We start from the raw sequence: 121,896 nt of genomic DNA on the forward strand, positions 1-121,896 counted from the left end.
AGTCTGTGCCCCCCTCCTTCACCTCCCCTACCCCCAACCCAGTCACCTCCCCTCCCTTTCCCCCTCCACTCCCCCTTGCTACCAGTCTTGTCATTACATCAGGCCAGGTGAGGCAGGAGCTATCTAAGCTCCAGAGGTATAAGGCAATGGGTCCGGACAACATCAATCCCAAGGTGCTTAAAGCGTGTGCCGGACAGCTTGCTGGAGTGTTCCAACACCTCTTCAACCTCTCCCTGAGGCTAAAGAAGGTGCCCCAGTTGTGGAAGACCTCCTGCATTGTTCCGGTGCCTAAGATAGCTCGTCCTAGCTCTCCCAATGACTACAGGCCAGTGGTGCTGATCTCACACATCATGAAGACCTTCGAAAGACTGGTTCTACAGCACCTCAGGCCCCAGGTGTGTGACTCCATGGACCCACTGCAGTTCGCGTACCAGGCCCAACTCAGCGTGGACGACGCCATCATTTACCTGCTGCACAGGGCTTACTCACACCTGGAGAAGCCGGGGAGCTCAGTGAGAGTCATGTTCTTCGACTTCTCCAGTGCGTTTAATACCATCCAGCCTCCCCTGCTTGAGAAGAAGCTCTCAGCAATGCAGGTACACCCTGACATGGTGGCCTGGATTGGTGACTACCTTTCCAGCAGGCCACAGTACGTGCGGCTGCAGAGCAGCCTGTCAGATGTGTTGATGAGCAACACTGGCGCACCCCAAGGAACAGTACTTTCACCCTTCCTCTTTACCATCTACACCTCTGACTTCAGCTTCAACTCTGGAACCTGCCATCTCCAGAAATTGTCAGATGACTCCTCCATCGTGGGCTGCATCAGTGAGGACAGGGAGGACGAGTACAGAGGTGTGGTGGAGGACTTCGTCAGATGGTCTGAGGAGAACCACCTCCAACTCAACATCGGCAAGACCAAGGAGCTGGTGGTGGACTTCCGCCGGAAGAGGAAGCCCCCAACCCCTATTACCATCCAGGGGGTTGAAATTGAGACGGTGGATTCGTATAAGTTCCTTGGAGTACACATCAACAATAAACTGGACTGGTCTGACAACACAGAGGCCCTCTACCGGAAGAGTCAGAGCAGACTCTTCTTCCTCAGGAGGCTCAGGTCGTTTGATGTGTGTGGCAGGCTGCTAAGGACATTTTATCTGTCTGTGGTAGCCAGCACGCTGTTCTTTGCTGGGGCGTGCTGGGGAGGAGGCATCAAGGCTGGGGAGTCAAACAGACTCAACAAGCTGGTTAGGAAAGCCAGCTCTGTTGTGGGACTTGAGCTGGACAGTCTGGAGGTGGTGGTGGAGAGGAGGATGAGGGACAAATTCAAGTCCATCATGGGCAACCCCTCCCATCCCCTCCATGCTGAGCTGTGGCAGATGGGGAGCACCTTCAGCCACAGGTTCATGTTCCCCAGGTGCAAGACGGAGCGCTTCAGGTGCTCCTTTGTGCCGGTAGCCATTAGGCTGTTCAACAGTGCCCGATGATGATTGTGTTTGTGTATGTCTATGTGTTTGCATATGCATGTGTGTGTGTGTTTAGGTATGCGTATATATGTGTATATGCATCACCCATCTTGATGTTGTTTCTGTTTGTCTTGTTTTTGTCCCTATTAACTATAAGCGTCTCCTTATGCATTAGCACTTTGTATTTATTTATTGTATTTATTACATTGTTATTTTGTCCTGTGTCCTTCCACTGCTGCTGCAACAAACAAATTTCTCCTACGGGGGATTAATAAAGTTATATCGTATCGTATCGTATGTTGTTGCAAAGTGGCCTGGAGCTTCAGCTACCCATGATTCGCGCATTTTAATGGTGAGCGGTCTGAGGCAGCTTTTTGAGATGTATCAGTTGGGTGTCACTTGCTGGGTGACAGTGACTATCCATGCAAGACGTGGCTCTAGACACCCTACCTCAATCCACAACCGGGAGCACAGTTAAAGTATAACATGTAAGTGATTACGCAGATTACGCTTAGTCCTATGCGTAAAACACATCGTATTGGCTCTTTGATGCCTTTTATTTGTTGAATCCATATTTATTATTGTTTACTGATTTCCTCCATATATGCTAGTGCACACAAACATACACGAAATGTTGTGGAGAGAGGAATGGGGCAGATTAAACGTCGGTTTCATGTCCTCCATGGCGAAATACGCCTCACCCCAGATAGGGCAAGCACAGTAATCACTGTATGTGCCATTCTACACAACCTCTGCAAGCGGAGGAACATTCCACAGCCAGACGATGATGATGATGATGATGATGATGATGGCGATCAACATGACAACGAATTTGGCCGTGTGGAACCGAGTGGACTGGCATTTAGGGATCACTTTGAAAACACATTTTAGGTAAACACCTTGGCACAAATCAGTCAACACAAATTTTACGTATTTTTATTGTTTGCTTTCCCTCTCTCTTGAACGTGCAGGCTACAACGTCATTATCGTGGTCTGCACAAAATTGTCATCATGCGTGTATTCTGCTAACTGCACTATAACTACTCAATAGGAATTCATTTCTAGCCTAGGCTATTTCCTTGTTTTTCTGTGATTTAGTGGGCTCGTCTGAACAACCAATCACCGAACTGACCGCTTCTAAACTCGTGCACGAGAATTGACGTAATCCATAGCAACGGCGCGTCACTCTTAGTTCATTCTTAGTGATTCATCCTTAGTAAGATTAGGTCTCAGCGGCTTTGTGAATAACTTTTAAGAAAAAACTCCTACGTAAAATGTTTTAGCGCGAGTTAGGAGCACTCCTAGAGGTAAGATAAAATGCTTTGTGAATACGGCCCCTGATCTTCCCATCTCCGATCATATGTTAATCGCATTTAATGTAAAGGTGACACTATTCAAAACTAAACACTATTCAAAACCGACGTACAATCTATTTTCGTAATATCAAGGACATTGATTCAACAGCACTGGACACTAGCATTTCTAATCTTCCAAGCATCCACTTTACATCCACCCCTGATGAAGTGCTCAGTCACTAAAACAGTGGCCTTCAAAATCTCCTGGATACGCTGGCCCCTTAAAATCAGAGACTGTTTCATTTACACAATCTGCACCTTGGTTTACTCTTGAACTTCGCCAACTGAAAGCCAGAGGTCATCAACTGGAATGCCTCTATAGGAAGACTGGGCTTACCATCCACAAGGAAATGTTCATTACCCATTTTGTCTTCTATAAGGATTCTCTGACCCTGGTTCACAAAACACTACTCCCACCGGACTCTCTCCCTCCCCATTTTTACTCCACTGACTCCTGTAATTCAATTATGACATTTAATACTAAAATTGACCAAATTCTTCAGCAGTTAGCCCCCCTGATCTCAACCATCCTACCCTCCCCTGATTTTCAAATAGTTTTCTCCCGTCCATTCTCTGACTTTAACCTCCCTTCTGCTGAAATTTCCGACCTTGTCTGCAAATCTAAACCATCCACTTGCCAACTTGATCCTCTCCCTACAATACTACTTATCCATTCCTCTCTCATCTTTGGTACTGTTCAGTCGCTGCAATAATCCCTATTCTTAAGAAACCCGGTGCTGACTTCAACAATCTCCGCCCAATCTCCAACCTCCCCTTCCTTTCAAAAATTCGGGAAAAAACAGTTGCCTCTCAGATTCATGATAACCTCTCACAATACTCCTAACAAACAGTTCCAATCAGGCTTTCGCCCACTTCATAGCACCCAAACAGCTCTTGTTAAAATAACCAATGACCTCCTCATGGCTGCGGACGCTGGACGACTACTACTACTACTACTACTACTACTACTACTACTACTACTACTCTTCGTCCCCTAGCCTATAAGGCTTCAATGAGCACCCTCCATTTCACTTGGTCCCTGGCAGCATGTTCGGCCTCTCCCCATGACGAGTTCATCTGATTGGCCTCCCAGGTTTTCTTTTGCCTGGTGGTGTCCATCTTAAGGCGACCTTTGAGATGCGGTCCATCCTCAAAACATGTCCCAGCCATCTCAGGCGTCTGTGCGTAATCCAAAAGATTTGGCATATTCGTCGGAGGCATCCATTATGGAACACTTCCAATCTCCTCATGTCTGTTTTGACAACATGCCAGCACTCTGAACCGTACAGCAGAACAGACTTTACATTGCTGTTGAATAGGAGCATCTTTGTTTTAAGGCTGTATTGTTTTGATCTCCAGATGGGACGGACTGGACGCTGGACGACTCACCATCTTGATCCTCCTGGACCTGAGTGCAGCTTTTGACAGCATTTCCCACACCATCCTCATCGACCGATTAGCCTCCCTTCGAATATCTGATGCACCCCTGGACTGATTTAAATCATATCTCTCTGGACGTACTCAGTTTGTCCCACTCAAAACATTTAGATCCCAATTTTTCCCCCTTCTCCTCTGGTGTACCCCAAGGTTCTGTCCTTGGACCCCTCCTGTTCATTATCTATGTCCTCCCTCTTGGCCATTTTTTCCATAAATATAATATTCAGCTCCATTGTTATGCAGATGATACCCAGCTCTACTTGTCCCCCAAACCCAGCACGACCCTCCCTCCCACCTCACTCAACTGTGATAAAACTGAAATCCTCCTTTTTGGCACCAAATCCACCCTCTCACCAAATCCAAATAAATGACTTCTCCATCTCCATTGACAATTCATCAGTTTTCCCCTCTCCCCAGGTCAAGAGTCTGGGTGTCATCCCTGATAGCACCCTATAATTTCAGTCCCATATCAATAATGTCACTCGTCAGCTTACTTACTAGTTGTCACTAGGCAACAAACGGAGAGGACGCTGGCGCTGTCTGTTCGCCGCTTCTCCAAGCAATATTTGGGCCAATTTTGGCCAATTTTACTTTAAAAAGTGATTTTTTGTTGACATATAATCTCTACTTGGTTCCCTGCAAGCTACATCAGCGACGAAAAGCAAGCTTATGGACTGTCTTTAGTTGTTCCAGTGTTATTGTGTTATTGTGAAGAGCCGTGTAGCTCACTTGTTATTTTGGCGTCCCTAGTAACGGCTAATAACAACGGCTAAAACAAGTAGCTGATGTGACATTTTCCTGGTCACTGCTGGCGTTTTTTTTCGGTGATCCTGGTGAGGAATATGCCCTGGTCAACCTGCTAAGCTGTCTCTACTGTCTCGTGGATTTTCTGCACTGCCTCCCAGCTCTTCCCCAGATGCGTCGGGTCCGTACCTAGCTACAAACAGGCAAACGTCACTCAACATCAGGTTCGATGTTGACGTACTTCGCCCCACAGCTGCTGAAGTACAACAATCGCTCCATCCCACCCTGTATTTCCACCATTAAGCAGCCAGGACTATTGCTTAGACCTCGATATATCCACAGAGGCTCAGGGAGAAACTTTATTTATGGTCAGCCTGCCGGCTTCATCACATCCATTAGGTCCGCTGAGACGGCTGAGGGCAAAAGACGTAACATCGCGAGATCCCCGCACTCCCGGCTGGATAGATTTCATGGAGTGGATTCCAACCTGCGCAGAGTGGATTTTAAGGCTCTGCAACCTGTACAGAGAATAACTCCACAGTCACTGGTTAAATTTGAACTTTTCAACACTCAATCCTTAAATAATAAATCCAGCTTGATTGAAGAGCATATCAGGGAAAAAGGACTTGACTTCATGTGTCTAACAGAAACCTGGCACCAGCCAGAGGTTTACTCTGCCCTAAACGAAGCCTGTCCCCCAGGCTACAGTTACTTGGAGGCAGCCCGCAGAACTGGACGCGGTGGTGGCCTAGCTGTCATCCACAAACAGGACCTGGAGTTGTCCCCCATGGTGCTGCCTACAACTTCCTCCTTTGAATGTCTTGCATTCACATGCAAGCCCCCCCATCCCATGACTGTTCTACTCATATACAGGCCCCCAAAACCCAACTCTGCTTTCATCCCGGAAATGTCTGATCTCCTCACAACACTCTGTACTACCTCTGCCAATACCATCATTCTGGGTGATTTAAATATTCATGTTGACACCCCCTCATGCCAGCCCGCTGCTGATTTTCTTCAGCTGCTAGACTCCCTCAACCTACAACAACATGTTGATGCCCCCACACACTCCAGAGGACACACAATTGACCTGGTCATCTCAAACTCCGCCCCCATCAGCAACCTACAGGTCTATGATCTTGGCGTCTCGGATCACAGAGTTGTGTCAATGGAGCTCCCTTTTCCTTCCTCCCACACCAAACCAAAGCGGCAGATCCACTTCAGGAATGTGAAAAATATCAACATGGATGCCCTGGCCCTGGACCTTCAACATCTCTCCTCTGGCTCAACTGACTCCCTCTCTGTTGCTGACTCAGTGGACTTATACAACCAGTCCCTGAGCAGTCTCCTGGATCTCCACGCCCCCTTAACATCGAGGTCAGTCTCCTTCTCGCGCTCCGCACCCTGGTACACCAGTGAACTACGTACAATGAAGGCTGCTGGGCGTGTCCTTGAGCGGCGACTCAAGGCCTCTGGTCTGACCGTTTACAAACAGGCATACAGGGAACACAGGAGGGCATATGCTAAAGCCCTGAATAATGCACGGTCCAGGTTCTATTCCGCAATAATCAACAATGGCCCTGGTAACTCCAAACAGCTCTTTTCAACTATCACCTTCTCAAACCCCCTTTACCATCCCAATCTGATGTCACCACAGAGAGGTGCAACATGCACATCAACTTTTTTAAACAAAAAGTGAATAACATCCGCTCACACCTCTCCACCACTACTGCCCTGCCCCTTCCAACTGCTGACCCACTGATTGACTCTGTCCAGACCCTCTGCTCCTTCTCCAGCATCACAAAGGAAGAGGTGGAGAACGTCATCAGGAAAATGAAGCCATCCACCTGTGCACTAGACCCCTTCCCTACAGCTCTGCTGAAGGCCAACATCTCTGCTGTCTCTCCACTCATCACCAATATCATTAACCACTCCCTCCTGGCCGGCCATATCCCATCTGCATTAAAAACTGCTGTCATCAGACCAACATTAAAAAAACCTACCCTTGATCCAGAAGTCCTCTCCAACTACAGGCCCATCTCAAATCTCCCATTTCTGTCAAAAGTTCTGGAAAAAACAGTTGCAGCACAACTCCAGGATCACCTCATACAACATCATTTGTTTGAAAAATTCCAGTCTGGTTTCCGCTATGGCCACAGTACAGAAACAGCCTTGGTCAGGGTCACAAATGACCTCCTGATGGCAGCAGACACCGGCTCCCCATCTCTCCTCATCCTCCTGGACTTAACAGCTGCTTTTGATACGGTTGACCACAATATTCTCCTTCACCGCCTGCAATACACCATTGGACTATCAGGAAATGTAAAGAACTGGTTCACATCGTACCTCACTGACAGAACTGAGCACGTTGCCCTGGGCAAAGCAAAATCACACACCAACAACGTCACCTGCGGTGTCCCCCAGGGCTCGGTGTTGGGCCCCACACTGTTCTCACTGTACATGCTCCCCCTGGGTAGTGTCATTAGAAAGCATGGCTTATCTTACCACTGCTATGCTGATGATACACAGCTCTACATCAGGACAACCCCCACTTCTTCTGCCCCTCTGCCAACATCCACACTGACCACCTGCCTGGAGGAGATAGAGGCGTGGATGAAGCTCAACTTCCTACAACTTAACAGCCATAAAACGGAAGCCATCCTTGTTGGCACGCCACATCAGCTCCGCTCCCCCACCATCACCAATTTCACCTTCTCTGGCAAAAACATCCCCCTTTCCACATCCGTCACCAACCTCGGTGTTAAAATGGACCCACAACTTAATTTTGACACCCACATCAAACACCTCTGTAAGACAGCTTTATACCACCTCAGGAACATCGCCAAACTCCGCCAATCACTCACCCTGGCTGATGCAGAGAAGCTCGTCCATGCCTTTGTCTCCTCCAGGTTGGACTACTGCAATGCACTCCTCATTGGGATCCCTGGCAAGAGCATCCAGAGGCTCCAATACATTCAAAACAGTGCTGCCAGGGTCCTGATGAGGGTGCGCAAGCATGACCACATCACCCCCATCCTGAAATCACTGCACTGGCTCCCTGTCCCACTCAGAATTGAGTACAAGGTCTCCCTCCTCACCCACCAGTGCCTTCACGGACTTGCCCCCCTCTACCTTCAGGAACTCCTCACCCCCCCGACAAACTCACGTACACTCCGTTCAGGATCCACTCACACCCTCCAAACCCGACATACGAAGCTGTGCACCATGGGTGATCGGGCCTTTTCTGCTGCTGCCCCTAGACTATGGAACGCCCTCCCTGACCACCTGAGGGCTCCACAGACTACAGCTCTTTTTAAACGGAACCTCAAAACCCATCTCTTTAAAAGAGCATTTAGCTAAACTTTCTTTGAGGTTCCCCTTTTAATAGTTTTTTTTTTTTTTTTTTTCTCTGAAGCACTTTGAGATTCTTGAATATAAAGTCCATTATAAATACAATTTATTATTATTATTATTATTATTATTACTTCCATCTACGTAACATCTCTCGCCTGCGTCCATCTCTCTCCCCCAACAGTGCTGAAATTCTGGTTCACACCCTGGTCGCATCGCGTTTGGACAACTGCAACACTCTCCTCTTTGGTTTACCTGATAAGTCCATACATAAATTACAACTGGTAAAAAACTCTGCAGCTTGATCATTACTAAAACCCCCTCCATCAGTCACATAACACCTGTCCTGCAGCAACTCAATTGGCTCCCCATCTAATATTGCATTATTTACAAGATCCTGCTTCTCACTTTCAAGGCCATCAACAATCTTGCCCCTCAGTAAACTACCAAGCACCATATCAAGACACCCACCCGTTCTCTCAGATCGTCTTCCTCCATCCATCTCATCCTCCCACCTGCACGCATGGTTACCATGGGGTCAAGAGCATTCAGTCGCTCAGCCCCCCACCTCTGGAACTCTCTGCCTCATGACATCCAACACTCCAGTTCCATTATCACTTTCAAATCTCACCTGAAAACGTATCTATTCAGCCAGGCCTACTCCCTTTAAGTTAGTTGCATTCTTCGGACTAGAATGACCCCACTGTTTTTCGCTTGTACACTGTTTTATTATGTTGTTATTGTTGTTTGTTTGCTCTTATGAATGTTTGATTTTGTAAGGTGACCTTGAGTGTCGAGAAAGGCGCCCATAAATGAAATGCATTGTTATTCTTATTATAATAAAGGGGGACGTAGCTTGGCTTCTCGACCCTCCCCGGGGGGGCCACAAAAACAGCCTTTGACACATCCCCCAAAAGGGGTTCACTGAACACAGGCACATTCTAACAAATACAGAGACACAGAATGTGAAAATAGATTTTTCCCATTACATTCAACCCTTTTGATAATCATACACATAATTATCACAATCAATCATCTGTTACAATGTATTTAACAGTCATCAAAAAAGAAATGCAACCTTTTAAAAACATTTCTAGATGAATATACTCTTCATATTTGATGTTTATTTCCCAAAACAGACAACCCCTACACAGCCAGAGATGCATGCATAAAGTTTCCTTGAAGGGGACATGCACCATACACACAATAGTGAATTACGATACCGCTACAGAAGCCCCCCCAGAGTTCACTCCCCCGAACAGTCAAGGCCAACGGGGAGGAGACCTCGGCCGGTCGGGTCCAAAATGCTTGGGCTGATTTTTTATCCGCCCCTGCTGATGGGCATCATGGCGGATGAAGACGTACTCCGCCGTCCGCAGGCTGGGTGGCGGCGAAAGGCTTGTGTGTGAGGTGGGCAACGGGGCAAAACCCCGGACCCTGTTCTGGAGCGAGGCCCGCTCCTGGGCCGCCGATCAGGGAGCTGTGGCGATGGGGACGAAATTCCCGGGAACCCGCAGCGGCTTCCCGTTAACCAGCTCGGCCGACAAAGCCCGCAGGTCCTCCTTAGTGGCAGTCCGGAGACCCAACATATCGACCCAACCATCATCCATAAGGCTGGCCCAGAGTGCAGCTTTCAAGGAGCAATGAAACCGCTCACACAACCCATTAGCCTGTGGGTGATAAGGTAGTTCAATGGAGCCACACACCCAGGCCCCCGGCAACCACATTCCTCAGCTCGGAAGTAAACTGAGGTCCCCTGTCAGAGGAGACGCCAGAAGGGGGGCAAAACCGGGAGACCCAGGTACCTATGAATGCCCGGGCCATGTCAGAGGCCGTAGTGGATGCCAGTGGGACGGCCTCCGGCCAGCGGGTTGTCATGTCCACCGATATCAGGAGGTAGGTGAACCCGTCAGAGGGCGGCAGGGGCCCCCACCAGGTCCACAAGAACGTGGTAAGACCGCCGTTCCGTCACTGGAAGATGCACCAGCTGCGCCATCACATGCCGATGCACCTTGGTGTGCTGGCAAACCACACAGGCCCGAGCCCAATCCCGAATGACCTTGTTAAGACCATGCCAGAACTTCCCGGCCACCAGCTGCTGCGACGGCCTCCGGTGGGTGAATGGCATCAAAATCCTGACACCACCAACTACCGGGCACAACCGGCCTTGGCTGTCCAGTCGAAACGTCACACAGGAGCTTGGCACCGACGATGTAAAATGTAATGTCTCCCAAACTGAGGCCCGTGACAGCTGACCTCGGAGCCTGGACCTCCGGGCCGGAGGCCGCCTGATCACCTGCAATTCCCAGGTGGACAGCTCCTGCGATGGCCCGGGAGAGGTAATCAGCCATGTGGTTGTTCTTACCCGCAACATGGCGGATGTCCATTGTAAACTCCAAGTTGTAGGCCAGCTGGCGCTGCTGACGGGCAGACCATGGCTCTGAAACCGTGTCCCCAAAGGTCCAGTCAAGGATATGTTCAGCGGTCTTGCCCTTTAGTGCTTCGTAAAGGGGCCGGATGAGCCGGGCCGCATGGGGAACAAAACTGTGGTAAAAATTCACCATCCCCAAAAACTCCTGCAGGACCCGAACTGTGAGAGGGCACTGGAAGTCCGCTACTATTGAAGATTAACTGAGATTTAAAACACTTAGACTAATTTAAGAGAGAGAGTGCAAAAGAAATCGAGGGGTCCGGAGCAAGAATTGACAAAAGACTTTATCGTGCAGAAAAACAACAACGACAACAGCCTGAGTAGGTTTGCAAAGTCACTGCTTGAACTTCGGTCCCAGCCCTCCTTTATACACATACAGGAACTTCTTTAATACAATGGAGGTTCCCTTGTCCCTAATGAGGTTTCCGCCTAGTCAATCTTCGTCTCAGCGTGTTATCAACCGTGCCCCGGTCTGAGGTCCGCAGGGATTAGCCTTGTTAGCCAAAATGACCCAAGGCTGAAAGGTGGAGGTCAACATGACTTGACCCCGCAGTTCCCAGGACATCTCTGTGCGCCTACCATCTGCTCTGAACCCAGACTCAGGCGTCATGTGCTTTCCACTATTTAAAATATTAAGCCTATTAATAATCATGGTTTACTATAGAATATACTCACTAATTTCTACCACAAATCCCCCCTTTATGATCTAATAAGATCATAACAAAAACATAACAAAAACATAACAGTCGTTTGGGTCATATTCTACACTACATTTGATCATCGTTAAAAAACCTTTAAACATGTTCAGGAGTCTCAACCTGGTTTAAGGCAAAAAAGATCTATCAAATGTTTAACATGTCTAACTAGAATTCACACATAACACAGTATTTTCAGCATGCATTGAAAATAAGCATTTTAAAATATATGACATAAAAATATGAAACTCAAAAAATGACATTTCAAAAAATAAGTAAACAATAGGAATTAAAAACTAAAATAAATTAAAGCAGCTTGAGCAGCTTGAGCTGCTCCCCCCGCGACCCGACCCCGGATAAGCGGATGACGATGAGGATGAGGATGAGGAGAAATTAAAAACTGAAAACTGTCAACAAGCTTGCATGGATTGGGATAGTTCTGATTATTGTCATGTACCGGTATACTATATAACGTGGGGGGTTTGGGCACCGTAGTAGCCTGGAACCCATTAGTCCAATGTCCATTTGTTCACACAGTCTGAAATGGTTGTGGTTCACATGAAGAGGTCACCAGTTAAGAGAATAGGACCTCCTTCTGATGTCCGATTCTCACATTCCGGTCTCCTTTCTAGTGTCACTCCAATCTATCTCCCCATAGAGTATCCTCTCCCACTCCCCCGACTCCTCTATGCCAGACACCATGAGGGCCATCTCCTTAGAAAGCCTGGATGCTATTACGGATCTGACTATGGGAATGCAGCAGCAGAAGATAAGACCCATTGCTGTTAGTACTATTAGGAGCACTACACCTATCTTTGCGAACATCATTCCCCACATGCCAAACCTTGTTTCAAGCCATCCAAACATTCCCTGATCATGGCCTGCGTTTTCCTTTAACTCTTTTCTTAAACGTTTTAAATTGTTCATTGCAAGTGTGAATGATCCATCTGGGGCAGTATTATTTGGAATGAAGGTACAACACATTTCACCTATAAGATCACAAACTCCCCCCCTTTCTGCTAAAAGCCAATCTAAAGCCTGTCTGTTCTGCCAAGCCACAGCGCTTGTGGCTGTCAGCTGTTCGCCCAATGCAGATAATGCATCATCTGTGTAGTTAATGAACCTCTGTTGGTTGTAAAAGATATAATTGATCCATTCCGCATTTTTAGCAATTCCGATTGCTGGCAGTAGTGCCTCAAATCCTGCTGCTACTTCACTTCGTGCCTTAAATTTATCGGGTATTCCCCTGGGTTGTCCTATTTGATCAATTTGTATGTTCTCGTCTGCCTCGTATGCTCTCTTCCGCCTATTTAGGTTATCTGTTTCTAAGTTATCGACAACATCTTTTATTGATGGTAGTATTGCAATTTCCGTAACCACTTGGAATTTCGCGCATCGTCCTCTCCACATTTTAGCAAGTACGGGACGAAGAATGTTATTACCGCAAAGCCAAAACTGATCTGCCACCACTCTGTCCTGTCTCACGAATGCTCCATCACTCCACAGTATTGACATGTAGTTCTCTCTAGACTTCTGCTGAGAGCCTGGTAAAAGCTGAACATTTTTAATCGCAGGTGGCTGATATAACATTTGTTTCCCGTCTATATCGAATAGCGTGACATTCCAAATTATGTTACATTGTTCCTCTGGTATACTACCTACATCGCTGGCATTTTCGTTTCCTTCGTCATTTTGAAAGCATTCTAATCCTTCTTCAATTTGAAAATTGGTTTGTGTTGGTCGTGTTACTTCGCCTATTTCTTGTGATAGAGTTATGTCAAATTCTCGGCATCTTTTCATGATTACATTCCATGGCATTCCGTCATATTTATCTTCAAGATATTTGTTATGTTGACTTGATCCTAACAGCAGAAAACATTTCATTGAACATCTAACATACTTTTTCTGATATGGAATACCTTCTGTTCGTGTTCTATTTAAATTGACCTCTATATCATACTCTTGCTGTGTCCGTTCTTCTAAGCAAAATTAAAAATCATATTTAGTGTTCACGACATACATTGCATCCTGACGATTTTTGCTACACAAATAACAGCTGTCTGCCTCTATTTGTTTTCCCGTAAATTCGACCCACTTATACCACCTATTTGCTTTAGCTTGTCGGAACAACTGGTCAGAGGTTCTGACCCTGATGCGCCCACTGGGATCAGGTTTATACGGTTTTAGGGTCGCTGTAGAGCGGCGACCAATGCTTCTAGTTTTTTTACCCTCCTGAATAGTTGTTCGTTCTACAAGAGTCTCTTCAAGAGACATTGATGTTGATGTAAAGATCCTTGTCGCCATAGTTTCTGAATTTGCCATTGTTTTTGCAGTTGCCAGTGTTTCTATATTATTCTCTTTAGACATTACCATTGTGGTCACCTCTACTTTTGATAGTACTGTTGTCTGTATTACTTCACCCTGAGCAGTCGCTGCTGTACCATTCGTTGTTAGTTTTATTATTAGATCACCCATGACTGTTGTTATTTCTCTAACTGGAGTTACGTTAGTGGTTGCCTCTCCAATAGAAGTTACATTTGTGATTGCTAATATTGTTGTTTCCTCTCTAATAGAAGTTACATTAGTGACTGAAGGTTGGGCTAAACCTCTGATATCAGAAGTTTCATTAGTTTTACTTGCATCTAGAGTTGAATTTAAACTCTTAGTGGTTACCAACGAATTTATCCCATTATCTCTAACCGGAGGTTGATCTACTTTATCGGTGGCAGTGGTTATATTTACTTTATCATTATCTGAAGATTTTAGTGGATTGCTTTGATCAATCTCAACTACCTTACCCGGTTGATTTTTGATTACACAAGAATCTTCTGCTTCTAATGTAAAATTAAACGTTCTGTCTGACACTGCTTTAAAAAATATGAATTCTCTCACGTTCAATTGATAATTTCCGTTGTAGTCCCATGTTCTTCCTGACGTTACTTTTAGACACCATTTCATTGAATCAAATTGGATATGTAATTTACACCGATCTTTCCTATGTGCATGTTCATAATTCTGGCGGAGGGTTAATGCACATAGGTGTTCGTCATCCGACATAACAGTATAGACAAAGTCATTGATTTGGTCTTGCGGTGGTATCTGAGCATACAAGACTATTTTCCCTTTGTTGTCAACCAGTCCTGAATGATTTTGGGCCGGATTATCCTGTGTTCCTCTCGGGCTTTCTTCAGTAGGCCTACCACCCCCTAATTCCTGGCCCTTCCAGGTTTGTGTTGCCCCCGTGGTTTCATCCTTCCTCGGGGTCTGTGCTTGTGCCAGCGGAATCTGGCACAACCCGTAAAGGATCAGAAACAGGCTCCCCGTTTTCAGCATCATCATGTTGCTGTATCTCTTGGCTCGACTGGATCTGGGCCTGGGGCAGCTGGTCAGCCCCACGTGTGTCTGCATCTGGCTCCTCCTCCTCACGTGCAGTGGTTGAGATGATACCACGTGGCACTTCCTTCCACTTGGATGGCTGTTGGTGTTGCGTTGGTGACTTTGTATGGTCCTTCTCTCCTAGGTTTGTTTGTTCCACTTTCTCCTGAAGACTCTGAGATACACGTGGTCACCTGGCTCCACCCCCCTTGGTGGCTCCTTCTCCAACTCTGGAACTCTGTCTTTCTCCTGTTAAAAATAAGCCTGTGTATGCCAGTTAGTTGTCCCATATAGCGTCTTAATTCAGTTTCCAATTGTTCCAATGGAGGTCCTTTGTGAGGCCCTCGAATGACAGGCGAAGGCATGGGTCGACCCGTAAGCATTTCATGCGGGGTTAGATGCATCGTTCTGTTAGTTTTCATGCGATAACTCATTTGTGTCAGTCGTAGTGCATTAGTCCTTTAAGTTAGTACTCTAATTTAATTTAGTTAATCTTTGTCTTAAGCGTCCGATTCCTCTCTCCACCATACCTTGTGGTTTGAGGAATGTAGACACAGCCTAATCTTTGTTTGACATGCAGATGTTAAATCACTTGTTTGAGTGTTTTCTGAATAAACGCTGCCCTATTGCCTGAGCTAATTTGTGACGGAATTCCAAACCTTGGCATGACTTCTCTAGTCAGAACCTTAATTACCGTAACCGCACTTTGGTCTTCTGATGGGACTGCTTCTACCCATCTGTTGAACACTGTTTTTTCAAATATTTCACACTTATTTAGCTGGATGTTAATCATTGTTTGCAAGTATGGTGAAGAAAAACCTTGTTTTCAAAAAATGTCCTAATTCTCCTCAATACCTCCCCCCTTGCGCAATGGTCAAAGCCATGCGCAGTAAATGATAAGCAAATCTAATAACGCCGTTGGTGCAACCAACGTCGAAACGTGTAACCTTAAGCATCAGCAAACTGAAACCAATCTTTTGGGAAGGGAAATCGAAACCTGTATGTTCAAATCCAAAGCCCAATATGGCTGGGTTTACCATCAGCCGCCTGAAACCACGCTGTTCCAAAGTCATGCACTAAACCGAAAAAACGTACATGCATTAGTGGCCTTCTATACCACAAAGGAAAAATTAAATAAAATAAAAACGCGACATGCCCCGTTCCAAGACCACTTCTGCTGCCATAGCTGACATATCTGACTCCTGTTCCCCCTCCACCTTTCATCAGCCGGCTTTTCCTATGATGGTTGCAGTCCGTCACTCCATGATCAAGTGAGCCAGTGCTCACAGTGACTCTGCCAAGTAATCGTGACTGTGCCTGACTTAGGTTGTCCCGGGCTTCAAGGTGGGATCTTACCCGTCGTTGGCTAACCAGCCTTCCATACTGGCTTATTGCAGGATGCCGTACCTGGGATACGATCAATCCCCACCTATATGGTGGTATAGATCGCAAAGTGAAGGGATGGAGACAGAGTCATCAGCCGCATCTGCCTTATGCAACCATATGTGTGCGTAATGAATACAAATCAGGGCGACTATAAAACAAAAGATAATTTATCAGAGTTAAAATTATTAAAGTGTTGCAGCAGTATAAGTGGCATTTGAAGGTAAACCCACTACTTCCGAATCCAATTTGACAACATAGCACGTATGACTCCTTCCCAGCAGATGTGGCGTCAACCCACCTACTGTCCTTTACTAGGGAGATGTGAAAGAAAACAAAAATCACAATATTAAAACTTGCATTTTTCAATATTGGGCGACTCACTTTTGTCTTCACAATTCTCTTCATAATCCCACCCGATTGCCCTACACTATCTATTTAAATTGGAAGACCTAATTAAACCTTTTATTCTACCTATTGCTTGCATTTAATGTTTTCCATATTTTGATTCACTACTATACCAAACCCAAACCCTCTATGTTGATCTTAACTAGTTTATTTCAACACTGAATTGATACATTGTTTCTATTTACTAATTAACCATATTGTTTTATCTGAAGTGTGCTTGTGTATCCCCTTGTGTACTCCATCACTCGGAGTAGGAGAGGATTCTCCCCTACCTTGGCAGCCCTGACACACACACGAGAACAGGCTCACATACGCATCCTTTCTTATTTTATTGAACTTATTTATTTTGTATGACATGTCATTGTGGATAACCTAAATTAGAAATTTGGATAACGTTTTATCATACTTATTTGGTCTAATTTTTAAGTATTGCCGATTGTTTTTTCTAAATTATAAGATCACTTTTAATAAATTGTCTATTACTTATCATAATCTCGAAGGAAATATTTTATTTGTGTTGTTATCTTGGCACCTAGACCTCGTCAGGTCCAAGCACCAAAATAACATCCACCTATCCACGCAGAGTCCATGGGTTGGGTCTGCTCCTCTTTTGATGAGTCACTTTACCCTGGCGCCATTGAACCCATTGACTCCTGTGGAGTGTGGTGTGCAGACTATTTTTTAACGCTAATTGCTCATGTTTTGGAGTCTAAATAATTATTCCTAAATCCTGTAATCACCATGTAACTTGCTCAGGGACACAGCTACACTCAGCTAGGAGAGATGGGGATCGAACCAGCAACCCTTTGGTTACTAGACAACTGCTCTACCTCCTGAGCTAAACGACCCCAGCCACCTCTCCGCTGCCCCAGCCACCTCTCCGCTGATTTATTACCTCCGGGTCGGTCCGCATCCGCCCTCTTTGCTTTCTATGCATTCCACTCCCTTCTCCAAACACCTTCTCCCTCTGATCCAACCTGTTGTCTCACCAGTGCTCTGTGTACCAAGATGTAATGATATATACCACATGATATTCCGACGCGATGGAGAGTCTCCAAGAGCCACAGAATCACCAATCCCAGCGGTGGTTCTAGGTTTTTTCTAAAACAGTGGACATGGGTTACATACAGGAACCAATTACAGAGTACATCCAAACGCACAAATAATGTATTAGGCACAATGCAAATTCAATCTCTTTCTCTCTGTTGTCTCTCTGTCCAGCCCCCACCTGCGGGTTTTTTCATTACTTACGTTCCTTCTCTCTAACTTTCTTTACCTCTCTTTATCTACTTCCTTTGCTTTCACAAATCTCCATAACCATTTTCACTTTCAGTAATCCTTTCCTTTCCTTTCTGGTTTATTCGTTTTTTGGACACTCTCCAAAACTAGATTTATTAATCTTAAAAAGGCCATCGAAAGATATGAATCTCCCCAAAGAAAATTCTAACCGGAAAGCCTTCTCCAATCTCATCGTCACTTCTCGTTGCCAATCTACACACTCTTCCTCTTCTCTGTCTCACTCTTCACAAATCACTTCATCTGTCCCCTCTAACTCAACTCAATGCTAACTCTTACTCACTCACTCACTCACTCACTCACTCACTCACTCACTCACTCACTCACTCACTCACTCACATATACAACTTAAAATAGGAATTCACCGATTCTCATCCTTGGAGCTGTCATAGGCATTAACTGCGTGTGTTCCGAGAATCCTAAAGTTTTGGTGAATTTACCTGCCAGGGTGAGGTGAGAGGCATCATTTGGACCTACGCAAGTGTAAGTGGCTCCAGTGTGGGCCATCATTGGCGTGCCTCTATAATTTATCAGAACCTGCAGTATTGGTTCCTCATCAGCTTGTTTTGTGATTGCTACAAGCTGACCCTCCCCCTGTGGATTCTCTGGGCACCCCTAGTATCCCTGACCTAAAAAGGGACCCGCCTGTCCCTGGTCGCTGTTACCCTGTCCTTGCTGGGATGGAAGAGGGTTAGTCAAACAATTTCTCTTCATATGTCCTTCCATGTTGCACCCATAACATATTAAAGGACCTCTGCGTTGTCCTTGGGATCCTGGTTGTTGATTGTTTCTAAACTGTCCTCGGGGCCCCTGATTCTGTCTTTTTTTATTTGTGGGGTTCCCATAATTATGGATGTGTACATGTGTAACAGGTGGAGTAGGTGACAGTTGGCTCTGAGGCTGTTGTACTGGGAGAGAAAATGCCAATCGTGGATATTGGTTTTGAAGTGCGCCCTGCTGGGCGGCTTGCGAAATTACAGCAGCTGGTTCTAAAACACCTGCCTGTCTCTCCTTATCTCTTTCCTTCCTTGTGAGATCTTCCAGCTGAAGCTGATATAGCTTCCTCTGGACCTCTTTGCTTTGTTCCTGTATTCTTTGTTTATTCTGACGATATTCATCCACTGCATGAACTAAATGGCCATTAAAATTTATATGAGATCCTGATGTAGACAGTCCAACCACATCCTCTAGCTTGGCTTTGATTTGGCTGGGAAGTGTCTCTATCACAGAATTTCTAAACATGACAGAGAACACCGGATGGATCTCAGGATCCTCATCCGTCTCCATGCGCCATCTGTCTACTTGGGCCTGCAGGTAGGATGCAGGGTTCTCTGTGTCACCAATGGGGAGACCTCTCATGTCTTTAGGATCCATGTGGACCGGGAACTCCCTCCTGAGTGTGGCCCACAACGCCCCTCTGTAATGATCAAGTGTAGACTCATCATACTTTCCATCCAGTATATTCAACCCTCCATTCCTCAGTACAAACTCCATCTTGGATAACCCCAATACTCTTGTCAACAGAGCTTTCAGGTCACCCACTGCAATTAGCTTTCCCACTGTGAGCTCCTCAAATGTTCTAATCCATTTAGACGCCTCGTTAATTATGTTAGGGAGTTTAGAAATGACTCCCTCTAAGTCCTGTGAACCCCACGGTTGAAAATGGACCTGTTGTCCTTTGACTAGAATAGGATAATTACCGGGGAGGGTGTCGGGTGCCTTTTTTCCCCTTCGTGCTCTCCTTAGTTTCCCCCGTGACTGGAGTACCAGGGGGCTTTGTATTGATGTACTGCAGCCAGACACCTCTGTGCCTGGGTCCCCACTGACCCTCCCTTGTGTGTTACATTTATTATCTCCTTCATCTAGTGTGACTTCCCCTTTCGATTCTACGTTGCCTTTTAGCAATGGGTGCAATGATACTAATTTGTGCAGCGGTGGCTCAACCTTCAGAGGCAATGGTTGAGCCTTGTTGTTATTAGCTATTATTTCTCCCGCCACTCTCTGTAATGTTCGCCATCTCTCTCCTTCCTCTAAGAACAAAGCTAGTGCTAACTTTTCCCTGTCCCTCTTTGCTGAGGCCGTTTTTCCACTTCTGTTATCTATGTAGTTCCTTATCACTACCTCCATGTCCCGATACATTATTGGATCAAAAGTCCCTCCCATGGGCCATATAGTACCTGCTGCTTCTGTCCTTTCTTCCCAATTCTCAGAGATCTTTTTCATCTCACCTTTGAGCAATAGACGTTCTCTACTCAAAATCTCTACCGCTGTTGGAGCCATTTTTAATTATTACTTTATTACTTTATTTATCTATTCTGAAGTACACTATTTATTAATAAAATTTATTTGAGTTTATTCTACTAGTTATTTTCTATCCTTTACTATCTCTAAGCTACAAATGTGAACTCTTCCCAAGCGCTCGTCTCCCTCCCGAAGATTGGAATGTGGCCCCCACCCTTTACTGCTATCAATTACCAACTCTGCCTTGCAGGCTCCTGCTCGTCCCCTGTGTGTTTGCTCGTGCACGTGAAGTTAATCAGCGTGGTGATGTCAAAGAGGATTTACACATTTATTCAGTACTTCAACAAATTAACTATTCTCTATCCGTCTAATTTATTTATGATTATCAACTAATTTAAAAAAAATTAACTATTCTCTGTCCACCTAATTTATTTATGACAGAATCAACAACAACAAAAAATGAACCGGGTCGTAAAAACCTCCGAGGACTTAATCCTAACACGACTTAAATACAGACAATAAGCCGGTTCATACAATTTCTTTATCTTATATTAAAAAATGTCCGAATTGTTTGTAATTAATTACAAATAAAAGGTTGACCGAGTGTAGAAACTGGCCTTTTGGTTAATCACATGAACGGTCGGATGTATAATGAATCAATCAGAACTTCAAACAAGAATGATTGCCACAAAGCACCAAGATCAGAATTAAATACTGGCCCCACCTCCAGATCCAATATCTGCAGTTTAAATGAACTCATACAAACGATGCTTCGCACAACTAGTCTATTCCTTCAAAATAATGGCTAATCACATACACACTCGACCAGATTACGAACAAACAAGAGACTCTTCAAAATGCCAACTCAAACGGTACTCCAACCAAGAACCTTATCTATTCAAAAGTGCGAGAATCTGCTTTCTCAAAAATGCCAACATTGGAACTAGAAATTCACCAGTCAACATCCCAAGCAGACCTCTAAAATAAAAATGAATTCATCAACGGCAATGAATTCCAACAGACAAGAAACTTATCTATTCAAAAGTGCGAGAATCTGCTTTCTCAAAAATGCCAACATCGGAACTAGAAATTCACCAGTCAACATCCCAAGCAGACCTCTAAAATAAAAATGAATTCATCAACGGCAATGAATTCCAACTCAACTCTCTGTGATTCTCTCAAACATCCAACAGGCACTTCAATCGACCTGCGGACCTGTTACTGTCCTATTGGAACTTTCCCACTAATTCGATCCTCTAGAATACAGCCACAGGACTTTATAATAGGTCTATTTGACCAAAATATCAAAACACCAAATAACAACAACTCGTTTACTCGTTTCAAAATAGGGAACCACAATGCGTCTTGGTCATTTAGAACCACAGCGCCTAGGGCATATGTGCGCGCACACGTCAATCTCTTCCGGAGCTCCCGTCTCTCTCTCTCTCTCTCTCTCTTTAGGTTCGTTTGACTGAAGAGACAATTTACCCGTTTACCAAGCGTTCAGACGGGGCAAAAACAGATCAACCAACCATTGAATTAGTGGTAAGCCAACTTACCGAGAATAATTTTGTGCGCTTGGTTGTGTGATTCGTCCGCGCCCCGCCTTGCAGCCCGGCAGTTGGGCTGTCTCTTTCCAGTCCTGGTCGCGACGCCAATATATCGGAGATTAATCGAGATTTAAAACACTTAGACTAATTTAAGAGAGAGAGAGTGCAAAAGAAATCGAGGGGTCCGGAGCAAGAATTGACAAAAGACTTTATCGTGCAGAAAAACAACAACGACAACAGCCTGAGTAGGTTTGCAAAGTCACTGCTTGAACTTCGGTCCCAGCCCTCCTTTATACACATACAGGAACTTCTTTAATACAATGGAGGTTCCCTTTGTCCCTAATGAGGCTTCCGCCTAGTCTCTTCGTCTCAGCGTGTTATCAACCGTGCCCCGGTCTGAGGTCCGCAGGGATTAGCCTTGTTAACCATGACTTTATTTACTAGCTAAATTCGATTAAACAATTCAATACAATACAAATATAAAGTAAAAACAAGTGTTATCTAGCGATCCGTTATCTGTATTATGTTTCAAGAACCTTCCTACGTCATTTGACGCGATCGCCCGTTTCGCGGGCAAAACATTTGTCATTTGACGCGTTCGGCAGTTTCGCGGGCAATTTTTTTTATTGTTTTTTCGATTAAACAATTAAATACAATACAAATATAAAGTAAAAACAATTGTTATCGCTATCTATCATAATACAGATAGCGATCCGCTATCTGTATTATGTTATTTCGTCGTTTGGAAACATGTTTTCTGCATCGCGTAGTCCGTTGCCGGGCAGGTTGTCAGGATGTAAACAAACGATGACGTAGGCCGGTACAATTTCCGCCCCCGGTACAATTTTAACGTGACAGCTCCAGTATCAGCCATCATTGGCGTGCCTCTATCATTTATCAGAACCTGCAGTATTGGTTCCTCATCAGCTTGTTTTGTGATTGCTACAAGCTGACCCTCCCCCTGTGGATTCTCTGGGCACCCCTAGTATCCCTGACCCATGAAGGGACCCTGCTGTCTCTGGTTGCAGCTCCCTTGATCTTGCCTCCCCTGATTGCCGTTGCCCTGTCCTTGTTGAGGTGGAAAAGGGTTAATTAAACAATCTTTCTTAGTATGTCCTTCCTGGTTACATCCAAAACATATTAAAGGACCTCTGCGTTGTCCTTTGAATCCCTGCTGTTGATTATTTCTATTCTGTCCTTGGGACCCCTGCTGCTGATTATTTTTATACTGCCCCTGAGGCCCCTTGTTGTGATTCTGCTTGTTCCCACCCATCGGGTTCCCATTGTTATGTGTGTGTATATTTATGGCAGGTGGAGTGGGTGACCATTGGCTCTGAAGCTGTTGTACTGGGGGGGAGAATGCCTGTTGAGGAGGTTGGGTTTGTGGTGCGCCCTGCTGGACGGCTTGCAGTATTGTATCAACAGACTCGGAAACAACCGCCTGTTTTTTCTTCTCCTTTTCTCTTTTTGTGAGTTCTTCCAACTGAAGCTGAGATAGCTTCCTCTGCACCTCTTTGCTTTGTTCCTGTATCTTGTGTTCATTTTGCCGATATTTGTCCACTGCATGAACCACATGATCGCAGAAGTCTCTATGAGTTTTATTTGTAACCAGTCCAACCACATCTTCTAGCTTAACTTTGATTGAGCTAGGTAGAATCTCTATCACAGAGTTTCTAAACATGACCGAAAACACAGGATGGATCTCAGGATCCTCATTCGTCTCCAAGCGCCATCTGTCCGCTTGGGCCTGGAGGTAGGATGCAGGATTCTCTGTGTCATTGATGGGGAGGCCTCTCATGTTTTTATGATCGATATGGGTAGGGAACTCCGTTCTGAGTGTGTTCCACATCGCCACTCTGTAGCGATCAAGTGTAGTCCCATCATACATTCCATCCATTATGTCCAACCCTCCATTCCTCAGTACAGACACCATTTTAGATAACCCCAATACTCTTGCCAACAGAGCTTTCAGGTCCCCCACTGCCATTAGCTTTCCCACTGTGAGTTCCTCAAATGTTCGAATCCATTTTGACGCCCCGTTATGAATGTTAGGGAGTTTAGAAATGACTCCCTCCAAGTCCTGTGAGCCCCACGGTTGATAGTGGACCTGTTGTCCTTTGACTAAAATAGGAAGAAATTCCTGGGACAGTGTCGGGTGCCTTTTTTCCCCTATGTGATTTCCTTAGTTTCTCATCTAACTCGAGTGGTGTGAGGCTTAGTACTGATGTACTGCAGCCAGGCTCCTCTGCCCCTTGTGTCCCACTAGACCACTCCTCCTTTCTTTCGTTACGCTTCTTTAATTTCCTTTTTGGATTCTTAGTAACGTGTTCATGTTCAATGCCATCCTTCTCCTCTTCTTCATTCCCACTTTCAATCTCACTGGAAGTAATTTCAGCATTGCTACACTCTTCCCTCGGTTTCCTAATCCCCTCATAACAGTCCATGTGTATGGGTGCGCCCCTCCTCCCCTGTGTGTTACATTTATTATCTCCTTCATCTAGTGTGACTTCCCCTTTAACTTCTAAGTTGCCTGTTAACAGTGGATACATCTTAGTTTCTTTGTACGGCGGTGGCTCAAGCTTCAGAGGCAAAGGTTGAGCCTCATCTTTCTTTGTGATTATTTTTCTGGCCACCCGTTGTAATGCGCGCCACCTCTCTCCCTCCTCTTCAAACAAAGCTAGCACTAACTTCTCCCTGTCTCTCTTCTCCAAGGCCTTTTTACCACTTCTGTTAGGTTTGTAGTTCCTTATTACTACTTCCATGTCTCTACACATTGTTGGATCAAAAGTCCCTCCCGCGGGCCAAATTGTACCTGATTTAACTGTCCACTTCTCCCACTTCTCAGAAATTCGTTTGATCTCATTTCTGAGGAGTGGATTGTCTCTACTCAAAACTTCTACCGCTGTTGGTGCCATTTTTAATTATTACTTTATTACTTATCTATTGAAGTACAATATTTATTAATAAAATGTATTTGAGTTTATTCTACTAGTTATTTTCTTTACTTTACTATCTCTAAGCTACAAATGTGAACTCTTCCCAAGCGCTCGTCTCCCTCCCGAAGATTGGAATGTGGCCCCCACCCTTTACTGCTATCAATTCTCAACCCTGCCTTGCAGGCTCCTGTTCGTCCCCTGTGTGTTTGCTCGTGCACGTGCAGTTAGGGTCAGCGCGATTTATGTTTAAATCAAAGAAGATTTACACATTTATTCAGTACTTCAACAAATGAACTATTCTCTATCCGTCAAATTTATTTATGATTATCAACTACTTCAAAACAAATTAACTATTCTCTGTCCGCCTAATTTATTTATGACAGAATCAACAACAATTGAACCGGGTCGTAAAAACCTCAGAGGACTTAATCCTAACACGACTTAAATACAGACAATAAGCCGGTTCATACAATTTTTATATTATATTGAAAAATGTCCGAATTGTTAGTAATCAATTACAAATAAAAGGTTGACCGAGCGTAGAAACTGGCCTTTTGCTTAAAACATGCACGGTTGAGTAGGCCTACTCCAACTCTGAGCTACTCAACCAGAACTCAAAACAAGAACCCTATTTCCTCAAATAAAAATGAATTCATCCACAGCAATGAATTCTAACCCAACTCCAAATGAGATCTCAGAAATCCAACAGTTACGCAATCATTCGAACTGCGGACCCAACTCCAGCCGAGATCTCAGAAATCCAACAGGTACGCACTCTTTCGACCTGCGGACCCAACTCCAGCCGAGATCTCAGAAATCCAACAGGTACGCACTCTTTCGACCTGCGGACCCAACTCCAATCGAGATCTCAGAAATCCAACAGGTCCGCACTCTTTCGACCTGCGGACCCAACTCCAATCGATATCTCATAAATCCAACAGTTACGCACTCTTTCGAACTGCGGACGCACTTTTCTATTGGAACTTTCTCACTAATTCGTTCCTCTAGAATACAGCCACAGGATTTTATAGTAGGCCTATTTAAACAAAATACCAAAACACCAAATAACAACAACTCGTTTACTCGTTTCAAAATAGGGAACCACAATGCGTCTTGGTCATTTAGAACCACAGCGCCTAGGGCATATGTGCGCGCACACGTCAATCTCTTTCGGAGCTCCCGTCTCTCTCTCTCTCTCTCTCTCTCTTTAGGTTTGTTTGACTGAAGAGACACTTTACCCGTTTACCAAGCGTTCAGACGGGGCAAAAACAGATCAACCAACCATTAAATTAGTGGTAAGCCAACTTACTGAGAATAATTTTGTGCGCTTGGTTGTGTGATTCGTCCGCGCCCCGCCTTGCAGCCCGGCAGTTGGGCTGTCTCTTTCCAGTCCTGGTCGCGACGCCAATATATTGAAGATTAACTGAGATTTAAAACACTTAGACTAATTTAAGAGAGAGAGTGCAAAAGAAATCGAGGGGTCCGGAGCAAGAATTGACAAAAGACTTTATCGTGCAGAAAAACAACAACGACAACAGCCTGAGTAGGTTTGCAAAGTCACTGCTTGAACTTCGGTCCCAGCCCTCCTTTATACACATACAGGAACTTCTTTAATACAATGGAGGTTCCCTTGTCCCTAATGAGGTTTCCGCCTAGTCAATCTTCGTCTCAGCGTGTTATCAACCGTGCCCCGGTCTGAGGTCCGCAGGGATTAGCCTTGTTAGCCAAAATGACCCAAGGCTGAAAGGTGGAGGTCAACATGACTTGACCCCGCAGTTCCCAGGACATTTCTGTGCGCCTACCATCTGCTCTGAACCCAGACTCAGGCGTCATGTGCTTTCCACTATTTAAAATATTAAGCCTATTAATAATCATGGTTTACTATAGAATATACTCACTAATTTCTACCACACTACTACGGCCACCTTCGATGGCAGGAGAACAGCCCCATCCTTGGTGATGCGGTGGCCAAGGAAGTCAATGGAGATCCGGCCAAACTGGCACTTGGCTCGATGAAAACTAAGCCATGCTGGCTGTGCCACTCAAAGAGGCTCCAAGTGCTCCGCCTTGGAGTTGCTGGCGATCATGATGTCATCCATGATGTTATGATGTCATTCATGATGTCATTCCAACAAATACAGAGTCACAGAATATGAAAATAGATTTTTTTCCCATTACAGGCCAGAGGAGGGCCAGAGGAGGGTCTGAGGAGGGTATGAGGAGGGCCAGAGGAGGGTCTGAGGAGGGTCTGAGGAGGGCCAGAGGAGGCCCAGAGAAGGGTCTGAGGAGTGCCAGAGGAGGGTCTGAGGAGTGCCTGAGGAGGGTCTGAGGAGTTCCAGAGGAGGGTCTGAAGAGGGTCTGAAGAGGGCCAGAGGAGGGCCAGAGGAGGGTCTGAAGAGGGCCAGAGGAAGGCCAGAGGAGGGTCTGAAGAGGGCCAGAGGAGGGTCTGAAGAGGGCCGGAAGGGGGCCGGAGGGGGGCCAGAGGAGGCCAATTTCCACCAGATCCGTCTCAGAAGCGGTACGGCAGCAAAGCGGCTGTGATCCGTACTGCAATCCACACTAGAAGCCGTCCAGACACCTTCCGGCTGAGATATGGCTCAGCGAAGTCACAGGACGACACAGTGTTTTTCCACCTCGAGGATAACAAAATCATCATCTGTTGAATCCTGACTGAATTCCTGACAGACTTTTTGGAACGTTAATGTATCAATTGGCGGGAAGTGTAAACTGATGAATACTCATAGACTATGCTACGTGATTGGCAGGGAGCTCCTCCGGCGGCGGGATTCTGCATACGGCAACAATCCCTTTCTCCGCACTGTCGATTTTAATCTTGACTTAAGAGTTAAGTTATTTTCCCCGAATACCTTCTCAACCCCCACTATGAGTCTTTACTTGTTGTGGAAGTACCAGAGAGTCTGAGAACCCGACGCAGTCTTTAAGATTCATAATATCAGAGAATATCCCCGTCAGTTCGGCCTCGGCGTAATGAATGAATAAAGATCAGAAAAACGACTGAAGTTACTACATTACAACCTTGTTGATGAACAACATTTATAAAATCATGTAGGCCTACTTTTAATTCAGCCTTGGGTGAAATGTGTTGGACTGTTTTCTTAACAGGTGGACTGGTTTCAGATAAAAATAAGTAATGCTCTCTGTGAGTCTGTAGCAAATCCCTTGTCGTAATTGTTGTAGTATTCTATCATTACCTAGGTGCCACTCATTAGAGACACATAGATGGACTGTATAATATTACCCTGTAGGTGAATTGCATAGGGCTCGATGTGAGCTCATGAATATTCATGAGCAAATTCAAACAGATTGGCTGTTGAAGTGTTCCAAGACACGGCTGCGAACCAACAACCTTCAAAAACAGAAGAGGCGAGTATCGTAAATGAAGTGCCGGTTTGGGGACGGTTTCTTTGCCGTGCTGCAACCATAGCCAGTGGAATAGCCTACATTGACTAGAATGGTTTCTATTGTCTGCGGCGAACGTTTTACTGCCATGACGCTTCTTAGAGGGATCTGGTGGAAATTGGCCTTTAGTCTCTCCTCCTTCTCTGCCCCTCCTCTCACTTTCTCCTCTCTGTGCCTACCTCATTCATTCTCCCCTCTCTCTCTCTCTCTCTCTCTCTCTCTCTCTCTCTCTCTCTCTCTCCTTATATAATTGACTAGGATCAGCAGTCTCATAATGTTCTTCTTTTAATCCTCCCCCAGAGGTTTCTACATTGTGTGGCTGTACCATAATGCTGAGTAAAGAATATATGCTTTAGCTACCAGTCACCCACCACTACCCACCACTAACCTTCACACTACCAGTGTGAAGGTTGGAAAGGTTTGGAGGGAAAGCCTTGGCTTTGGAAACCATCAAAACTCAAAGCATTAATTTTAGTTCCGCATTCTACAGCTTTGAGAATGGATCTGATTTGAGTTGTTATTGTAATTCAAAGACTCCACCCTAACTTACCGATATGGCTGCTCGGTTAACTAGGTCTCATGAAGAAGAAAGTAACAGAGTAGAGAGTGTTACGGCCTCCTCAGGTACCACCAACAAGAGGACCCCATGGTTTCACCATCTGTTATGTCCACAATAATCCTAGGTCAGATAATAATGCGTTCATGTTCAGGTTTTGGATTCCAAGCCCCAATGTCCTCTCTACCTTAATACCGCCCCTAATCCTTACCTGTTCAATAATAAAATCAGAATAGGATTGCTCTTTATTTATTTAAATGTGCTACATAGCAATTGGGTGCTATGTTAAAGTTATGGGGGCAAAACAGGTGAACATACTAGTCTCCTTCCCCAAACCATATAGATAATGCACCTCATAACACAGCCAACATTTGGGTTGCATAAAGCCTTTATGTGGGACCCACATATCCATCCAATCAGACCCAATCATCAATGTGTCTTGTCTTATTTTTTATCATTATTTGCGGAACTTACTGGACTTCTTAGGGTTGGAAAAGGCTAAACGTTATTCATTATAGGGATGACACCAACTGAAGGAGATGTCTTGTTTTTCCAAACCTGTATATTCAATTCAATGTGTCTGTCGCCATGGCTAATGGTCACCTTGATGGAATACTGCCATTCCTTTACAAGATAGCTGTTATTCCGTCTTGGCTACCAAGCAAAACATTAGCATGATGCTACATAATGAAGGCCTTGAATCGCGTAAATTGAACACAGCGCAGCGCCTTCACATAAATCATATATGACTTACCACACAATTATTGTTATAACCCTGTTTGTGATTTTTTTCTTCTTCTACTATAATAATGAATCTGCTGCACTCTCATCTCCGTGCCAACAATTTCCATCTTGAGTCACAAGCTTTTTTTGTGAACACATAATCCTCCCTGTATGTGTGTCTGTGTGTGTGTTCCCCAAGCCCTCCTCAACTAATGGATGTTATTGAATATCTGAAAATGTATATCCAACATGTACACACACACACACACACACACACACAGACACACGCACACACACACACACACACACACACACACACACACACACACACACACACACGCGCACAGACACAGACACAGACACACACACACACACATAATTCACCAGAATTGCACACCCCTCCTGAACACCTGAAGGAAACGTGTTGTCGGGTTGATTGCAATCAGGCCCTACATCTGGTGGCTATTGACAGCAGCAGCGCTCGTCTCTCTGCTGTAACATGAAGTGGTACTTTATCTACCCCCCCCCCCCCCCCCCCCACCCGTCACTCAGTACCTGCATTGGAAAAAGTTAATTAATACCCAGGGTTGGGGTTGGTCTGTGTGGGGAGTGGGTTGTGTGCATATGGGATCAGTTACCCCGGGGTATTACATAATTCAATAATGACCTAGAAATGCCTACCCACACACCCACACACACCTACACCCACATTGGGCCGCTGATTAGCCTGTGCTCGTGTGCATGTTTATAGGAACTGATCTCTCTCTCTCTCTCTCTCTCTCTCTCTCTCTGATCATAGGGGCACACTACCCTGTCCTGCAACAGGACAGAGCTCGGTGAGGGAGGTTGTGTGTGTGTGTGTGTGTGTGTGTGTGTGTGTGTGTGTGTGTGAGTGTGTGTAAGGTAGGCAGAAGGAAAGAGGATGCAGGTTGTATAGGTGATCAGGAGAAGCAGAGTAGAGGGGAAGGTCCACGGGTTACCACCTTGTAGACGCCACTGCTGCGGGAGCCAGGGGTCGTTGTGGTTCCTGGAAGACATAGCATGACAGACAGGAGACAGGAAGGACTGCAGCGGAGCACGGATTAACCAATAGAAGGATTCACACCCATCCAAAACACACACACAGCATATATTGGTTACCTCCATTGATTGTTTCCTTTCTCCATCATATCAATTTTCAATTTTTGGAACAAATGCTTTGGACAACCCCAAATCATTCCTCTTAGGGCTCTCCCCATATTCCACTATAGATTTGTAATATAAACAATACAAAATAATACTGACTGTATTGGCTCAGCTCGTAAGTCACACACACACAAACACACGCACACACACACACACACACACACACACACATACACACACACACACACACACACACACACACACACACACACACACACACACACACACACACATACACACACCAGCACATGCATAGAGATATAGAGACATGCACACACATACACATGATTACTTACACCATAAACAGTTCACATACACATGGAAACATATGCATGACAACCCCCCCCCCCCCACACACACACACACACACACACACACACACACACACACACACACACACTAAAACAAACAGGGACTTTCTTCCAAACGTCGGGGTCACCATCTATTCTCGAAGAAAGTTGTCCAATCCTGGGTTGCTTTAAACTCACTTCATTTATTATAAAGTCGTCGGCATGTTTCGGCATGTTTCGGCATGGTAAGTGAAGCTATACGGAGGGAATTTAATCTAACACGTGTGAGAGGAAAATACCGTGATCTACTTCAAGCCCCCCGGGCTAAGGCCCGGGTGCTCTCTGTCGTCTACCTATTGATCTCTGGCCATCTCCACCCCTTGTCCTCAGGTAAAGACCGTCAAGTGGGCGTGGCCTAGTGGGCGTGGCCGGGGTGCCGTACTGGCTTCGGCTTCTTCGTATATATAAAAGCGCTGCTATCTGTGGCTGGAGCAGCCTCCAATAAGGTCTTGCTCCCCTTGTGGCTATGTATAGTATTTACGGCTTATATGTTTGGTCCTAATTCATTGGGTCTATGTGTGGGTAGCTTAGATTCTTAAAATACGTAACAACACATACAAAGCACTCGTTATGAAGAAGTTAAGCAACACAAAGGGGCCGGCAGAACACAGGCTGAACCAGAAGAGGACGGATAACACACGAGAGAAAGGGGATGGAAACGAATGCAAACTACTGTCTGTGGTTGGAGGAATATGAGAGAGAGAGAGAGAGAGAGAGAGAGAGAGAGAGAGAGAGAGAGAGAGAGAGAGAGAGAGAGAGCCTTTAAAGGGAGAGATCGAGGGGGCAAGATGGATACTGAGAAGGAAAGAGCACCTTGTGATCAGGCCCCCAGGAACAGTGCATACTTCCGCAATCCACCAGTGCTCAGCGGCCAAGCTTGGTATTGCGGCTGTTTAAGCGGGCTGTGGACGGGTCTCTCGATTCAAGGAGTCTGTTGGGAAAAATAACCTGATGAGCACATCACATGGCAGGCACATTAATATATAGTCGACTCTTGCTCTAAACCCAACGAACACATAACACAAACATGATAATATATAGTCAGGTCAAGGCCGGAGCTGAAGGCCCCATCTCCCAGGCAGGCAGATGGTGGACACTCAGACAATGCACCAGTATCATCTCCAGAACGGGAGAGCCACATTAATTTATCCCACAGGAGACACCTCGAAGCTCTCCCTCACTAGAAGGAACACATGCAGATACTAGGGGCCTGAGAGCCACATTTAATTTATCACACAGGAGACATTTTGAGAGCTCTGCCCCGTTAGGAGGAACCAAGAGATACACCTGCCCATACCAGGGCCTCAGAGCCACATTAAATTACCACACACGAGACACTTCGGGGGGGCATTCCCCCGTTTTAATTTATCACACCAGAGACACGAGGAACTCTCCCCGTTACGAAGCTCTCTCAGGGCCTGGGAGCCAAAACACACCGAACCGCACACACCTCAAACGCACACACCTCATCGAGAGGAGGATACAGCATAAGACTGCATCACACAGGGACTCTTCACCTTCTTCTGAAGCAGACCTTCCACGGAGGCGAAGCTCCAGACGAACCATCAGCGCTGATTAGGGACTTAGACATATTCGATTTCTCACGCTTTATGACTCTGTATAACCGTTGCCACTTTACTTAATAAATCCAAGGTCCTCGTGCCGATAGACTTTATTACCTCTCCGTCTCATTTTATCTGGTCCAGTAGCTAGACAGACCGTTTTTCCCAACAATTTGGTGACCCTCGACGTGATTTTTTCTGAATTTAACACGCAACTGGGAAACGAGAGACGGAGAGCGGCACGACCTCGGGACCCCGGAGCACCGGACCGATTCCTGCAGTCTCACCTCGCGCGCTCCCAACAAAAGGTAGGCAGAACCTGTTGATAAAATCCAAACTCTGCATAGTTATATAGGAATCACATTAGGAGGTGAGACTGTGAGAACGGTTCGCTACGGGATATCTCGTGGGGACGAATAGGACTGCATCCCAGTATTTCCCCATAAACCCAATTGACCCTGAACGCGTGACACATCGAATATCGGCTCGTTGCATGGTGAAAGAATACCCTCGAGACCATAGGGCCTATAAGAATCGGGCATAGTGATACAAGACTATCGATGGCCACGTAATGGATGTGTAATGGAGACACCTATGTCTTAAAGGGGGGTTAGAGTCCCCTTCTTTGTTTAGGTATTAAATAATTTCGGTGGTAAGGGGGTTAAAGTCCCCACCTATGTCTTAAAGGGGGGTTAGAGTCCCCTTCTTTGTTTAGGTATTAAATAATTTCGGTGGTAAGGGGGTTAAAGTCCCCACCTATGTCTTAAAGGGGGGTTAGAGTCCCCTTCTTTGTTTAGGTATTAAATAATTTCGGTGGTAAGGGGGTTAAAGTCCCCACCTATGTCTTAAAGGGGGGTTAGAGTCCCCTTCTTTGTTTAGGTATTAAATAATTTCGGTGGTAAGGGGGTTAAAGTCCCCACCTATGTCTTAAAGGGGGGTTAGAGTCCCCTTCTTTGTTTAGGTATTAAATAATTTCGGTGGTAAGGGGGTTAAAGTCCCCACCTATGTCTTAAAGGGGGGTTAGAGTCCCCTTCTTTGTTTAGGTATTAAATAATTTCGGTGGTAAGGGGGTTAAAGTCCCCACCTATGTCTTAAAGGGGGGTTAGAGTCCCCTTCTTTGTTTAGGTATTAAATAATTTCGGTGGTAAGGGGGTTAAAGTCCCCACCTATGTCTTAAAGGGGGGTTAGAGTCCCCTTCTTTGAATGTGTATTAAATAATTCTATGTGGTAAGAAGGTTAGAGTCCTTTATCAGGGTTAGAGTCCCTTTGCAGAGGAAACGGTGCCTAGGGCATGAGTGACACACAGAGAGAATAAGATAAACTAGGCTCGTTGCGTGGTGAAAGAACACCCTCGAGGCCTAAGGCTCGCCGCCCTTGATAAGTGAATCTGAGGCGCCCGAAGAAGCACAACGATTTCTTGGCCATATATTCATTGCATATGCGGGGACTGACGGACAGACACCTGAACTGACGCAGACTAGGGATAGCAGAGACCTCTCACCCCCACCTTCACGACCAGAGAACAAGTGCGTGTGTACGGAGTCGAGAACGAGAGTCGGCGTGGGTGGAAGAATAGGAGAGCATGGGTGAAAGAGAGAGACAGAGAGACAGTGTGTATGCGCGTGAGAGTGAGAGAAAGGCTGTGAGCGACTCCGTGTGTGCGCGTGTACGCAAGAGGTGATGTTTCTGTGTGTGTAAGAGGCTGTGAGAGACAGAATGAAAAGTCTGTTGTTATGTTTCTGTGTGCATCTGCGAGAGACAGAATGAGAGGTCCGTTGATATGTTTCTGTGTGCATCTGTGAGAGACAGAACGAAAGGTCTGTTGATATGTTTCTGTGTGTGCGTCTGCGGGAGACAGAACGAGAAGTCTGTTGATATGTTTCTGTGTGTGCGTTTAGAGGAGACAGAGTGAGAAAGGCTGTGTGCGTCTCTGTGCGCGTGTACGCAAGAGGTGATGTTTCTGTGTGTGCGTTTAGAGGAGACAGAGTGAGAAAGGCTGTGTGCGTCTCTGTGCGCGTGTACGCAAGAGGTGATGTTTCTGTGTGTGCGTTTGGAGGAGACAGAATGAGAAAGGTCTGTTTAGGTGTGTGTGTGTGTGTGTGTGTGTTGGTGTGAGAGGGAGAGAGAGAGATAGCAAGGAGAGATAGCAAGGAGAGCTAAAGTCGGAGGACGATCGAGAGTGACCATTTTCCCTCTAGACAGTTGGAGGTAGCGATAGAGTGCGTGTTTTTCTAACAATGAACGGTTGTTTCAGGACCACGAGAAGGGGCTCTGTATGGTTTTCAGGCCCAGAGTGTAATCCCCTTTCCCATATGTGTAGTCCTCCCATTTGAGGTCCCCGTCCACCATATTTGAAGTCCTCTACTCCACCTCATGTTGTAGTTCCCCTCCCTAGAATTGTATGGAAGTTAAAACCTGTGAGGGTGTTTTGGTTCGGCCTGACGAGGCCTGTACCAATTTCGGTGGTCAGCTTCGTAGTTTTGTGTATATAGAAATTTGGAAAGGGGGAGCAGTATTAAGTTATATATCCGGGAATTAATCCGGATATATAGTGCTTATATCTAAGCACTTTGAGATTCTTGAATATAAAGTGCATTATAAATAAAATGTATTATTATTATTATTATATATATAATAAAGTGAAAAGTTATTTGTGAATGAAGGGACAGAAGGATCTTTTTGTGTGTGAGAGATAGTTATTAGGCCTTGTTCCATGATGGAGAGTTGAGGATGTTGCATTCCAGGCTTATCTGTTAACGGTCCTAGCTGCTGCTTGACCCTAAGGGGAGCGAGGAAGGGTGAGAGAGAGAGAACACATTTCCCCCCCCATTTGTCGAGCTACACCATTCAGGCAGTACAGAGAGACACACTAACACACAGTACAGAGAAAGGAAATAGAGTGTGTTCAACTGAAAGCGTGTGGTGGCCATACGCCATAAAATACCACATATCCAAGGAATGCAGGTAGAGCTCTGTTGAGTTTTCAGGCTTTGATAAATTTGTAGTTCCCTGTCTGCCATGTTTGAAGTTCCTTGTAGTCTCTGTCCATAGGTTTCACCTGAACAACCCCTCTGCTGGCCGAGAAAAGGAACTACCCATGGTTTCTCTCACACCCAGCCCCCAGAGCACACTCGCTTTCAAGGCGTTATGGCCGCACCCAACGTGGGAGGGAGACACGCAGAGAGAGAGAGAAGCCACATTCCACCCTTATCTGTTGTCTTGCACCAAACAGCACCCCGTACTGAGGAGGGAGAGAGAGCGTGTTCTCCCGAAGGAGGGAGAGAGTCACAGGGAGACACGCAGCGGATATTCACATTATGGCTAATTTGTTTTTCTTTAAGTTTAGTTTTAGTTTTGTTTTTTATTAAGGATGATGAACATCCTGACACAGTTACCATTCAGGATGAAGAACATCAAAGTTCATGAGGAGGTTATAAGGACAATAACGTTGATACTTTAATAGGACAACAGTGATGATAATCTAATGCAATTGGACTAAAGAAGGTGTTGCTATTAACTAAGTGATTCATATTATTTTCACACAGGAAAGAATAATTGAATAAATATGGATATGATAAAGAAGGAGTATAATAATAAAATAAAATAAAGTAATCTTGATAAACTGTACAAGTAGGACTACACCTATTAAAATATGGGGTGTATCTCTTTGGTCAAGGATTACAGGTGGATTGAAGCCACATCTGCTGGGAAGGGGTCCTACATGCTATGTTGTCAATTTGGATTCGGAAGTAGTGGGTTTACCTTTCAAATGCCACTACTGCTGCTGCAACACTTTAATAATTTTAACTCTGATAAATGACTTTTTGTTTTATAGTTTCCCTGAGGTGTATTCATTACGCACACACACTTGGCTGCATAGGGCAGATGGGGCTGAAGACTCTGTCTCCATCCCTCCACTTTGCGATCTATACCACCATATAGGTGGGGATTGATTGTATCCCAAGTATGGCATCCTGCAGCGAGCCAGTATGGAAGGCTGGTTAGCCAACGACGGGTAAGATCCCACCTTGACACCCGGGACGACCTAAGGCAGGCACAGTCACGATTACTTGGCAGAGTCGCTGTGGGCACTGGCTCACTTGATCATGAAGTGACGAGCTGCAACAATCATGGGAAGTCCCGTCTGGGGTGTAGGGTGGAGGAGGAACAGGAGTCAGATATGTCAGCTCTGGCAGCAGAGGTGGTCTTGGAACGGGGCTTGTCGCGTTTTATTTTATTTTACCTTTGTGGTATAGAAGGCCACTAACGCATGTACGTTTTTCGGTTTAGTGCATGACTTTGGAACAGCGTGGTCTCCGGCGGCTGATGGTAAACCCACCCATATTGGGCTTTGGTTTTGGACATACTGGTTTCGATTTCCCTTCCCAAAAGATTGGTTTTAGTTTGCTGATGGTTAAGGTTAGACGTTTCGACGTTGGTTGCACCAATTGCGCAAGGGGGGAGGTATTGAGGAGAATTAAAAAATAAAATAAAATTAGAAACACAAGGTTTTTTCTTCACCATACTTGCAAACAAACAAAAAAAAAAACACAGTGTTCAACAGATGGGTAGAAGCAGTCCCATCAAAAGACCAAAGTGCGGCTACAGTAATCAAGTTTTGGACTAGAGCAGTCATGACAAGGTTTGGAATTCCGTCAGAAATAAGCTCAGACAAAACGTTTATTCAGAGAACACTCAAGTGATTCAACATTTGCATGTCGAATAAAGACTAGTCTGTGTCTACAATCCTCAGACCACAAGGTATGGTGGAGAGAGGAATGGGACGCTTGAGACAAAGATTAACAAAGTTAAATTCACTACGGTTGACACTAATGAGTTATCGCATGAAAACTAACAGAACGACGCATCTAACCCCGCATGAAATGCTTAAGGGTCGACCCATGCATTCACCTAACATTCAAGGGTCCCAAAAGGGACTTCCATTAGAGTAATTAGAAATAGAATTAAGGAAAATATGTTTGAACATCTAACTGTTGTACATAAGTTTGTAATTCCAGCAAGAGAAACACAAAGTTCCAGGGCCAGAGGAGGAGCCAGATGCAGACACGCCCGGAGCCGACCAACTACCCAAGGATGATGCAATCAGATTTCGGCAGGGTTTAAATCAGTCCTGTTTTGGTGGTCCACTATTAACAAAAATGTTGATTGGATAAATAATATATACTATAATCAGCAACGTTTTGTCAATTTTTCCACGGATAAGGTCAAGGGACTATATAGATATAGATATGCTATTGGCAGAGCAAGGAGGGGTGTGTGGGATGATAAAGACGACATGTTGTACTTTTATCCCCAATAACACAGCACCGGATGGCAGGGTTACAGTCCCTCAGATTAGATTTGGCAGAGAGCTCCGGTATTAATGACCCCTTCACAGGATGGATGGAGAGCCCAATGAGCGATGGGCGCTACAGGTGCAGCAGGTGCCATCCAAGCTTACCTGGGGATCGAGTATATACCGGAGAGTTTGGACGCGGGACCGCCAGAGGGGCCCGACCTGATCCGGCTGGAGAACATGGTGGGCTGCCCCATTCCCGTCCCCGCCAACGGCACCACCCCCCTCCCACCTGATGCACCCACGTCGCCCGGACCAGGGATCTGCGTTCCGGTACCAGGGGCTGCGGCCCGTTCCCTTAAGGCTTGAGGGCGCCCCTGGCTGTATTCGCTTCTGTACGCTTCACTGTTTTTAGCCACTCCCATATCTATGCCCGCGTCTACGCAACCGACGCCGGGAACGCAAATGTTGTTGTTTATATCGCTGTCCCACTAGATGGAGCTCGGGGATACACACGGGCGAGATTCCAGGGGCCTTGATTGCCCGTTTATCAGATGAGGTCCTGAGCGCAGTTGAATAAAAGGGTCTAATGCTCAGGTGGCGCCTTGCGACCACCTGCCCGTGATGACGCTCAGGACTATTCCGTGGTTTCAGTTGTTCCCGTGCCACGGGCCTACCCCGAATACCCCATGCGTGTGATTGCTTATTGTTACACGACCAGCTAACTCCTCCTCACATCCTTAGTGTGTGGTCATCTAGGGATGGGTTGAGGGGGATTGCCATTCGTTGTGTACCTCATATCTTTCTGATATTATTATTATTATTTAGGGACACGTTTCAGGGTTGCATTTCTTTCCTGTGATTGTTATTGTTATGCATTTTTGTTTATATCGTTATTGTTTACTGGTAGTTTTATTGTTGCATTTTGTTGTTGTTGTTATGGTTTGGTGTTGGTTTTGTTGTGTATCATCTGCTGCCAGTATTGTTGGTATTGTCTGCTCGCGATGTAAGGCCGGGGTGGATGCCACCCCCTAGGTGGGGTGTGTATGGCATACCCATGTCTGAAGCATGGGTAGCGTTTCTCCCACGTGGTTCCCCATACGCCCGGTCCAGCGAGTTGTTTTAGTCCCATGCTCATGGTTGTTTGTTTTTATGGTCATTTGCCTTCTTTCTGTTATTTCTAATGGTGTTATGATGGTAGTCCCGTGCTGGAGTCCTATCCCTCGTACCCCAAATGAGTAAAAGTCGTCTTGCGACGACTTGAGGGGGATATGTTGGGAAAAATAACCTGATGAGCACATCACATGGCAGGCACATTAATATATAGTCGACTCTTGCTCTAAACCCAACGAACACATAACACAAACATGATAATATATAGTCAGGTCAAGGCCGGAGCTGAAGGCCCCATCTCCCAGGCAGGCAGATGGTGGACACTCAGACAATGCACCAGTATCATCTCCAGAACGGGAGAGCCACATTAATTTATCCCACAGGAGACACCTCGAAGCTCTCCCTCACTAGAAGGAACACATGCAGATACTAGGGGCCTGAGAGCCACATTTAATTTATCACACAGGAGACATTTTGAGAGCTCTGCCCCGTTAGGAGGAACCAAGAGATACACCTGCCCATACCAGGGCCTCAGAGCCACATTAAATTACCACACACGAGACACTTCGGGGGGGCATTCCCCCGTTTTAATTTATCACACCAGAGACACGAGGAACTCTCCCCGTTACGAAGCTCTCTCAGGGCCTGGGAGCCAAAACACACCGAACCGCACACACCTCAAACGCACACACCTCATCGAGAGGAGGATACAGCATAAGACTGCATCACACAGGGACTCTTCACCTTCTTCTGAAGCAGACCTTCCACGGAGGCGAAGCTCCAGACGAACCATCAGCGCTGATTAGGGACTTAGACATATTCGATTTCTCACGCTTTATGACTCTGTATAACCGTTGCCACTTTACTTAATAAATCCAAGGTCCTCGTGCCGATAGACTTTATTACCTCTCCGTCTCATTTTATCTGGTCCAGTAGCTAGACAGACCGTTTTTCCCAACAAGTCCCACAAGTAGATATCGGCATTTACTCCAACACAATTAGGGAACAGGAATGTGTCTCCGCAAATAAATTGTGGATATCAATCAAAGGCTCATAATTCTCGTTATACTTTTGTACTAATTTGTACTAATAAAATGGACGTTTTCTCTTTTCAAAACGCCACCTCAAGCGTTTTATTTTATTTATGTATTTTTTGCAGGAGAAGGAGGGGTGGGCAGCTGAAAGGAGTCGTAGTGAAACAAATGTTGTTTCAGCCCGGCATAATAATTGTTAAATAATTATTGTTGTCCAGATGGCAGGAGGAGTGTAATTTAAAGATCACATATAGAGAATCATCCGGGGGGTTATTAACTTATACTTCTATGGTCAGTAAACAATGCGACTGTGCTCCCTCAGACCTCTCGCTTATAATGCTATAATCCTAACAATGCTAGTTAACGAGAATATTTCTGCATCCGGCACGTCATGCATTAGGGCGTGGCTAGGCGCCCATGATGCGGAAGCAAATCTCTCCTTGATGTTCCCCTGCTCCATTGAGCAGTTTTCATAGGAATGAATGGGCGGCCATGTTTTAGTCCGCTGTCCTTTCTTTAATCGGTCCATGCTTGTGATCCACTTCTTAACCTTTTACCTCTCGCACCCTCCCTCCACAGACCTCTCTTTGACCAATTACCTGTTTATATACAAGACCATCCATCTGCCTCTCCACCAGCTAGGACTTCCAACCACCATTTGGATTCCCGCTGCAGCATGTCGATGGGGCAAGCAAGGCCACGCTTGTTAATCCCCCATTAGTTGGGGAGGGGACAGCGCAAGCGTAGGAGGGTTAACTGCGGAGGAGGGGGGGGGGGGTTCGGCAGGGGGGAGGGCTGCTCAGTATGGTGCCGTTGATTGATGGAGGCGAGGCGTAGCGGCCGGCGTGTGTTCGGTCAGGGAGATCAAGGACTCGTAGCGCTGCGCCGCATTGATCAACCTCCCAAGCAGGATGCAGACGGAGCACACACACACTGCACAGGAGTGAACACACTATTCATCCCGACCTCCGCATGTGTGCCGGCTCCCACAACATCACACGCACACAACATCAGACACACACACCAACACACACGTTGCGCCGGCACTGATTTTTCTTTTTTTTCTTTCTTTAATTAAAAAATACATTTATATATTCGGCAGCTTGAACTTGTTGCCCAGAAACACAAGGAAAAGAGAACAAATAAAGGACAAAAGGGTTGGTACAAAATATATTTTCTTTTTTAAAATAAAGCAGAAATCCTTATCAAGGTCCTCTGGGGAAGACCAGCGCAGAAACACAGCAACGGTAAAACTGAAAACCAGAACATCATGGAGAGACGGGAGGTTAACACAAAGACATGGTACTCAACAGGACTTCACATCAAAAACAGAATCATAAAAAACAATCAACACTATATTTGAGAGCTGATCGAAAAAGGACCTCTTCTATGGCGTCTTAAATACCTTAAAAAAACAGCAGCTGGGGTATGAAGAATTAAGGAAGGACAAAGTGGGGAGGCCGAGCTGTCCCTCCTGTTCCTGACAAACATCCTGATCAGCTTTTCACTGGAATCATGCGGCCTACACAGAGAGGGTCTCTGTCTCCGTTATGAACAGGGAGAACAAGATGACCCAGACAAGAACTTCACCAGTCCGCTGCTCCGTGATGACGGACAACAACCATTACAGCTTTAGCCGAAGTTGACGGGTGAACTAGGGTTGAGGTTTGCTGGTTCGGTCTAGCAGCCATGTTGAATAGAGAAATAACAAACAGCTCCCCGGTAACCCCAAGAACAGGATGATCTTTACCACTTGGTCATTCTTAAAGATATCAGAATCTTGGTAAGAGAGTAAGAGACAACATATCCATTTTAAAAACAATCTCTCTCTCTCTCTCTGGTTTGCCAACAGATTACAATGAGACATGACCACTGGTCTCTGCCTTCTCTGGTCCTGGGACGGGCTCAACTCCAGACGCTGAAAGATACGCAATGTCTTTTGACTACCTTTTCATTTGGAGATGTCTAGGTTTCTTTGTGTGCGTGCGTGTATGTGTGGGGGTGTATGTGTGTGTGGGGGTGTATGTGTGTGTGGGGGTGTATGTGTGTGTGTCTGTGTCTGTGTTGAGGGGTCCATTGATGTTGTGACAGACAGATGCATGTCATTATTTCCATGATTCATGACTCTTTTCTAAAAGTATCGAAGGCAAAACAACCAGGAAGTTATAAAAATAAAATAAAACCCCCGCAGCTCAGAGCTGATGTCCCCAAACTGGATCATCTCCTCCGCTAAGACGGCAGACAAACAGCAATGTCATGCTTTTAAGGGGGCTTAATATCCATCAGGCCTGTGCTTTAGGGTGCAGAATCGCAGAAATAAACAAGTTAGCTGCCTGGGGGCTTTTTCCTCTGAAGGACTCTGTGTATAGGAGTCAGTGTCGACTCTGAGGCAAAAAAAAGAATACAGGAAGGAACCTTCTGCACAGTACTGTACTGTTTGATGATGCTTTACTGGAGGAAACAAAAAGGCGGCCTTTTGAAGAAGGAACACAACACAACAGAGAGTGGAACTAACTGTGGGAAAGATTATTGTGGGCTGGTGAAAACAATTATATAAAAATAACTAAGAAGGAGGATAAATCCTAGATCTTGCATCTCTATGATCAACCATGAGTACTTTGACCTGGTTGGTCAAAAGTGTTAGTCTGGCAGTGAGAATATCGTTTTGGAGATCACCATAACAACCTGGATCACGTTATAGCAAAGTGGGGCTGATGCTTTTCTTGTGTGGTCAACGTCACTCAATAGACAGTATCAGAAATCACCTCCATCACTTCCCCTCTTCCTTCTTATTTTTTAAAAACACATTATATATATATATATATATATATATATATATATATATATATATATATTATATTAAACTTCTTAGTGCAGCTCAAAGGTCATTACTAGGGCGAGAATAGACATCAATATGAATATGATTTATATCTGACTTTCAGTTGTGGATGTTTCCTTTCTGTTAGCGTTTTTATTTATCAGGTGTCCTCATCATTTTGTGCAGAGTAAATTGAATTGGGCTGAGGCGATTCTCAGTTTCTGTCCATTCCTCCCCATGATAAGGCTTCAATCCCGGGGTCAAACATGGGAGGAGCCCACAGACCGACCCTGTGTCCACGGCAACAAGCTGATATCCTACTAGAGGAGCGGAAGTGAGCAGATATCCATCACCGCCTGCAAATTGACAAGAAAAGCACACATTGGACTCAACTCATTGACTGTTTTACTCTTTAAAGTGTTTCTAAAGGAAATTATTTGAGAAAACATTTTTGGAGTAAAATGTTACATTAAAGCAGAAATCACATTAGATAAGTCATAAGCATTAACTTTGTTAATTAAGAGTTAAATTAACGTCTCTCATAATTTACCGATGTTGTTCATGTTCACGCAAGTTGTTGATTTAAACTATGTTATGGTGTTCATGTAAACTAAGTTATTCATTATTGTATTATGGTTATTATGGTTTAGGTTGACCCTAACTGTAAGTAGTGAATTACAATATAGTATACAATCCTAACCCACCACTCCTAACCTTTAACCCTATGCTATTGCTATATAGTAGGGCCTACAACTTCATTACCTAATATGAATTAAGGGTTAAATTAATTTAGGATTCTATCGGTCCTGCTATGCCTATTCATACTGACATGGTTTATCATCAGGAAAGAAAAATTAGGCAGGTCGAAGGAGAACTAAGAGTTATCTTAAATTATTGAACACTGTGAACTCATCCAGAGGCCTTGATAATAGGAAACTGCTTCAAGATTATGAAAAGATTAGAAATTCTAGATTAGCAAACCATGGGTCAGGTAAATAGTCTAGTCCAAGTAACAAAAATAATGTAAATTAACTTAATTTAACTGAAATACCTTTGTTATTAAATAACCTTAGTAACCTGTCTGTTAGCCCAGGCCTAGTACCTCTGTCTGCTGGTGGAGCCCCAGCTGTCCAGCAGCTGGGTGCTGGCCAGCTCCAGGTTCCACTCACAGACCTCCAGCAGCTTCAGGCACTCTGCCCTGGTCCCCACACCCAGGCAGAACAACTGCTCCACCTGCAGGGGAGGAACAGGGTTGGAGGGGGGTGGAGGGAGGGAAGGAAAGAGGAGAGCAGGGTAGGAGGGAGAGAGGAGAGGACAAGAGAGGTGGGAAAGGAGAGGAGAGATTACTCTTCAGATGAAGAGTCACAGAGGAGAGTGAAACCACATTCCTTTCCATATTATATATATACAAATTTCCTTAATCACAGCCTTGAAGGTTTTCACAGGCCCTTTGAAGGGCACGGACAAACCTCCCGACTCTGAGGGTGAGAAAGAGAGAGAAGAGGACAGAGGAACAGAGAAGAGAAAAGAAAAGAAAGCTCAAAATGTGAGAAATCAAATGCATAAAGAGAGGGAGATTGAGAAGCACATAGCTCATCTCTATTGGAAAGAGAGTTGATCCATTTTAATTGACCCAGTGCGTTGAGAGATAGCCCTCGGAAAAGGGGAGTTCAATGTTTGACCTGAGACTATAAGGTTATGAAGAGACTTCGGGCTCTACATACAGATGATGTTTCTAGGGAGGGGCAATGATGGAGAAACCTCTCTCTCTCTCGTTCTCGCCCTTTTGCTCTCTCTCGTTCTCGCCCATTTGCTCTCTCTCTCTCTCTCTCTCTCTCTCTCTCTCTCTCTCTCTCTCTCTCTCTCTCTCTCTCTCTCTCTCTCTCTCTCTCTCTCTCTCTCTCTCGCAGTGAGGAGGGGGAGGAGAGGGACTGAAGACAGCCTGCCTCACACAGAGCCACAGCTGGCTAGTGATGTACAGCAGGGGGAAAACTATGAAGTACAGCAAAATTAATGAACTGTGTTTTTACACGATTGTGTGACTTGACTCCATTTCATCAGGCACTTTGTAGAGCACGTACTGTTTGTAAATAGACTGGAATTGTCAGCCTCACTGTCAGCTCTACTGTCAGCCTCACTTTCAGCTCTACTGTCAGCCTCACTGTCAGCTCTACTGTCAGCCTCACTGTCAACTCTACTGTCAGCCTCACTGTCAGCTCTACTGTCAGCCTCACTGTAAGCTCTACTGTCAGCCTCACTTTCAGCTCTACTGTCAGCCTCACTGTCAGCTCTACTGTCAGCCTCACTGTCAACTCTACTGTCAGCCTCACTGTCAGCTCTACTGTCAGCCTCACTGTAAGCTCTACTGTCAGCCTCACTTTCAGCTCTACTGTGAGCTCTACTGTCAGCTCTACTGTTAGCCTCACTGTCAGCACTACTGTCAGCCTCACTGTAAGCTCTACTGTCAGCCTCACTTTCAGCTCTACTGTCAGCTCCACTGTCAGCCTCAATGTCAGCTCCACTGTCAGCTCCACTGTCAGCTAGGGTGCATCAAATTTCAATGGAATTTTTTTTATTTCAAAATATCAATTTGGCTGGCATTGCACTTTGTTCCAATTAACATAAAAGTGACTTTTGCAAAGTTTTGAGGAATTCCATTGAGATTTAGGGGTGGCACCTAACACATGAACTTTGGCGAAATTTCGAAAAATTTGCAATTTTTACTCTAATTGCCTAAAGGTTGACCTGGAAATGTTGAGTACAGTGAACTTTTACACAGTTGCATGTTCAATAGGGTTACCAAAGTAAAAGTTGTTTGTCTGCCCTTTGGGCAACTTGGGCATTTCTCAGAATTCTCTCTCTCTCTCTCTCTCTCTCTCTCTCTCTCTCTCTCTCTCTCTCTCTCTCTCTCTCTCTCTCTCTCTCTCTCTCGCAGTGAGGAGGAGGAGGAGGGGGAGGAGAGGGACTGAAGACAGCCTGCCTCACACAGAGCCACAGCTGGCTAGTGATGTACAGCAGGGGGAAAACTATGAAGTACAGCAAAATTAATGAACTGTGTTTTTACACGATTGTGTGACTTGACTCCATTTCATCAGGCACTTTGTAGAGCACGTACTGTTTGTAAATAGACTGGAATTGTCAGCCTCACTGTCAGCTCTACTGTCAGCCTCTTTTCAGCTCTACTGTCAGCCTCACTGTCAGCTCTACTGTCAGCCTCACTGTCAACTCTACTGTCAGCCTCACTGTCAGCTCTACTGTCAGCCTCACTGTAAGCTCTACTGTCAGCCTCACTTTCAGCTCTACTGTGAGCTCTACTGTCAGCTCTACTGTTAGCCTCACTGTCAGCACTACTGTCAGCCTCACTGTAAGCTCTACTGTCAGCCTCACTTTCAGCTCTACTGTCAGCTCCACTGTCAGCCTCAATGTCAGCTCCACTGTCAGCTCCACTGTCAGCTAGGGTGCATCAAATTTCAATGGAATTTTTTTTATTTCAAAATATCAATTTGGCTGGCATTGCACTTTGTTCCAATTAACATAAAAGTGACTTTTGCAAAGTTTTGAGGAATTCCATTGAGATTTAGGGGTGGCACCTAACACATGAACTTTGGCGAAATTTCAAAAAATTTGCAATTTTTACTCTAATTGCCTAAAGGTTGACCTGGAAATGTTGAGTACAGTGAACTTTTACACAGTTGCATGTTCAATAGGGTTACCAAAGTAAAAGTTGTTTGTTTGCCCTTTGGGCAACTTGGGCATTTCTCAGAATTCAACTTTCAAGATTCTCCATTAATTTGTTTTATAGACTAAATGAATGGAGTTCAATGGGACATGTTCACGTGGCCTTACCCTGAATTTTGTGCAGCAGTGATGGATGTCGGACAAACACATAAAGTTTAATTGACTATATTGTTAAACACAAGGGGTGATGCTGACACACTTAAAATAACAAACCCTCTCTAGTGGCTTACTCACTGGCAACTAACAGTACCTAATGGTAAGAGCTGACACTAACTAAACTTCAAACTTAATTGCTCAGTCTGTGCCAGAGTCTGCTCCACTAAGCAACATCACCTGGGAGAAAGAGAGAGGAAATGGAACCTGAACTCTGAACCTAGCCAGTGCATCTCCCCCCAGATATGCCTCCCACCCACCACCCTAGAGTAACCGTCCTATTCAGGGATTAGCTTGCGTTTTTAGCGGTGGAGGTTCTGCTGTTGGTTGCGGTCATTTTCCACTGCCTGCAGCACAATATGCAGGTGCTGCTCCTCCCTTGCCACTGCAACGAAGTCGGATGTGAGCTTGACGCCACACTTGGCACAGTCATTGACCACGTTCATTGCACGTACATTGACCTCACTTAATTGAACGCAGCATTAATGTGCAGTTGGTGCATTCGAAAGCAGCAATCCTTATTGGCGAGGTCAGCCAAGCTGGTGATTGGCAAGAGGGTGGGGAACTTTGGCTTGACAAAGCCAGTGCCAAAGCGCTGCCCAGGGATGTGCATGGGGAGATCAGCGGGCTTGTGCTACAAGATTGCTCTGGCAAGTGCACACTTGTCATCATTGGGCACCTTTCTGCTGAAGAGAGCCAGGGGTAGCATCTCAACAGTTAGGTACCAGCGATGCCTCTCCATCGCCTTGATCGCGGATGCTGCAATGCCCTCATCTACAGCCTTGTATGCCTGCAGGTGGTGGTAGAGTGTCAGGTCATTCCAGGCAGCATCTACAGCTTTCTCGCAGGTCAACCACCACTTTGCATAGATGTGTCTAATGAAAATGGCAAATGCCCGAATCTTCGGCACCTGCTACCGCGTGTGGTGATTGTGCCCTGGGGAAGCAACTCGATGTGCTTCTCCATCAAAGCCAGCTTGAGTGTATAGAGCAGCTTGGCCATCCATCGTGCCTTGTGGAGCGCTCCCGGTTATTGGAAGGTCACTGCAGTCTGCTCTTCACCATCTGCATCCAGATACACAAGACACAGCTGCACAAACTCATGGTAGTCACCTCGCTTGTGGTCAGTGACTTATTTTGCGCACCTGACAAGTTCAGCACGTAAATTGCCCAGGAGTGGTTGCTCGTGTTGCCAGGAATGTAGCGGGACCAGTAGCTGCTGTATTCTTGTGGTAATAGGTTACATTTCTGTCAGAGACGTGTGAACAAGGTAACCTCTGGCGAGCATGATGTCTCCACCTTCAGGTCTGTGAAAACCTGGTTCAGGAGGACCTCACCAATGTGGTGCCGGCACCCAGACCAAAGCTGTGGTCGGCCCAGTGAGAGCTGTATGGCAATGCAGGCTGCTGTGAGATGGCCAGTGTTTGAGGTAATGGTGTCAAAGGCCATGTTGCCAACCTGGTCAGCGCACCACCAGTCCTGCAGCAACTTGCATGTCAACCGGGCAATGATCACTCCACATGCCTCATTGGTCTAATTCTTATCGCCGGGACACCAAGCAGTTTCAGCCGCTCTGCATTTCCAACCACTGTAAGACGCTCCTCCACCTGGCGCACATTGCTGAGCATCGGTGTTAACTTGGTGTCCACTGCTTGTGCTGTTCCTCACTGATTGTCTCCAGCTCTTTGCGTCTTGCTCGGTGAGCTGTTTCGTAAGATGCAGAGAGAGTCTACATTCACCGCCTGACACTGCAACAAGGCCACGTGTGAATGCAGCCTGTTGCATTGGTGACATCCTCAACCTTGTAGCCAATGACACGACACTTGGTCGGCTAAGGAAGTCAGGTGGAATTAAGACGTTTGTTCCAGTCTTCTTATGCTTGTGGGATGGCTCAGATGGTGGAAAGACTGTGTCAGTATCCTCCTCTGACTCCTCATCACTCTCCGACTCCAAGCTTGACATTGCCGTCATCTCCTCCAGCTCCTTTACACAGCCGGCTGTTTGGCTGCAGCGGCACCTTGACGCTCCTCTCACTGCTTCACCTTGAGCTGCAGCTTTTTGTCCAATACACCAAATGTGGCCACTCTGACAGTCTTCATGCTGGCCAAGAAAGCTAGGTCTTCTGGGTTATCAATCAGGTTTTCGACCTTTGAAGGCCACAACGGAAATGTGACATCAAGTCTTCACTCCATGGCCAGGGAGATTTTCAGCAGCTTGTTGTTAGCATTGACTAAGTCTACCATCTTGTGGCACGCTTGTGTGTGCCAATACCTATTAATACAACTTGATGACACAATGACACAACTACAGATATGATAGTAATGTGTAATATTGCATACCCAACACAGAAAGATCACCTCAAACAGAAAGATCACCTCAGTTTTCTTAAGATGTAGTATTGTTTACCTCAGATCTCCATGGCGACCATTGAGCACTGTTAACCACTTTATCCAACAAAAACAGATGTGTGGTGGCCCCCCTAAATCATCATGTACTGGAAAAATATTTTGCATATGTTGTTTCTACATATATTGGAACACTTATAGCACCCAGCCATATCAAAATTCAAGAATTGTGTTTTTTGATGCACCCTACTGTCAGCTCTACTGTCAGCTCTACTGTCAGCTCCACTGTCAGCCTCACTGTCAGCCTCGCTGTCAGCTCTACTGTCAGCTCCACTGTCAGCCTCACTGTCAGCCTCACTGTCAGCTCTACTGTCAGCTCTACTGTCAGCCTCACTGTCAGCTCTACTAGCAGCTCCACTGTCAGCTCCACTGTCAGCTCTACTGTCAGCTCCACTGTCAGCCTCACTGTCAGCCTCACTGTCAGCTCTACTGTCAGCTCTACTGTCAGCCTCACTGTCAGCTCTACTAGCAGCTCCACTGTCAGCTCTACTGTCAGCTCCACTGTCAGCCTCACTGAGCCTCTATGATTTAGGGGCTGGATGTTCAGCAGCAGACCGGGTCTCCAGGCGCTGGCCTTCAGCCAGGATCCACCCAGCGTTTCTTTGTGTCCTCAACACGGAGGCTTCTCCAGCAGGTCTGATGTCATAGCAGAGACGTTTAAACACACGTCTCAGTAGGTTCACTGGAGCTATCGGGTGTTGAGGGGCCGCTGGGTATTCAATCTGTATTCCATTGAAACTCTCAAATCATTGGAATTTCGGTTCAATTTGGTATTAATGTCATGTTGAGATGTCCTTATTTATTCAAAATGAACGGTTTTTTTTTTAAATAAGAGATAAGGATATCTCTCACCCTGGTCCCTATTTCAAGGTTCTTTCTATGTGTACTGTATGGTAGGGCTGAGGCCCTGAGGCTCTCACTGTCATAATACTGAAGCAGGGTTTGAGAAATGTGCTTGGCTCGAGCATTAACAGATGTCGCCCACGGCAACCACAAAGTCACATCACATTTACTCATCTCAGAGAAGTTCTCAACGGTTGCATTTTGTTACTAATTTTATTTTTATCTCTAGAAAGACCTCATAGCTACATGCGTGAGCACACACACATCCTGGGGGCTGTGATGGTGTTAAACTATCACAGTCCCAATCAGGAACATGCTTCCACATATTAACGCCCTAATCTTAACCTGTAATGATAATTTCATAGTGTGCTGATAGCGTTAGTTTGAGTAGGTAAAAATGTGTCCTTAGAATGGAATCCCAATGGACTACATTTCAGTAGATGTGAGAAGAATTCAAATTAAATATAAATATATCTATTCTGTGTATATTCTTCAGAGTAGAATTCCTTCCTCTGTCCTCACCGTTTGCACACTGCAAATTAAGAATACTTGTATACTTCTATGTTTGTATAGCATTTCGCTCACATGCATTTTGCATCACGAAATTGTACTTTTTATTTCTGCATTTCACAAAATCCCGAGACAAAGCCCTTTTGTTGGCATAGCTCCTAATCCTACCCCCTGATGCTACGCCCACAATAGGGCGTAGCCCCTGGTGCGGGATGCCGGCGCCCTCCTCAGTGTAGCTCAGCTGTGGTACCTTGAGATAGTGCACGGCTTGGGGAACGCTCCAGCCCTGGTTCTGGAGGGCCGTCTGGCATTCCTCCACGGTCACTCCGTGCACAGCCTGCTGCACCTGGGAAACACAAAGCAGGTTGCCATGGTTATCAGAAAAACCCAGAATCCTATGCTGATCTGGTGTTGACAATGTTGGATTTTTTTTCCTTGCATACATCATTTACACACGCAACCTCACACACCCACACAGACACACGCACACATATCCACAGAAATGCACATGCACACCTACACATCTACATATTTTTATTTATTTTTAATTTTTTTTTTTTTTTTCACACATGCAGACACACAGACACAAACACATAAACATGCAAACCTACACGCACAAACAAACACACAGTGGCATAGGTTTTTGTGCGTCAAACACTATTTGCAAACAAGTTTTACGCTGCACTTTGTGCCTTTTCTCTAAGCATTTATGGTGAAAATATCTTTATTCATCACAAAATGGAATATAATGTAGTAAGCCTCTCAGGCATCTTGTAATGCTTTCAACTATCAATCTGCCTTTTCTCCTTTATACGATCCCTGCTGAGTCAACAAACATTCCGGTTGATTTAGTCTTACGTCCTCTGTTGAGGCTTTTGTTAGGAAACTATTTTGTGGGAGAATAAAAGTGAAAAAACCAAGTGCTGAAAAAAATCCACACAAATACACTTCCACACGCTCACACTAACCATCACACACACACACACACACACACACACACACACACACACACACACACACACACACACACACACACACACACACACACACACACACACACACACACAAACACATGCACACAAACCCACCCACCCACAAAGCATGAGTTTCTGTAGCAGGGCATTGGGTACATTTGAAGGGACATTAGTAGAGCTGCCATTCTTTAATCGGACAGTACCATCTCCCTCTGTTATTGGACCACAGCGCTACAATTAAACTGGATGTTTACGGTGGTGTCCAGCACCTGACCATTATCACAGCAGCTCATCAGATCCTGTCAAGTCTAGTGTGAACCGAGCCAGGATAGGGGGGTATTTCATCCACAGTCCTCTCTGAAGGGGTGTGGAAAGGGGGGTATTTCATCCACAGTCCTCTCTGAAGGGGTGTGGATAGGGGGGCATTAAATCCACAGGCCTCTCTGAACGTGTCCTCCAGGAGAGGAGCCTCAGGCTGGGGCTGAACTGAAAGGGCCCCTACTTTGCCAGGAGATGGGATCTAGATCAACCATTACCAGCCATCTCACCAGCACCCCTGTAGACACGTCAGCGGGCGTGGGAGTGGAGTCCACCAAAGGTGTAATGGGATAGGTCGGCCTCTAACTCGATGGTGGTGTTTCGAAGAAATCCAAACTGTCAGTATTGCAATTTAAGATTTTTTCCCAATATGTTGTTGATTCACAGTTCATTCTGTTTGAACATGGGCTGTGGTAGTATTACATTTATGGCGTCATTTGATTCAACTCCACTTTAACATTTTGATCATCAGCCATTAGAACAGCAGAAGTGTGGAGGTCCATCAAAGATGGAGAGTGTTATTTTGTCGTTGTTACTCTACCATGGGCATTAATATGTTTTCTTACAATACACTTGCATTTTTTTTATTGAACCTGAAAAGCGCATGCATTACATCACATTCTTTCCAATAACCACCGCAAGCTCGTACAGTAGTAGAAAAGTGACCCTTTCAATGAATTATAGATTCCTGGCATTGCATTGTTCATATCTTTGTATTTCTGACACGCTTTGCAGCACCTTACCTTCCTCAACGGTTCTCTCCATATGGCAGTGGTCTATTTAATGAGCACAGCTTTTTCTATTCCCGTAAACAAACTTTCAATTTAAATCGTGATTTACCCGTTCGTATAGAATTCAATTAACCGGAAAAGGCAATCAATTCATTTACAAAACACATCAATTTGTGTATGCGTCAATGTGCCAGAGAGTCAAAAGGCAACCTGCACACACACACTCTCAGAATTTCTCCAACACAATTAATGTTTATTTGCACGACCGTGAAAGTGCACACACACACACACACACACACACACACACACACACACACACACACACACACACACACACACACACACACACACACACAGCCCTCTGCTGCCCTCTACTGTTCCATTACCATTTGATTCAATACTCACTAGCAAACTGTCAAACACCATCCATACAAACAGCAAACTATAAATATGGAATCCAGTGCATTATTGAACGCCGTTCATTGTCTCAGTGGCGGTAGCCACACTGAGACGCGATTTCCAATGGGAGATGGATGGCTGTGGTTTCTAGCCACCTCTGTACTGTAATGTTATACTTTCTGATCCTCTGTCCTCTCCCCTCGCTCACATCGATCCAAGTGGATGTCTTGAAGACTGATTGAGTGAAGACTGAGTGAAGCACCACAAGGTGCAGCACAAAGAGATGGTCAACACACATTCACAGTCAAACATATCATCCATAACAACGATGAATGGTAAATGTTTCTGCCTTTACCTCGGGTTCAATCAATACATACATGACGTCAAACCTGAAGCAGCTGAACTTACCATGTGGACCGTCTCAGCCCTGCTCATCTCAGCCTCGGGAGCTCCCGGGGCTTCAGAACCTTCTGAACAGACCCTGGGCAGACTCAACGAGGTCCTCAGACCCCGGACCCCGCCGCTGTTGTTGTTGGAGGAGGAGTTAGCCTTGAGGTCACCAAGCTGGCCCTGACCCTGACCCTGGCCCTGACCCTGACCCTGGCCCAGACCCTGGCCAAGGCCCTGACCCAGACCCTGGCCCAGATCCTGGCCCAGGCCCAGACCTTGGCCCTGGCCCAGACCCTGGCCAAGACCTTGGCCCTGTCCCAGACCCTGGACGAGGGTCTGGCTGCTGACCACCATGGGTCTGACGGTGGCCGTGTTCGCCTGACGCGTCTGCCTGTCCTCCGCACCCCCACCGCCAGGGAGGGTGTGGGTGGACAGACTCTCGGCCTCCCGGAAGAAGCGGTCGTAGCGGTCGAGGTACGGAGGCCGGTCGGGCAGGAGGTAGTAATGGGTGCTGCTGACCTTGCGGCCGTCGCGGACGATGGGGAGGATGCAGGGACCCTTACTGGCCGGGTCCTTGGGGTACGGCTGGGCATGGATCACCTTGGGCGCGGTATACTTGGGGTCTGAGGCGAAGCTGTGTGTAGTTGGCATGAGTTTCCCTAGGGAGCTTGTGAGGTAGGAGCAGGGGGAGGCGATGGGAGCCGACTGGGTGCCGGGGCTGGTTGAGAAGGCTCTTTGGTGGGGGGAGCCCAGCCCCAGGCCCATGGGGCTTGGGGTCCTGGAGCCGGGCTGGGACAGAGGATCCCTTGGGGGGATCTGAGGCGGTCTGCCCCTGGTCTCCGGGCCTGAGAGGTCCTCCACTGAGGCGGTGGTGGGGGGCGGCGACAGGGAGTGGTCAGCCGACCAGCGGAAGGGCGTGTAGTCGCCCCTCTTCAGCGGCCGCGGGGGGATGGGGACGCGGGGCGGTATCTGGGGTCTGTCCTCGGTGAACGACGGCACCACCTTGTGCGTCTTGACCGGCTCCTGAGACGAAGCCAGCGGCGTCCGGGAGGGAGAGGCTCCTCCCCCTGCTCCCGGGGGGGGGGCGCTGAGCCTCCTCATGACCTCCTGCTGGAGCTCCTGGAAGAGGGACGCCGCCACGGAGGAGGAGGAAGGGGCAGGTGGCGGGGGGAGGGGCAGGGCATGGACGCAGGGAGGGAATAGGCTGTTGTCCAGGGTGGGTCTCTGGCCCGGGGGGCAGAGGGTCTCCCCCTCCACCGCCCCACGGGGAGGAGTGCCGTCCCTCGGGGGCTCTGCATACTGCTGCTCCACGCTGGTGAAGGAGCTCACCTGGGGAAACCAAGAGAGCATGATGTCACACGGACTCGTCTCATAGTCTGCCCATGCAACGTTAGCATTTCCTTCGAGATGAGAGCGTTCTCTGGCGCTAAAGGATATGATTGATATGAACCCTGGCAGACTTCATCAGGCTCTGCCAACTCTCTGCCCCTCACTACACCAACAACTAACATCGAGGAATGCCTAGCTGGCTTTTGCTCACATTGCTTAGCAAACATAACATTACTATTGCTTTTACAAAGTTATGGTCTATTTATTATAATTTTTATGCATTATTGAAGTTCATCATTCTGTTTGTATTCTTTGCTTATTTCCAGTATTTGCTATTTTTAATACAGATATACACATACACATTTTATATACATTTTATTGCACAAATTGCATTTTGTTGTTTCATAATTGTATTCTCAGTGTTTTAGTGTTTTTAACATGTATTTTGGTGTGTAAAGGCTATGAATTCATGATTTCATTGAAGTGTAAACGCTATAATAGATCTGATCAGATCCCTACCTCAATGTCCTCGTCCTGCGCCACACGGTCGTACTCAGGGGGCGGCGGTAGCGGTCGGGCGTTCCAGTCCACCAACGGCGTGGGGTGGAGGAGCCGCAGCAAGGGCCCGGAAGGGCTCTGGGGGGGGGTCTGGTCCAGCAGGTGGTCCACGTCCAACGCCAGCTTGGCCAATGAAGGGACGGGGATCTCCGTGACAGGGGAAGGTGAAGAGAACTCCTCCCCGAAGTCAATGAGCGACACCTCGCTGTGAGGGGCGTGGCCCGGGCCGGAGCCCCGCCCCCCCGACGTGTGCCTGGTGGCCAAGACCCAGGCGGCCGGCTTGAGCTTGAGCCCCATGATGGAAGCCGGTTTCCGTAGCAACAGTCGCCCTGTGCGTCCCAGCGGTGCATCCTCATCCTCGGCGACGGAGTCGTAGCACGGCTCTGGAGAAAGAGGTTTGATACATAATTCATACATAATACCCTGCCTCTAGCAGCCATACATCCCATACATAACACATGAATACACACAGACTTCAACCAACACAGTGAGGACACAAACACTGTTGGGACACAAAACTAATCTGGGGACAACCTGGAACAACAAGTTTAACCAAGATGTGTGAGCACTGTGAAGCTGGCGAAGAGGGAGATACAGAGAGGGAGGGAGATATGGATGTGTATGTATATACGTGTGTATATACATGTGTGTGTGTATATATATATATATATATATATATATATACACATATATACAGAGAACAGAAAGGGCAGGGGTGATGGGAGAGAGCAGGGGAGGCCACACTTACTGCTTGGAAACCCTGTGGGCTGGGGAGGCCGCGGCGGGGGGTCCGCTGCGCAAAACAAGCGCACCCCGCCCCAGGCAGAGAGGAACAGCAGCAGCAGCAGTGAATAGAATGCACACGGAGAACAAGAGAGAGGGAGCGAGAGAGAGAGAGAGAGAGAGACAGAGAGACAGAGAGAGAAAGAGAGACATACAGAAGGACAGACAGAAAAACAGAGCAAAAGGGCGAGAGCGAGAACGAGAGGGAGAGAGGCAAAAGGGAAAAGAAGGACATCGCATTAGTCCAACACAGAAAAGTACGATATTGCAACAAAGCAAAACACAACAAACAAAACAAAAGACAGCAAGCAATGGTCTACCTGGGGTCATGAAGGATTAAACCCATGTTTATGGAGAGGGGTTTAAACTTGAGAAGAAACTTCATCACTGTTCTACATCTTGTTACTCTTTCTTTGACCACACAGTGAGCCTGTGTTCGACCTTGTTGCGTACAATTAACCGTCTTTACCATTAACCATCTTCAATACCCAGTAAGCTGTGAAAAGAAGTGGGGGGACTGCTACTCACTTTTAGCCCGACCGGGGAGCTGGGCGGGCCGGGGAGAGGGCAACTCTACACCCTGAAGAGTATCAGGAGGATCCATGGGGTTACCAAGATACAAACTGAGAGACAGAGAGGAAAACATTAACCCCTAGAGTATCAGGAGGATCCATGGGGTTACCAAGATACAAACTGAGAGACAGAGAGGAAAACATTAACCCCTAGAGTATCAGGAGGATCCATGGGGTCACCAAGATACAAGCTGAGAGACAGAGAGGAAGAATTTAACCACCAGAGAGATGGAGAGGGAGAGAGAGAGAAAAAGAGAGACAGAGACAGACAGAGAGAGACAGAGAGAGAGAGAGAGAGAGAGAGAGAGACAGAGACAGAGACAGAGACAGAGACAGAGACAGAGAGGGAGAGGGGAACAGTATGTCTCAAAAAAGATAATAGGTCCATTATAATAAATAAACCATCTCTTATATGCCCAGCCATGGTTGTACATTTAAAATGATGTGCTTACACCATCTTTGGGTGACTGTGTGCCAGTACATGCTCTCCATTTTTTTTCACACGCACACAACCTCAACTGAATTCCCTGTGTGCTGCATGGGGGTCCGAGCATGTGGAGCCGACCAGCCCAACGTGTACGATCGCCACCGTCTCAGAGCATATAAGCCATGCTGCTTTTGAACTGCATGAACATGGGAGGGTCTGTCCATACTGTTAAATAACCTTTTTATGACAGTCTCTCCCCGGTATGATTCGGTATCGCACTCAGTGACTCACGCCAAAAAGCTTATTGGAATGCACGGATTTGATTGGCGTAGCATCACGCAAGATGATTTACAACGCATACAATTGGTCTCCGAGTCTCCTGGGTAGCAAAAACAGGGCCGTAATGGCTAGAAAAGCTCCTCCCGTAAAACTAGAAGCGTTCCATCAAAATGTAATACTTCTCAATAATTTCTCCGTTAAAGGGGCGGGTCCGGACACAGTGACGTCTGGTCCTGCCCCCGGACCGTGGCCGGCCCATCAGTACCTCTGCTTTACATCCTCCATCCAGAGGTCAACACCCTGAGGATTCACTGGTCTACATGCAGAGCTTCAACATGCTGAGGGTTCACTGGTCTACATCCAGAGCTTCAACATGCTGAGGGTTCACTGGTCTACATCCAGAGCTTCAACATGCTGAGGGTTCACTGGTCTACATCCAGAGCTTCAACATGCTGAGAGTTCTATGGCGGCCCTCTAGTGGAGCCCTCCAGGAACAAGCAGAGGACTTGTGGGCCCGTTTGATCAGCCGGTCGTCTGGGCCAATGCGTGGCTCTAAGTCAGTTTGTGTGGGGCCTTACTCGTCGATGCGGTCGGGGAAGCCCCAGCCGCGACGGGGGTCGTGGTCGCCGTGGCCGGTGTGGATGAAGCTGTTCTTCAGCGGGCGGCTGATGTCCCGGGCCGACAGGCCGGACACCGCCGTCACCACGTGCCTCGGGAACAGGCCCAGCTTCAGGGTCCTCTGGTTCTGTCCCCGCCACCAGAAGTTCTCCGCCCTGGGGGGAGCCCGACAGACAGACAGACAGACAGACAGACGGAAACAGCTGCTTATTAGTGCAGACATTTTTCAAAAAAATTATATTATTTTGCTCATTTTGAAAGGATTGTTTGCAGACACTAGGGATGGAACTCAGAGCATCTCAGCTCAGTTATATGGAATCCTTTGTGCTCTTTGATCCAGTGGCATGATATATATATATATATAGGGCGTTATATACTGCAATTATAATGAGAAATTACAAAAAGACCAAACTCCGACTGATGACGTGATGCAGTCCTTCTGCATGCCGTCACTGAGTTGTCAATGATTTCACCCACCTGCCTTCGATGACGGTGATGACATCATCGATTTGAATCAGCAGCTTGTCCTGCTCTTCAAAGTCATGGAGGGCGGACATGTCTGTTGGCATGCTCTGTAAAAACACCCCCCCCACGCACACACACACACACACACACACACACACACACACACACACACACACACACACACACACACACACACACACACACACACACACACACACACACACACACACACACACAATCAGAGATCAGGGCCCTGTTTCCTGAAAATTTGCCTAAGTGGACCGTGAAGTGCATCGTACGAGCATCGTACAGTTTTCACACTGTTTCCCGAAAGCATCGTTGGTAACGAACGTCGTGAAAATGCTCGTAGCTAACGAGGACTCCAGGGGAACTCGTAGGATGCTAAGAGCATCTCTAGCCTACTATAGCCTCAGTGGCGTCACCAGCGGACATTCCGTGTATTGGATGTTTTTTATTAAAACACACTGAATGCCCAGCTGGAGCAATTTCGCAACCAAAAACAGAGGTTACCGCCGATATATTTCTCATATATCCACTACTGTTAGATTTAAACAGCAAAGATAGAGACATGTTTGAAGTCAACAAAACATAATTTATTGCAGCAATTTAAATTCAAAAAATACATGCGTAGCCGAAATGTACCGATCAAACGCCACGTCACAAGGCATATAATAAAATCAAATGATTCCATTGCTCTTGTGTGGTGGGTCGCTTTCGAGCTGCACTTGCTGTCTCCCTTTGATTTTAATTCAACCATCGTGGTTAAAATGTCCTCATATTGATCAATGACAGAAGACATAGGCTACTGTAGACATGTCACATGCATCATGCTGAGACCAGCGGTTGACTGAGAATTTCTGCAGACGTTTCTTGTTGCGATTGTTTGCATTAAGCACTGTTGGGGCTTTGGTGAGGCTGTGATGAAGTTCACTATTTATTGGACCCTGTCTTGACAGTAACGAACATCCCTGACCATAGTTAATCACGTTTGTAGTCTACACTCAGACGTGAACTCATTATTGCATGCGGGTGTCTTCATTCATAAAAATTATAAAACATTCGGGAGTATGCAATAATGCAAATTATTCTATAGAGGTCAGAGACTCCGTGCGCAGCCCGCCTTCCCTAGTGAAACAAGAAAGCCCGCGCTGTGACGAACGGGGGATTTGACCCCTTCGGTATTACACAGGAAACTTGAGATAAGAAGGTGAAATCGCCGGGCATGCCAAGCTGTGACTGAAACCCGCTCGGCAGTGTAAAAAGACCTATAGCCTACTTCATCCTGCCCGACAATATGGGCAGGATCTAGACCAAGCTTTCCTAATCGGGTCAGCAATAGCCGTGTGTCAATGACTAGCCTCTGCGTTTGAATGATAATGAATGAATGGAACGTTGCATTTTTAATGTCTACAAATATAGACTAGAGAGTGCGCGCCAATCAATGCAACCTTGTGCGGAATCAGATAAAGTCGGCTCCCTTTGCTGCAAAAAGTATGTTTCAGAAATCAGCACATTAGATAAATGTAGTTGTCGAACAAGCTATTTTTAGATTTTTGTAACATGGAATTATTTCAGGGGGGGAAGTGCCGTAAAAAATGTATGCACAGTGAGCTCAGGATTAGGACTGATATAGTCGGCCTAGGCCTAATCAATTGTGTTTTAATATCTTTAGCATTCATATTATTGCAGTCTATTATTTTCATAGGCTACTCTGCTGATGGCCTTGATGGGGAGATATTTTAACCCTTTTAAACCCCATTTTCCTGCGACATTCCTGCGTCTCCCCCTCCTACATAGCCCGTTTCAGAACCATGTCAGTGGACAGTTACAATCCTACGAACGTCATGTGTAGGAGCGGTCAGTAAATCAACGTGCATTCATCCTTTCGTAGCGTCACAATGCAATCTTTATTACGTAACCGTAACAGCAACATAAATTAAACTAATCTTAAACAGAAAACTCGCTTCATCTCGTAATGCGGTTGAAAATCGTTTGCCCTTCCGCTCTTTAGCCAAAAACACCTGTGCTCAGGTGACGTCTACATATAGAGTTACCACCCCCTGACATCATCAATGCATCATCATCATCATCATCATCATCATCATCATCATCATCATAATCATTTCACGTCAACATGATAAATAGTATTTCATTATAAGTTACTCACGTGAATATGATAAATATGACATAGATAAACCACAAATCAGTGCAATGGCTTCAACATCATGAGTGCAGTGAACGCTTGTTCATGTTAATAGGAGTTTCGGGAAACGCTCAAAAGAAATTAATTTGTGATATTTGATCATTTCTGTGATAATTTCTTCATCTTGTCCTCTAGGTGGTGCCTTAAGTCTGTTTGTGAGAAGAAGGTTGGCCCTCGGATAGTGGATGCTGGCTTTATTGAAGGGGATGCAGATGTTAAAGACTGTGTCTACAAGCTAAGTTTAAACACCACTATGCAAGAAAAATTATGTGAAGCTAATATTATAAGAGTATCTATATATATAATGTAATGCATTAACTCCTACTATGAACCAGTGATGCCGGTAACGCGTTACTTAGTAACGCGTTACTGGCCTCGGGCCACTTTTTTCAGTAACGAGTAATCTAACGCGTTACTATTACCAAACCAGTAATCAGATTAAAGTTACTCATCAAAGTCACTGTGCGTTACTATTTTTTTACCGGATCACCGATTGGCGTTGAGAGCGATGGAGTGGTGTGTGTGTGTCGGTCGGTCTGTCTGCCTGTTTGTGTTAGAGTGTGTGTGCGTGTGAAGCAAAAGTCTCCAAAGACGTTATTAGCGGTGCTGCGTGTGTGTGTGTGTGTTGCGCTGGAGTGACGGCAGCAGAGAGAGCGTGTGGGAGCCTTTACGTTATCGCCAGAGAACTAAACCCACGGGGAGGTCCGAGCAGCTCGAGCGCTAGAACGTGCTGTTGAGGTGGCAGGGGATGTTGTCGCAGCTAAATGTGACTAATAAAGTAACTTATAATCTAACTTAGTTACTTTTAAAATCAAGTAATCAGTAAAGTTACTAAGTTGCTATTTTAAGGAGTAACTAGTAATCAGTAATCGGATTACTTTTTCAAGGTCACTGTGGCAACACTGCTATGTACTAGACCCCCCATCGTAAGGCAACCTGACTCACTGTGCTCTTATTCCTAACCAATGAGCTCTATCCAGTTCAAGGACTTTCTGAAGAGTGTGTGTGTATTATTGCTTCTAATTTGCAGCTTGTTACTGTGCCAATTGAATGGAATCCACAAATATACAAAAATGTAATAATACCAAAAAGGGTCACTATTTGACTTTTGATTGAGAATGTGATAGAGCAAGACGGAGGTGGAGAAATCTCCCGGGTGTTGCTACAAATTTTTCAAATTCAATATTTTTTCACACATAGTTACACCAACGTGTTATAATCTATAAAGATTTATATTTTACTGGGATGGCATCGGAGAGGCAGCGTTGGAACAAGACTACTGCCGCAGCTATGTCTGCTCCTACTAAGAACTCTGACCATGCTAGCGACCATGCTCTTCTGCAGAGTTCATCAAATGTCTCAACTTCATTGGAAATGTCTGATCTAACTTCTGCCATTACTTATCCACTTAAACTGGCGATCGACGCTGCTCTGACACCCATTGCTGCTGCGATTGAGGGACTTAGAGCAACACCTCTTACAGGGTTGTGTCCCTAGAAAGAGCTGTCGAAGATCTTGCCACTGCTAACAAGCAGCTAACTGATAAAATGGAAGAACCGCCGCTGCAATCTTCGAGTCATTGGCATACCTGAGGGGGAAGCAGGAGTTGATCCAGTGGCATATATGTCTACATTTTTTGCTGATGCTCTGGGGCCAGGTGTATTCCAATCACCACCACTTCTGGACCGAGCTCATCGCATTGGCCCTAAACCATCAAACCCGAACTCCGAATGGCTAAAGCCGAGAGTCTTTGTTCGGTTCCACTACTATCAGGACAAGGAGCGAGCCTGGCGCTGGGGGATTATCAACAAGAAACAGCTGACTCATGAAGATTGAAAGGTCTACCTTTTCCCGGACTTCAATGACAGCGTCACTAAGAAGAGGGCTGCTTTCACCAATGTGAGACGACGTCAGAAGGAGAAAGATGTGCAGTTCTCCCTTTGTTTTCCTGCCCAACTATGTATCGACCATGGTGATGGAAAGCTTCACTTAAATTCGCCCATGGATGCACAGAGCTTGTTTGACAGTAATTTTCCATCAGGGGTGAAGTAAGGTCTGGGCTTTCTATACGTGACAAAGTATTTTGTATCTTGTTTAGTTCCTATGGCAGCTAGAACACTAAGCCTATTATTCTGCCCACTTATAGTTTAGCCATAGATGGCTTATAGCTTGCTTGCTTTGTTGCTGGCAAGCTAGAACTCATCAGCAGCTACTTGCTTTACACTGTTTACAGGTTAATTTAGTTTTGTTAGCTTGCATGCTAGGTCTTGGAGCTAATTACCCTGTACAGTATTATTATTTTTTTAACTATGGTGTGCTATTCCTGGGTCGTTTATAGATATTTTGAAATGCTTTACTAATTTACTTGCACTTATACGGTTCTATCTTGCGTTAACGCAAGTCAGAACCGTATTAGCTAAATGGGCAAGAGCCGGATATAGCTCATTAAACCCACTGCAAACTCATTTGTGTTGACGGATATAAGTGCAAGTAAATTACTAAAAGCATTTCAAAACATCTATAAACGACCCAGGAATATCACACCACAATTAATAAAAACTTGCGTTAACGCAAGTCAGAACGCAGGGGTGTTTTGATATAATATTCCAGTTTAAATACTGGATAATGTGTATTTTTCACCAGGGAGCCCCTCTGTTCAGAAGAGGAGACTGGATTTTTAGATGCATCGGAATCAGATGTGGAATTTTCCTGCGATTTCTCTCGATTGGGGAAGGGGATTTAGGGACTAGGGGAGGGAGAGGGGGATACTTTTACCTGTGTGTGCATGTGGCTTTGTCTCGTTTAATGTATGTGTTTATTTCTTCATTTATCCGTTTTGATTTGATTTGGTTAACCTTACTGCTTTTTGAGCATATTGTAGTTTCTCTAACATTACCCCTCCTAGCTGAGGTCCTTTGGTTTTTGCTAGGTGTAGGCCTATGTGCTGTATTTCCAGCTTACTTCTCATACCCATCTCACCCTGATTTAAGGTATGGCTAATCATGTTAAAAATGGTTTATCCTTGAGATTCTTGAGCTGGAATTTGAAAGGGATGAATAGCCCTTGGAAGAGATCTAGATTTTGTTCTCTCACTTAAAACAGTTGAGGGTAGATGTGGCTTTTCTCCAGGAGACTCACCTATGTTGTAAGGATCAACATGGAGTAAAACCCCCTTGGGCTCAGCTTTATATTCACTCTAATTTTGATTCCAGGGCCAAAGGAGTTGCCATTCTGATCCACAAAAAGATATTTAATCGGAGTGGGCTCTATTAACCACGCGTCTGTTCTTTTGTGGAATGTATATGCCCCTAATTTTGATCATTTGGAATTTGCTAATAACTTTTTAATGCAGATCCCAAAGCTAAACACCCATTTATTAATATTTGGCGGAAAGAGGCTTGAATTGTGTTATCAACCCATGGCTGGACCGATCCAGTGCTCAAACCAGTGTTCCATCGGCTATGTTCAAAGCTTTCTATGAATTTATGACGCAGCATAAATATATAGACCCTTGGAGACTTAACAATCCTCTTGCAAGGGCATACTCATCTTTTCTCATGTCCACCATACGTTTTCTCGTATGGTGACTACTTTTTGGTGGATGGCTCTCTACTCCCTAAGGTTACAAACACAAAATATTTACCTGTTTTCAGATCACGCTCCCTTGCTTCTTGATATTGACTTGAATTCCAACCATGTGGACCGACCCCCATGGAGACTGAACCATGGAGACTGAACTTACTTTTATCTGACCCTTCTTCATTCTTGACATTGATCGTCAGTATGCACTGAACCCATCTCCTGAGCTCTATAAACAACGCCTTGACCTTCAGAGTTTCACCTCCTGTCAACGGGAGGTCTCGTGGCTCTAACTACGAATATGGTGATAAAGCCAGTCGCCTTCTAAAACATCAGCTAAAGCGTCATGCAGCAGGGCACACTATTCCACAGATAAAAAATATCTCACGTACATTTTTCAAGCCCTGGCGTTCTTTTATACAATACTTTACTGACTTACAAACACTCCCATGATTTACATTCTCCTTCTACACCGGCCTAGTATTTATAGGACCTATATCTATTCTTCTCAATTGTAACTGTTAACTCTTTCAAACCTTCACTTTGGGGCCTCTATTACTCTCTTGTTATGGCATTATCATAAGCACACCATAACTGTGGCTGTTATGCAGCCAACCACCAATGACGGTCCACCATTATTATTAATATTTTTTTTGTGTGTGTTGTAGGCTCTACTGTTCTTATGATATGTGTGTCTGTGATGTATGCCTGTTTTGTCAAGGGAAGTGGACTGGGTGGGTGTATGGGTGGGGTTGGGGTGGTGGGAGTTTGTGGTCTTTGACTTTCGGATGAATATTTGCAATATTTTTAAAAATGTATTCAAAAAACCTTGGACAGAAAAAGGTCACTATTTGACAGGGTGTTCAGAGACCCCTCGACTCGGAAGCCCTCCTTAACTGGTTCAGAGAGCCTCCTCCCGGTCTCCTTACCTCCAGCAGGAACTCCCTGAGGGCCAGGAAGCTGGGCCTGTCTTCAGGCATCTGGGCCCAGCACCGCCTCATGACCTGGTAGATATCCGGGGGACAGTCTTCTGGCCGGGGAAGGCGCTCGCCCTCCTTGTCCACTTTGTGGAGGATCTGAAGGAACCAGGAGACCCAGGGTTACCGACGGCTGGTAGATGGAGTATTACTCTGTCCACTCACAGGTGTGATCTGGTGCACCAGTACCTGGCTGCCGTTGAGCCCAAGCCAGGGCTCCTGTCCGTGGGTGAACATCTCCCACAGGGTGACCCCAAACATCCAGGTGTCAGTAGCATGGGAGAAGGTCCTGGTCTTCAGGCTCTCTGGGGCACACCTGGACAACATCCACACATCTAAAGATCCACCTTCCATAAACACCTCCATCAATCAGCAACCCATCACCCACAAAACAGATCCACCTCAATAGAAGTAAGGAGTGGACGGTTCTATTAAACTATGAACTATAGTGACTGAACCATGGTGTTTAATAATCAGAGATCATGAGAGTGAACGAGGAGACACAGACTTATAAAGAGAGAAAGACAGACGGACAGAGAGAGAGAGACAGAGACAGTCTGTCTCTGACAGACAGAGGGAGAGAGAGACTATGGCTTTTATCCTAACTAATGAAGCTCCATGCGTATGTAGTATAGTATGTGCATTATAGTAGTATGTGTAACCCACCAGGCGAATGGCACCTTGCGGTGCTCCTGCATGACGTAATGCTCGTGGTCGGTGGGCAGCACCCGCATCAGACCGAAGTCTCCGATCTTCACAAGGTGGGCCGACGCCAGCAGGATGTTCCTGGGACAGGAAGTCAGGGTGGAGGGAGACAACAGCGTGGGGACATGGAGGTTCACCACAGCACTTAATTTGATTCATTAAATGTGTGTGTGTGTGTGTGAGTGAGCGTTTTACACTGCCAAATATGCAAGTTCTTATTTGAAACTCACTTGAGATGGTCCCCCCCCCCCCCATGTGAAGGACTGAGATGGTCCCCCCCCCCATGTGAAGGACTGAGATGGTCCCCCCCCCCCCAATTAGAAGGACTGAGATGGTCCCCCCGATTAGAAGGATTGAGATGGTCCCCCCCACCTGGCTGCCAGGTCCCGGTGGATGAAGCGCCTCTGCTCCAGGTAGGCCATGCCGCATGTCACCTGCACGGCATACTGGCACAGGGTGTGGACCAGCACGGCGCCCTGGGAACGCACACACCGCAGACGCTCCAGCAGGGAGCCCAGGGGGGCCAGCTCCGTCACCTGGGAGGGGAGGGGGGAGGAGATCATGAGGGGAGAGGAGGGCGTTGAGGTGGAGGTGAGTGGAGGTTATGAGGGGAGGTGAGGGGTGAGGGGAGGTGAGAGGATGAGGAGGTCATGAGGGGAGAGGAGGGGGTTGGGCGTTGAGGGGAGGTGAGGGGTGAGGGAAGGTGAGAGGATGAGGAGGTCATGAGGGGAGAGGAGGGGGTTGAGGGGAGGTGAGAGGATGAGGAGGTCATGAGGGGAGAGGAGGGGGTGGGCGTTTAGGGGGGGCGAGGGGTGAGGGGAGGTGATAGGAGTTTATGAGCGTGTTTGTGGGATTGTGTGAGCCCTACCATCTTCATGGGTTGTGTGAGGACCACCCCGTACAGGCGGACCAGGTTCTGGTGGTCCAGGCAGTGCATGGCGTTGACCTCACAGATGAAGTCGTCCAGTGCGTCGGGCTGCGTCAGCGCGTCCGTCTTCAGACACTTCACCGCCACGCTCAGCTGGAGCCAGAGAGAGGGCAGAGGGGTTAAGGGCATCAAGCCCACGCTCAGCTGGAGCCAGAGACAAGGCAGAGGGGTTAAGTGGGTACCCCCCCCCCTCCATGTATTGCAAGTCCTCCAAATGCAATTATCAACTCTGAATAAGCATGATATGGGATATTTAAAGGGGGGTTAAGGGCACGTCAATGAGATGCTCAATATACATGAAAGGGATATTTAAGAGACAATACATAGACAAACAAGGACACACAATGACAAAGCTTGGAAGCACCAAATATAATAAAAATAGGTCAACACATGTTTTAATTGGCTATTGAGCAGACATCCATCCAGGTCACCACGGGACCTTAATGACAACTACAAAATGCATTTCCTGCAGAGTATGCGTATGCGGCAAGTGCTGTAGTGCAAAGAGAGCTTGAAAATATGTTTTATTAAAGCCACGTAGTTTAAGGAAACAAATGAAGTAAAACAAATAGCTAAAGCAATAAAGTTTGAATACATTTGAGATAAAATATAGAATAGCTGAGCTGTTAAAGCTTATACAGTTTGAAATGGTTGAAGATTTAGTAACCAGGAAAAGTGTTATTGATGTCACATCTTGTTAGTCGAGGCAAGATTACAAGATGAGTTGTACGGTTGGACTCCTTGGGGACTCTTTCATATGACATTTCATAACATGACGTGAAAAAGATCAATTAGTAATTAGTAAGTTGCAATAGTAATCCTGCTCCGTACGAGAGGAACCGCAGGTTCAGACATTTGGAGCCAATGGGGCGAAGCTACCATCTGTGGGCTTATGACTGAACGCCTCTAAGTCAGAATCCCCCCTAGATGTGATGATACCATAGTGCCCGGGCTATACGATTGTTCAAGGATAACCGACCCCTCCGGGGGCCGGCGCAGAACGACATTTGATACTGGCTTGGGGTGCGGCTGAATGATGTTCGCCCCTCTCCATGATCACACCACATGTTTATGAAGGACTGGGTGTTAAACCACTTGCATGCGACCTGATTCTGGGTCAGGGTGTCGCAAGTAGCAGAGCAGCTTTATGACTGCGATCTATTGAAAGTCCTCCCTTGATATGCAAGAAGCAGCTAGCCTCTGGCCATATAAACAGGGGTCCCCACACACGAACGCCCGATATATATATCCAAGCATGGCGATCACAAAAGCTGGGACCCGCCCTAGCCCTGGGGCACGTGACGTCATCATGTCACTCGCTCTAGCCTCAACGGAAGACCAACTGCGGCTATGAAATTAAACTATTGATTCTGAAAAGTTTAGATACAGTTGATACAAGTGTAAGATTGTATCTACTGTTTGGATACAGTAGATAAAAGTGTGTTGATTTCTTAATTTTTTGAATGAGGGTTAACAATTAAAAATTGACAGTTCAAAATTGACGGTTGAAAATTGAAAGTTACAAAGTTACAAGTGGTTGAAGTGTCAGAGAATGGGCGTTCGGCTCCACCGTCTTCCCATTGCCTCCATTGCAAAAAAATATATGTAGAATATCTTTAAATGAAAAAAAAATCATGGTAGCCTGTGATTCAAGCTAATCTGAGTATCTAGGAGAAAAAGGATTGAAAGAGTACCGTCCCAAACTTTGTATAGAAGAAGAAAGAAAGAAAGAATAAAGTTTAAGAAGAACAATGGTTGAGCGATGCATGCAGCACTCACCTAATAAAGGTGCAGGTTAAAGGTGAAATATTATGGTGTTTTCCCAAAAAGTAAACATAGTAAATGAGTTCCAAAAAACATGTTTTTTAAGCTGAATGAGCTGCTGCCTATTGCATACAAATGAGCTGTCAGAGTGAACCACAGCATGGAGAAGTGATTGTTACCTGGAGCACTATATCTATATATAGTATATAATATTATATTATATTATAATAATAATAATATTATATAATATAATATATAGGTATCTATATAATAATGTGCGCTTCGGATGATATCATGAATCATAAAGACTGCGTCTGACGCTTCAGGTACTTCCACAACAAGTAAAGACTCGTAGTGGGGGTAATCTCGGTCATGGTTGAGAAGAATAGGGGGAAAAAGGAACTTCGGCTTTTGTTCTCTGAAGTCCAGATTGAACTGTGACATGGAGGATAAAGGGATTGTACTCCCGGAGCTGAGCTGCCGGACTGCCGCCAGAGCTTCGGCGGCAGTCCGGCAGCTCCAGCAGGGGAGCTCGGAAGCAGTCCGGCAGCTCAGCCCGAAACAACACCCCAAATCCCAGGGAACGTGTTGTTCTCATAATGTATCCCCTTTAAGTTAATTGAAATGTTTATATATTTTTAATCATTGCAAGTCCTCCATATAAACAAGCAAGGACTTTCATACAGGCTAAAAAAATACAGATACTTATTTATATGTTATTGTAAATGATAAAAAACGAATGATATAAATGTAAAAATAAATGAATGTCATAAAAGAAGCACCTTGCCAGCGGGCGTGCGCCACTCTGCCCTCTTCACCACGCCAAAGGAGCCGTCGCCCAGCTTCTCGTACAGCGTCAGGTCCTGGTCCGAGATCAGGCAGCTCAGGACCGGCTGCTGCCCCAACCCCCCGTCCACCGGACCACCCAGCTGGGGTAGCACCCCCTCCCCGGGGGGGGTAAGCTTCCGGAAGGAGGAGGCCGGCTGGCCCTGGTGGGGGAAGTCTCCACCGTCCAGCCGCTTCACACTGAACACCTGCAGAGGAAGGGGCAAGCGACATCAATAATGCATGGCGAGAGAGAGAGAGAGAGAGAGAGAGAGAGAGAGAGAGAGAGAGAGAGAGAGAGAGAGAGAGAATGGTGCCCACAACTGACCCTGCCCTCGAGCTGCTGACTGAGCCCACCCTGGGTCAGCCCAGGCACATTATCATCGATACAGGGGGGGAGTGTTCTGGGCCCTATTCGTCGCTGTTTTTATGCTGATGCTTTTATTGTATCGAGCAGTCTTTATTTTTTAGTACTTCCTGTCGGACCGGAAGTGGCCATTCCAGAAGTGATACCGCTGACTACTACTTACATTAACACTAGAGAAATCGCATCTGCCACCTTCCTAGTCTTGCTAGCTGTATGATCGCAATGTTTGTAAGTACTGCAGCTTGTTAGGTCCTTAGCTACGCATCAGCAGCATTATTTTGGTTATTGGACCAACGATTTGTACCATTTTATATGTCGCCAGCTATGTTTTCCATATCAGTTTATCGCCTGTGGAGAGCTACAGTAAAGCTCCAACTTTCGTGCACTTAATTATTGCAATATGTTATATTGTGTTTTTGCATTTTGAGTGCATCCCGTTTTGTAACTGATATATAGGCCTATTTATGTTTGCGTTTCAGTTTCACTCTTTGAATTTGAGTAAACCTTCCTAATCGGCACCATGCTTCTTGGAGTTATTCATTATCAATTAGTTTAGCTGACCTGGATAGTGGGATTGCTGCTCAGATCCACCCAGACCAGTACAGTTATTATATTATGTGCTCAGAAATTTGTTACATTATCGATTTGGGTTTCCACATTATTGCTATTGGTGTAATTAAAACTAGAGGTTGAGAAAACTTTCTGTTAAATGACCAGCATACGTCTGTAGAGTTAATTATTTATCCACTATCTCTGAAAGTTAATGTAGCACTAGTCTGCATTGACCAAAGAGAAGAGGTGAATTGAGCAGCTTAGTTGAAATATTTTATCATGACAATTTATGATACATTGATTATTATTGGGCCGGTGTAGATAGTAGCATGTGTTTGTAGACCTATAAACTACAACAGTTAACCTCACAGCAGTCTATTTGTGATTGAATCACAAGACTAGATGGATCTACTTTGAAGGGGTAGCCCCTCCGAAGTACATCCATTCACAAACACACTGCCAGCAGCTAAACTCGGCGTGCTACATTGAAAACCTGCCAGGGTGGCCCTACTCAAATGTGTTCACTCAGATCCATGAAGGGTGCTCTTTAAGACCCTGGGGCGACTGAAATGAGACAGGTCTCTTAGTCAGCAGGAGCCGCTGACACATCGGGCCCAGTGAGAAGTTGTTATTAGGAGCCCCTACTCCGAGCGCCAAGCGGATTCCGTCGGACAGATATAAACAGTAGTCTGCGGTGTGTGGTTTCATGTCCAGACCAGACATGACATAATGCCCCAGACCTTCTTCTAAAGACGCTGCTATGTGTCACTGTGGCTCTGTTGCGCTGGGAGCCGCAGAGTGTGTGGAGTGTGTGGGTTTGTTCAAAGAGAAATCTACAATTTAGAAAAATTCTCAAGATGGCAATGTTATTACAATCATGCATGAATACACACGAAAGTAAAAGTGTCCCCATACACGCATGTACCCACGTAGGACACAGACTGTGTTTGTTTCTGTGTGTGTGTGTGTGTGTGTGTGTGTGTGTGTGTGTGTGTGTGTGTGTGTGTGTGTGTGTGTGTGTGTGTGTGTGTGTGTGTGTGTGTGTGTGTGTGTGTGTGCGAGAGCGCTCTCCATTCCACCCTACCTTGCTCATCCAGGACCTGCGCTTGCACATGGCTTTCCTGCGCTTCACGGCTTCCCACAGACGCCTCTGTCCTGTAAACAACACAACACACACGTCAGAATGTAGACCTCAAAATGAACACAATTGAAGTCACACAACAGGGACAGGGAAAATGACACACACACATTATGTTTTTATCCAGACGTTTTTTTTTTTTCATTGTTGTTAAGGTGGGGGTCTGTGCATCTTGCTCAGTGAGGCCTTCAAGTAGAAAGCTTTGGACATTGGGCTACAAATCCAGAACATTAACACTGGGGTCTGGGAATCAAACACAATGAGCACTATCTATAACCTATATATCTATAACCACCTACTATCTATAACAGATCGAGGCCAGACACTGCTGTGAAGCCAAGAGGAGAGGTGATGAGAGCTTTAGAGAGAGAAATAGACTGAGTGCAAATAGAATATTAGATATTACAAGAGAGGGACAAAGAAAACAAGAGCAGTGGGTGATAGAGGGGAGAGAGAGAGAGAGAGAGAGAGAGAGAGAGAGAGAGAGAGAGAGAGAGAGAGAGAGAGGGGGGGAGGGGGGGAAGAGAGAGGGAGAGCGAGAGACAGCACGAGAGAGAGAGCAAGAGAGAGAGAGAGAGAGGAGGGGGGGAGAGAGAGAGAATTTAGACTTCCAAAGACTTACTTCACACACACCCACCTACACACTCAGACACATGCATCACTTATACATACAAAGGTTCCCGCTGATTTATATAGCACATGGAAAAAGACTCCCACACACACAGGATGACAATAGCAGTTTAGGGTCGATTTCACTTGAATCTCATTATCAGTTATAAAGAAGTATTGAGGATCTCAGTGCTAGTGAATGTTTCAGATAATGTACGTGTGTAACTGTAAGGATCCCTGTCTGACTCTGTAAGCACACAGGGATTCAAACCTGTGTGCATACAGGAGAGTTCCTCCATGGTTAATGATAGATATTCGTTTTTTATTGATAGCCTAGGCCTTACTTTGAAATATGTCACAACAACAAACACCTTAAAAAACAACAATCCATACATACACAGACACATACACAAGCACATAAACATTGACAACACACACATGCTCCGTACCGGGCCGCCCCATCCCGATCTTCTCCAGGTCCTCGTTCTTCACGTAGTCGAAATGCGAGAGCCGCGTAACGTTGAGGTCGTCACGCACACGCAGGAAGTACTGCTGCAGCTGGACCTCCATCAGCAGCTCCAGCAGCCAATCAGAGCCTTCCTCGCACTGCATGCTGCCGCCCAGCTTCTACAGGCACCAGGGAAGGAGGACATGTTGTAATAAATTAATTAGGTTAAGGCTATGGTCAGACTGGAGTCTTCTACTGAACCCGATGTGAGCTCTTAATGCCAGGGAGAGACAGCTCTGCAAAGCCAGCCTCATTCTAACAAGCTCAACTCCAGTTTGTCTCCAGATCTAGTCTGGACCAGCCCCACACAGTTAGATCCAAGATTCACTTTGCAAATCAGGGAAATCAAGCAAGTGATGTAGAAGATGATCGTCCAAAATCAGGAAGTGCTGATAATTCTACAATGGATTTATTGATGTGATACTATTTATACCTTTCGGAATAGTAATAGCCCCTCTAACGAACTATGTCTCTTCATTGAGGTGTCCCAGCGTCACTTGTGACACTGGGACAGCGTGTGTGTTTCCATGATCACCTGAACCGGGCCCTTATCTGACCTGGGACCCACAAGAGGGCCAGACCCTACAGCCCTACAGCAGATGTGTGATACAGTAACTCTGAAAATAACTAGGTCAGACTACATCTCCAGTGGACAGTGGTCAATGTACACAGAAAGAAATCAGCTCTGATTCTGTTCCAAATGACAAATTGCTCCGGCGCTCACTTAACTGGTAAGGAGACATTACCCAATGACATGTTCAGTCACTGCCCATGCTATTAACTGGATGGTGTGCAAAGCCCGCACCAGACCCCTACAGGGTAAATGCAAGAAATACATTACCAGCCTGCACTTTTACTGCAATTACATGACTATTGACTATCTTTTCCCCATGGACTATCTCCACATCTCGGCGAGGACATCGTATTTTCATAAATAATAAAATAATAAAGTCAGACCCTCAGAAAGTTAAACAGAAAATCAATAGCCTCATTTAAATGGCTGCGACAAGCACTGTATAACAGTCAGTGTAAACTCAACTCTGTCTATTGTCTACAACTATTGGAATTAATCAGGATTTTTTTTAGATTGAAATTGTCGGGATAAAACAAGAGTGGTCAGCAAAATAAAGAATAGGCCTATGTTGGCGTTTTTGCACTTGTAAATATTTAATCGCGTTTTGAGCCTACACTCAGACTCATTCTTGCATGCAATTCTCTTGGATAATAAAAAAATTTAAACATTTGCAGTATGCAAATGATGATTCTTTATTCATTCATTGCACCGCGGTCGACCTGACGGGGATATTCTCTGATATTATGAATCTTAAAGAGTTCGTCTGGTTTTCCGACTCTCTGGTACTTCCACAACAAGTAAAGACTTGTAGTGGGGGTAATCTCGGCGATGGTGGAGAACGAATTGGGGGAAAGGAACTTTGGCTTTGACTCTCTGAAGTCAAGATTGAACTGCGACATGGAAGAGAAAGGGATTTTTGCCGTATGCAGACTTCGCCGAAGGAGCTCCCCGCCACCGGAGGAGCTCCCCCGCCACCAGAGGAGCTCCCCCGCCACCGGAGGACACACACGACACACACGCCGCCGGCGGAGCTCCGCCACACGACCGAGAGGTCGGAACAATGGAGCATCGGAAATATGACATGGACCCGAACTGACAGCTCTGCAAAAACGCCAACATAGGCCTATTCTTTATTTTGCTGACTACTTTCTTGAATGCTGCCTGAGTTTGTTGTTGCTAGGGTTTAATCCCGGGAAACGGGATTACCAGGAAATCAAGACTATTTCCCAGATTTCCGGGAAAGGTTATGATGGAAAACGGGAAATAAAATAAAATATGAAAATGCAATGATTGGGCGTCTATTGTTGTCATACGGTAACGTTGATGGTGGCGAAACTCGTGCCCCGGGAAAGGAGCGAAAAACACAGCGAAACGCTGATCTGTGTCCCCCTTGGGAGCAGGTCCGTGGACCCCAGCCACACCGGGCACAATTTAACTTGGAGTGATTAATCCCGTTTGCAGCCATTTACAAATCTCAACAGGAACAGATTGGATTTAGTTTAACAGAATGGTTTAGGAATCATTCAATGTTTTACTTTAACAGATTTTGTTTGTTTTTATAATGGAGGACAAGTCACAGACAATCCATGTGGCATTTCAAAATTAGCGCTGCGACAGATGTCATGCAGCAGAATTGATCGTTGCAAACTGTGTTGACGGACATAAACTGTGTTTTTTTGCCCTAATAACGATACAAATAATAAAAAGGTTCCCGGGAAAGGTTTTCCTTTCCGGGGATCAGATTTATCAAATTTTCGGGAAAATATTAAACCCTATGGGTGACGTAAAGAGGTCAGCCAGTGGCTCCATTACAACTAGTTGAAATGGGTACAGCGCCACCTATTGTACCGGGGTATGACATGCTTCTGCCAATGATTCTATTTTCTTACCGCCATGTATACTCCGACAATTGCAGTTGTCCGATTGAGGAGCATAGTCGAACTATGTCTTTAATCTGATTTAAGCTGTGCATGTCAACGTACTGAGTGACATTGCCAGGCGTGCCATGCCGCGACCGAACTGGCTTGGTAGTGTAAAAATGCCAGATAGAGAGAGATAGAGAGGCAACATGTCCATGGTAAGGAATGCCTGTAGCCTGGTCAGAGCCATGACCTGCATCAGCTCTGTTCTCCTCCACATCCTGCTGCAATAACAACAACCCTCCCTGAGGACAGCTCCAGCCCAGCTGGGATGTCGCGCGCGCACACACACACACACACACACACACACACACACACACACACACACACACACACACACACACACACACACACACACACAAGCATGTCCAGGCATACAAGACCAGACAAACACATCCCATAAAACGACATGAGGCAACCCGGTATTAAAGTACACATACACAGTACATTACATAATAGACTATTAGGAATAAAATCTAAATTGGAATATTACTCTCTCACAGACACACACACACAGACGACAGCAAAAGGCTGAGGCAAAAGCAGAAAGAGTCCGAAAAACATCACAGAGAGACAGACAGTGCTAAAGTAGTAAAGAGATGTACTGACTGATGGAGACACACACATACAGCAACATGGATGGTCGAACAGAAAGACAGGCGGACAGACTTACTCTGTAGATGTGGAAGTGTGCCAGGAAAGACTTTTTAAGCTTGTCAAATCGCCGCATCTTGAGGTTGTGAGGATCGATCTAGTGAAGGACGGTGTGTGTGTGTGTGTGTGTGTGCAGGTCCCACACTTCAACCGGTGTCTATAAACAGACAACCTCCTCCAAGACCCTGATCTGGAAGGACACAAGAACGACTGGCTCTGCTCCTTGAGGCAGACCCCTACCGTCCATCCTGGGAGGAATCCTCTGGTGATCCCCAGTCTCTCAGCACACTGGAGAGGGGAGGAGAGAACGGCCCTACTCCTCCTCCTCCTTCTCCTCCTCCTCCAAGGCCAAGACAGAACCGAAAGGGCAGGAGCCCCGAAGTGGGAGGGGGCGCAGCAGGGGCAGGATAAAGGGTTCAGAGGTCAGGGGTGACGTGTGTTCTCAGCGTGTCAGTGTTGAAACCAATATGCGTATGTGTGTGCTAGGAATGTGCTTGTCTGCTACGTGTGTTTGTGTGTGTGCTACGTGTGTTTGTGTGTGTGCTAGGTGTTTGTGTGTGTGCTAGGTGTTGTGTGTGTGCTCGGTGTGCTAGGTGTGTGCGTGTGTGCTAGGTGTTTGTGTGTGTGCTAGGTGTTTGTGTGGGTGGTAGCCGTGTGTCCTCTCCCAGGCGGTGCTCGGACACACTGCAGCCCCGCCAACTAGCTCCTCCTTTAGTCTCTCCCTAACTCTCTCTCTCTGCCTCACTCTCCCCTTGACTCTCTCCACAAACCGCACGCGCACACACACACACACACACACACAGACACACACAGACATACACACACAGTCGACTGAGCGTGTCGCGCTCCGGTCTGTTGGTTTTTTGTCCTTCCGTCTCAACTGGCACTAAAAATAGGAGGGAGAGAGAGCGAGAGAGAGCGAGAGACAGACTGACAGAGAGAGAGGCGAGGCACAAGATGGAAACGGAAAGAGAGGGAGGGAGAGAAAGTGAGACGAAGGGAGGGGGAAAGAAAGAATGAAAGAGATGGAAGGAGGAGGGGAGAGAGTCATAAACAGAAGACAGAGAGAGAAAAATAGGTAAAGGGGAAGATAAATAGACAGATGTCCACAGTCCACAGCCATGTCCACAGTGGCATTGAGCCATGGTGGACATGGCTCAATGCCACTGTGTCCGAGAGGTATTTTAAGATCCTGCATGTTGATTTGAATTAGGATTGTGTGTGTGTGTGTGTGTGTGTGTGTGTGTGTGTGTGTGTGTGTGTGTGTGTGTGTGTGTGTGTGTGTGTGTGTGTGTGTGTGTGTGTGTGTGTGTGTGAATCCAGTCTGGTGCTACATATAGCAGTGTATTGTGTGTATCTATTTGAGCACATATGTGTTTATTTGTGCGTCCATGCCTGCACAGCACACACAAACAAATCTTTTTTCGGCTCCATCACTTCTTCACCTTCCACCATACCCGCTTTCACCACACACACACCCTTAGTCACACTCACATGCACACACTCCTACACACGTTCACGCACACACACACTCATACACAATCACACACTCTCACACACACACACCAGTGGCGGCTGGTGGTTTTTAAAGTGAGGGAAGAAGGACTGTGTTCATGGTTGCCATTGGCCTGCTTGCAATGTTAGTGGCATATGGTGGCATAAGTACATGAGACTCAAGTTGTTTCAGGGTGTTTTGGGGAACTACAAAATAGCAGGGAGGGATAATTATGTCAATTGATGCAAATCCACCAATGGCAGCATTGGACTTTGAAAGCTGGTGGGCAGCATGTCTTGGACTACAAGGGCAGAAGGAAAGGATGCAAAGCCAATTAGTCAAATCAGGCCTACTCTTGATTTGTAAAACGAAATAAAAAAATCTGGGCCCAGCATTGGGCCTATTTTTGCCCTCAATGACTGAAGCTATTGCTTGTAATTGGCTATGTTTATTTCCAGCTACAATTGTTTTAAGAAAATTGCCATTTAAGTGCATCATACTCTGAATCATTCACCAACATCCTTTCCACAATATCAAACAGAATGGTCAGAGTAACAAACAATTAAAATAACAAAAACATTACTACACAAAGTTTTGCATGGGCTGTAAGCTTAACATTGTTTGAGGCAAATGTGGATGTTAATGGGTGTTTCAGAATGTTGGTCAAGGTGTTAAGCCGATTAAGATTGAGGTACTTCATTTATAGATCAAATCAATCCTCCTCGCGGGCTCCGCAACCCGGCCGCGGGCTTCGCAGCTCGGCCGCTGGCTCCCCAACTCGGCCGTGTACCGCTCTGTGGAAACGAGGCATACGACTGAGCGGGTTTGTTGGTTCTCGTAGCCTAGACTTGAGGGGATAACCCCTCCCTCCAGGGTGCTACACAGCCAGGGCTCCTGCTAATTGGTTCATAACGCAGCCATAGGCTATGAACAGACGGAGGCAGGATCCAGTATGGAGCCAGTATCCTGTCATAATTGAAACCTGAAAAAAATAAATAAAATTCAAACATCTGCAAACATGATTTTGTGTTCTATTTCATCTTCTTCATCATTTGCAGCAACACGTTTTCAAAGTTAGAATTTTTTAACAAACAAAATATTTCCCCAGCACATTTGCAGTTTCAAATCGGGCACTGTTCTACCAATGTATTACTTTGTTTCCCGGTTTTTAAACCTTGTAAATGGGATTCTGCAAACAGGTGTTCACAGGCATGTCGTTATGGGTGGGCCTGACGGACCTAGGACCACCCACTGGTTAACAGGCCCACCCAAAAATGTCTTTAAAGAAATAATGTTATGTATTTTAATTTTCTATGTATATATTTTTTTGAAGGCTTCTGAAATGCTTTATTTTTGCAATGCAGCAAACTTTGTTGATATTGCTGCTTGATCCGATTTGCGTTAAAGTGTCATGGTCTGTCTGCTTCCTTATCTTTTTTGGTGTGTGTTACGGCCTTGAGCCGACCGCATTGTCTCCCCTCCCTCCCTGCATGCGCTACCCCTCCTGTTTTCCCCCAAAGCAGCTCAAGTGGGCGGGTCCTTCCATCCCCTGATTAGCCCTGGCGGCTGAGTGGTGCGGGGCCCAGCCAACCAAAGAGCGACAGCGCCGTGGAGGCGTATTAAAGCCTGATGTGCCTTACATGCGGTGGCAGACACCTGTAGGGAACAAAGGCGTGTAGTCGCATTCTGTTGAGCGCAAGAGTTTGCATTTGTGTGTTCCCAGATTTGGGCCAGGGTAAGAGGAATCTCTCCTATACTGATTTTGTTCACTTGCACTCCCATTTAGGTTTTCACTGTTTAGACACACTAGGTTTAGGGGGTGCTGATCATTTGTATTTCTGTTTCGTTATGCTAGAGTAGCCAGTTAGGTTTTGTTTTAGGACTATTCGTGTTTAGTTATTAGATAGGTAGCTCCATTCTATTTTAAGGAGTTCTCTTTTGGTTATATTTGTTTCTTTGCTTTGATAGCACCTAACGGCCCTTTTCTGATGGTTGTTCCTTTCTATTCCTTTGTTGGATTGTAATAAAGCACAATAATTACAATCCCAATCCACCGGGTTGTGTGTGTTACTTCCCTTTCCCCCCCATAACGAGTAGGGGTCGTAACATATGTGGGGTCTCGTCCGGGATCATAACCCGTTAAAGGGGTCCCGGGATTGTGTATTTATTATATTTCCCTTGGAGTAGTGGGTATGATTATTTGATTATTGGTTACGTTTATGGCGACAGGGTTTGATTTGCATGTGTTTTTGGCCAACCCGTCATATGAAAGCTTCAGTAGCTGTAGGAACAGGAAGGATGATCTTGTCCAAATCACAGTCCATTTCAGCTTGGGGCATTCCCGGCAGATCCTTAAAAGGGATCTTCAAGGATTGGTACTTGGCGAGTTACTCGAACGGGAGCTTGTCATGCTGCCGGCGCCGGCAGTGCCGACTGAGCGGACGGGCGCTCGTGGAGAAAAGGACAGCCTGGCAGGGGTACTGGCAGGGGAGCCACCGAAAACTCCCGTCACGATGCCCAGGTACAATCCTCTCTCGACAGCGAGCACAGGCTCTATACACGAGGCCAGACTTAAGGTCCGCCTCGCCCGCCTCCGGATTGAGGCCGAGGAAAGAGCTCAGAACTGAGAGGTTCAGCTCAAGCTGGACATTAAGCGGCTGTAAATAGAGGCAGAGACGGCTGTGTGCCTCCGCGAGCTGGAACTGGCGTCTCAGAGAGAGACGAAAAGGGGCGTGGTGGTCGAAGCAGATCCTTCCGCCTCCTGACCATCGGTATCTGCTCCTACATTTGATATTAATAAACATATTGCACTTGTTCCGGTATTTAGAGAGACGGAGGTCGACTCATATTTTTCGGCGTTTGAACGCATCGCCTCGGCTCTGCGATGGCCCAGCGAGGTTTGGTCGTTGATGTTGCAGTGCAAAATACATGGCAAAGCTCAAGATGCTGTGGCTGCGCTCCCGGTAGAGGAAAGCCTCAATTATGAGCATGTAAAATCAGCCATACTCCGTGCGTACGAACTAGTACCGGAAGCATATCTGCAAAAGTTTCGTACTTATAGAAAACCGTCGGACCGGACATATGTTGAGTTCGCCAGGGAAAAGGGAACTTTGTTTGATAAATGGTGTTCGTCGTGTACGGTGGCCGACTACAAATCTCTACGAGAGATGGTGTTAGTGGAGGAGTTTAAGAGGTGTCTGCCCGATCGTATTGTGGTCTATTTAAATGAACACAAGGTTTCTTCTCTCTCCTGTGCAGCCGTGCTGCTGACGAGTACGTGCTCACGCACAAAGCTGCATTTGGCCCCCAAACTGGCAGCATTTCTGATGGGAGGAAGAGTTCTGCTCAGGACAGACAAGTAACAACGTCCGGAAGGATGACAGAGTGTTTTTATTGTCACAAAACTGGTCATGTTATAGCAAACTGTTTAACACGTAAAAACAAGGAAAATGAGAAACACAGTTTGCTCCTCCTAAAGGGATAGGAATAATAAAGGCAGGACGAAATTCCCCTAAAATTTCAGTCACAGCGACAACCTTGATGTGTTTTAAACCTTCCACTTTTGATGGTTTGGTGTCCCTGGCTTGTGATCCTGCTGACAAGCGTCCGGTGCGTATTCTGCGAGACACAGCTTTTTCGCAGTCTGTATCCTCTCCTCCGTCCTGCCGTTTTCTGACCAGTGTGCATGTGGTTATGGTTCTGTGTTGCGGGGGGTGGAAATGGGGTATGTGCTCCGATCCGTCCTCCGTGTTTATGCCCAGTCCGAGCTAATCTACCCCCTGGTACATCTCAATAACTCTGTTTTTTTCTGCCTGTGCTGTGTATGCTTGTGTTGTCCCCCCTGTCTGTAATACCCCCCCCCCCCCTTCTTTGCCTGTAAATGTAAATGTGTCCTGCTTGTACTGTCCCCCTGTCTGTAATACCCCCCCCCCCCCCCCCCCTCTATGACTTTGTAATTTGCGACTTTGGGTATCTGAAAAGCGCACTATAAAATAAAGATATTATATTATTATTAATCACCGGCTATTTCCCCGTGTCTGTCTGTCTGGAATTGCCTATAGAGGGTATTAGTTTCCTGATGGGTAACGACATAGCGGAAGGAAAGGTGACTCCTTCGCTGGAGGTGTTAAATGCGCCCCAGAACATCGAGTCTGGAAAGGTAAATCACGGCAAAACAGCTCGGTATTCAGCGTGTCAGATTACTCGTGCACAAGCCCGAAAGAAAACACAAAAGAAAAAGACACTGGAAATTGATCTATCTTTACGTGATACTGTGCTAATGTCAGTCTTTACAGATCATAATGAAAAATATACTGCGGCTGACACCCGTAGTGACAGTGCTGCGGGACCTGAGGGTCCCGACGCACCGGTCGGTGACCGTCCGTCTCTCCCAATGAGTCGGGCTCGCCTAAGTGAGGCGCAAAAGGCTGACCTGTCATTGAAAAAGTGTTTCTCAAAAGGTGGTGCGTAACAGCCACGCAACTGTCGAACGGATAGCCTATTACATGGAGGAGGATCTCCTGATGCGCAAATGGTCCCCCTCTGTAGCCGCTGATGCAGAGTGGAGCGTTGTATGCCAGGTAGTTGTGCCTGCGGAGTATAGAACGCATGTATTATCAGTGGCGCACGAAAGTGACTGGTCCGGACATTTGGGCATTAACAAAATGTACCAGCTAGTGTTAAAACATTTATTTTGGCCCGGAATTAAAGGTGATGATGTGAAATATTGCCGCAGCTGTCGCGTGTGCCAACTCGTTGGTAAACCAAACCAAGTTGTGCCAACGGCTGCCCTGCATCCAATCCCGGTGATAGGTGAGCCGTTTGATCGAGTGATAGTGGACTGTGTTGGTCCGTTGCCGCGGACAAAAAGCGGTAAGGAATATTTGTTAACGATGATGTGTGCTGCTACCCGGTTTCCCGAAGCCATCCCTATGCGTAAGATTGCTGCTAGCTCGGGGGCGAAGGGTCTTACAAAGTTCTTCTCCACATTTGGACTCCCTCGCACGGTTCAAACGGACCAAGGGACTAATTTTCAGTCCAAACTATTTAAACAAGTGCTCCAAACGTTAAATGTGCGGCACGCTGTTTCTAGTGCATACCACCCGGAGTCGCAGGGCACACTAGAACGGTGGCATCAAACTTTAAAGTCGATGCTGCGTAAATATTGCATAGAAAAAGAAAAAAACTGGGATGACGGAGTCCCGTTCGTATTATTTGCGGTCCGTGAAGCCGTTCAAGAATCTTTAGGATTCAGTCCTGCCCAGCTTGTCTTCGGTCATACACCGCGTGGCCCGTTGCAAGTTCTGCAGGAGAAGTTTTTGTCCACAGAAACCGCGTCTGGGACAAACGTGTTAGATTACGTTAGTAAATTTCGTGAGCGCCTGCACGGTGCTAACGCCATTACCTGGAAAATGTTGGCTGCCTCGCAAAGTGCCATGAAACTGAGGTTTGATCGGCGTTATTACCGGTTCCCGGCTCATTGTTGTCTGCCAAATTCTCCGGTCCGTACGAGATCCGAGATCGCCTCAGTGACTCTGATTATGTTATCAGCACCCCAGAACGGCGTAAGAAAACGCGAATGTGTCACGTGAATATGCTAAAAGCTTATTTCACCTGTGAACCCGTTACTCCAGGCACAGCATTAATGGTGACCTCCTCAGCTGCACCTGCTCCTGAGGTTCACCGTTCTGCTGATCCACAAACAGCTCGCCTATCTAATTCCGAGATGCTGCAGGAGCTCCCGTCTCGCTTAGATTATCTCTCCCCCGGCCAACAACAGAACCTACTTTCATTAGTGGCTAGGTTCCCGGGACTTTTTGGTGATGTTCTGTCCCAGACCTCGGTATTGTCCCACGATGTCGATGTTAAGAACGCGCGGGCCATTAAGCAGCATGCGTACCGCGTCAACTCTGTCAAGCGCTCGCTAATGAAACAAGAAGCAGAGTATTTATTACGACATGGTTTCGCCCCCGCCCCAGCTCTAGTCCGTGGAGTTCCCCATGTCTGGTCGGCACTAAACCAGATGGTTCCCCGCGCATTATCACGGATTTCCGCAAGGTGAACAATGTAACTGTCCCCGACTCCTATCCGTTGCCGCGGATGGAGGATTGTGTTGACAACTTAGGCACCGGCCAATTTGTCAGTAAACTGGACCTGTTAAAAGGATACTGGCAAGTTTCATTAACAGAGAGAGCATCCAAAATATCCGCTTTTGTCACCCCGGATCACTTCCTCCAGTACACGGTCATGGCGTTTGGCATGTGTAATGCGCCTGCTACGTTTCAGCGCCTAGTAAATGTTGTGTTATCGGGTGTATCAAACTGTAATGCTTACCTGGATGTCCTCATTGTGTACACTCGCTCATGGGATGAGTATGTACAGGACGAGTGTTCACCCGTCTCAGGGGCGCCAAGCTCACCCTCAACCTGGCCAAATGTGACTTTGGTAAGGCCACTGTCACTTATCTGGGTCGACGGGTGGGACAAGGTCAGGTGTGGCCTGTCGAAGCCAAGGTCTCGGCCACCTCAGCGTGTTCCAGTCCCACTGACAGGAAGGCCCTGCGTAGTTTCCTCGGCATGGCCGGTTATTACCGCAGCTTTTGCTGAAACTTTTCCTCAGTGGTCCATTCGCTAACCAATCTGCTAAATCCAAAAGTTGAGTTTGTCTCGACAACAGAGTGTAAACATGCGTTTGAGAGTGTAAAGTCTCTCCTCACTCATGCCCCTGTGCTGGCTGCCCCTGACTTCACAACACCCTTTAAACTGGAGGTGGATGCCAGTGCAAAAAAAAAAAAATATTTGACATCCATCAGGCCAACTACTCCATCATTGAGATGGAAACACTTGCCTTGCTGTTAGCTCTCCAACATTTTGAAGTATGCCTCGGGTCTAGCTCGTTACCAATAGTGGTTTATACAGACCATAATCCGCTTGTGTTCCTCACGCGCATGTACAACCAGAACCAGCGCCTCATGCGCTGGGCGCTGGCTATGCAGGATTACAGCCTGGAAATTCGGCACAAAAAGGGGAGTGAAAATGTGGTAGCTGATGCTCTTTCCAGGTTATAGAAGAAAAAAAAAAGGGTAACGTGGTATTATTTGTAATTTAGAAAATGTATTTTGATAGGCGTTGGCCGCCATTTTAAGTGGGGGAATGTTACGGCCTTGAGCCGACCGCATTGTCTCCCCTCCCTCTGCATGCGCTACCCCTCCTGTTTTCCCCCAAAGCAGCTCAAGCTGAGTGGTGTGGGGCCCAGCCAACCAGAGAGCGACAGCGCTGTGGAGGCGTATAAAAGCCAGATGCGCCTTACAAGCGGTGGCAGACACCTGTAGGGAACGAAGGCGTGGAGTCGCATTTGCATTTGTGTGTTCCCAGATTTGGGCCAGGGTAAGAGGAATCTCTCCTATACTGATTTTGTTCACTTGCACTCCCATTTAGGTTTTTCACTGTTTAGACACACTAGGTTAGGGGGTGCTGATCATTTGTATTTCTGTTTCGTTATGCTAGAGTAGCCAGTTAGGTTTTGTTTTAGGACTATTCGTGTTTAGTTATTAGATAGGTAGCTCCATTCTATTTTAAGGAGTTCTCTTTTGGTTATATTTGTTTCTTTGCTTTGAGAGCACCCAACGGCCCTTTTCTGATGGTTGTTCCTTTCTATTCCTTTGTCGGATTTTAATAAAGCACAATATTACAATCCCAATCCACCGGGTTGTGTGTGTGTTACTTCCCTTTCCCCCCCCCTAATGAGTAGGGGTCGTAACAGTGTTTCCTGTTTTACTTTGGTATCTCTGTCTTGTTTCTCCCCATGTCCGGTCAAGTTTCCCTCCTGTGTGAATACTGCTCCCTCCCCTAATGTGTTTCTGTTACGCCTCGTCCCGCTACACGGTCCAACACCCACCTCTAGCGGCGGCAGGGCGTAACGGATTCTTCTTCCCTCAAACCACCTGTCGGCAATCCGCAATCTACGTTCCTTATTTCAGTCTGGGATCCCCAGTCTGCCGTCGCCAGTTCGTCATACACTTCCAGCAATTCTCCAGCTACCTGCCTGTCTACCCGCTACCGGACCTCCGCCTGCCCGACTACTCGATCCTCGCCTAGCTCCCACCAGCACGATCGCCCTCCCGGTTCCTGACCCCCGCCTGCCTGACTACCCGTCCACCGTCTAGCCCGTGACCACCTGATTGCCAGCCCGTTACCAGACCCCCGCCCGCCTGACTTCCCGAACGCTCTTCGAATAAATTCCTTTGCCTTTACCCTGTCTCCGCCTCCCTGCGTCCTGCACTTGGATCCCAGTTACCCATACCATAACGGTACGAACTGGCCAAGATGGACCCAGCAGACGCAGAGGCGTTCAGGGGAATGATCGCTCACCAAGGGACTCTCCTGGGCCAACACGATCAGGCCCTGCAGGAGATCTCCACCGCCCTCCGTGAGTTGACCCACGCCGTCAGTTCTCGACCCTCCGTCGCTCCTGAACCAGCAGCCCCAGTTCCGGGTCCGTCGGCTTCTTCCCGGGAGCCGACCATCCCAGCCCCCCAACGTTATGGAGGGGACCTAGGATCCTGCCGGTCGTTTTTAATTCAGTGTTCCCTAGTTTTCGAAATGCAGCCCCAGACCTACCCCACCGGGAGGTCTAGAATAGCGTATCTGATCGGTTCGCTGAGTGGCGAGGCTCTCGCGTGGGCAGCGGCGGTGTGGGAACGCGGGTCCGCGGTTTGCTACGACTACAGTTCCTTCACGGACGAGATGCGGAAGGTCTTCGATCACCCGTTCCGGGGCAGGGAGGCCTCCCAACGTCTCCTGCAGCTCCGCCAGGGATCCCGCAGCATCTCCTCCTTCGCGGTCGAGTTCCGGACCCTCGCCGCTGAGAGCGGCTGGGACGAGGAAGCGCTCCAGGGGGTCTTCCAAAATGCGCTCAGCAGTGAGCTGAAGGACCGTTTAGTCTCCTGGGAAGTACCCACGGGCTTAGATCATCTGATTTCCCTCGCGATACACATGGACAACCGTTTGCGCGAACGTCGCAGAGAGAGAAGCGCACACTCATTCGCCACGCCCCCCTTCGAGTCACCGGTCGCAACGCGGTCTCCCCTCCCGGTTGCCGTTCCTCCTCGCCATGTGGGGACCCCCTCCCCCGAGCCGATGCAGATAGGACGCACACACCTTACGCCCGAGGAAAGGGAGCGTCATATGCGATCGGGAGCCTGTTTTTATTGCGGAATTTCGGGTCATCTTATTTCCGTATGTCCCGCCCGCTCGGGAAAAGATGGGCTCGTCAGTAACTCGGGGGTTACTGGAGAGTCGCTCTCGGAATCCCTCGGTCTCCCGCCCCCTCCTTGAAGCCGTCCTTTTGTGGCGAGACCATTCTGCCACCCATTCTGCCTCGGCCCGCTACACGGTCCAACACCCACCTCTAGCGGCGACAGGGCGTAACGGATTCCTCTTCCCTCAACCCACCTGTCGGCAATCCGCAATCTACGTTCCCTATTTCAGTCTGGGATCCCCAGTCTGTCAGCGCCAGTTCGTCCTACACTTCCAGCAATTCTCCCGCTACCTTCCTGTCTACCCGCTACCGGACCTCTGCCTGCCCGACTACTCGATCCTCGCCTAGCCCCCATCAGCACGATCGCCCTCCCGGTTCCTGACCCCCGCCTGCCTGACTAAACGTCCACCGTCTAGCCCGTGACCACCTGATTGCCAGCCCGTTACCAGACCCCCGCCCGCCTGACTTCCCGAACGCTCTTCGAATAAATTCCTTTGCCTTCACCCTGTCGCCTCCCTGCGTCCTGCACTTGGGTCCCAGTTACCCGTACCGTAACAGTTTCAGCTGTTACTCGTTGCGTGCCCTGTGTTTGGTATTTAAGCCCATGTTTTTCCTTTGTTACTTGTCGGATCATTGTTGTTTGTGGTGAGTTGTGTCCTGTGTGTTACCGGTGTTACCTGTGTTCTCGTGTTCCTTGCCTTTTGCGTTAATAAATTATCCTTTACCTGAACTGTCTGTGATTGGGTCCTACCTGCCTGCCTGCCTGCCTGCCACCCGCTAACCGTGACACAAAGGGGCTGTTATCTTCGTGGATGAACGTGAATTGGCGGTAGGCTATTGTATTATCTTGTAGCCTAGGCTACAGTTGAATGCATCTTCTTTGTATAATAGGCCAAGGTCAGTCTGTTGCTAATGATATCGAAATATTGTTAAACTTAAAACAAATAAACAGAATTCTGAGATAGTTGGCCTCATGTTATACGAGCATATCTAAACTATGTGGGAAATATTTGATTCCTGACGACTTTTACTGTCATAGCATACTAGACCTGGTCTATAGAGTGACGCGCTAAAGCACAGCCAGGTATGGTGCGCAATTCCAAAGCGCTCTTCTTTGGTCAGAACCAACAACCAAGAGACATTTTTACACTCCCGGACCCTACACACACTGGCGGTTTCTTTTTGATGTAGGCTAAATGCGATTAAGACGTTACGCGGTTCCAGAGAGGGGGGGGGTGGGGGGGCGGGCTTGGGTACAGGTGTTGCTGCGTTGTCTCTACAGAGACAATGACGCAGCGATATCAACATGATCAGTTAAAACTGGAGAGACGGTGAAATCTGCGAGCTGCTGACCATCATGGGAGAGAAGGTGATGCAGTCGCATTTAACAAAGATGTTGAAAGATGGTGCGATTTAGGAGAAAGACGCAGAGGAACGTTCTTTACGAGGAAAGGCCTAAGGAGCGATCGCTGATAGGTCCGTCCTATGCACCGAAACTTTTTACAATGCAACAAAATATTTAAGTGCATCAAGCTATTCAAATCTCTTAGGCACAGATAATATAACAGTAGATTAGTCAGTCATTTGTATTAGGTTAAACAGGGATTTGATAACATTTTCAATTTAAGGATCACCCACAATTGGTCTAGCCCATCCACAACTGGAATCCTGGCGCCGTGCCTGGTTGTTCATACATTGAGAAATACGTTTTGAAAGGTTTAATTTCTTTTTTTTTTAAACAAGATGGTCAGCAAAATGGTCCGGCCTACAGGAAAACAAGATGGTCAGCAAAATGGTCCGGCCTACAGGAACATTTATTTTTTTCCTTTTTTCAGATCAACGTTTTGAGACCTTAGACCAGGGGTCTCAAACTCGCGGCCCGGGGGCCAATTGAGACCCGCGGGATGATATTTTTTGGCCCCCTACTTGACATCAAAGTTTAGTGTTAGTGCGGCCCGCGCATTGTTGTCAAACGCACATTTTTGCTGAGTCGCTTGCCACGCTTTTTTATCACTTGTGATAGGGTGACCAGATGTACCGGCAAAACCGGGACAGTCCCAATTTTGAGTTGCGTGTCCTGAGTCCAGACAAAAGCCAAAGGACGCTAAAATGTCCCGGTTTTCCACCAACCACTATGAAATGTCCCCTGTTGTCAGCGATTACATTGCCAACGTGATCTAATTATAGCCCGATCATTAACTTAGATTGGGTCAGTTGTGGTACTTTTTTTTGTGGAATACTTGAAGTAGCCCAACCTGGCCCAGACTCTACCTCCAGCGGGCCCCAGGTAGGATGAGTTTGAGACCCCTGCCTTAGACTGTCATGAGTTTCAGAACGAAACAGTGACAGAACACTGCCAATAATCAAGTGACTAAGAAGCTTGCGACTGTGGTCAAATCTCTGAAAAGTCAGTTCTGAAAAAATACATTGTAATTGTGTAAATGTACACCTTTACAAGATAAAAAATAAAAATTCAACCTTTCAAAACGTATTTCTCAAAGTATGAACACCTGTTTGCAGAATCCCGTTTACAAGGTTTCAAAACCGGGAAACAAAGTAATACACTGTTAGAACAGTGCCAGATATGTAACTCTGAGATTTGTGTTGGTGAAAATGATGAAGAAGATAAAATAGAACACAAAATCATGTTTGCAGATGTTTGAAAAAATATTTCAGGCTATAATCTTTTTTCAGTGTTGCAAAACTTTTTCTACAAGGTATTGAGTTTTCAAACACAGACTTACAAGCCTTTGAAACTTTTTTTTTCAGGTTTTAATTATGACTATGATTATGAAATTGGCTCCATAGATCCAGATCCCTTAGCTAGTCACACCCACTCAGAGGAGGACTTTCCTCCTCTCTCCCATTGAACCCCATGTTATTCACCGGCCGCCAACACTTTCGGGGAAATTAATGGGAGTCAATGGAGGCTGAGGGAGGAACGTCCTCCCTGGAGTAATTGTCAATAGGCGTTAGGGGGTGCTAATGTCCCTTTACCGAGGGAACCGAACTTTACTTATACAAAGTAGAGCTGGGTAAAAATATTGATTAATCAATGCACTGAAACTGTTAATTCTAAATAATATTTAGGTCCTCTCCTGGAACCGTCACCTTATCGTGGTGGAGAGGTTTGCGTGTCCCTGTGAACCTGAGAGCTGTGTTGTCTGGAGCCTTGTGCTCCTGGTAGGGTCTCTCATGGCAGAGTGGTCTCAGGTGAGGGGCCAGACTAAGAATGGTTCACAAAACTCCAATGAAGAACGAAAAAAGAGGAGATGTGACCCGGCCCGGAGGAAGCCCGGGGCCCCCGTCTGGAGCCAGGCCCAGACGGAGGGCTCGATGGCGAGCGCCTGGTGGCCGGGTTTGCCACGGAGCCCGGTCGGGCACAGCCCGAACAAACTACGTGGCACCCCCCCTCTCTTCATCCCATGGGCCCACCACCTGTGGGAAGACCCGTTGGGGTCGGGTGCGCAGCCACATGGGTGGCAGCGAAGGTCAGGGGTCTCGACGGACCAGACCCGGGCGGCAGAAGCTGGCTCTGGGGACGTGGAACGTCACCTCGCTGTGGGGAAAGGAACCGGAGCTTGTGAGGGAGGTGGAGCGCTATCAGTTAGATCTGGTGGGGCTTACCTCCACGCACAGTCTCAGCTCTGGTACCGTACTCCTGGATAAGGGTTGGACTCTATTCTTCTCCGGAGTTGCCAAGGGCGTGAGGCGCCGGGCGGGTGTGGGGATACTCATAAATCCCCGGCTGAGCGCCGCGGTGTTGGAGTTTACCCCGGTAGACGAGAGGGTCGCCTCCCTGCGCCTAAGGGTTGTAGGGGGGAAAACTCTGACTGTTGTTTGTGCGTATGCACCAAACAGCAGCTCAGAGTACTCGGCCTTCTTGGAGACCCTGAATGGAGTCCTGTATGGGGCTCCAGTAGGGGACTCCGTAGTTCTGCTGGGAGACTTCAACGCCCACGTGGGCAACGATGGAGACACCTGGAGAGGCGTGGTGGGGAGGAACGGCCTCCCTGATCTAAACCCGAGCGGTCGTTTGTTATTGGACTTCTGTGCTAGTCATGGATTATCCATAACAAACACCATGTTCGAACATAAGGGTGCTCATAAGTGTACCTGGTACCAGAGTACCCTAGGCCGAAGATCGACGATCGATTTCGTGATCGTGTCATCTGATCTGAGGCCGCATGTTTTGGACACTCGGGTAAAGAGAGGGGCGGAACTGTCAACCGACCACCATCTGGTTGTGAGTTGGATCAGGGAATGGGGGAAATTTCCGGATAGACCTGGTAAGCCCAAACGAGTAGTGCGGGTGAACTGGGAACGTCTGGAGGAGGCCCCCGTCCTAGGTATCTTCAACTCACACCTCCGGCGGAGCTTTTCTGGCATTCCTGTGGAGGTTGGGGGCATTGAGCCGGAGTGGGCGGTGTTCAAAGCCTCCATTGCTGAAGCTGCGGTGGCTAGCTGTGGCCTCAGGGTCTTAGGCTCCTCAAGGGGCGGTAACCCTCGGACACCGTGGTGGACTACGGTGGTCAGGGAAGCCGTCCGACTGAAGAAGGAGGCCTTCCGGGATATGATATCCTGGAGGACTCCTGACTCGGTTGCAGGGTACCGACAGGCTCGAAGGGCTGCAGCGGCTGCCGTGTCGGAGGCTAAGCAGCGGGTGTGGGAGAAGTTCGGAGAGGCCATGGAGAAGGACTTTCGGTCGGCACCAAAGTGTTTCTGGAAGACTATCCGGCACCTCAGGAGGGGGAAACGGGGAACCATCCAAGCTGTGTACAGTGGGAGGATGGGACTCTGTTGACCTCAACTGAGGAGGTCGTCGGACGTTGGAAGGAACACTTTGAGGAACTCCTGAATCCGAATAACACGCCCTCTATGTTGGAGGCAGAGCTCGAGGTTGATGGTGTTTCGTCGTCAATTTCCCTGGTGGAGGTCACTGAGGTAGTCAAACATCTCCGCAGTGGCAAAGCCCCAGGGATTGATGAGATCCAGCCAGAAATGCTAAAGGCTCTGGGTGTTGAGGGGCTGTCATGGTTGACACGCCTATTCAACATCGCGTGGGAGTCGGGTACAGTGCCAAAGGAGTGGCAAACCGGGGTGGTGGTTCCCCTGTTCAAAAAGGGGGACCAGAGAGTGTGTGCCAATTACCGGGGTATCACACTTCTCAGCCTCCCTGGTAAAGTCTACTCCAAGGTGCTGGAAAGGAGGGTTCGGCCGATCGTCGAACCTCAGATTGAAGAGGAACAATGCGGTTTTCACCCCGGACGTGGAACTACGGACCAGCTCTTCACTCTCGCAAGGATCCTGGAGGGGGCCTGGGAGTATGCCCATCCGGTCTACATGTGTTTTGTGGATCTGGAGAAGGCGTATGACCGGGTCCCCCGGGAGAAACTGTGGGAGGTGCTGCGGGAGTATGGGGTAAGGGGGTCTATCCTCAGGGCCATCCAATCTTTGTACTCCCAAAGCGAGAGCTGTGTTCGTGTTCTCGGCAGCCAGTCAGTTTCGTTCTCAGTGGGTGCTGGTCTCCGCCAGGGCTGCGCCTTGTCACCAATCCTGTTTGTGATATACATGGACAGGATATCGAGGCGTAGTCGTGGTGGGGAGGGGTTGCAGTTCGGTGGTCTGAGGATCTCGTCACTGCTTTTTGCAGATGATGTGGTCCTCATTGGATCATCGGCCTGTGACCTTCAGCACTCACTTGATCGGCTGGCGGCCGAGTGTGAATCGGCTGGGATGAGGATCAGCACCGCTAAATCTGAGGCCATGACTCTTAGCAGGAAACCGGTGGATTGCTTACTCCGGGTAGGAAATGAGTCCTTAGCCCAAGTGAAGGAGTTCAAGTACCTCGGGGTCTTGTTCGCGAGTGAGGGTACTATGGAGCGTGAGATTGGCCGGAGAATCGGAGCAGCGGGGGCGGTATTGCGTTCGCTTTACCGCACCGTTGTAACGAAAAGAGAGCTGAGCCGCAAGGCAAAGCTCTCGATCTACCGGTCGATCTTCGTTCCTATCCTCACCTATGGTCATGAGGGCTGGGTGATGACCGAAAGGACGAGATTGCGGGTACAAGCGGCCGAGATGAGTTTTCTCAGAAGGGTGGCTGGCGTCTCCCTTAGGGATAGGGTGAGAAGCTCAGCCATCCGTGAGGAACTCGGATTAGAGCCGCTGCTCCTTTACTTAGAAAGGAGTCAGCTGAGGTGGTTCGGGCATCTGGTAAGGATGCCCACTGGGCGCCTTCCTTGGGAGGTGTTTCAGGCACGTCCAGTGGGGAGGAGACCTCGGGGAAGACCCAGGACTAGGTGGAGAGATTATATCTCAACACTGGCCTGGGAACGCCTCGGGATCCCCCCGTCAGAGCTGGTCAATGTGGCCCGGGAAAGGGAAGTCTGGGGCCCCCTGCTTGAGCTGCTCCCCCCGCGACCCGACCCCGGATAAGCGGATGACGATGAGGATGAGGAGGATGAGGAATATTTAGGTATTTTTGTCATCTGCACTTATTATTGAATCAATATCGAAGCAATTGCATCAATATCAAATCGAATCGAATCGATATTGAGTCGAATCAAGACCTAAAGAATTGAATTGAATTGAATTGTGAGGTACCTGGTAATACCCAGCCCTAATACAAAGGCATTAAAGTAGTCAGACTTAAGGGCATTAATTCATTATCGGTCTGGGAAATCTACATTTTTTATTCTCAACAATGTTAAGGAGGATTTTCCTCCCTCTCCTCACTGGAGAAGCCTCCACTGACACACACATGCGTGCGTGGGTGTGGCCAGGGGAGAGGACAAAATAAATGGGGGGGGGGGGGGGGAGGGAAGGAGGAGGAGGTAGAGGAGGCCGAGAGGAGAGGAGGAGGTAGAGGAGGGTGAGAGGAGAGGAGGTGGTAGAGGGGGAGGAGAGAGAGGGAGAGGAGGTGGTGGGAGAGGAGTTGAAGGAGGAGGTTTGGGAGAGGGAGAGGAGGAGGTGTTAGTAGGAGAGGGGGAGGAGAGAGAGGAGGTGGTGGGAGAGGAGGAGAAGGAGGGGGTGGGGAGAGGGAGAGGAGGAGGTGTTAGTATGAGAGGGGGAGGAAGGAGAGGAAGAGGAGGAGGTGGTGGGAGAGGAGAGAGAGGAGGTGGTGGGAGAGGAGGAGGTGGGAGAGGGAGAGGAGGTAGTGGGAGAGGTGGAGGTGGTGGGAGAGGAGGAAAATTTAGAGGAGGAGGAGGTGGTGGGAGAGGAGGAGAGTATATATTGTGTGACTATATTGACAGACCATATCAGACGACCAACTAATGCTCGACTGCAGGAAGTTCTAGCTAAGAGAACAACACTATGGTTTTCTTGTGGCACACAACTCTCAGGACAAAGATCTGGTTGCCTTCTTTTCATCTCTCTCTCTCTCTCTCTCTCTCTCTCTCTCTCTCTCTCTCTCTCTCTACTTCTCTCCATCACACTGACATTGGACCAGACCCTCACCCAGAAGGCCACCCGAGTTTTGCTCCAGGCTTTTGTCATCTTGCTCCTTGTCTACTGCAACTCTATCCTGGCTGGTTCACCTTCATTATCATTTGTCCTCTGCAGCTCATCCATAACGCGGCTACCTGTAGCTGCTTCCAATCCCATTCAAGACACTGGGGCTTGCCTACCGTGCTGCAAAGGGCTCTGGCCCATCCTACATCCAGCACATGGTCAAACCATACACCCAATTCCATCCACTACCCTCTAGGACGGCCAAACGGCTTGCTACTCCGCACTGACCCCAGGACAGCTGAAACCCTACTAGTCCTGGCTCCACCATGGAGGAACGAGCTCCCCACTGACCCCAGGACAGCTGAAACCCTACTAGTCGTGGCTCCACCATGGAGGAACGAGCTCCCCACTGACCCCAGGACAGCTGAAACCCTACTAGTCGTGGCTCCACCATGGAGGAACGAGCTCCCCACTGACCCCAGGACAGCTGAAACCCAGGCTGAACACTCATCAGTTCATACTGCATCTGGGTGATTGGAAAGAAAATAAGAGAAAAAAAATCATCTTTATAATTTATATTTTTCTCTATCTCTTGCAGCTGCTTTGCTTGTTTTGAGGATAGTTGTGTTCTAAAACATTATTTCATACATATAATTGAATACACACGTAAGTTATGGATAGCTTGTTTTTGTGTGTTTGTGTTTGTCCTATGTTCTATTGATCTGTAGGCTGACTGAGCTTTTCTATAGGCACTAAGTGCTGAGTACACCATCATAGTGTGAGCTCAGACAGGAGACAGCATAACAAGGTGAAGGGGAGATACTTGAAATCAGAACAAAGTTGTGGAGATGATTTGAGTTTTAACCAAGCTACAGAAAGGATAATTTAACTGCATTCTGGACCATTCTCCAATGGGGGGAGCCAAATAATACTGAAAGATAATCGTACTTTGAATTAGGAATGATGTGAGATAGATGATTTTGGAGGAAATCACGGTATGATATAATCTCTCTCTCTCTCTCTCTCTCTCTCTCTCTCTCTCTCTCTCTCTCTCTCTCTCTCCCTCTCTCTCTCCCTCTCTCCCTCTCTCCCTCTCTCCCTAACTCCTAACTCCTCCCGACCTGCTGGCTGTCGCCTTGCATGGTTGACTCCTCTGTGAATGCTATGTAAGTTGCTATGGATAAAAGTGTCTGCTCATACAAATCACCCATACAGCCCAGGCCAACGTAGTGGGGTGAATCTTATTTTAACTTGAATCAATAACCCTCTATTAAGTGACAATAACACATAACTGTGACTCTTCTGTACGTCAATACATGCACACACATACACCATATAGAGATGCCCCCTATTTGTCAACAGCGTGGTAAAGAGGGGAGGGGTTAGCATCTAGGCTCCACATGCCATCCTCTCCATATGCCAGACAATAACACCCTCTCTCTCTTCACAGAGCACAGTACTAGCTTAACGTCATGAAATTGCTGTGAAAAAAAAATAATACTGTACGTTTACTGTAGTGTATGTGTTGTCTTTCTTTAGTATTTATTGTGTACCTATTTATTGTCTTTGTCTATAACCTGCAGCATCTCCAGTCACACATAAAGAGCATTGTAAAGTGTTCAAAAGGGTATTGACACAATGGGGGCAGAAGGTTAAGAAGAGCTTATAAACCTTGTTGAAGCTACATTTCGCAGTGTAAACAGGAAACCACACAAACAAACATTACATTTAGGGCATTTAGTAGAAGCTTTTATCCAAAGCGACTTACAATAAGAACTTTTGTCAGAAGAAGGAGAAACAACAATACATTGTCTGTACAGTAAAGCTGTTCATAGAAGATCGATAGGTTAACCAATTCCCGTATACAACAAAGATAGCTAGGTGAACTCTGTAGTATACCTCCTCCTCCTCGTCGCTGGGCAGGCATTGATAGTCCCCCTCCTCCGATGTGCTCTGGAGCCGCTGGTATGCGGCCGTCTCCCCCATGGTCAGACTCCCAACAACAGCCAGCAACAACCAGGGGGGAACCCCTCTGGGTCCTCAGAAGTCAATCAGCCAGACACACATTGAGCTATCCTCTTGAGGACCCCGTTGGGTATTCAATCCTGGCCTTTCACAGGTAACACAGTGTCGTTTGAATCTGGGTCGTCCTCGCGTGGCACGGCAATGGATCAGCTTAGGTTTGATCCAAGCATCAGTTCCTCATGGTGAGAGAGCGGCTTTCCAACAGTAGCTGCTGTTGAAAAACGGAAGGAGAGCAACGTCTCTCACGGTAGAAGCGGGAGGAGAATGCGCACTTCCACAGCTCTCTACAGATGTGTTGTTGTTGTCTAAATTAATCCTCCGCAATCCATCCGCAAGCCGCAGCAGGTAATCCTGTAGAGTCACCATGGTCCTCCCTCCATCTCCTCTCTCTGTCTGTCTTTGTCTCTCTCTGCATCCCCAGGGCAAGGAATCCCTCCTCAGCTTAAATGTGGAATCGCAGGTGAAACCTCCACCTTTGAAGAGCAGACAGGGAGATCCCCAAACTAAGCCCAGTCAATATAAATGCTTTTCACATAAGGCGTAGCGGAGGTGTGTTCCAGAAGCTGCTCTTGTGGATCCAGCACTCTCTCTCGCTCCCTCTTCCCTCCCTCTACATGTTCCTGGTCATCTTGTCTTTGATCACTCATTGCCAGGAAATGAAACACAATTTGAAACATTTAGAAAATTGCACATTTTGTTCTTGATTGTTCAAGCATTATTGTCTATGTTTCATTTTTCCTATATTGCTTGTTTTTTTGATCCAGATAGCATTTTTTGAGCAGCTGTCCAATCAGAATGCAGCTTAGTGCCGGAATAACCCAGTAGAATCTCTTGATGCCTGAGTTAATCTCCACTCTAGACCTCTGCTGACGGCTAATCCCTTGTTGTTGTTTTGAGAGTTTTTTCTCTACCCCCCCCCCCCATCACTCTATCCCTCAATCATCCCATCGCTGGATCCCGATTGGCTCAGGCCCGGCTTAGAGTTTTTGGTGAGCGAAAATGCCTCTCCCCCATCACTCCCCCCTATCAACTCGCCCCCGTCAACTCTTCCCCTTGCCTCTCCCCCATAACCCTCCCCCGCCCCCTCCCCCATTCCATCCCCTCTCCCCCATCCCCTCACCCTCATCCCCTCACCTCGATCACCTCCTCTCGGCCTTTGACCCCCGTTGTGACGTCGATCTTCAGTCACCAAGTTGGTCGGAGGGATTATGTTTGAGGGGGGGGGCATGGAGGGGTGTGTGTGCGTGTGTGTTAGAAGCACCTCTCCAGTGCGTCGGACGATATAGGAAGAGGCCATCTGGATAATTGCTGAATGGACATCTGGATTAAGAGGAATAGAATAAAAGAACAGTGTGTGTGTGTGCGTGTGTGTGTGTGTGTGTCGGTGTGTGGTTTGTGTGTCGGTGTGTGGTTTGTGTGTCGGTGTGTGTGTGTATTCACCCAGATTTAAGTGTTTTAACTCTTATTTGTTATATTAATTCCCTTCATAACTTCAACGCAATCAGGCTTGAATAAAGGCAATAAACATTATGGCTCTCCTCCCTCCTTCCCTCGAAAACAAACAAACAAATCACTCTGCTCTCGTCTCCCTTCTCTCTCTCCTTCTCCTTCCTCCAATCTCTTTGCCTCTCTACTAATCCTCCTCTTCTTTCCTCTCTTCCCTAGTCTCTCCTTTTCTCCTCTCTTCCTTAGTCTCTCCTTCTCCCCTCTCAGAAGGCCCCTCTTCTTGCCCACATCACACCTCACTTATCTGATGCCAACATAGCTTAAGGAGAGGATGTATGCGACCTGCCCAGGACTACAGGCAGAAGCTGTGCATGTTGAGAACACATGCTTGATATGAGATATTATTAACTGCTTAAGATAAAACCGAATAGACCATTTCAAATGTGTTAAACACAGCTTATTATCAGTTTCTGTCATCTCAATGACTCAATTATTATCATCTCAATATGAAATATGGCTGGAGGTTACCCATACTAAAACATCTCTCATCTTAAAGCTCTGGGCGTTTTCTGAAAAGAAAAATGAGGATGAGAAAAATGATTGGCAAGGCAGCGGAGCAGATAATGAGTTGATTAGTTAAAAAATGTAATACTAGAATAATACTAGTGGCGTTTATTCATTATTTATTTTGTTAACTGAGTCGACTTACTTGTTAGCTGGAAGGCTGAAAGAAACTGATTATTATGCTCGAACAGAATTTTATCAAATCATGACATCTAGCCACTGGGTAACTGGTACAATCTGAATTTAGTAACTTCTAAATACTTTTGACATACACTGAGGTATATTTCCAACCCGGTCTCACGAAAATACGTGACACTGTCACGTTATTTAATCTATTAACTCGTGATCAGGGACACGTCTTTTCATTTTTTTTTTGTCAAAAAGCACAATTTTCAAACTCATGTATTTCAATTGGAAGTATTTGTCGTGTCACTAAGCACGACTTCCAAACTAAGGTTCTGTCCGGGAGCGTTCTCCCTAATGTCCCTTAACTGTGCAGAACATTTATTGTTAAAAATTGTCTGTGATCTCATCTCATTTTCGACCGCTTATCCGGGGTCGGGTCGCGGGGGGAGCAGCTCAAGCAGGGGGCCCCAGACTTCCCTTTCCCGGGCCACATTGACCAGCTCTGACGGGGGGATCCCGAGGCGTTCCCAGGCCAGTGTTGAGATATAATCTCTCCACCTAGTCCTGGGTCTTCCCCGAGGTCTCCTCCCCACTGGACGTGCCTGAAACACCTCCCAAGGAAGGCGCCCAGTGGGCATCCTTACCAGATGCCCAAACCACCTCAGCTGACTCCTTTCTAAGTAAAGGAGCAGCGGCTCTAATCCGAGTTCCTCACGAATGGCTGAGCTTCTCACCCTATCCCTAAGGGAGACGCCAGCCACCCTTCTGAGAAAACTCATCTCGGCCGCTTGTACCCGCGATCTCGTCCTTTCGGTCATCACCCAGCCCTCATGACCATGGGTGAGGATAGGAACGAAGATCGACCGGTAGATCGAGAGCTTTGCCTTGCGGCTCAGCTCTCTTTTCGTTACAACGGTGCGGTAAAGCGAACGCAATACCGCCCCCGCTGCTCCGATTCTCCGGCCAATCTCACGCTCCATAGTACCCTCACTCGCGAACAAGACCCCGAGGTACTTGAACTCCTTCACTTGGGCTAAGGACTCATTTCCTACCCGGAGTAAGCAATCCACCGGTTTCCTGCTAAGAGTCATGGCCTCAGATTTAGCGGTGCTGATCCTCATCCCAGCCGATTCACACTCGGCCGCCATTGTCCAAGCATTGTCTGTGATAACTAACAATATGACAGCTTTTGGCCACCCGTTTCTACTTAAAATTGTCTGTGATAACTAACAATATGACGGCTTTTGGCCACCCGTTTCTACTTTCACCTTTAATTCTGAGAAATTGTGACAATTCACGGATATATTAAATGCATGTGCGCTGCTCTGTAGGCAAACCACGAAGGAAAAAAGGGTAGCTGCTTCATCTGTTCTTTTTAGAATTGTATGTCTTGATGTTTATTTTATCTAGCCATCTATTGTCTTGTTTTTGGCTTTGTGAATGAAAGTCTGCGTCGATGCCTCGCAAGTCCAGTGTCGCGAGCGGACGTTGCCATGACATCTAGAAATCATACCGTATTTAATGGGTTATCATTAATATTGATGTGTAGGGGCTGATATAACTCGTGAATAATATTGTTTAGGGTGCACTCACACTAGGCCATCTGGCCGTGGCCGTGGCCGTTTTAGCACCTAACCGTGCTCAAATCTGCCAGTGTGAGTGTGGCCAGACTGGCCAGGCATGGCCAATTTGGCCACTTGGGAGAGGTGTGCTGCTACGGCACGGGTCGCTACGGTACAGATGCTAATGAGCCGACACGCGCGCACACGCAAGGCTTACGCAACCTGAGCTGGATGACATATAGTCAATGCGACGACCACGGACATAATAAAGGCGACGAGCCTTCTTTCCCATTAAACGGTAAACATTGCGTCAAGCGGTTCAACTGTTGGTGTGTTCTCTGTGTTGTTATCCATTGTTGTTAAAACTCTGACTGGCGGGGGACTTTATTATGGTCCATGCAGCGGACGCTTGGTGATGACGTGTTACGACGTGAGGATGTATGTACAAGAGCCTTCCGTGGCCAGGCCACACCTGCGACGGCCAATGGCCACGGCCAGATGGCCTAGTGTGAGTGCAGGCCAGAGAACAATGGGGCCATTTGAGCACGGTTAGGTGTGAAAACGGCCAACGACCACGGCCAGATGGCCTAGTGTGAGTGAACCCTTACACCACGGTCTGGGGGAATACTCGTATTCTGATTGGCTGCAGGGTGTGCATTTATCCTGGCCTGGCACCGCCCACCAACCTACTTCCGCTCAATTTTCATTTCACTTCAGGACTAGGTCTGGACCTGCTTCATATGAATGTGTTTCTTGGAAGCCAGATTTCTGGCGGTCCAATCAGCGAACAGAGGGAGTGGCTGAGAATGATGACGTCTAGGTCGCGCGCCAGTTTCAGTTGTCGTGAGAGGAAGACAATGGAGAAGGTTACGAGAGAAGCTATTCGGTTTGTTGTGGGATCGCTGCAAGAACAAGCTTTGCTGAGTTTTGTTGGTGGCCATGATGTTGTGGCGCTTCTCCCCACCGGGTTCGGGAAAAGTTTGATTTTCCAGCTGGCTCCGTTAGTGGTGAAGGAGTTAGCTAAGGCGAACGCTAGCAATGCTAACCCGTAGTTGTTGTCCTCTCCTCTCTTGTTGCACTTATGGAGGACCAAGTGAAGGAGGCAGAACAGTTGGGAGTTCGTGCTGGGCAGCTCGGCGCGCATGATGACTGTGACATTCTGGATGGAAACTTTAGTCTGGTGTTCGGCAGCCCAGAGTCCTGGCTGCTAAACAATACATGGTGACGGATGCTAGCCTCAAGCATTTACCAGGAAAACCTCATTGGCATCGTCGTTGATGAGGTCCACGTTACAAATGGTAAGTTTGCACTTAATACCGTTAAACAACATAATAGGGCTGTTTTTGCTTACCTGATTGCTTAGGTTAAACAACTTGAGTAGGTCTGTTTTTGCATACTCGTTAACTCGGTAGCTTAAGCCAATGTTGTCATTCAACTTTATGATGGCCTGTAAGATTAATGAGGAATTCATTTCGTTTCTCTCAGGGGCGAGGCTTCCAAAGGCGAGTCGGCATTCTGAGACTGTTTTGCTAAGCTCGGAGAGCTAAGATCTATAGCCAAGGAGGGTGAGTTGAATGCACGGCCCTCTGTGTTGTTCATACCTTACATGTTGTGAAATATCTAATTTGTATGCTATGTGTTGCAATGATTAGTTACTGTCCCTGTAATGAAGCCGAATTGCCTGATTACTTGGATTAAGTGTGTTCATAGTGCTGTTCATTAATTCCTCCCTGCCATAGTCTATTAAACAAACACTAGACAACTTGTTGGGTACGTTATAAAATGGGGCAGGTGTTTATTGTGAACTTTTTTTACTCTACCAGGTACACCTGTTTTGGCTCTCACTGCCTCCGCTGACATCAAGTCCAGAAGCAGAGTCAGCAGACTTCTCCATATGGACAATGCCGTTTCCATCATTGCCAGTCCCAATAAGACAAACATCCGTCACCACATGAACTGCCTGGACTGGATTGTGCAACATGCGAAAGACAAGGGCTCAACGATGCAACCAATATTAATTTACTGCCAAAGCCTGAAATCAGTGGGGAGAGTTTTCTCATATTTAAAGGCGGAACTGCAAGGACATGCCTGGGTAGGCTGTGATCCGAACTGTAGAAGTGAGAACCTCCTGATTGGTGTGTTCCACAGCAAAACCCTCCCCCACAACAAGGCGAGAGTGTTGGCTTCAATGAGGGGGAAGGGAATTGCCGGATAGTTGTGGCAACAACAGCTTTGGGGATGGGGTTAAATTTCCCTAATGTTTCACACGTGGTAATATACGGAGCTCCAGGTGACCTAGAGGCGATTTTACAACAGGCGGGCAGGCAGGGCCGGCGCTAGCCATTTGGGGGCCCTAAGCACAAATGCATTGTGGTGCCCCCCAAAAATGGACATCAATTCAGTAATTGTCAGTACGTTTCTCTTTATTTCCAAAATAACTTCAACATGTAATGTTTGCAAATAAATAAGAGAAATTAAAGTCTTGATAAAAGACTACACTAATTGTGCATCAACAATAGCACCAAACATTTAAATAAATAAAATAATACAGTGCCTACAGAGGGACACGTCTGCTTTTCCTGGCTGCAAAATCAGCAATCAGGTCATCATATGACAGTTTCTGAGCCACGTCTCGATTGATGCTGATGACGGCCAGTCCACTTAAACGCTCCTGCCCCATCGATGAACGCAGGTATGTTTTAATGAGCTTGAGTTTTGAAATGCTTCGCTCAGCAGAGGCAACTCTGACGGGGAGAGTCAGTGCAATTCGCAAAGCAATCCACAGATTGGGATACACCTCTTGGAGCTGATTGTCATGAAGAAATGTCAGCATTTCCAAGGCAGATGTCTTTGGTGGTAGCTGAGGAAGGTTGATGATTTCCTGCAGCATCTCAGGTCCATCAATGTCAGCTGTTCCCTTTTCCGTAAGTTTCTTGTGTACTTTAAGTCCTCCTTGGACATTCCATTACCTTTGCTGAAATCAAGCAGCATTTTTCTTTGACTTGATTCATGGTCTCAAACCTCTCTTGCAGTGACATTAAAGAAGAGTCCACAACACTATTGAAAAATGTGACCTCAAGCTTTTTAAGGGCATCATTGAAGGGCTCTTCAACAGCTTCATACGCAAACTGCCTTTTTGTGCTCCTGAGTCTTTTCTGCTTAAGCTCTGGTTCTATATTCAGGGCCTCACATGCCCCTTTCACACCGCCGCAAAATTGGAGCCGGTTCCGGGCCAGTTCGGAGCTAGGGCCAGTGTTTTGGTTTCACACCGCCAAAGAACCGGCTCTGGCCCCTAAAAACCGGTTCAACTCCAGCCCCACTTTTGAGCTGGGCTAGAACTAGAACCGCTTTTACGCCGGGGGCAGGGGGCGGAGTTTTCCGTACCTTCATAAACAGGAAGACCAACGAAGACCGGCATTTTTTAAAACACCGAAGTAAACAATGGACGTGAATCCGTGTATGGTTCGTTCTTTGAATATTCCGATTTAAAACAGCCCTTTTTAGTTTTTTCTGATTTTGTTTTAAATCGGAATATTCAAAGAACGAACCATACACGGATTGAATCGAAGACGAAATTGTTGTTGTTGTGTTTGAAACTGGCGCGAGGGTTCTTCTTCTAATGGCACGGCCACACCAAAGTTAGATTTCGCGTTGGATAATGCGAGTAATGCGCCTAACCTGACGCTTGATCATTGTGTGGTGGTTCAACGCGTCAACGCGCCAACGCAGCTAGATGAGTCCATGTCCATGCAAGTGAACGGAGCGTTCCCTCTTCGTCATAACTATCAAACCAAACATCCTTCACATTCACCGAGCGAACATTATGAAAGTAAAATGCACATTTCTCGCTAAAAATGTTTCCATAAACGCATTTAATGGCGTAACTATGTTACTATTTCCACCCAGAATAAAGAAAGATGTCGGCAGTATGCTTCTGTCCAAGCTCACTACTCTGCCAGTGACGTCTGGGAAAGCGGAGACGTTTGCAGTGACGTCATGACGTTGCTCACGCCGGCTCCATGGCTGGCTCTGGCCGGTGTGAAACCAACTGGTTCTTAAAGCCCATGGTGCAGGTTAACCGGAAGTTTTGATTAATGGGTACATAAAGCACTCAAAATATGTATATAAAGTTAGAAATGTCTCCAAAATGGTGTTAAAGTCCAGTTTTTGTAGTTTTTGGTTAGTAACGGTTATTTTTTACGCAATTTGGCGATGACGTCACGTAAGGTAGACGCATACTAGAACTAGCATTATGGCGGACGGGGATGAGGAAGAGGTAGCAAGACCCACTGTCAACATTTATGATGGCCCACAGCCATATAATTTCGAACCGGTTAGGCGTATGAGGGGAAATGAGGAAATACCGAGAGCCGATGGCCGTCAAAGACAAATAAATGCATGGTCAGAGGAGAATGAGTGGAGAGTTGGTGAAGTGTCCTGGTGAGTTGCTACCATTTAGAAACGCAGCAAGGAGCGCTGGAGCTAGTAGTCTATGAACAGCAGTGCATACAATAACTTATTTTTTTTTACTGTCAGTGAATAGCATCGAATGAAAGTCAACGTTTTCTTTATATCTAGTGACAGTGATTATGTCATTGGCTCAGATAAGTACCCTAAACTTAGTCAGAAGATCCAGAAATAGAAGGCATATTATGCCTTCTATTTCTTCTAAATATGGGCTAGCTTGACAGTCCCACCTGTGAACCCCTAGTGTTTATTCTAAGCTTTTACCTTTCTCCGGTGAAAATGTTGTTTGCAAACGTAGCCGACGCCGAGTAGGCTGGTTATGTCTTCAGTGTGATTATTTTTGATAGTGCTAACTCGTTTTCCTCGTGATTGATTGTCATTGAAACTGTCAGGGTACCGCTTACCGGGAGAGAGCAGTAAGCGTGTCTGTGTCGCTGTGTTTGGCAGGTGTCTGTGTGGGCGGTGTCGTCCCATGGAAACTGTGGTGGAGAGCTTGTGTTGTAGGGAGGTGAGCGCGTTTTGGTCGCTGGTCGAGGAGCTCACCCCACGGCCAGCAGATGTAACGTGCCTAACGCAGCATCCTGGATTTGAGGCATGCTGCCTGAATCCGTTTGTGCTAAAAATAGGATACACACACTTCAGGCAGTATCATGGTCCCCTTCAAGCCAGCACGCACGAGTATGTTCATGGTTTATGTTTACTTTACAAATCTTTTTACACTGAGTCATTTGAACCAACAGTTATAGGTGACAGGAGATGTGTTGCATACACAATAAACATGCATAAGAAACAGGCTTAAAATGACGTTTCCAACCTACTTACAGAGTTTTAAACTTAAGAATCTTTCCTACTTATCCCTAGGCAATACCGGTACACTGCGTACAGGCAAGCTATACGCTGGGCTTATGGCGTTTTAGGGAGGAGTATAAGGAAGCCTCTACCCTCTTGTGTGGTTTCAACCATCAGACAGCAATTCCAGAATGATGACCAGACCTATCAGGGCTTTCAATGGCCTTGTTTGGATGAAAATGAATAAAAATAATAGTTATGCTTATTCTGTTGTGATCATTCAATTGCCCTTAAAATGTTATATAGTACACAGAACACATGCATTTTGGATAAAAAAAAAGTTGATTGGCATTGCTTGTAATGGTTACTGAACAAAGACACAGGTTGGAATTAAATCTATATAAAAAAATGGTTAGGCACAAAACATACAAGGAACACTGATGAAGGGCTAGACCCGCAATGTTTAATTCTAATTCTAATTAATTCTGCAATAGTGTAGTCATACCCGAGGGTCAGTTGATGGTTCTCTTTCTCTCACACACACACACACGCACACTATTTCATGCATGCATACATGCAGTGATACATGCAAAAGCACATCAAGCAGACACAGTGAGCCCAGACAACACCGCACACAGAGGTTGACAAGGCACAGGTAAAATGATTACCAAATTATTTTGAATTATATACAAAGAAATTTCATGCAAATAATAACAACTAAATCATTGGACTTGTCCGTGGAAAAAAATAATAATGTGAAATTAGGTTTTCTTGAAGCGTGACTGCCGGGCTAGGTAGAGGCTGATGGCCTCCTCCTTAGGAATCTGTTCGAAGGATTTGGCGATGGGGGCGGGTGCATCGGAGGACAAATTGGCGCCAACCTCTCGAAGAACCGCGGGTGAATTGGCGTAGCTCTCCCGAAGGGCCTTCATTAATGATGTTGCATAACCTGCAGACATAATAATAATAATATTAATAATAATAATAATATTACTTTATAAAGATCATTGTCACTGATCACTCGTGCGCCATCTCAAAATATGATAGAACTGCCTGACACTGCTTGACACTGCTTACCGTATGAGGCTGCCTCTTTGATGGGACGCACCACATGGGCACCTTTTCTGAAGCGCGGATACCGCACGCAGTACTTCTCCGTCCCGTCACTTCTCCGTGCTGTCTCGCGATTGGCATTGTGATTATAATGCAGCGCCGCTAAGAGAAGCCTACAAAATAACACATTTGAGAAAACCTTTGAAACTTGGTGTATGACAAAATACTACAATAGGCAGGTACTATTATTACTATAAAAGGCATAATAATTGGCAGTGTTATTCCATTGGATAGCACTGACCTGCTATACATCCCAAGGTATGAAAACCCAGTGTGCTTGGGCGCGAAGTGCAAGATGAGGGAGTGGTAAGCCTCAAGGGAGAAGGTCTGGTGCTGTGGAGACAGCTGACGAACATCTTTCAGCAAGGCAGCCCTCATCATTATGTTCTCCAACTTGACTGCTGCCAATGAGCCTGAAAAGACCAAGACAGGTAGGCAGGGAGGCAGACAGACACACAGACGGAAAACGTACAAATAGACAGGAAGATGGATACAGACAGAATTCCTTTTTGAAATGGAAACACATGAAATTGTCCTGCATATGAATTATAGCAAACATAAACAGTAAACAGAATGTTATGAGATTGCCAGGGAATGAAAAAATAATTTCATCACAAAGGTCACATGTCAAAGCATCCAGACAATTACTCAAAGACAGCAACTAAAACAAAACTATGTAGAGCGTGCATAATACCAGTACTGTACCTGGGTCCAGCCACTCTTTGTTGCGCTGATCTTCGTCTAGAGGGCCATGGGCACAACTGGAGAAGGCAGGGGTGTCATGGTCATGGATGTCCTGGATGTGGTTCACTAAACTTCTCCATTTGGCCTCCATGACCGCTGGGTTGCCATCTGGGGTTGAGGCTGCAGTCCAATAGAGGTGATTCACTATAGCTGGCCTCCACAACTGTAGTTGGTCACACTCTTTGGATGCTGCATCCAATGCCTTCCCCAGACCTGTTTTAGAACAAATGGTATTAATTGATATGCACTAACAAAAACTGCTTCAAGGTTCCAACAATGGATACATACTTTTGGCAATGTGCCACACGTCAAAATAATGCTGTGTCCCTTCAGGGATCAGCTCCTCTCTCACCCATTTGGCAACCTAAGGAGAAAAAAAACACTAACATCCAGCTTCAGTGCAATTCAGATATTTACATTCTATACTGCATTTTTATTGTAAATACCTGGCGATGTCGGTCCGTGATCAGCGTTGCCAAATGCAGGTCGTTTCCCCTCAGCAGGCCAACACTGCGCTTGAGCCCTTCAAGCTCACACCATGAGCTGTTGGGGACCTCTGAGCTCTGCAACATGACATAACAGTGTAAGTGTAGAATGCTGGTGGTGTTGAAGGAGGCGTTAATGAACCGAAGCGTTGCTGGTCCAGGCATTATGATACACTACTCTAGTTAGGCAATACACAATAAAGCTCTATGCATGGTTGTAGTGGAAAGATGTTATATTAAGATACAATCCTTTTACCAAATTGCAGAGTTCATTTCTTTGTCTAATAACATCAGGTTTACCTGAACAAGCTGAACATCCACCACCTTGTTCACTCTGTCCTCTATCAGAGAGTATGACCCATACTTTGCGCAGTGCCCAGGAGAATCTGACCTGGAATTAATTACAATTTATGTTTCAAGTTTTTAAAACCATGGTCTGTAAAGACAATCCACCATGTCAACTGCAAATGCCAACTAAAGCCACCCTACATGATAACAAATAACAAAATCAAAACGTGGAACTGGTCTAGCTCTCACACTGGTTTACCTGCAGTCACCAGCAAGAACTAGCCCGCCATCCATTGCCCGTAGGTCACTAAAATTCTTGGCTTGATCATTCTGCCAGGCCTGAACGATTACAGGGATGGTGTAGCGGCGCTGATGGCGAAAGAAACTGCTGGCACTGATGCACTGCAGGCCAAACAGGGTCAACATTCTTAGTGTCTGTGTGGCCAAACATCCAGTAAAATGAATGGCCCCACTTAACAGGAGGTTGCAGGTTGGCATGTTCCTGTGGAGCATTGGCTGGTTTTGCCAGAAACGGTGGTAGCCACATGATGCACAGACCTAGATATGTAATAAAATAAAACATTGTAATCAACAGTATATCAGGATTCAATATAGAGTAAGTACTGTACATTACTGGTCAAAGGTTTCATATTTTCAATGAAACACACATGACCAATACAGTATAACACTCAAATATGATGGCATCACAAACCAGCAGACTTAAGCCAGCCTGGTACATACATTGTAAATTAACTGGCAAGACAGTCAGAGCTATCAGATTGTAATTAGATATTCAGATTTTCTAATCAGATGGCCACGTAAACAAAACTGCATAAACAAAACTGTACCTGCTTGATCTTAACAAAAGTTCCTTCCTGCTGCACAATGCTACTATCCGACCTCTCACAACAGGCCGGACAGATGGCAAAAAGGCCCATCAGCTCCTCTTGGCAAACAATGAATTTGTCAATGCAACTACAACAACAAAAAATTAGGGGGAGGGGGGCGGTGTCATTCAAACTAACAAAGCATTGAGCATTCAATATGGTCTATGTTGGTTTTCGATTATCTCACTTGTGGTGGGGGTCACACGTGTAAGGTGGCTCCTCATCAAACAATTCCTCCTCATCCATCGGCTCTTCGGGCACCCACGACAAGTCACTGATGACAGTGGCATTATCATCATCATCGTCGTCAACTGTCTGTTCAGGACTAGCGAGGGGAGTGGAGGTTTGTGGGCTGATTGAAGTCTGTGTGCCCACGCTAACCATCTTGGGCTTCAGGTTAACCTGCACAGCTGTGGCAGAGGCAGTAAACATACCCAAACATATGACAATCATGGCAAATCTAAGCGGCTATGTTTTGGTGTAGGCTATGTATTCATTTCATCAATGTGTATGGAAATGTCCTACTTGCAATGTTTTAGACATAATATCTACCCCTTAAAATACCAAAGATTTACCGTGAGACCATCGGGGGGGCTTCAAATAACATTGTGTCCCAGCGTCAGAAGTGGAGGAGGGCAAGGGCTGATCCCCAGTATCGACACTCTCCACAGTGTCTACACTGGCCACGGTCTCCTGCTGTGAGGCGTCTGTCAACATCTTGCGAAAACAAATATAAAAAAGTATATTAGTATAAAGTATAGTATATATAAGTATATAAAAAAGAAATCACGGTCACGGTCAAATACAGTATATGTGAAAGAGAACCGTAGCAGTCTAGCACTAACACAAAACGCAAACACACTGTTGTGAAAGCCGCTTGATGATGACGATCACTGATCCAAACACTAGCCATGAAGCTTTCATGACGATATGGACATTTACTTCAGGGCAATTTTGTTTTGGCTCATATTCGTGAATCACGAAATATGCTCTTCTAATGTCAGACTGATCATGCTTGTAGAGGAGGCTGTGTCAAAGGGAACACGGTATGCAAAATACACAGAGCTAGCTAACGCGCAGCTTGTAATTAGCAGCTATAGCATGATGCTTACCGTGGCAATCTCTCGCTTGCGGCAGACGGTGTCTCTCGACCTCGGGACAGGGCAGGCAGAGTGGTTTGCATGCACAGACGGCACGGCGGTAGGAATTAACTTCGCCGTCCTACTCTTTAAACCAAGTGAGACCATCTTGGCATCCCCTGAGTGGTAATCCCCCTCCTTGAAATGCGCGCTGCATATTCTGGAGTACGCGGTAACAGAGCTAGCTGAAAAATCTGCCCGCCTAAACTTGACAAATTGCACCCAGCTTCGGAGAATCCCTTTGTCCTTGGGGAAGCAATGGACCCTATGTCCACTTTTGCTGGAGTTGTTGCACCCGCCACAAATACAGTAGAAAACCATGTTATCTACTTATATATCTACTCTCTCTCTCTCTATCTATATATATGTTATGCTATGCTATCCCTCACTATCTATCTATGTTATGTTATGCTATGCTATCCCTCACTATCTATCGATGTTATGCTATTCTATCTATCTATCTATCTATCTATCTATCTATCTATCTATCTATCTATCTATCTATCTATCTATCTCTATTTATGTATTTACTTATATAATCTGACACTGTCACTCTCTCACTAGCGGCTTCGGCTGTCGTCCAAAAGCGGAGTACCTTACGTGACGTCATGCAATGCATTGTGGGAGAAATAAGAATCATCGCTAACCTGTGGCTAATAACCACTAATATATCACCTACTTTTCCTAATATTTATATTTTGTGATACCCTACAACATCAAATACAATGGATAATTGTTTAAATGTTTATTACCAACTAGAAAATTGCCAGAAAAGAAGAAAATAGAAACCTGCACCATGCCCTTTAACTGGGATAATAAGGCTGGAACCTGTTTGGAACTGGCCCTAGCACCAGCCCGGAACTGGCTCTTGGTTCTTTTTGGTGTGAAAGCAGCAACAGAGTTCCTTAGCAGTTGACACAGCCTCGTCAAACCCAGACTGTCTGTATTTGGTGAGGTTACTTTTGGCACTGTCAATGAGCCTAACAACAATATCAAGCTGCATGGAACTTGATTGAAGTAGCTTGTTCACCTGGTTTGTGATGGTAAGAAGTTCACACCACACAACAGAGCAAATCAAATATCGTTACGAGGCACCGAAATGTGCGTTCTTATTCAATCTCGTTACAACCGTTTACGTCAGAACCGGTTCCCTACTGGAACCGAGTTTCGGTGCTCAACCCCTAGTTACCAAGAGCCGTTCTCCATTCATCAACTCATTACTTTAAAGTATCATCTGTAGCATTACTTTTTCCACTACAGTACACAATTCCATACTCGTTGGTTCACAGTACACATGCTAGCAGAACGTAGGCTACATAACAAACGCCAAATAAACGTCCTGAAATGCAGTAGGCCTATATACAGTAAGTAAACTTGGCTAGTACTTGGCTGACGACTTCTGATGGCTAAAAGAATACAGGAGCTAACGTTAGTTTGTTGACGTTAACGGTAATGTTGGGAAAAATAACCTGCTGAGTACATCACATGTACATTATAAATATAGCTAACTCCTACCCTAGCCTGATGAGCACATCACATGGACACATTATAATATAGTCAACTCTTGCTCTAACCCAACAACACAAACATGATAATATATAGTCAGGTCAAGGCCGGAGCTGAAGGCCCCATCTCCCAGGCAGGCAGATGGTGGACACTCAGACAATGCACCAGTATCATCTCCAGAACGGGAGAGCCACATTAATTTATCACACAGGAGACATTTTGAGAGCTCTTCCCCGTTAGGAGGAACCAAGAGATACCTCTGCCCACACCAGGGGCCTGAGAGCCACATTAAATTATCACACACGAGACATTTCAGGGGGGCACTCCCCGTTTTAATTTATCACACCGGAGACACGAGGAACTCTCCCCGTTACGAAGCTCTCTCAGGGCCTGGGAGCCAAAACACACAGAACCGCACACACCTCAAACGCACACACCTCATCGAGAGGAGGATACAGCATAAGACTGCATCACACAGGGACTCTTCACCTTCTTCTGAAGCAGACCTTCCACGGAGGCGAAGCTCCAGACGAACCATCAGCGCTGATTAGGGACTTAGACATATTCGATCTCTCACGCTTTATGACTTTGTATAACCGTTGCCACTTTACTTAATAAATCCAAGGTCCTCGTGCCGATAGACTTTATTACCTCTCCGTCTCATTTTATCTGGTCCAGTAGCTAGACAGACCGTTTTTCCCAACAATTTGGTGACCCACGACGTGATTTTTTCTGAATTGAACACGCAACTGGGAAACGAGAGACGGAGAGCGGCACAACCTCGGGACCCCGGAGCACCGGACCGATTCCTGCAGTCTCACCTCGCGTACGCCCAACAAAAGGTAGGCAGAACCTGTTGATAAAATCCAAACTCTGCGTAGTTATATAGGAATCACATTAGGAGGTGAGACTGTGAGAGCGGTTCGCTACGGGATATCTCGTGGGGACGAATAGGACTGCATCCCAGCATTTCCCCATAAACCCGATTGACCCTGAACGCGTGACACATCGAATATCGGCTCGTTGCATGGTGAAAGAATACCCTCGAGACCATAGGGCCTATAAGAATCGGGCATAGTGATACAAGACTACCGATGGCCAAGTAATGGACGTGTAATAAATACACCTATGTCTAAAGGGGGTTAGAGTCCCTCGGGGGGGGGGGTTAGAGTCCCCACCTATGTCTTAAAGGGGGTTAGAGTCCCTCGGGGGGGGGGGTTAGAGTCCCCACCTATGTCTTAAAGGGGGTTAGAGTCCCTCGGGGGGGGGGGGGTTAGAGTCCCCACCTATGTCTTAAAGGGGGTTAGAGTCCCTCGGGGGGGGGGGTTAGAGTCCCCACCTATGTCTTAAAGGGGGTTAGAGTCCCTCGGGGGGGGGTTAGAGTCCCCTTCTTTGTTTGTGTATTAAATAATTCTATGTGGTAAGAAGGTTAGAGTCCTTTATCAGGGTTAGAGTCCCTTTGCAGAGGAAACGGTGCCTAGGGCACGAGTGACACACAGAGAGACAGTGGGTGTATGCGCGTGAGAGAGAGAGAAAGGCTGTGAGCGACTCTGTGTGCGTCTGCGGGAGACAGAACGAGAAGTCTGTTGATATGTCTCTTTGTGTGCGTTTAGAGGAGACAGAGTGAGAAAGGCTGTGTGCGTCTCTGTGCGCGTGTACGCAAGAGGTGATGTTTCTGTGTGTGCGTTTAGAGGAGACAGAGTGAGAAAAGCTGTGTGCGTCTCTGTGCGCGTGTACGCAAGAGGTGATGTTTCTGTGTGTGCGTTTGGAGGAGACAGAATGAGAAAGGTCTGTTTAGGTGTGTGTGTGTGTGTGTGTGTGTGTTTGTGTGAGAGGGAGCGAGAGAGATAGCAAGGAGAGATAGCAAGGAGAGCTAAAGTCGGAGAACGATCGAGAGGGACCATTTTCCCTCTAGACAGTTGGAGGTAGCGATAGAGTGCGTGTTTTTCTAACAATGAACGGCTGTTTCAGGACCACGAGAAGGGACTCTGTATGGTTTTCAGGCCCAGAGTGTAATCCCCTTTCCCATATGTGTAGTCCTCCCATTTGAGGTCCCCGTCCACCATATTTGAAGTCCTCTACTCCACCTCATGTTGTAGTTCCCCTCCCTAAAATTGTATGGAAGTTAGAACCTGTGAGGGTGTTTTGGTTCAGCCTGACGAGGCCTGTACCAATTTCGGTGGTCAGCTTCTAGTTTTGTGTATATAGAAATTTGGAAAGGGGGAGCAGTATTAAGTTATATATAATAAAGTGAAAAGTTATTTGTGAATGAAGGGACAGAAGGATCTTTTTGTGTGTGAGAGATAGTTATTAGGCCTTGTTCCATGATGGAGAGTTGAGGATGTTGCATTCCAGGCTTATCTGTTAACGGTCCTAGCTGCTGCTTGACCCTAAGGGGAGCGAGGAAGGGTGAGAGAGAGAGAACACATTTCCCCCCCATTTGTCGACCTACACCATTCAGGCAGTACAGAGAGACACACTAACACACAGTACAGCGAAAGGAAATAGAGTGCGTTCAACTGAAAGCGTGTGGTGGCCATACGCCATAAAATACCACATATCCAAGGAATGCAGGTAGAGCTCTGTTGAGTTTTCAGGCTTTGATAAATTTGTAGTTCCCTGTCTGCCATGTTTGAAGTTCCTTGTAGTCTCTGTCCATAGGTTTCACCTGAACAACCCCTCTGCTGGCCGAGAAAAGGAACTACCCATGGTTTCTCTCACACCCAGCCCCCAGAGCACACTCGCTTTCAAGGCGTTATGGCCGCACCCACATTCCACCCTTATCTGTTGTCTTGCACCAAACAGCACCCCGTACTGAGGAGGGAGAGAGAGCGTGTTCTCCCGAAGGAGGGAGAGAGTCACAGGGAGACACGCAGCGGATATTCACATTATGGCTAATTTGTTTTTCTTTAAGTTTAGTTTTAGTTTTGTTTTTTATTAAGGATGATGAACATCCTGACACAGTTACCATTCAGGATGAAGAACATCAAAGTTCATGAGGAGGTTATAAGGACAATAACGTTGATACTTTAATAGGACAACAGTGATGATAATCTAATGCAATTGGACTAAAGAAGGTGTTGCTATTAACTAAGTGATTCATATTATTTTCACACAGGAAAGAATAATTGAATAAATATGGATATGATAAAGAAGGAGTATAATAATAAAATAAAATAAAGTAATCTTGATAAACTGTACAAGTAGGACTACACCTATTAAAATATGGGGTGTATCTCTTTGGTCAAGGATGACAGGTGGATTGAAGCCACATCTGCTGGGAAGGGGTCCTACATGCTATGTTGTCAATTTGGATTCGGAAGTAGTGGGTTTACCTTTCAAATGCCACTACTGCTGCTGCAACACTTTAATAATTGTAACTCTGATAAATGACTTTTTGTTTTATAGTTTCCCTGAGGTGTATTCATTACGCACACACACTTGGCTGCATAGGGCAGATGGGGCTGAAGACTCTGTCTCCATCCCTCCACTTTGCGATCTATACCACCATATAGGTGGGGATTGATTGTATCCCAAGTATGGCATCCTGCAGCGAGCCAGTATGGAAGGCTGGTTAGCCAACGACGGGTAAGATCCCACCTTGACACCCGGGACGACCTAAGGCAGGCACAGTCACGATTACTTGGCAGAGTCGCTGTGGGCACTGGCTCACTTGATCATGAAGTGACGAGCTGCAACAATCATGGGAAGTCCCGTCTGGGGTGTAGGGTGGAGGAGGAACAGGAGTCAGATATGTCAGCTCTGGCAGCAGAGGTGGTCTTGGAACGGGGCATGTCGCGTTTTATTTTATTTTACCTTTGTGGTATAGAAGGCCACTAACGCATGTACGTTTTTCGGTTTAGTGCATGACTTTGGAACAGCGTGGTCTCCGGCGGCTGATGGTAAACCCACCCATATTGGGCTTTGGTTTTGGACATACTGGTTTCGATTTCCCTTCCCAAAAGATTGGTTTTAGTTTGCTGATGGTTAAGGTTAGACGTTTCGACGTTGGTTGCACCAATTGCGCAAGGGGGGAGGTATTGAGGAGAATTAAAAAAAAAAAAATTAGAACACAAGGTTTTTTCTTCACCATACTTGCAAACAAACAAAAAAAAACACAGTGTTCAACAGATGGGTAGAAGCAGTCCCATCAAAAGACCAAAGTGCGGCTACAGTAATCAAGTTTTGGACTAGAGCAGTCATGACAAGGTTTGGAATTCCGTCAGAAATAAGCTCAGACAAAACGTTTATTCAGAGAACACTCAAGTGATTCAACATTTGCATGTCGAATAAAGACTAGTCTGTGTCTACAATCCTCAGACCACAAGGTATGGTGGAGAGAGGAATGGGACGCTTGAGACAAAGATTAACAAAGTTAAATTAGAGTACTAATTTAAAGGACTAATGCACTACGACTGACACTAATGAGTTATCGCATGAAAACTAACAGAACGACGCATCTAACCCCGCATGAAATGCTTAAGGGTCGACCCATGCCTTCACTTAACATTTGAGGGTCCCAAAAGGGACTTCCATTAGAGTAATTAGAAATAGAATTAAGGAAAATATGTTTGAACATCTAACTGTTGTACATAAGTTTGTAATTCCAGCAAGAGAAACACAAAGTTCCAGGGCCAGAGGAGGAGCCAGATGCAGACACGCCCGGAGCCGACGAACTACCCAAGAATGATGCAATCAAATTTTGGCAGGGTTTGAATCAGTCCTGTTTTGGTGGTCCACTATTAACAAAAATGTTGATTGGATAAATAATATATACTATAATCAGCAACGTTTTGTCAATTTTTCCACGGATAAGGTCAAGGGACTATATAGATATAGATATGCTATTGGCAGAGCACGGAGGGGTGTGTGGGATGATGAAGACGACATGTTGTACTTTTATCCCCAATAACACAGCACCGGATGGGTCGGTGGCCAGGGTGCTGGCAGGGTTACAGTCCCTCAGATTAGAGTTGGCAGAGAGCTCCGGCATTAATGACCCCTTCACAGGATGGATGGAGAGCCCAATGAGCGATGGGCGCTACAGGTGCAGCAGGTGCCATCCAAGCTTACCTGGGGATCGAGTATACACTGGAGAGTTTGGACGAGGGACCGCCAGAGGGGCCCGACCTGATCCGGCTGGAGAACAAGATGGAGCTCGGGGATACACACGGGCGAGATTCCAGGGGCCTTGATTGCCCGTTTATCAGATGAGGTCCTGAGCGCAGTTGAATAAAAGGGTCTAATGCTCAGGTGGCGCCTTGCGACCACCTGCCCGTGATGACGCTCAGGACTATTCCGTGGTTTCAGTTGTTCCCGTGCCCCGGGCCTACCCTGAATACCCCATGCGTGTGATTGCTTATTGTTACACGACCAGTTAACTCCTCCTCACATCCTTAGTGTGTGGTCATCTAGGGATGGGTTGAGGGGGATTGCCATTCGTTGTTTACCTCATATCTTTCTGATATTATTATTATTATTTAGGGACACGTTTCATGGTTACATTTCTTTCCTGTGATTGTTATTGTGTAGTGTTTGTGTGATTGTTGCATTTTGTTTATATCATTATTGTTTACTGTTAGTTTTGTTGTTGCATTTTGTTGTTGTTGTTATGGTTTGGTGTTGGTTTTGTTGTGTATCATCTGCTGCCAGTATTGTTGGTATTGTCTGCTCGCGATGTAAGGCCGGGGTGGATGCCACCCCTAGGTGGGGTGTGTATGGCATACCCATGTCTGAAGCATGGGTAGCGTTTCTCCCACGTGGTTCCCCATACACCCGGTCCAGCGAGTTGTTTTAGTCCCATGCTCATGGTTGTTTGTTTTTATGATCATTTTGCCTTCTTTCTGTTATTTCTAATGGTGTTATAATGGTAGTCCCGTGCTGGAGTCCTATCCCTCGTACCCCAAATGAGTAAAAGTCGTCTTGCGACGACTTGAGGGGGATATGTTGGGAAAAATAACCTGCTGAGTACATCACATGTACATTATAAATATAGCTAACTCCTACCCTAGCCTGATGAGCACATCACATGGACACATTATAATATAGTCAACTCTTGCTCTAACCCAACAACACAAACATGATAATATATAGTCAGGTCAAGGCCGGAGCTGAAGGCCCCATCTCCCAGGCAGGCAGATGGTGGACACTCAGACAATGCACCAGTATCATCTCCAGAACGGGAGAGCCACATTAATTTATCACACAGGAGACATTTTGAGAGCTCTTCCCCGTTAGGAGGAACCAAGAGATACCTCTGCCCACACCAGGGGCCTGAGAGCCACATTAAATTATCACACACGAGACATTTCAGGGGGGCACTCCCCGTTTTAATTTATCACACCGGAGACACGAGGAACTCTCCCCGTTACGAAGCTCTCTCAGGGCCTGGGAGCCAAAACACACAGAACCGCACACACCTCAAACGCACACACCTCATCGAGAGGAGGATACAGCATAAGACTGCATCACACAGGGACTCTTCACCTTCTTCTGAAGCAGACCTTCCACGGAGGCGAAGCTCCAGACGAACCATCAGCGCTGATTAGGGACTTAGACATATTCGATCTCTCACGCTTTATGACTCTGTATAACCGTTGCCACTTTACTTAATAAATCCAAGGTCCTCGTGCCGATAGACTTTATTACCTCTCCGTCTCATTTTATCTGGTCCAGTAGCTAGACAGACCGTTTTTCCCAACAGTAACGTTAACCCTGGCATGAGCATAGACATTCATACAAGGACTAAATGTTACAGAATTAGCCATTTTTATTTAAAACATTGTCTCACTCTGGGTCTGACTGGGCCAAGTTTCGGTGCGGGGCTCCCAGTTAGGCCATAGAATTCCTGCCCTCGGGGTCTGACCGGGCCAAGTTTCGGTGCGGGGGTCCCAGTTAGGCCATAGAATTCCTGCCCTCGGGGTCCGACCGGGCCAAGTTTCGGTGTGGGGGTCCCAGGTAGGCCATAGAATTTCAGGGGGGTAGGACCTCCTTATCTCAAAAACAGTTTTTCCACCACATTCTGAACCATTCTTGCAAGCAACACTTCTGAGGGGGATGGATTTTTTGTGGGATGGAGCTGTACATTTGTGGCTTAAGGTGTGTAGACACAGCTGGCCTGTGGCCACGTTTTTGAAGTCTGGGGTCAAAAGGTCAAAAGGAGCCGGCACCACGCCGCTTATGAGATAACAAAAAGTTAATGTGTATTTCTCTCATAACTTTTTGTCATTATTAAAGAGAGGCCTGATTCTCAGATATGCATGTTGGATGGCTAGGGTGTAGGTCTGGGAAGAACTTCAGCGAGCGAGCGAGCCGCTGGGTGAGGTGCAACGAGATGGAGCACTTGCTGAGTCATTTCCTGTATGGCTGGAGCCACAGGTTGAAGCGTATATGCGTCCTTTGAGACCCCCTTTGATATATAAGAGATCCCAAGGTCCAGCTTACTTAAATGTTGTCACCTATTGCATCACTTCCTTTAGGGCTTCGGCCTCCTAATTGATCATAATTTAATGCCCTCTTTCATATATATGATACCACCACCACTGGGACGTGGCAACAATTATCCAAATCCATATGGGGAAGGGGGGGGGGGGTACTTGTGGACAGTAGGGGTGTACACTAGACATAATTAGGAAGCAAACTCAGGAGATGGAATGACCTCTCGCAAATATTTACTCAATAAATTGTTTCAAATAACCCTGCCTCGTTAAATCAATGAGTTTGGTGTATTGCTTTCAAAAATCGATTATAGAAGAAGTCTAAACTGCAGAAAATAAAAACATCCAAGGTGCCTTTTAAGGATACCTTGGAATATCTGTCTATTTTCCATCGGACCCTAGTTTACGACAAAAACAATACAATTGACGGCAGCTCCTTTGCCGCATGGTTTTTGGAGCCATAAGGATTAGATGGGGCGGTCGATAGCAACCACCATAGCAACCATGACGGTCAAGTGACTGGATGCAGCCCCGTTGAAAGAAATAGAATACCACCCTAAACACTCAGGAGATTAATGATTTTTAAATGATGATTTTTAAATGATTATTTTTAAATGAAAATTTTGAGAAACACTCCCATTCAGAATGCATTGGTTTACATTTCGTTCTTTGGAGCACGGTTATTTTTATTTATTTATTTATTTTCAGTTTTTGTGGAGGTGCTTCAAATATGTTAATTTTTGGAAAAACGGATTTTCCAATGGAAAAACCCATTGGCTTTTTGTCAAGGGAAACCCAGGTCGACGCTCACTTCCGGGTTGGCCAACATACGTCATCCCTCCACCACTCTATACTGTAAAAACACATGTTCAAGTTGAATGATAATGCATGAATTTATTCTTTATTCTGCCATAGTATTTAACCCATTTAGGCCTAAAGCGCCTGGAAAAAATGCCTGTAAAACCTATAGGCGATTTCAGAAAAGCCCCCAAAACCTGAAGTTTTTCTAGAAATTCAGCAATTGTGTCAACGCCTACTAAATTACTGATTTCTCAGCCCCTGTAACAGATAGGAACACAATTCAAAAAGTATTTGAGAGCTGACACCTGTGGCTTACATGGGAAATTTGAGTTTTTATTTACAAATATTTACAATATTTACATACAGGTAGAAAAGTAAATAAAAAAGTAAAAAAATATGTAAAAGTGCAGGAACAGCACAAAACAGTAAAAAAAATAAAGTATAATAAAGTGAAATAAGTATATAAGAAAGTAATAAAGTATATAATAACAAACATGGGAAGGGGAACAGACTGGGACTAAAACTGTAAACAGTCTGCGTTTTAAATTACATGCACTTGTATGTGATGACTACTGAATAAAAGTATTATGCATAATACAAATACAATTGCATTCCATCCTAAGAAGTAGCGTAATTAAAAGATACAGGCTATCATTTGGGAATGTATAGTAGCCTAGGCATTATTGTTCTGGAGATCGCAGTTAGGTGTGAAATTCCAAAGAAGCTCTATTCTTTGGAAGAGATGTATTGCTAGTCTGGAGATCGCACTTAGGTGTGACATTCCAGAGAAGCTTATCTGGTTTTTTTTTATCTGGTGCTTTACGCATCTCCGGGACAGTAATACATCTCTTACATATAAACTGTCGTAATTTCTTATTAAAGCATCATCACAATCAATAAGTATTACTATTGATAAGTATAAGTGACATTCCAGAGAAGCTTATCTGGTTTTACGGGTGCTTTACGCATCTCCGGGACAGTAATACATCTCTTACATATAAACTGTCGTAATTTCTTATTACAGCATCATCACAATCAATAAGTATTACTATTGATAAGTATAAGTGACATTCCAGAGAAGCTTATCTGGTCTTACGCACCCGGGTGCTTTGCGCATCTCCGGGACAGTAATACATCTCTTACATATAAACTGTCGTAATTTCTTATTACAGCATCATCACAATCAATAAGTATTACTATTGTCCTTGCCTCCAGATGGCCGCAAATCTGTCCCGGGACATATTTCTGGCGAATTGCGTCCGAAAGAGATTCTTACTCTGTTGCAAGTAATCTCTTCGCACCGGCAACACAAGCAGCCCCATTCCCATAGCCCCATTCCATACTTCTTCTTCCTCGTCGTCATTCACGAACATGTGCCTTAACCATAATTCCCGGTCAATCGGTTCGTATTCGTCATCAAAGAACTCGGCCTCATCAACATCTTCGAAGCCGAGAAACTCCTCGAAATCGCTACCGTCAGAAAAGTCTTCAGTCTCAAATTCCGCCATACTTGCTTGAAGAAATTTCTGAACTAAACTCACGAGGAACAAGTTGACACCTATATGTGTCTATTATGATGCATTTCAGTGGCCCAGAGGCCGACACTTTGGGCAAAAACCCCCCTTATACAGAAAAACGACGCAAACGCTTTCCCGTCCTTAAAGGTAGAATGACGCAACAGCGCCCCCGGCTTTAAAGGTAGAACAGCGGCAATGCTTTCCCGGCTTAAATGGGTTAAGGGGGGGGGGGGGGGGGGGGGGCATACAATTATTTTGGCCATGGTGGATCCAGATCTGTTCCGGAGCATTTTAGCACATCGGGCAACAGCGCAGGGTTCCCAGGTCCTGCCTGCAAAAAACGTCCTGCCCACATACCGTTCAAAATCCACCCAAAATGTCCTAGAAGCAGCCCAAGTTGTTGTTTTAGCAGCGAAATGCATTGTGTGTGTGTGTGTGTGTGTGTGTGTGTGTGTGTGTGTGTGTGTGTGTGTGTGTGTGTGTGTGTGTACGTCAAAGTCAAAAGTCAAAGTCAGCTTTATTGTCAACACTTCACATGTTCAAGACATATCCCGCGGTGAACATATAAAGAGTGCACAGGCACAAACACAAATATACGAGACAACACTAAAAATAGACAAGATAGACAATGACATATAAAATATAGGTGTAATCATGGTAATATATGTGTGCTTAACACGCTATTTTATGTTGAAATGCGACGTAATCCAGTGTTCACGAAAACGTACACTGTCAACGTATGCTTTTGGCGACTGGGTTGGCTCTCAGATAAACCTGTTTCTAAGATGATATTGTAGCGTCACAGGGTTTGGGAGGAAAAGGCGGGCCTTCTGAGAGGGGGTTCCGGGGGTTTCCTTCCGTGCGGGAGTTTTGGTTGTTGTAGTTTTCCGGTGGAGCTGTGCCTGGCCTGCCTGTCCGATTGTGGAATACAATAAACCTGCTATCAAGCTTACTTCGCTCACTACCTCGCCTGTGGTTATTACAATATCATTAAAAGTTACATAAAGTAACGGTTTAATAACACAAACACAAATGTGCGTCACACATTTGACGAGTAGGGAGTGAGACTGTGTTGCACATGCAGCCAGCACTGGATTCAGTCAGCAACTGGTTGATGCAGTATTGACCCACTGTCAATACATATTTTACCTGTCATACATTATCAATAACCTTCCTGTGTTTAAATTGGACCATGCAAAGGAGATTTTAATTATCATCAGTGATGTATTCGGGGATATTGATGGGGATCTGCAATATGATTCA

The 121,896-nt window shown here is 46.4% G+C and overlaps 2 protein-coding genes and 1 long non-coding RNA gene across 9 annotated transcripts; all 3 read right to left on the reverse strand.

Annotated features, from left to right (window-relative positions):
- Window positions 1–41,909: 41,909 nt before the first annotated feature.
- On the reverse strand, window positions 41,910–96,189 carry tnk2b (tyrosine kinase, non-receptor, 2b). 6 transcript variants are annotated; one of them, XM_060059905.1, is made up of 19 exons: window positions 95,638–96,188; window positions 72,328–72,505; window positions 71,216–71,286; window positions 69,170–69,421; window positions 66,564–66,716; window positions 66,068–66,231; window positions 65,657–65,776; window positions 65,180–65,306; window positions 64,943–65,089; window positions 58,223–58,317; window positions 57,706–57,900; window positions 56,378–56,472; window positions 55,815–55,859; window positions 55,028–55,449; window positions 53,485–54,508; window positions 53,198–53,454; window positions 50,618–50,713; window positions 43,822–43,952; window positions 41,910–43,075 (listed from the first exon to the last, which is right to left on the reverse strand). In XM_060059905.1, the coding sequence occupies exons 1-19, from the start codon at window positions 95,722–95,724 to the stop codon at window positions 43,069–43,071; spliced, it is 3,666 nt and encodes a 1,221-aa protein (XP_059915888.1). In that variant the 5' UTR covers window positions 95,725–96,188; the 3' UTR covers window positions 41,910–43,068. The 6 variants fall into 6 exon arrangements, with proteins under 6 accessions (XP_059915888.1, XP_059915886.1, XP_059915884.1 ...); XM_060059903.1 differs by having other exon boundaries at window positions 43,771–43,952; window positions 53,198–54,508; window positions 95,638–96,189; XM_060059901.1 differs by having other exon boundaries at window positions 53,198–54,508; window positions 95,638–96,187.
- Window positions 96,190–103,015: 6,826 nt separating this feature from the next.
- LOC132462332 (uncharacterized) lies at window positions 103,016–103,405 on the reverse strand. Its single transcript, XR_009526811.1, has 2 exons — window positions 103,140–103,405; window positions 103,016–103,071 (listed from the first exon to the last, which is right to left on the reverse strand). It is a non-coding gene; the product is annotated as an uncharacterized LOC132462332 (long non-coding RNA).
- Window positions 103,406–104,607: 1,202 nt separating this feature from the next.
- LOC132463609 (uncharacterized) lies at window positions 104,608–109,451 on the reverse strand. Of its 2 annotated transcripts, XM_060059888.1 has the most exons (12): window positions 109,347–109,451; window positions 108,810–108,951; window positions 108,422–108,644; window positions 108,196–108,322; window positions 107,607–107,905; window positions 107,360–107,450; window positions 107,021–107,137; window positions 106,863–106,938; window positions 106,536–106,787; window positions 106,072–106,243; window positions 105,795–105,943; window positions 104,608–105,666 (listed from the first exon to the last, which is right to left on the reverse strand). In XM_060059888.1, exons 2-12 carry the CDS (start codon window positions 108,949–108,951, stop codon window positions 105,479–105,481), a joined length of 1,836 nt encoding a protein of 611 aa, XP_059915871.1. In that variant the 5' UTR covers window positions 109,347–109,451; the 3' UTR covers window positions 104,608–105,478. The 2 variants fall into 2 exon arrangements, with proteins under 2 accessions (XP_059915871.1, XP_059915872.1); XM_060059889.1 differs by lacking the exon at window positions 108,196–108,322 and having other exon boundaries at window positions 107,607–107,789; window positions 107,828–107,905; window positions 108,810–109,451.
- Window positions 109,452–121,896: the final 12,445 nt, after the last annotated feature.

Source organism: Gadus macrocephalus, chromosome 8 (assembly GCF_031168955.1).
Source record: "Gadus macrocephalus chromosome 8, ASM3116895v1".
Lineage (NCBI taxonomy): Eukaryota > Metazoa > Chordata > Actinopteri > Gadiformes > Gadidae > Gadus > Gadus macrocephalus.

What these genes read in the sequence shown, in the direction of transcription:
- LOC132463609 (XM_060059888.1), bottom strand. Translation starts at nt 108,951, where the DNA reads ATGTTGACAGACGCCTCACAGCAGGAGACCGTGGCCAGTGTAGACACT. An exon ending in CAAAGAGTGGCTGGACCCAG is followed by an intron (nt 106,244 to 106,535) that starts GTACAGTACTGG and finishes TGGTCTTTTCAG; the next exon opens with GCTCATTGGCAGCAGTCAAG. An exon ending in CAAAGAGGCAGCCTCATACG is followed by an intron (nt 105,667 to 105,794) that starts GTAAGCAGTGTC and finishes TTATGTCTGCAG; the next exon opens with GTTATGCAACATCATTAATG.
- tnk2b (XM_060059903.1), bottom strand. Translation starts at nt 95,724, where the DNA reads ATGGGGGAGACGGCCGCATACCAGCGGCTCCAGAGCACATCGGAGGAG. An exon ending in GATCGGGATGGGGCGGCCCG is followed by an intron (nt 71,287 to 72,327) that starts GTACGGAGCATG and finishes TGTTGTTTACAG; the next exon opens with GACAGAGGCGTCTGTGGGAA. An exon ending in CACCGGGACCTGGCAGCCAG is followed by an intron (nt 65,777 to 66,067) that starts GTGGGGGGGACC and finishes TTCCTGTCCCAG; the next exon opens with GAACATCCTGCTGGCGTCGG.